The sequence below is a fragment of the Salmo trutta genome, chromosome 36 (assembly GCF_901001165.1).
Source record: "Salmo trutta chromosome 36, fSalTru1.1, whole genome shotgun sequence".
NCBI classification, from domain to species: domain Eukaryota; kingdom Metazoa; phylum Chordata; class Actinopteri; order Salmoniformes; family Salmonidae; genus Salmo; species Salmo trutta.
Window position 1 is genome coordinate 38,898,151 of NC_042992.1, and position 131,636 is coordinate 39,029,786.

The 131,636-nt window shown below is 42.1% G+C and overlaps 6 protein-coding genes across 14 annotated transcripts; 2 read left to right on the forward strand and 4 right to left on the reverse strand.

Moving 5' to 3' along the window:
• Positions 1–2,921: 2,921 nt before the first annotated feature.
• On the reverse strand, positions 2,922–31,420 carry celf3a (cugbp, Elav-like family member 3a). 6 transcript variants are annotated; one of them, XR_003872147.1, is made up of 15 exons: positions 31,332–31,420; positions 22,195–26,327; positions 21,393–21,664; positions 20,750–20,832; positions 9,245–9,293; positions 8,436–8,564; positions 7,967–8,046; positions 7,468–7,611; positions 7,128–7,263; positions 6,767–6,907; positions 6,280–6,555; positions 5,948–6,091; positions 5,594–5,742; positions 5,025–5,109; positions 2,922–3,753 (listed from the first exon to the last, which is right to left on the reverse strand). XR_003872147.1 is itself a non-coding variant. In XM_029735805.1 (15 exons), exons 3-14 carry the CDS (start codon positions 21,535–21,537, stop codon positions 5,615–5,617), a joined length of 1,341 nt encoding a protein of 446 aa, XP_029591665.1. In that variant the 5' UTR covers positions 21,538–21,664; positions 22,195–26,327; positions 31,332–31,420; the 3' UTR covers positions 2,922–3,753; positions 5,594–5,614. The 6 variants fall into 6 exon arrangements, 5 of the variants coding, with proteins under 5 accessions (XP_029591665.1, XP_029591664.1, XP_029591662.1 ...); XM_029735805.1 differs by lacking the exon at positions 5,025–5,109 and having other exon boundaries at positions 6,280–6,384; positions 6,496–6,555; positions 8,436–8,561; XM_029735804.1 differs by lacking the exon at positions 5,025–5,109 and having other exon boundaries at positions 6,280–6,384; positions 6,496–6,555.
• rprd2a (regulation of nuclear pre-mRNA domain containing 2a) lies at positions 31,396–63,127 on the reverse strand. Its single transcript, XM_029735800.1, has 10 exons — positions 62,894–63,127; positions 50,099–50,228; positions 46,395–46,543; positions 46,174–46,226; positions 45,803–45,929; positions 45,301–45,476; positions 43,228–43,579; positions 42,193–42,423; positions 36,886–37,062; positions 31,396–33,506 (listed from the first exon to the last, which is right to left on the reverse strand). The coding sequence occupies exons 1-10, from the start codon at positions 63,114–63,116 to the stop codon at positions 31,681–31,683; spliced, it is 3,444 nt and encodes a 1,147-aa protein (XP_029591660.1). The 5' UTR covers positions 63,117–63,127; the 3' UTR covers positions 31,396–31,680.
• Positions 63,128–71,390: 8,263 nt separating this feature from the next.
• Positions 71,391–76,215, reverse strand: ciarta (circadian associated repressor of transcription a). 2 transcript variants are annotated; one of them, XM_029735807.1, is made up of 5 exons: positions 76,155–76,215; positions 74,322–74,683; positions 74,051–74,205; positions 73,791–73,935; positions 71,391–73,672 (listed from the first exon to the last, which is right to left on the reverse strand). In XM_029735807.1, exons 1-5 carry the CDS (start codon positions 76,198–76,200, stop codon positions 73,256–73,258), a joined length of 1,125 nt encoding a protein of 374 aa, XP_029591667.1. In that variant the 5' UTR covers positions 76,201–76,215; the 3' UTR covers positions 71,391–73,255. The 2 variants fall into 2 exon arrangements, with proteins under 2 accessions (XP_029591667.1, XP_029591668.1); XM_029735808.1 differs by lacking the exon at positions 76,155–76,215 and adding an exon at positions 75,602–75,921.
• Positions 76,216–80,975: 4,760 nt separating this feature from the next.
• Positions 80,976–85,430, reverse strand: mrps21 (mitochondrial ribosomal protein S21). Its single transcript, XM_029735809.1, has 2 exons — positions 85,305–85,430; positions 80,976–81,645 (listed from the first exon to the last, which is right to left on the reverse strand). The coding sequence occupies exons 1-2, from the start codon at positions 85,385–85,387 to the stop codon at positions 81,465–81,467; spliced, it is 264 nt and encodes an 87-aa protein (XP_029591669.1). The 5' UTR covers positions 85,388–85,430; the 3' UTR covers positions 80,976–81,464.
• Positions 85,431–91,247: 5,817 nt separating this feature from the next.
• Positions 91,248–95,970, forward strand: crabp2b (cellular retinoic acid binding protein 2, b). Of its 2 annotated transcripts, XM_029735811.1 has the most exons (5): positions 91,248–91,952; positions 92,072–92,186; positions 93,459–93,637; positions 94,026–94,142; positions 94,283–95,970. In XM_029735811.1, the coding sequence occupies exons 2-5, from the start codon at positions 92,105–92,107 to the stop codon at positions 94,331–94,333; spliced, it is 429 nt and encodes a 142-aa protein (XP_029591671.1). In that variant the 5' UTR covers positions 91,248–91,952; positions 92,072–92,104; the 3' UTR covers positions 94,334–95,970. The 2 variants fall into 2 exon arrangements, with proteins under 2 accessions (XP_029591671.1, XP_029591670.1); XM_029735810.1 differs by having other exon boundaries at positions 91,248–92,186.
• A 27,025-nt stretch (positions 95,971–122,995) lies between these two features.
• scamp3 (secretory carrier membrane protein 3) lies at positions 122,996–129,701 on the forward strand. Of its 2 annotated transcripts, none has more exons than XM_029735814.1 (9): positions 122,996–123,719; positions 124,447–124,527; positions 124,785–124,910; positions 126,788–126,908; positions 127,079–127,207; positions 127,741–127,900; positions 128,016–128,117; positions 128,317–128,434; positions 129,459–129,701. In XM_029735814.1, the coding sequence occupies exons 1-9, from the start codon at positions 123,666–123,668 to the stop codon at positions 129,609–129,611; spliced, it is 1,044 nt and encodes a 347-aa protein (XP_029591674.1). In that variant the 5' UTR covers positions 122,996–123,665; the 3' UTR covers positions 129,612–129,701. The 2 variants fall into 2 exon arrangements, with proteins under 2 accessions (XP_029591674.1, XP_029591673.1); XM_029735813.1 differs by having other exon boundaries at positions 123,014–123,719; positions 126,785–126,908.
• The last annotated feature ends 1,935 nt before the right edge of the window (positions 129,702–131,636 follow it).

Here is a 131,636-nt window from a genome sequence, read left to right on the forward strand (position 1 = left end):
ACAGGATGCATGTTTTGGAATATTTTTATTCTGTACAGGCTTCCTTATTTTCACTCTGTCAATTAGGTTAGTATTGTGGAGTAACTACAATGTTGTTGATCCATCCTCAGTTTTCTCCTATTACAGCCATTCAACTCTGACTGTTTCAAAGTCACCATTGGCCTCATGGTGAAATTCCTGAGCGATTTCCTTCCTCTCCGGCAACGAAGTTAGGAAGGACGCCTGTATCTTTGTGGTGACTGGATGTGTTTATACACTATCCAAAGTGTAATTAATAACTTCACCATGCTCAAAGGGATATTCAATGTTTTTTTAACCATCTACCAATACAGTAGGTGCCGTTATTTGTGAGGCATTGGAAAATCTTCTTGGTTTTTGAGGTTGAATCTGTACTTGAAATTGACTGCTCGATGGAGGGCCCTTACAGATAATTGTATGTGTGGGATACAGAGACGAGGTAGTCATTAAAAAAATCATGTTAAACACTATTATTACACAAAGACTGAGTCCATGCAGCTTATTATGTGACTTGTTAAGCACATTTTTACTCCTGAACTTATTTAGGCTTGCCATAATAAAGGGCTTAAATACTTGACTCATAACATTTCAGCTTCATTATTAATTTGTAAAAATTTCAAAAAACATCATTCCACTTTGACATTATGGGGTATTATGTGTAGGCCAGTGAACAAAAAAAAATAATAATTTGCACTTTAATCATTTTTAAATTCAGGCTATAACAAAATGTGGAAAAGTAAAGAGGTGAATTTCTGAAGGCACTGTATATTAGCTCTTTCACGCTTCATGTTCAAAACATCCTAAAAGTATCTAGAGTGCCTTCGGAATGTATTCAGACCCCTTGACTTTTTTCCCCACATTTTGTTATAATACAGCCTTATTCTAAAATGTATTCCTTTTTTTATTTTTTAATCCTCAGCAATCTACACACAATACCCCATCATGACAAAGCAAAAAAAATAGAAAATGTTGCACATTTATAAATAAAAAAAAATACAGAAATACCTTATATTTACGTAAGTATTCAGACCCTTTGCTATGAGACTCGAAATTGAGCTCAGGTGCAACTTGTTTGCAATGATCATCCTTGAGATGTTTCTACAACTTGGAGTCCACCTGTGGTAAATTGTATTGATTGGAAAGGCACACACCCCTGTCTTTTGGTCCCACAGTTGACAGTGCATGTCAGAGCAAAAACCAAGCCATGGCGTTGAAGGAATTGTCTGTAGAGCACCGAGACAGGATTGTGTCGAGGCACAGATCTGGGGAAGGCTACCAAAACATTTCTGCAGCATTGAAGGTCCCCAAGAACAGTGGCCTCCATCATTCTTAAATCAAAGAAGTTGGTAACCACCAAGACTCTTCCTAGAGCTGGCCGTCCAGCCAAACTGAGCAATCGGGGGAGAAAGGCCTTGGTCAGGGAGGTGACCAAGAACCCGATGGTCACTCTGACAGAGCTCCAGAGTTCCTCTGTGGAAATGGGCGGACCTTCCAAAAAGACAACCATCTTTGTAACAGTCTACCAATCAGGCCTTTATGGTAGAGTGGCCAGACGGAAGCCACACCTCAGTAAAAGGCACATGACAGCCCGCTTGGAGTTTGCCAAAAGGCACCTAAAAAGACTCTCAGACCATGAGAAACAAGATTCTTTGGTTTGATGAAATCAAAATTTAACTCTTTGGCCTGAATGCCAAGAGTCACATATGGAAGAAACCTGACACTATCCCTACGGTAAAGCATGGTGGTAGCAGCTTCATGCTGTGGGAATGTTTTTCAGTGGTAGGGACTGGGAGACAAATCAGGATTGAGGGAAAGATGAACAGAGCAAAGTACAAAGAGAGATCCTTGATGAAAACCTGCTCCAGATCGTTCAGGACCTCAGACTGGGGCGAAGGTTCACTTTCCAACAGGACAACAACCCTACGCACACAGCCAAGAAAAGGAGTGGCTTTGGGAACATGTCTCAATGTCCTTGAGTGGCCCAGCCAGAGCCCGGACTTAAACCCAATTGAACATCTCTGGAGAGACCTGAAAATAGCTGTGCAGTGATGCTCCCCATCCAACCTGACAGAGCATGAGAGGATCTGCAGAGAAGAATGGGAGAAACTCCCCAGATACAGATGTGCCAAGCTTGTAGAAAACTTGATGCTGTAGTCGCTGCCAAAGGTGCTTCAACAAAGTACTGAGTAAAGGGTCCGAATACTTCTGTAAATGTAATGTCATATTTTCAAATTTTTATAAATTAGCACTATTTCTAAAAACCTATTTTTGCTTTGTCATTGTGATATCGTGTGTAGGTTGTTCCCCCCCAAATTCAATTTAATCCATTTTAGATTAAGGCTGTAACATAACAAAATGTGGAAAAAGTCAAGGTGTCTGAATACTTTCTGAAGGTACTGTAAAAATGGATTGTGATACTCAATGTTACTTATAGATGATTTGGATGTGAAATGCTAATATAGGTACCATTGACTAAAAAGTAAGCATCTGAAACCAAAGCATGGGTAGCTAGCTGTCTTACCTTGCTCATAAACTGTTTACAGGGTAAGTAAACCAGTGTCATTTCGTAATTTGAGTGAACTATCCCTATAACTTTGAGCTTTAAATAAATGACATTATAGCAGGAACAGCACTATCTAGTGGTAACATCAGGATGAAGGATGGGTCATAAACCTAACAACTTTAATGACTTTCTCTGAACAGGTTAAAAAAATATATAAAAAAACAAGAATACATGTGGGGTTGATTGGTTATGCTTTCATATGACAAGCAGGCTTCAAATATTTACTAACAGTGTAGTTTCCTACAGTAGAGTGAAAGCCAGAATTTTTTTTGGGGGGGGTATGTATTTAAAAACCCACTGCTCTCTGTTGCACATCAATGCATATCCACATACGCACACATCCTTTTCTAAATTTTACTTTATTTTTCTTAAAGACATGTTTTAAAACAGCAACTGTAGGGAATAAATAATTAAACAATGATTTTTTGATAATTACATTTATGTAATTAAACATTCTACAATAAGTGTATCCATAGTCTTGTAGACCACAGGATTCTTCTATGTTCGAAAATAAAATTTAAAAAAATCCCCATTAACAAATAAATTAAAAGTAAAAAATGTAGATACAAAAATTCCACCCAATTACCCTCCCTCCCACCATTATGCCAATACCAGTAGTAGTGGTTATAATAACACATTTTCATTATTTGACTCCATTTAAAACAAAGATATGTACAGTGAGAAGAAGTTGATTTTCTTCCTGTTTAATTACCCCTTCTTTCATTTACTTTTAAATAATAAACTAAATCTACATACCAATTCGACCAATGGAAATCATACAGAATATTCTTTTTTTCCCCCGATAAGGTTACCATCCCACTTCTTCAACCCCATACATTGCCCTTCCCCCTTACTTTATGGACCACAAACCACACTATACAGTAAAACCCTGTTCATTAGAATAAGTGATATGCTTTTTCATGTAGACCTTGTAGCTGACAATACAGTATGTACATAATATGACTGAATCCAGCTGTGGAATGGTATGTGTACTCAACCACCCACCACACGTTTGTTATTTTGTTGTTACAGATTTTGTGTTATTGTTGCAGATACATATATTTATCATGTTTTTTTGAGAAGTGTTGTTGCTCCTGTGCTATACGGTTGGCGAAACAACCAAAAGGCTGGAACGTCCCAAGCAGTTTCTTGATAGAACTCTTATATCTTCCCTGGGAAAGAGAGAGACAGAAAGAGAGGATGAATACAAAAGAATACAAATATTAAAATAGTTTAGGTGAGCACACATATGGAGTATGTTGACAGTCTTTGGAAGTATGGGGAAAAACATCTGCAAACACAGTTACAGATATCACATGGATGTCCTCATTTATAACTATACAAGCACGCCTAGTGTCCATGCAACTCATACAGTGACAACCATACTGCTGCTTTGGTGTGCATTTCATACTTCAATATTTTTTGTATTGTTTTGGCAGGCAAATAAATTTCAAACATGCACAATAGGAATTCTGGGCGATATTGTTTTTGTATATCTTCTTAATACTCTAGTCTAATGTTACATCGCATTGACCAAACAATTGAGTCAAAGGAGATTCAAAAATTCTTCTTAAATCATTTTCAGAGATAAGACAACGTTTTTTTGAAGCCGTTATATCGAAGGTTGCACATGAGACCGTGGCCTATGGCTTTAAGTTTGATTGGAAAATCAAAGTAACCCAGAATTCCTACAGAGGAATGCTGTTCCTCAGACAGCAGCACGTGTGACATGTCACAATGACAACCATATAGTTTTACCCAAAACCCTCACATGAACGGTATCTCACTTGGAACACACAAAACCACACACACTACTTGATTTATTAATACACACAAGTACTTCATGTGGATCCGCACACGTACACAGCATCATTATGTCACTAACTTGTACTGTAGGTAGGCAACACATACTTATTTTCACAATCAGTCATACCAAAAACAAACAAAGTTCAGGCACTAAGTCACTTGGATTCAATTACGACTGCACAAAAACCCTGCACTCACCAAAACTAAAACAACGACCAACTAAACATGGGGGATATGTAAGAATGATAATCATGACAAACAACAAAAAGGAAACCAATCAAAAATAAAATCCAAAGAAAATATTTAGATACATGTTTGATTTACGGTTAATGCTTAATATTGCTCTGTGCAATGAAATAGTTATATTACAAAAAAAATATAATAGCCTGTCATGATAATCAATTGCTTACAAAATCTGAGGTACAGTGACAGTAATTTATCAGTGTTTGCAAGGATTATAAACAGTAAAAAATAATAGAGGAAACTCACAACGCACCAAACACAATTCATGGTCGCCACAGCAACTCGCCATGCAGTTGAGCATGGTGAATAAAGGCAACGGCCAAAAATAAAATAGCTAATGGCAACCATCACAGGCAATATCGCCACAGCAACCAACACAGGCCAATTAACTTACAACGCTGTGAGAGGAAGGGGTTTTTAGCGGTTGCTAGGCAACCATAGCGACGTAGTCTCCACGATATATGTATGGACAGGACAGTCTTGAGTGTGGTATGATGTTTTTTTTTTCAGGAAAATGACATATGACACAGCACAAAAACAATAAATAAAAAGTACAAAATAAATTAATGACGTATAATAGTTATTGTCTTCAACCTAATCATACAACACTTGTTAATTGAAACATTTGTCTGGACTATATAAAATCTGGTTTTGAATAATGAAACATGTTGTCAATCCATTTGTCATGGCAGTGGTATGGCCGTATCTCAACAAACCAAGTAGTCCTATGATTTTGTCTAAATGTAATGTTTTAAACAATTACTGCTTTTACTAGACTGTCACCTTACTCATGTGTGGATCTGGTTCACTTATTTTATCCCAGTTGATAAGTCATTATTTTAATACTGAGCTTCCACAAAATGTTAACAAATCATCCCATAACCTACCTTTCACAGTTTTTCACTGCCTGTCAGTCCCCCTGACCCTCCATCTCAGCCCTCATTCTCATCCCCCCTTGCTCACCTTCTCATCTCCCTTGCTCATTTAGTAGGGTCGGTTGGCATCCTTGGGCCTCTTGAGCTGCACCTTGAGCCTCTTCATGCCAATCTGGAAACCATTCATGGCCTGAATTGCCGTCTGAGCACTGGACGGGTTGTCAAAACTCACAAAACCTGAAGAGAAGCAAAAAGAAGCAAAACCTTACGGCCAATTCTGTGAAAGTATTAAACTACGAGAAGGGAGTATAATCCTTCCCAGCACTCCCTCCTCCTCCTCATAATTTACTATGTTCTCAATGTGGCACACTATTCCCTATGGGCCCTGGTGCCTACGGTATGGGGTGCCATTTGGGACGCAACCGTTGTCATCATCACTCACCAAAGCACTTGCTCTGATTGGTGGCACGGTCAACAAAGACCTTTGCTGAGATGACGTTGCCGAAGGGGATGAACATTTGTAGCATCTCCGAGTCAGTGAACTCCTGAGGCAGGTGATAGATGAAGATGTTACAGCCCTCAGGCCCTGAGAAGAAGAAGAAGAAGAATACAGTGGAAGGTTAGACCATCAAGGCTCCCTGAGGGGTTCTAACGTGACTTGAGATGACCAGGATGAGGTAGTGATTGAGGCAGTCTAACCTCTGTGGGAAACCAACATTGAAGATAGTCAAGAGAGAGAATGCATAGAAGGGAGGACAAGTGGGTGGAAATCACCTTCTCGTTGCTGCAGTTGCTGAGGCTGCTGGTGTTGCTGTGCAACCATTGTGTGTTGGTGTGGGAATGGCTGCCCCACCATTCCATAGGCAGAAGGGTAGGTCGCTGTGGGTGTGTTTGCATAAGTAAACATTAAGGACTGTTGAGAGGGCATTTCAAACCTAAAATTCCCTCCAGGAAATTTTAAGGACTCAAATGGACTCACAACTGTCCCACCTGTGTAGTGTTGCATCCCTGCGTATGCTTGCTGAAGAGGATCCAAAACTGGAGTTTGAGCTGAGAGAGAGAAAATCAAAGAAAAATAGCCCGATTTATCAACTGCTATACAAGCATGCTTTTTGGTGGATGCTTACGTGCTCTAAATGGCATTTGGTGCCGTGCAACAGCTTACATTCTTAGTAAACAAACAACATGCTAGATAAGGTTAATTTGCTTACATTTTCATAATGATACTCTGATGGGAGCTAAGTCAGAGTAAGTGAGATACCTTGGTATGAATGAACTCCATTGGTGTACAGGGTTTCAGACGCTGACTGTCCATTGGGTGGAGCTGGGACTGGAGGGTAGCTGAGTGGTGGAGGCAGAGCAGGCACCGGTGTGGCTGCCATGGTGGGCGGAGTGCTGGTACCTGCACAGGACGACCATTCAGGGGACAGGCAGACATGGTTAAACAAAACACGGTAACAAATGCAATAAAATGGAATCAAAAGCAGACAAAAATGGGGCCAAGACTTTAGAAAAACGAAATATATATTTAAAGAGAAACTGAGCCGAGCAGAGAATCCTGTGGGAGGGGATGAGGTGGGAGGGGATGAGGTGGCAGAGGATGGCAGCTTGTTATTAAGTACCTGAGGAGGTAGTGAGTGATGCGATGGGCGTGGCAATGAGGCTGCTCGGGTTGAGGGCAGCCAACTGCTGCATGGTGATGGTGGACACAGGAGACAAGTACGCCGACTGCGCCACCAGAGCCTGCTGCTGCACCAGCTACAAAGAAGAAAAAGCGAGGGCGTCTCATTCACTGTCAGGAACACATCCCAAATGGCACCCTATTCCCTAGAGTAGTGCACTACTTATGACCCGTATAAGAAATAGGGTGCCATTTGGGGCGTAGCCATTCACTACCAGTGTGTTGGCTTGAGTATTACAATCTCTGCATAATGCTTGGGGTTCAGTACTACTAGTACTCACTGCCTGTGTGTAGGCATTGTAAGCCCCGAGGTGTAAGGTCATGGGACTGATGACCCCCAGCTGGGACGCCACCTGCTGCATGCGCCTTATCCCTCGCTCCTTCTCAGAGTCGGCGAACTTCACCACCAGGCTGGAAGAGGCACCCTGCAGGGAGAAAGGGGGATATTACACAATGAAAATTACACACGTCACTGTACCAAATGACCTACGTCACTGTAAGACAAGGACTGAGGAACATACATTTTCTCCACTCCTATAAACTACAGTAGGCTATGCCTGGATTGTCTGTAGTGAAAATGACCCACATCACTGTACCAAACTACCTATATCACTGTAAAGTGAGGACTGAGGAGGGCACTCCTATAAACTACAGTAGGCTGTTTGCATAGGAGGTCTGACAGAAGGAGCGTTTAACTGTTGATGAGTCTCTATGTCTAAATGACTGCTTTGGAGAGTGTTTGTGTGAGTGAGTGAGTGAGTGAGTGACTGACTGACTGACCGGTAGAGTGCGGCTCCCATGCAGAGTGCTGATGGCTGCCGCAGCCTCTGCATTGTTCTGGTACTTCACAAAGGCACAGCCTACAAAACACGACACATCGTCAAACCCTGGCCTCCCCTCGCGTGACACGACACATGGCAGGCTACGGCCTACAAAATGCATCTCACAAATCGGCACTTCATCAGTTATAGCCACGTCATTAACCGTGGTCCACAGAACATTCATTGCGTCAATCAATCATAACCCATAAACTGCGTTGCGCATCATTACCTATGATCTATAAAACATATTGTATCATCAGTCATGCCTCATACAACAAATACAGAAAATCAAGGATCTATGTAATGCCACGAGTTTAGATGTGACCGATTCCCGACCTTAAATGGTAATATCAGTGCTGTTGATGTGGTGGCGTCGACGTAAGGCTAAATGCTGTAGCGGTCAGTGTTGCAGTAATGGTGTTAGCTACCTTTGCTAGTGCCGTCAGGGCCGCGGAGCACAGTGCACTCTTCAATGTTCCCAAACGCCTCAAACATCTTCCTCACGTCCGCATCAGACTGCTGCTTCCCCAGCATGCCCACAAACAGCTTCCTGTCTTCTAAGGGGAAGATGAGGTGAGGGGCCAAGATAGGAACGCAGAGAAAGGAATTTGGACAGAGAGTGATTGGGGGGGGGGGGGGGGGGGGGGAGCAGAGAGAGTGGTTGGTTGAGGGCAAGAATAAGGCAGAGGCAAAGGGCATGGATTACAATTGAATGATTTCATTGTTTACATTGCTTTATAAACCCAATGTGCGTTAATCGATCATCTAAATTGTTCGGCGTTCACGTAGGATGTTACAACATACAGCATGTTGACGTCTGTGACTATTGTGCCATAACCCTGCTATATACAGAAAAGGCCACCAGAGTGCAGTATCAAGGAAACCTGCTGCACAAAGAGCATGATCTGGCTGTGACTGGAATGCTCCTTCGTCATCCACTGTTCTCTATGCTCGGTGACATAACGAAATACGCAGTTGGTTGAAATCCTCATCATAATGACTTACTGTAGTCAGGCACTTAAGAATGCTACTACTTTAATATTGTTAAGAAGCAGGAGTTGCTGAGAAGCAGTGACGAGTGGCTATTTTTGTTGAAGCTGGGCTGAAGCCGTTCCAGGGTTTTGTAGTTGGTTTGAGACAGAGTGTCGTTTCAAAAAAGGTAATATGTTAGACAGGTGTTTGAGGTGTTTGAGAGGTGTTGTTTGAACAGGTGCTGCTATGGACGGATGTCTCTTACCTCCCCTGCCCTCGCTGTCTGCTGGCTTCACTTGAATGGGCCGGTTCATCTGAAATAGAAAGCCCACATTACATGGTCAGTAAGTAAATTGCTCTTATCCCAAGGCACATCCATAATTAAGCAGATGCTTTTTTTAGTTGCATATGTACTGTACATACATGCATATGCATATGTAAGTAGAACACGAAAAGAGCTGGAATGTGAGCTGGCCACTCCCTGGGCTTCTGATGAAGTCCCGCCCAGCCTCGACCCAATCACCCTCCTGGTTTACTGCTCTCCTTTCCCTCTCCTCTCATTCCCTGTCAATTATATTCCCTCCCAGAGTCGGTCAGTGATACTGTTCAAGATCTCATTCACTTTTCTTGTCCCCCTCCCTCTCGCTCTCAAACGCCCTTATCTAATCCTGTCCTCTATCGGTTTCTTCTCTCCCTATCAGGCAAAAAAAAAAACAGGAAAAGCACACACCCACGCGGGATTGGGCAAGTGATAAAGATTAAGAATGCTCGCCGGCTAATCTGGATTACCAAAGCATGCTGGATTAGAATGGTGAAAGATTCTGAGCAGACAAAGGGGGAAGGAGCTGTAGAGGAATGGATAGAATCAGAATCAGACCAGAATGAGGAGAGCGCAACCAAAACAAAGTAAGAAACAGACAACCTTTCACACGTCATCAAAACCCAATCCACAAAAATGACTTCACAACAGTTACGGACCACTAACACAATCCTTATAATGATGTAGGCATAGCTAGGCACTTCAATGCTCTCTCTCTTGGAGAGCGGGTGGAGGGTGCAGAGAGGAAAGGGATTGGGAGCAGAAAGGAACGAGGCAGACTGACAGTGTGTTACCGCTGGCTTAATGAAGGTCTTAATTATGGAGCTGGTGACATTTGAGATAGTCACTGATCCCCGTCTCTGATTGATCAGCTGTGATCGGTCACTGGGAGACAGTATTGATCAGTGCTGGCCGGGCCCTTGCCACCTGCATGCACAAACACCATCACCAGCAGGCCTGGTGTTATCTAATGGAGAATGAGCCATTGATTACGACAATGAATTCGATGACCATGTGGATTGAGAAGTATCCGTTTACCGGGAAGGAATGAAAGCAGTAATTCAAACGCATGTGAACGTGGTGAATGTTTCCGGAAGTCAGTTAATAGAATGACATTTTTTCTCAGAGGTGATGTTTTTCTACACGCCTCAAATGTTCCACAAAGTCACCTTGGATAAAGTCACCTGCTAAATGAGTTAATTTAATTTGCATCGGGTCAAAGATTACTGTATTAAAACACACAAAACCAAAATATCACGTCTTAGCCAACACTTAGACTTTAATGACAACCTCATCATGACGCAACAATTGTTTGATACTGTTCGTATAAATCTGTCAAATCGAATTTCAGGATCTAAAATGCCCTGAATAAAACAGAGTACATTTCATATAAACGCTAGGTTAGTCAATGTATGACTTGAGTGCTTCCACGGTTACGATAAGGAGAGTAGAAGCAGAGCAGATGGCACAAGAGAATGGAATTAGAGTACACAAGAGCAGGGCTTGGAGAAGGGGAGGCCATCAAGGCAGTGGCACTCGACATCGGCACGGCAACCAGCCCTGCTCCTCTGACAAAGTCCCCACCTCCCATTGCGGTCACCATGACATCCTTGTGATGAGATCCACAGCAGGTAAACAAGGTTGCCCCGAACAACGTGCGTAGGAGAGGAAAAAAAGAGGGATGAAGGAGAGGAAAAAAAACGAATGAATAAAGGGTGGTACTGGGTTGAGAGACGGTGGGATTATTAGGATGTGTATGTCGTGATGGAGAAAGGATGCTTGGGGGAGAACTGGAATTTTAGGGACAAAGGGACATGGGATGGTGCCTGTTGCATTTAACTGCTGCCACAAGGGCAGAAACTGTGAGGTCCGAGAAAATGTCTCCACCTATTCCACTGTGCGAGCCGAGCCACTTAATATTTTTCTCTTCTATATTTCCTCTGCAAATCAACAGGCTCATTTTAAAAACGCAGCACAGATTAAATACAGCCAAAGGCCAAACCCGCCGTATCTGTGACCCATTTTCATCTCTCAATGGTCATGTTGCCGTTTTTTAAATCCAAAATCTACAGTGACATTATGATTATTTCTCAAACTCTACAAACACAGTGGCACAAACACAAAATGTCCACACAGGCCGTCTGTAGACACATGCACCGTCTGTTCATGGAAGCCTCATATGTATAAACACCCTTGCTCACATTGACGTGAGCACACACACACAGTTAATTTTTCCCCCCGTGATGCCAAAAGGGATTTCGCTAGGATTACAGTATGAGATATTAAATCCATAGATCATCCAACCAAATCACAGCAAGACCCCTCCCCCACACCTGACCACATCCCCTCAATGCACACACGTCACACTACAGACGCTTGTGCACACACACACAGACACACACACGCTCATATTTATAGAGGAGCGTGAATGTGGGATGGGAGATGATAGCAGAGACGGGGTATGTATATCCCTGTTAATCACATTCTTCATCACATTTCTCTCCTCTCTCGCCCTCTTCCAAACCAGAGGACAGCTCATAATCTCTGTCCCCTCCACTCACTCACTGTATCAATAAGCCCCCAAACAGGCTGCAGCAAAGAGGGTGACACATTTCTCTCTAATTCAAGTCCATTCTGCCCGTCTGCCAGAAAAGCAGTGACTGAAAGGTAAATATATCAGCGGAGACCATCTCTGTCTCTTTCAAGAGTGTTTACAGGGAGGGTGGGAGTGAGGGGAGGGGAGGGGGGGTACAAAGACAATTTTCCAGTTCGCCTCCCTCCGCTCCATCACACAGAGCTGGTCATTGCATCTCGCCGGTTACCTAGCAACCTGGCATCCCTCGTCCCCGCCGTCTCCTGGCAACGAGACCTGTGACTATAATCAACCTCCCCCCCCCATATCTTCCTCCACATCACACACATACACCAGAACACACATCTGAACATGTACAGAGATAATTACAGAGCACAGAAAACACACAGGTGGAGACATAGGCTAGATCTCTATTCGCAGATGCAAACAAAGAGAAAAAAATCAGACATAGAAAAACACTCAGGCGCACAAAGAGATAAACAAAGCAACAAAGGCAGGCACAGAAAAAGAGGTACAATCGCAAACACAGATGGGAAATCTCCCTACGCACGCCAGCGCGCGGTACACACACGCACACAATCCAACAATCTGTAATCAATGAGCAAGCCTGTCTTCAGTATGTCACTGCTAGTCATGCTCGGCCTGTTTACACATTCAACGCTCTCTAGGGCGGGGTCATACATTGAAATAGAAAAGCAGCGAGATTCTTCGTCCGAAGATGCAGAGTATATCTCTAAAAGTAGAGCTATACGGAAGTAGGTACAGTATAGTACAGTCAGAGGTGAGTTGATTCTGAATCGTTGACCATTTTCTCTGTGCAAATTGTTGGAAGTATATGTTAACCATATGTTATGTTTGTCCATATTGCACAGAGGTGAAAAACTAAAATTGTGGGAGCTGGACTTGTTTTCATAGAGCTGCGTCCTAGTTTTTTTTGTTTTAGGTTCAGTCAGTTTAATTCCACCTAAGTGCGATATATATAGAGATGCATGTCCATCAGATTAAACGCTGGCCCTGCTCTGTGCGCCTGAGTTCACAGTCTGATGAGTTTCATCATAAGAGCCCCTTTCCACTCCACATACACGCACACACACACTCGTACCCCCCCCCCCGACAAAACACCATCGTTCTCTGTAACAGATGTCTGTATTTAAGCTGATAAACGTACTGCCTCAATGCACCCTCGTCCCACAACCCCCACTGACCCCCCCCCCCCCCACCCGCTGCTCATGTCAAACTTTCATTAATTTCTTACCCCCTCCCCCACCCTCCTCCCCACCCCCCGCCATTCATCCAATTTCTCTTCAATTCACACCCATTTACCCTCCTCGTAAATTGAATCTATTCTACATTCATCCCTACAGTCTCCCCAAGTGACAGCTGTTGAGCCTTTCTACAGTGAGGTGAGTGTGCATGACATCTGTACTATCCCTTGGCTTGCACACATTGATATCAGCCCGTAATTATATGCATACATATGCAAATGTATACACACACACTTTAATAGATCAATCAGATACGTGTGCTCAGATTTGCACTCGTTATAATAATCATCCCTTGTCAGACTACTCACTGCTTTTAATGATTACACACAGCACATAGAACAAATAGGCTACCCCACAGGCATACTGTGTGTATACACACACACACACACACACAGTTGAAGTCGGAAGTTTACATACACTTAGGTTGGAGTAATTAAAACTCGTTTTTCAACCACTAAACAAATGTCTTGTAAACAAACTATAGTTTTGGCAAGTCAGTTAGGACATCTACTTTGTGCATGACAAGTAATTTTTATTTTGTTTACAGACAGATTATTTCACTTAATCACAATTCCAGTGGGTCAGAAGTTTATATACACTAAGTTGACTGTGCCTTTAAACAGCTTGGAAAATTCCAGAAAATAATGTCATGGCTTTAGAAGCTTCTGATAGGCTAATTTACATCATTTGAGTCAATTGGAGGTGTACCTGTGGATGTTTTTCAAGGCCTACCTTCAAACTCAGTGCCTCTTTGCTTGACATCATGGGAAAATCAAAAGAAATCAGCCAAGACCTCAGGAAAAAAAATTGTAGACCTCCACAAGTCTGGTTCATCCTTGGGAGCAATTTCCAAATGCCTGACGGTACCACGTTCATCTGTACAAACAATAGTATGCAAGTATAAACACCATGGGACCAGGCAGCCGTCATACCACTCAGGAAGGAGACGCGTTTTGTCTCCTAGAAATACGAAAGGTGCAAATCAATCCCAGAACAATAGCAAAGGACCTTGTGAAGATGCTGGAGGAAAAAAGGTACAAAAGTATCTATATCCACAGTAAAACAAGTCCTATATCGACATAACCTGAAAGGCCGTTCAGCAAGGAAGAAGCCCTTGCTCCAAAACCGCCATAAAAAAGCCAGACTATGGTTTGAAACTGCACATGGGGACAAAGATCGTACTTTTTGGAGAAATGTCCTCTGGTCTGATGAAACAAAAATAGAATTGTTTGGCCATAATGACCATTGTTATGTTTGGAGGAAAAAGGGGGAGGCTTGCAAGCCGAAGAACACCATCCCAACCGTGAAGCACAGGGGTGGCAGCATCATGTTGTGGGGGTGCTTTGCTGCAGGAGGGACTGGTGCACTTCACAAAATAGATGGCATCATGAGGGAGGAAAATTATGTGGATATATTGAAGCAACATCTCAAGACATCAGTCAGGAAGTTAAAGCTTGCTCGCAAATGAGTCTTCCAAATGGACAATGACCCCAAGCATACTTCCAAAGTTGTGGCAAAATGTGTGCAGAACTGAAAAAGCATGTCGAGCAGGAAGGCCTACAAACCTGACTCAGTTACACCAGCTCTGTCAGGAGGAATGGGCCAAAATTCACCCAATTTATTGTGGGAAGCTTGTGGAAGGCTACCCGAAACGTTTGAGCCAAGTTAAACAATTTAAAGGCAATGCTACCAAATACTAATTGAGTGTATGTAAACTGGGAATGTGAAGAAATAAATAAATGCTGAAATAAATTATTCTCTACTGTTATTCTGACATTTCACATTTTTTAAATAAAGTGTTGATCCTAACTGACCTAAGACAGGGATTTTTTACTAGGATTAAATGTCAGAAATTGTGAAAAACTGAGTTTAAATGTATTTGGCTAAGCTGTATGTAAACTTCCGACTTCAACTGTATGTATGTGTGTACATACATACACACATACACACATACGTACACACACACACACACACACACACACACACACACACACACACAGTGTGTATGCTCAATTGTTAGTCATAAATTCATTCATTTTCAGACTATTAACAAAATAATGTGTCTGACTCACGGCTGAGTAAATGTCAAGCTTAGTCAGATGTCAAAAAATATTTTTTTTTAGGGAGAGCGTCTATTCTTTATGAAGATCTTAAAAAAAAAAGCTCTGACGAAGCTAAATAAAGCTATTGATAGTGACAAGAGCAGTGTGTACGTTTTTATTTCCTTTATGAAGAAGTCAACATCTCCAACTCCAATCCACATCTCTGGATGTTTTCTTCCCTAGCATACACACTCCATCCCCCCTTCAGCAAACCATGTCAGTCTGAACACCTGCCCTCCCCCTCCCCCACAACACACACACAGTCTTATGTAGTCTCATTCCATCTCTGGAGACATGCCCCAGCAATCTGCACACAAAAAAAATGAAGTGTATGTATATTTCATTACTCAAAATTAGTCCTAAAATATTGGAATATCATTCACAGGCCGACTTCACTAAATCCATCGTCACCTGGTTATTTCTTGCTAATGATGGGCAATGTCCGGTTCTGATTTCAGTGAAACATGATCATAATACAGTACTGAAGCAAGCATTTGACCCTTACCAGTGGGGATGACCATTGCGAAAGCACATACAATCTAGATCCAAAACTTAGATAAAGGGGGATAGAGGAAATGGGATATATAGGTTGTATTCAATTTGTGAGTTGGTCCACGTCGTGTCTGTATAGTCACGTTTATCTGCCCAGAGTTTCTCCGTCTCCAGCAGCTGTAGTAGTGAAGTTGACCAGACACACTGGGATGGAAACAAAACAGAATTCAGACAGCAAGAGATAGCGGCGGGGAGACGGAGAAACAGAGGAGACCGGAGGATAGGAGTACAAGACGGGAGGAGAGAGAGAGAGACCAGCAGATTGTCCTTTTGACACTATCCTCTGCCTCCATGTCGATGAGACGGACTGTCTCTCACCTGAAATTAAACACAAGGCCAGGTGCCACTCAGATCAGACCATATGTTCATCCCGCCGTCCCTTCATTCCCCCCCCCTCTCCTTATTCCTTTTACATCTACTTTTCGGCCGTAGTTGTGTATTGTGAGGGCAATTATAAGCACTGACATTTTCCAGGCAGCGTATAGCTCACTACAGACAGAGATGTTAAATATAAAATGCACAAGGAGAGAGATAATGACATGCTTCAGCTTTCTGTATTCAGAAGCGCATTGGTGTAGTCGTGTCTTACAATCACTTTCATGTTTTTTCTTTATAGCGTCCCTGACAAGGGGATGGTGAAGTTAATTATTCTCTGGCAGTGCAGGTGCTATTAGATAACGATTACACCACAGCTGGTAGTGGGGGTGGGGATACTACTTGTCCGGGGGGGGAGTAGTCAGTGTCTAGCTAATAAGGTGGTTTTCATCATTGCGGGGGTTGGGATGGGGGACACGAGGGGGAGGTTGTTCTTGGACGGTTGTACAAGGCTTAGGTGAGGAGGTCTGGGAAGCAAGTCACTGGGGAGATGGACGGGGGAGACAGGGTTTAGCGACGGGGAACCTGCCTGCTGATCCCCTCTGAAAGGTCAGGAAGGCCAGACTACTGTCATGCTAATAATAGGATTTACAGTATATCGCTGCTAGTGCTAACTCTACCTCTCTGGCTCCCAAATGCCCCTCGCTGTCTCAGCTTGCGAGTAAGCATTTCATTGTACCAAGTACACTACGCTGTGTCCTGGGCGAATGACAAATACACTTTGATTTGGCCCACTACCATCTTAAAATGTGAATACTGGTAATAAAACCCAACAAAGAATACAACTCTGTAAACCTCAATAAAAAGAAGAGGGAGATATTGAGAGGAGGCAGAGTGAGGGAAGGCGGAAAGCAGGTTTGTCCAATAATTCCTAGCCGTGTTGCATATAGCCTATTTAGAGTCCCAAATGGTGGCCCCTATTCCCTGCATAGTGCACTACTTTTGACCAGAACCCTATGGGCCCTGGTCAAAAGTAGTGCAGTACCCTACAGAAAGTATTCATAACCCTTGACACATTTTGTTGTGTTACAGCCTGAATTCCAAATGGATTAAATAGATTCTCTACCATCTATGACAGAGAGAAAACATGTTTTTAGAAATGTTTGCTAATTTATTTAAAAATGAAATACAGAAATCTGTAATTTAATTAAGTATTCATACCCCTTTGCCATGACACTCCAAATTGAGCTTAGGTGCATACAATCTCCTTTGAACATCCTTGAGATGTCACTACAACTTGGAGCGCACCTGTGGCCAATTCAATTGTTTGGACATGATTTAGAAAGAAACATCTGTCTATATAAGGTTCCACAGTTGACAGTGCAGGTCAGAGTAGAAACTAAACCATATAGTCCAAGGAACTGTCCATAGAGCTCCGAGGTATATTGTGACAAGGCATATATCTGGGGAAGGGTATAAAACAATTTATACAGTGTTGAACGTTTAAGAGCACAGTGGTGTCAATCATTGGGAAATGAAAAAAATATGTAACTTTCCAGACTGCCTAGAGCTGGCCGTCCAACCAAACTGAGCAAACGAGCAAGAAGGACCTTGGTCTGGGAGGTGACCAAGAACCCAATAACCACTCTGACAGAACTACAGAGTTCATTGGTTGAGATGGGAGAACCTGCCAGAAGGACAGTCACTACAGCACTTTACCAACCTGGGCTTTATTAGTAGTAGATTGGCCAAATGTAGATTGGCCAAATGGATGCCACTCCTTAGAAAAATGCACATGACAGTACACCTGGAGTTTACCAAAAGGCACATAAAAGACATAAGGCAAATGATTGTGGTCTGATGAGACAAACATTTAACTCTCTGGTCTGAATGCAAAGCATTATGTCTGGTGAAAACCATGCAGAGCTCATCACCCATCTAACACCATCCCTACTGTAAAGTATGGTGGTGGCAGCATCATGCTATGGGGATGCTTTTCAGTGGCAGGGACTGGGAGACTAAGGATAGAAGGAACAATGAATGGAGCCAAATAAAGGCAAATCCTTGATAAGAACCTGTTTCAGAGAGCAAACGACCTTAGAACGTAAATCTTCCCCCTAGTCTAACAGAACAATGACCCCAAGCATACAGCCAAAGCAACACTGGAATGGCTTCAGAACAAGAATGTGAAAGTCCTTGAGTGGCCCAGACAATCGCATTGAAAATCTGTGGAAAGGCTTGAAGATTGCTTTTCACCGCCACTCCTCATCTAACTTAAAAGAGCTTGAGAAAATCTGCAAGAAAGAACGGGAGAAAAGTCCCCAAATCCAGATGTGCAAAGCTGATACAGACACACCCAGGACGACTCAAAGCTGTAATCGCCGCCAAAGGTGCTTCTACAAAGTATTGACTCAGGGGTGTGAATACTTACAGAACCAGTCAAAAGTTTGTACACACCTACTCATTCAAGGTTGTTTTTATTTTTTACATTGTAGAATAATAGTGAAGACAACAAAACTATTAAATAACACATATAGAATCATGTAGAAACCCCAAAAAGTGTTAACTATAACATATATTTTATATTTGAGATTCTTCAAAGTAGCCACACTTTGCCTTGATGACAGCTTTGCACACTCTTGGCATTCTCTCAACCAGCTTCAGGATGAATGCTTCTCCAACAGTCTTGATGGAGTTCCCATATATGCTGAGCATTTGTTGGCTGCTTCTCCTTCACTCTGCGGTCCGACTCATCCCAAACCATCTCAATTTGGTTCAGGTTGGGTGATTGTGGAGGCCAGGTCATCTGATGCAGCACCATCACTCTCCTTCTTGGTCAAATAGCCCTTACACAGCCTGAGGTGTGTTTTGGGTCATTATCCTGTTGAAAAACAAATTATAGTCCCACAAAACACAAACCATAAGGGATGGCGTATCGTTGCAGAGTGCTGTGGTAGCCATGCAGATTAAGTGTGCCTTGAATTCTAAATAAATAAGACAGTGTCACCAGCAAAGCACCCCCACACCCCCTTCTCCATGCTTCACAGTGGGAACTACACATGCGGAGATCATCCGTTCACCTACTCTGCGTCTCACAAAGACACAGCGGTTGGAACAAAAACATTTAAATCTGGACTCAGACCAAAGGACAGATTTCCACCGGTCTATTGCTCGTGTTTCTTGGCCCAAGCAAGTCTCTTCTTATTGGTGTCCTGCAGTAGTGGTTACTTTGCAGCAATTCGACCATGAAGGCCTGTAGTAATTTTATGTCAAAACACATATCAAATGAGATTTTGTTTTACTTCAACGTAAAAACAATTTAAACTAAGCCATGTTGGTTTAAAAAGCTGACTCTTCCAAATGAAAAATGTAAAAGTCTCTTCTGAACAGTTGATGTTGAGATGTGTCTGTTACTTGAACTCTGAAGTATTTATTTTCCAAATTGACTGACCTTCATGTCTTAAAGTGATGGACTGTTGTTTCTCCTTGTTTATTTGAGCTGTTCTTGCCATAATATTGACTTGGTCTTTTACCACCCCTACCTTGTCAAAACACAACTGATTGGCTCAAACGCATTAAGGAAAGAAATTCCAGAAATTAACGTTTAACAAGGCACACCTGTTAATTGAAATGCATTCCAGGTGACTACCTCATGAAGTTGGTTGTGAGAATGCCAAGAGTGTGCAAAGCTGTCATCAAGGCAAAGGGTGGCTACTTTAAAGAATCTCAAATATAAAATATATTTTGATTTGTTTAACACTTTTTTGGTTACTACATGTGTTATTTCATAGTTTTGATGTCTTCACTATTATTCTACAATGTAGAAAATAGTAAAAATAAAGAAAAACCCTTGAATGAGCAAGTGCGTCAACTTTTGACTGGTACTGTATATAAATGAGATCGATTTCATTTTCAATAAATGTGTAAAAAAAAATGTTAAACATGTTTTCACTATGTCATTATGGGATATTGTGTGTAGATGGGTAACAACAAAATGTGGAATATGTCAACGGGTATCAATACTTTCACATAAGCAATAGCATTCGGAATGCAATACTAGTCTGTTTCTATAGAGACTGCCGAGAGAGAACGCCTGTCATGTCACATTCTGCTCCATAAATGTCACTTGGCAGCACACCTGCTGCCTGGTTATGCTAAACAAGCTGCTCTAACTTTGATTCGAATGTGCGGGCCTTGAGAGAGGGCAAAGTAACTCCGGCATGCCCCTAAGCTGTCACTCCCAACCCACCAAGACGGAGGATGATGACTAAGACGCTGACTGGATGCGTCATGTATAGGGAAATATAGGAAAGCTGCCTCTGACCTTCCTCTTGGGCAAATCAACTCAACGGGAAGTGGAGCTCACATGTCAGAGTGAGTTATTTTTTCTGTGGCCCACTGTTGTGTCTGTGTAGTGCAGTGAGGTAGACTGCCACTTGTTCCGCCTTGTGCTCATGGGAGTGGCTTGCGTCCCAAATGGGACCCGATATTCCTACGTAGTACTAGTGCACTAATTTCGACCAGGGCCCATAAGGCTCGAGCCAATAGTGCACTACATAGGGAATAGGATGCCATTTGGGACTCAAGCCAGTGTGTGATGTTGAACGTCAGAGAGAGCACTCACCCCTGGTAGCGTCTTCTGCTCGTGCAGTGCATTCTGGGCCTTGAGGGCAGACTCTCGTTCGCAGTATGTCAAGAAGGCACAGCCTGGTGGGAGGATTGAGGGTTCATTATACCATTAAACAAAGATAGGTGCATAACACTAGGTCTATATGTGGAATGTATTAGTAGACCGTGATGCAACAATGGGCTGAGAGGAAATGCAGCAGGTTGCACTGTGACTTTTAATATTCTGTTGGAGAAAATAAATGTAAATAGGCTACTATGCCTATGGAGGGAAGATGACATTTTCTACAATGACACCCATTCCCTATATAGAGCACTACTTTAACCAGAGCCCTATGGGCCCTTGTCAAAAGTAGTGCACGACATGTAGAATAGGGTGCCATTTGAGATGCAATTGTTTCAGCTGGTACAACCACAAAGACAAGCTGGAAGGTGCACTGATGAAATAAATGTAATGCTGGCCAGAAAAGACTTAACTGCCAGTGGCCATGCACCTGTTACATAGGTCTTGTAGCCTAAATATGCTCAGTCATATAGCCTAAACAATGTCCAATGCCTGACAGCACGACTATGTATCGTAACTAAGTATTTCCGTGCGCTCTACAGCCTAGCCTATACAGTGTTGTCTCCTCTCCCCTTACCTTTGTGCATCCCCGTGTATTTGTCCTTTATCACTGTCAACTCATAGATTTTCCCGAACTGTTCGAAGATCGGTTTCAAGTCCTTCTCCTCAAGATTTCGGGGTATCTGCCCAATGAAGAGCTTGATTGCGTCGGCCTCCTTCATTGAGACGGTGTGGGAGCGGGGATGTGCGCACGGAGGATGGACACTGGAAATATGGTCAGAGGGAGCGGGGAGGACCTACAGATCTTCGGACGATGTGGAGATGACGGGCAAAGGATTCAACTCGGTCCTGGAGACGAGGAGAGCGAGGGAAGGCGTTTAGGACACAACGATAGAGGAACAGATGAGAAGAAGAGGTCTAGTCTAAATGATTTATTTATTCTTCAGTGTATAACTACTTTCCTTTTCTTTCAATGTTTTGAAATGCAGGAGCTATCACGGCCATCAGTTGGTACAGCCATGCAAAACATCTTGGAATGTTGCAATTATAATGAATTGCAATGGTTTTCCCTGTAATTGTTTGTAATCTGTCCCCTTACCAAAAAAAATTTAAAAAATCGGGAAATTGATGAGCTGATAACATATTAGGTTCTGACTAACATCGTTGTTTACATGGGTACATTCATGTAAATAAACAGACATCGAAGTACTCCTTTGTTCAACCCTCTATGGGTCAAAACTGCTTGTTTAAACCCATAGGCTATACTGTCACGTTGTGTCAACGTATAGCCTGTTCGGTCCCTTTGTCAAGATGGGGTGACGATAACAATGACTTGAACATAATTGTACATACGTTAAGAGAACAAAATCATCACCTACTATTCCTCTTTGATCCTCTCTCCTTCGTCTCACGGTTAGTTGAGAGCAGAATCACCCGTTCTCCTCTGTCCCTTGTCAAATAGTGTTTATTTTCGGTTTCTGTCTATTCTCCTGTTCAATTAATTTGGCTAAATGTAGGACCCTTCTGAATCCGTGCCTTGACAAGTTACCCCCAAAAGAGCGCACCTAACAAATCCAAGCGACGACGTCCTTTATCCATAAACATGTGATGCTTTATCTCGTAGTTTTGTTTGTGTTATTTGTGTACAACCCCGGTTTCCCACTCTAAATACATACACATTTGGATTTTCCCAAAAAAAAATGACAACCTCTTTGGGATTTTTCAAGCGGTTTGTGGTTATAAAAGGTTCCCTATGATCCAACACAGGAAATGGTAGACTATTGCTGCCGCTCGCTCCCGCGTTGGCTGGCTCTCCGTCTATGTACTCCGTTGCCTTTGACGTCGTAAACCGGTGTCTCCCTCCCTGTCGATCTATATGCTCCCTTAGGTTGTAACAAGCCGTGATGTCTGCCGTTAGGAAGCGTCTAAGAACTCTACCAAGACTGGTCTTAAGACGACATGTCCTCCATTATCATTTTTTTTTGACGGTGCAGAATAAGACAACATAATGATACGATATCGATTACTTAAATCATATAATACTTAACATTTATTGGACGTAAAATTATAGAATATAAAAGTATGAGAGGGATTTTTGGTTTTGATATGTTTTCGTCCTTCATTTTAGCCATGCACTTTTTGACGGTACCTGACATCAAGGGATGCAAATCTGTCTTTTGTTCTAGTAGTGAGAGCTGACCGCGGTGCTGAAATGGTTGTAGATGTGGTCGCTGACTGAAACTTCGATTGACAAAAAAAATGAAAACAAAATCTCTTTAAATTTGACATATTTCATAAGTCATTTGAATGGTTCTGCTGCACACACCCACTTTACCCTCAATGAGCAAACATGTAAACAATAGGCCCACATGAGCGCATTCACTTATGCATACATACCTAATCATGGCACTTCAAATAAACACGTACAGTACAAGATTTTCTCACAATGAAAAACAGATACTTGTATGAGCTCTTGCCGAAAACCACATTGCGTTTATCCCAGTTTTATATAACACCATTGGCTTTCATCTTTTTTTTCCTCAATATTGTACCCAACCCAAACCATTTCTTAAATGTGCCATCTATCATCCCTCCTTAAATCATATCCCCACTTCCATCCCAACGCACAAGCATGGACTAAGAACTTTAAACTAAACTTTTGAGTTTCTTACTCATTTTGATCATACAATGGTTGACATTTAGAAAATAGTTGAAATTGGCAGGTGATTATTTCAGATGGTGCATGTCAATTGACAAGAAGAAGAAAAAAAAAGTTAGGCTCAGTGCTTGACTTGAGCCGAGTACCTGCACCTCACAATTTCTACTGCTTGAGCTCCTGTTCCTCTTATAAAATATTAGCTCAAAAGTATTGTGGTGCTCCTACACCTACATATAAACAGTACCAGCATCCAAAATGAGTACCGGAACCTATTTCAGTCCAAGTCAAGCACTGGTTAGACTAGCTGACCAACGACATTTGGCAACCATTTCCAGAAAGCCACTACAATGGCATGTTATGTACATAATTATTATCTCTTCATCAATTGTACTATTTCACTGTTGATGAAAGAGAAACCTGAGAGCACTACGGATTGTAGTTTTTCATTATATTACAATCACATTAAAAAGGGATATTTTGCTCCGGGAAAACGTATTTTGCTAATTTGTCTGTTAATACATTCCAAACAATTGTGCATGTCAGCGGTAACATTTTCAAGACAGAACACTTTCTGTAAAATGTAAAAGTGTGATCTATCCAACGAATATGAATATGATGATCCTATCAACACAGTTGGGAGTACCTAGACTGTCACTCACTGTGCCTCATAATGCATCAACAATGGACATGTCAGTTTAAAGTTTATGCAAAAGATACAAGTAACTGAGCAATAAAAAGAGTTAGAATAATAACGATTTTATTGTGTAAAGAAGCATACATGATATTACTGATTTTATTTTAATCAAATCTGTTAAGTAAAATACATGATTTAAATGTACAGAATCTTCCAAAGTAGAATACTGTGTGTGTGTGTGTGTGTGTGTGTGTGTGTGTGTGTGTGAGAGAGAAACAGAGAGCTTAACCTGTCTGGCCTCGTGTTTGCGGCACCACGCTCACTCATTCTGGCTGTACTTACTGTCCCTGGCTAAGTGGCATGTCCTTTAGCCGTCTCTCAACCACACTGGTTCTCCTCCTCATGCTCACAGCCCTCACCCCTCTCCTCAAGAGACATTCAAAGAGACGGGACAAAGTTACACACAGCAAATCAGTCATAACAATACAGCCAGTTGGCCAGTTGAGCTTAGTAGGTATACATTAGGCTGTGTCCCCAATGGGACCCTATTCCATTTATAGTAACCTCATCCCAAGGCTATTGCGCACATCGCATATGAGCCTGGGATATCAACGATGCAAAGTGGGCCTAGTGTGAATGATCATGCATTTCTATGGGAGTGACTTATTGAGTAAAGTATTTGTCATGATTTAACTTTAGCGAATCACATGACCACGAGGCGTTGCTCCAAATGGAGGCATGACCCGGACAGGAACTTGTGTGCTAGCAAAAACACAACTTCCAGCTCGCTAATTAGCGAAGAACATAGCTAACTAGCTAGCTAGCTAGCCAGCCAGCCAATGGCTTCACAGAGAAGAAAGCCTACATCATTAAAATCTGGTCGATGTGTGTCGCGTGGTGGGGACTATCCCAATAAGAGTTAATCTCTTTATTGCCAAGACATCAGACCGTTACAACCAAAGATTGTCTATTATATTGACAAGATAGTAGATATACCACTCCAACAATGGAAATACATGGAAGGCAGGGGGGGAGGAAGCGAGATCAGGTGGGATCATTCTAGCCAATGAAAAAGGAGATAAGTGTGTGAACAGGCCATAGAGCTAGATAGAGGACTCATCTTTGTAGCTGTGCCATTATAGCGCCATTGAGGCAATCTTCTTTATTGGCTCAGAAGATGCCCCACCCATGGTGGAATTGTGGAAGCCTTCAATGGCAGTGCCATGTTAAAACGGTGAGGGCAGTGTCCATGTTGACTCCACTAGCTCTATGACAACAGGCACTATTCCGATAAAAAATGTTTTTACAAAGTTGCCGAAATGCCATTCGTAACAACCTAACCATTACTAGACTTATATTAGATCTAATAAGCCTCACGTAGCAAATTAGCAATAAAAAAAATGTTGTTGACCAAATTCGACACTCATTTACCTCCATACAAAAATTACTCAACTTCTGGGCTTATTTTTCATGGACAGATTTTGGGAGGATTAAAACCTTTCGCTTCGCCTCTTCCTCTCTGATACGACAGAGGTGCACAAGACACATGGGAGAAGCTGTAGTGGGAGATGATTGGTTGGTAGATTTAGCCAATGCCTATCACGCCGGGAGTTTCATGTCTTTCTTATTGGCTAACGAAGGCCTAGTTTGACGTATTGGTCCACTAGACCTTCCATGCATTTGGGCAGAAGTGTCTGGGAACGAGATTACCTATATAGTGCACTACTTTTGACCAGGGTGCCATTTGGGAAGCAGCCTTAGTCAATCATACCACCACCCTGACAATAACATTGTGGTTCTTCTCAAATAAGACACATTGCACCACTAGAGGGTACTTGAATAACAACGTACAGTATCTTGACTAAAATTGTTTCACAAACCTGTGGAAATGATCAATAAAATTACTTTCCTCAACTAAATTATGGCCAACACAAGGTCAGTCATACATGGGAGATGTCCCAGACACAGATTATGCCTAATCCTGGACTCACAAGCATTTTCAATAGAGATTCTCGCTTGAGCTAGAATTTTAGACCATGACTACGATTAATCTGTGTCAGAGAAACTTCCCCGTATTTAGTACTTCTTCGGCGGTGTTAAACGTTTTATTACCGTGGTTAGTGGACATTGAGGAGATAATATCAGTCCTTGTTGTCTTGTCATTCATGCCAGCTGTTTCCCACTCCTTACACAGGTCACCATATCAGTCATCCAGGTTACTGTTAACAGGAGAAAGGAAAGATAGACAGAAAAGAGGTATTAGAACAGAGTAAGGTGAGGGAAAATCAATAATGCACCTAAAATAGAACAATTCACTATAAATTATGCTAACCATTATCATAGTAAGGGCAAATGCTCAGATCAGAGCTGGACATCACTTTACAGTTGTTTTATGAAAACAAAATCCCACAAGGTTTACACCTTTTAACAATCTGTAGGGCTACCGACTCTATTGTTTCGTTTCGACCATGGTAGGTTAACGCTGCAAGTCATGTTTTTTTTTAAGTAATGTTGCTCTCATGGAATGCCCTTCCTTGAGCACTACACAGATAAAGGACTAAATGAAGGGCTATTTGAAGATGAAAATGTCAGAGGGATGTATTTAATTTAGTTAAATAAAAGGTTAAATAAAATATACAAAATGTTGGTTTTTTTTAAACATTTTTGTTCTTTGATGGTATGCACACTTAGTGTGGCTGTAACATTCAAATATACATTTCTTTACTCTATCGTTTTCCATTCAACATTAGTAACGTCACTATTTTGTTGGATATTATCCTGTACCTATATTTGTCCTATATCTTTCATCTTTGTGCGTCAATCCCTTTCCTGAATGTGCCAGCACCTGGGCCGCGTTCAGTTGCAAAACGTTCTTGAACGTTGCAGATAGAAATTCAATGAATATGGCCGACTTGATTCTTTAATCTACATGTCGGAGTGTTGCCATGTCTGTCCATCATAGCAAATTTCTATCTGAACGTTACAAAACGTTGCGTCCTGCTGAACACGCCCCTGACCTGCACAGTTTGAAAACGCGCACATGAAAAGCATGTTTTATGCAAGGTTCTGCGCACTTATTGTCAACAACTTAAAACATTCGCCAATACCTTAAAATTACAATGCGCTGCTCTAACGATGAGCGGGGAAACGTCCCATGCTCTCGTCAGATAAGGAGGCACTTATGAATAGGCAATAAACAGTAAGCTACACGTAAACCAAGACCGTGCGATGCAAAGTAACACACGCGGTGTGCATTTTATTTAACTTTACTTTTACATTTAAAACACTATGCTGCGTGTCTCAAATTGCTCAGATGTCATCCGACCGTTCTTCCGATTAGCATATGTTCTTACTGCGAGACAAATGCCTATGAGAACCTTTACTGACATCTAGCGCTCGAGTACTGAACATTGCCCACGTTTGTATGTATACAAAATACACATCTACAGTATGTCTAACATTACCCTACACTAAAGTTATAATTACCATTTCATATAGGCCTACGTGATCCCGATTATTGCTTATAGCAAAACGGAGAAAACCGTTTTCACATAGCGGTCACGGACGATACACTGGGATGCATTTTGCAATATGTAAAAGGTTCCGTTTTTTTTTCTTATGTGTAGCTCCCCTTACTGAAAAAATCCACAAAATTATACAATGATCTTGTCTATTTTCAATTAACTTAAAAAAAAAACTTCAATTACATTTCAATAAACAGTCTTCATTACATATTATTCAGTGGTGTAAAGTACTTTAGTATTTTGGGGTATCTGTACTTCACTACTTACATTTTTGACAACTTAAAATAATGTACTTTTTATTCCCTACATTTCCCTGACACCAGAAGTACTCATTACATTTTGAATGCTTAGCAGAACAGGAAAATTGTCAAATTCACGCATTTATCAAGAGAACATCCCTGGTCATCATCCCTACTGCCTCTGATCTGGCGGACTCACTAGACACACATGCTTCATTTGTAAATTGTTTGAGTGATTGAGTGTGGCCCTGGCTATTGGTAAATTTTAAAAAAGAATGGTGGTTTGCTTAATATAAAGACATTTGAAATTATTTATACTTTCACTTTTGATAAAATATATTTTAGCAATTAGCTACTTTTGACATAAGTATATTTAAAACCAAATACTTTGACTTTTACTCAAGTAAGAATTTTACTGGGTGGCTCACTTTACTTTGTCATTTTCTATACATTTTTTTATTTTTTTTTAAAGTCTTTACTTTTACTGAAGTATGACAATTGAGTACTTTTTACACCACAGCTTATTCCTGCATTATTTATTCAAAGCCTACTCAGACATATTAGCTCTGACACCATTTCAGTGTTTGGTTTATTTTGGTATTGTAAAGAATCATGTCATAGATAATGTATTCTATTGAAATCATGGACAAGGCCAGAATTTAAACCAGCACTGCAGAACTGGCTGCAAGTAATTTAAATTACAAAACTGATCAAAGCTCAGCTTTTTAGTAAAGCATAAGAGCACGCCAACATTACTGAGGATCTGCAACTCATAAAGCGTGTCAGAGTAGTGGTGCTAATCTAGGATCAGTTTCCCCAGGTCCATTCTTGTGATCGAAACTGATTTTAAGCACTCCTACATATGACCTATGACCCCAGGCCTATAAGTACCATTTTCAAGGAAGCATAGTGATGCAGGCCATGGGTGATGGCCATTCTCTAACAGTGAGCACAGGCAGCAAAAACTTAAACCGAAAGCAGGGCATTGTCTAGTCCTGTTTAGGTAACCTTAATTAAGGTCCTTCACTAACCATTCATTATTTAACATAAGTTACTGTTCACAAACATCTAGGAACAGCAGATCCAGCTGTTTTTGGATGTACTTTTAGTTTCTAAATTGATTGGACAGACCATTCAATTCTATCTGGGTCCATATGTATCAAGTGTCTCAGAGTAGGAGTACTGATCTGGGATCAGGTCAACTGTCCATAAAATCTTTCTTTATTGTGATCAAAAATGGCAAAACCTATCCTAAATCCACACTCCTACTCTGAGATGCTTTATGAATAAGGCCCCTGATCTAAAAGCCAATCAACAGGTCAATCTACCCAATCATGTATTAACATTCTGTATCACTTGTTTTACATTGCCCTCCGTAATCAGCATTTTTTCCTTCTTTCGGCTCTATACTCCAAAAGTTTGGATTGGAAATCAAACAATGACTGAGGTTAAAGTGCATACGGTCAGTTTAAGTTCCCTTTCGGGTGAACCGTTCAGAAATTACAGCACTTTTTGTACATAGTGCCCCCTCCATTTTAGGGGACCAAAAGTATTGACAAATTCACCTATGCGTATTAAAAGTAGTCAAAACTTCAGTATTTGGCCCCATATTCCTAGCAAACAATGATTACGCCAAACTGGACTCAAATTGTTGGATGATATTTGTGCATCTAACTATCCATAATCATGGTAGCATCCACAATGTAGAAGTGTTTAGAAACATATTCTATTGTTATTTACCATTCATTTCTATTAGGCAGAAAATAATCTGAAACAGCCATAACAATAATCTAACGCATCCAACAAGTTTGTAGGGTCACACGTTTGATGTAATCATTGTGTAATTGGAATATGAGACCAAATACTAAAATTGACTACTTTAACACACATGAATTTGTCCCAATACTTTTGGTCCCCTAAAATGGGAGGGGACTAGGTACAAAAAGTGCTGTAATTTCTAAATGGTTCATCTGATATGGATACAGGTAACGTCAAATTAAAGCTGACAGGCTACACTTTAACCTCAGTCGTTGTATACTTTCAAACACAAAAGTGCTGGAGAACAGAGCCAAAAGTAGAACAAATTATTCACTGTCCCAATAATTACAGAGGGCACTATATATACACACACATCTTTGTGACAGGTCAGTGAATGTTTGCACTGTGGTCACAGAATGAGTCTCCTGGTGTGTCTCAAGCATTTTGTATCAGGCACCAGTGGGCTAATCCTACATGGCCACGAGCTCAAATCTAATTTCTAAACCTCCCATTCTAAGTAAATTAATTACGCAGCACGTTGCATGGCAACAGATGTGAATCACTTAGGCTATTCGCGTCCTACAGTACACCAGATTACTGCGCACTTACATTTCTCTGTTAGATTTTCGTTCAGTGCATGGGCATCATGGTTGGGGTCAATTAGAATAGAAACAGGAAGTCAACAAACCCAGGAAATGATTTGAATTTAAAAATCCACATTTTTTCCCCTAACATATACCATCTCTTTCAATATAGAGAAGTAAGCTTCTCAATAATGCATTTTTTATTTAATTGGAACATCAGTTTACAACTTGAATTGACCACAACTCCGAGGGGCATCAACGTTATTGTGGAAGTGGTGATGGGAAGGAATCATGGTGGAAGAATTAAAGGCAAACATGACTCAGGCGAGAGGCATTTCCCAAGACTGAGAAAGAAAGTAACCTCCCACTGCGGTTTTCAAACTCAGGTTTTTATTAAAGCCAGTACAAGTAAAAGATAGTTGAAGACGGAAAGTGGAGTTTCTTGATCCAACTCCAAAATGAACTTTTCTTCTTTGTCGTTTTGGGGCAACAAAATATCTCCACTCCCCCCCCAAAGCCCTGTTTTATTCTATTACCCCTGTGTTGGTGTCATCCTTCTCTGAGAAATTAGAGTAGTGACGACACAGCCAGTAAAAGGGTTAAATCTTTCGCACTATGTACACTGAACAAAGTTTTGCTTAACAACTATAAATAATATTCAAAGTCATAACATTTATGGAATTTATCATTGTCCCCCAGTTACACAAACGGATATTGTAGAAGAACATAATATTACGTTTACATTCTTTGTGTCTACTTACATAAGATGTAGTGTAAACAAAAAGAGACAACGTAGGAGAAATTCTCGGCTGTTGGGATCTCGGTTAGGTCTTTGCAAAGGGAAAGTAGACCTCAACTTTTAATTGAAAAATGACAAGAGAAACATAGCAGTAACTACCTTTCTCTGACACTTAAGCCTACTTTGCAGAAGAATAATGTCTTAAAATGCAGTTTAAATAATGAACAGTAGTCTTAGATGTAACTCACACTAACGCATGCACACAAGCATATATGCAAGCTTAGAGCTAATTCAGATGGGGAAATTAACTAAAGTTTTTAATGCAATGTTTTATATTTGAACAAATGAGAACAATAATCAAACTGAATTATATATCCACCTCTTATCTTGTTTTATTGCGCTGCATCTCCGTTGTTCAGGCCGACCTCTCCGTTCCCTCTTTCTCCAGATCCATGCATCTATGTCTTCACTCATCCTCTCTTCAATTCCTTAAGATCCTCCCAATTTACTCCTCCACTTCTCCTTCAACTGTACTCATCTATTTCTGTTCCTCAGGCCTCTTCTCCGCTCCCCTTCTTGGTTTAAAAGTACACCTGAAGTCTTCAGCTTCTTTCCCAACTCATTTCTTATCCACCTCCTCTTCTACCCTCCATGTGTCACGTCGCCTGCCTCAATGACATTCCGGTAGACTAAGCACTAATTTGATGTGAACCAAGTCAGTTGACAAGTCAGAATCGCGGCGGTAGGTGTGGTCTTTTGGGGGGAAAGAACGGACCACCTGGTCCCCCTCTGGGGTGTCCACCGAAAGGAGGCCCAGGCCGCTTCCCCCTGAACATGGGGCTACGGAGAGGTGGGCGTGGGGGTCCCCGCGGGAGGCCTCTCAGGTGTGGATGGCGAGCTAGGTGGAGAGGATGGGGAGGCAGGGGCATGTGGTCAGGGTGGTGCAGGTTCATGTGAGGGGGAAGGGGGTGTCTGTGACCATATGGAGGGGAAGGGCTGCGTGGAGGGTAGTTATAGTAGTAAGGGTCTTCTGAGGGAGAGAGGGGGGGAGTGAGGCGCTCTCTGACTCTATAAGGATAATGAGGATCGTCTACAGGTAGATGGTGGAAATCATCTGGGTGATAATAGCGATCGTCTGGGTGACAGAGATCGTGAGGGTGCCGGCGGAGGTCGTCGGGATGGCGATGGAAGTCGTCAAGGTGATGCAGGTCGTCAGGCTGACTGAGTAGATCGGAGTGGCCGTGGAGGTCATCGGGGTGACGACGGAAATCGTCAGGGTGATATGGGTCATCTGCGTGGCGATGAAGGACATCTGGGTGACGGCGAAAGTCATCAGGGTGATAGGGTTCACTGATGATCACCGGACCGCCCAATGTACTGACGCCCGCCCTGCCATCCTCAATCTCAGGGTTTGGTAAAGTTCCCTCCACAGGCACCATCACAGACGCGGGCGGGCCCTGGTAGTCCTGCGGTGGGGCTGGTATCCCAGGGAAGGGCGGTGGGGGCAGCTGTGGAATGGGGGGCAGAGGGCTGTTGAGGAAGCTTGAGGGGTTGGCCCCCTGTTGGAAAGGCAGAGCATGAGGATCCCTTGTTTGGTAGGGCTGCGTCTGCCCCTCCCCCTGGTATGCATACAGTCCTGACATGGGGGTTTTGTCATCCCCTACCCCTGAGGCAGCCATGTTGTGGTTGCTGGGATGCAGGGCCTGTCCCTCTGGGTAGGGATTACCATACCATCCTCCTTCACTCACGTTGGTGTTCGGCCCTGCAGATGTGTTACTGAGTAAGCCCTCGCCGAGGGTTGGGGCTGACACCTGTGTCGTGATGGGCTGGTAATGGGCCAATCCAGACTCTCTGAGAGAAGGAGCTATACCATGCATATCTTCCTTCCCTTCATAAGGCAACTGGTGGTACCCTTGACCATTAGGCGCTACTGGATGTAGTCCTAAATGGCCATGAGTGTTGTTGGGATCCTGCCAGGCTTGGTTATGGCAGGCAGTTGGAGACAGAGACAGGCTGCCATCTTCTGGTTTAGGAACCCCAGAGACCTGACCTTGTTTGGCCAGGAAGGGTTCTGCTCCTCCCGGAGTGTCCATGATCTCATCCAGGGTGGGGGTGCCTCCTCCGGCCTCGTCCCGTACCGGAGTGCCCCCCTGGGTCTCTGTACCCGCTAAGGGGCTGAGGTTGCTGCCTCCCGCTTGGACGGCCACGCTAGCCAAGCCCAGGTTAAAGGCATTAAAGCCAGGATTACCCTGCAGGAAGCTGTGGATCTTGGACTCCAGGCTGGAAGCGGAAGGCTTTTCTTCCTTCTCCTGCTCCAGGACCAGCCCTCTATGAGGGCCGATGGCTAGAGGCAGTGTGGACTGGGGAAGGGACGATGCCTGAGGGACGGCGGTGGTGTTCCCCACTGCAGGGGCTGCTGGGGTTGGTTCGAGCGTAGAGGAGTTGAGAGGAAGGCCTCGAGAGGGTACTGTAGGGGTGGAGGGAGGGAGCTTGCCTGTACTGGGAGAGTTTGAGGAGAGGTTTCCCGCTGGACTGTTCAGACGAGTGGGAAGGCCTAAGAAGGAGACGCGTGTTAAAATGTGTGTTAAAATACATGACAACTATGAATAGCGAACTCCATTGTACGAATCTGAATGATTCTCGCCCAGTACAATAAAAATAAGTCATAACAGAATAAAGATTTCCACTCCCTGTCTGTCACCACCTTTGCTACTCAAATAGCAGTCAACAAGAACAACGATATCCAAAATGTGCGCAACACATTTCCAAATCATAAAACCTGTGCTAGTGTCAACGTTTATAATCACTATGTTTGATGTACAGTTCGTTACCAGACGATATGACGCCATACCCTGGGTCGTTCTGAGCAGAACGAGCCCATTGGTGAAGAAATTTGAAGCACACGCAACCAAATTCACTCATGACTCCTTTCTTTGCACACCAATTACAACCGGTTTCTCTGATTTGCCTTGTGAAAGCTTAACACTAAGACTACATTTTATCACTTCGCTAGCCATGTTGGCAATAGAACAAGTTTTCAAATGACCACCTGACCCAGATTGCGATTTATAATGGACCGTTTCTGGATTGCGTAAATAACTAATTGTGTGATGAGGTGATGCAGGGTTGTGTTCCAAACAAAACAACTAGAAGTGTGCTTGCTCTAGTTCCTCAACGGCACAGCTAGAAGAGCTACAAATATTTTTAAAATAACTACTTATAGCTGAAGACTGAGTCAATTGAAATTGCAAAGGAGCTCTGGCCAGTTAGTCCTCTCACTCAAATCCTTGTAACTTTGTTGCCTTATGTTGCACCAACCTAACATTTTGCAGGAATAGTTTTATGCTACTGAATGAATCCAGAGTTTTTTCAGATCTTGTTATCAACAAATGCAACAAAAAGTACAGCAAAATCAACAGTGTAATGTTTGGCTTCAGTCTTGTGTCAGGTGAACTGTTGTGTACTCACCTTTGGTCTAATAATTTTCCCATTGTCTCCAAACGGTTCTTTCAATTGCTACCATGGTTATGCATTTCATATTTCTTCAGGAAGAAACATTTTAATGTAGTCCTATCCATATAGGCCAATTCCCACAAGGGTTAAAGAGCATCTCAATACAACAGCCAACTTTTCTGGTTGAAAACAGCCTGTTTATTTTATTTAACTAGGCAAGTCAGTTAAGAACATATTCTTACTTCCAATGAGGGCTTACCCCGCCCAAATCCTAACGACACCGGGCCAATTGTGCGCCGTCCTATGGGACTCCCAATCACGGCCGGTTGTGATACAACCTGGAATCGAGCCAGGGTCTGTAGTGACGCCTCTGTAGTGACGCACTGAGATGCAGTGCCTTAGACCGCTGTGCCACTCGGGAGCCCTATGTGGCCTCAATATTAGTCAGAAACATTTATTCCAGTGCCAAAATTGACTGAAAAGTGTAAGAAGGATAAGTCAGTATATTCCAAAACTGAGTTGTGAGATTTGTGTAACTGAGTTAGTCACAAATTACATAGGGTTGTACTTGGGTTTTGATTACGATGCCCACTAACACGGGATTGTTACGGCTACGGAAAATTGTCATGCATGGACAAACAGTTTTGGTATTGTGCTGTATCCTCCCCATAAAAGACAGACAGACTTGCCAACATTACAGCGCCTCAGGCTAGTTTACATAAAACACATTGCCACTGTTACACCAAACAAAAATATAAAAACGCAACATGTAAAGTGTTTCATGAACTGAAAAGATCCCAGAAATGTTCCATATGCACAAAAAGCTTCTTTCTCTCAAATGGTGTGCACAAATTTCTTGATATCCCCGTTAGTGAGCATTTCTCCTTTGCCAAGATAATCCAGCCACCTGACAGGTGTGGCATTTGAATGTTAATTTCTCTAACATAAGACGCCTCCGACGTCATTTAAGAGAATTTGGCAGTATGTCCAACCGGCCTCACAAATGCAGACGTTTAACCACAGCAGCCCAGGACCTCCACCTCTGGCTTCTTCACCTGCGGAATCTTTTGAGACCAGCCGCGGATTTACAAAACCAAAGAATTTCTGCACAAATCGTCTCAGAGAAGCTTGTCTGCATGCTCGTCATCCTCACCAGGGTCTTGACCTGACTGCAGTTCGGCGTCCTAACCAAGTAGAGTGGGCAAATGTTCACCTTCGATGCTGGAGAAGTGTTCTTTTCACTGATTAAATCTCGGTTTCAACTGTAAAGGGCAGGTGGCAGACAGTGTGTATGGCATTGTGTGGGAGAGCGGTTTGATGATGTCAACGTTGTGAACAGAGTGCCCCATAGTGGGGTTATGGATGGGCAGGCATAATCTACGGACAACTGCATTTTATTGATGGTAATTTGAATGCACAAAGATACCATGACGAGATCCTCAGGCCCATTATCGTGCCATTCATCCGCCGCCATCACCAGCATGATAATGCACGGCCCCATGTTGTAAGGATCTGTACACAATTCATGGAAACTAAAAAAGTCCCAGTTCTTCCATGGCCTGCATACTCAGACATGTCACTATTGAGCATGTTTGGGATGCTCTGGATCGAAGGTGTTCAAAAGCGTGTTCTTGTTTCCGCCAATTTAAAAATATATATTTCTGACCAACATATGCATACCTGTATTCCAAGTCATGTGAAATCCATAGATTAGGACCCAATTTATTTATTTAAAATTGACATATTTCCTCATATGAACTAACTCAGTAAATTCTTTGAAATTGTTGCATGTTGCGTTTATATTTTTGTTCAGTGTATGTTTAAAGGACATTTGGCCCCTAAGCCATTTTTGGAGTGGCCACTTAGAGGTGCAGGAACTCAAGCAGTAGAAAATGTGGGGTGCTGGTACTTAGTTCTATGACCTGCCCAAGTCATGCACTGAGGAGTCTAACTGTTTTGGGCAGAATGAGAATTGAGACTATGCACACTTACTTGTATCCCAACTGCCACTTATAATTAAAAAAAAATTCTAAACCCATTCGCAAGCATCTTGTGTCCCGCCGTGCCCTGTTTTGTAATATGATTCGCTATGAAACAGCGCCAGATAGACACATACTCTGGTCATAGATGGTAGCAGTAGACTTGATAGTCTGAAGTGCACTCTACTAGTTTTCATGCACATTTTTCTACTTGAGAAATACCAAAACCCCAAACAACTTAGCTAGATGCAAAATTGTGCGACTGCAAAAAAAAGTCTAAATTAATAACATTTCTTTCTTCTGACTATTTGGAGGAAGTGGTAGGCCAATAGCCGTTGTTGCTACGATGTTTCAAGAGCGACAAACATCAAATAACTGACAGGGTACGATAACACACTCACATCGAACCACACCACCAGGACTGAAATCTAGTTTTTCTTAATGAGCTAAACGATTAACTCAGTCGCTCTTTAAAATTTGCTCTACCACACAGTTTCTCACCCTGTAGCCCGCTGGCCTGCCCCTGGGATTCGGACAGTGCACTGAAGAGCTCCTCAGGAGTCATGTCCATTTTGGACAGGATGCTGGCCAGAGGGCTGGCTACCTGGGGGGCTACTGGGGCAGGAGGGATGGTCTTGGCTGGAGAGGGGGAGACCAAAGAACCACCTGGACTCACTCCTAGGGGAAAGAGGAAAATAGATTTTAATTCATTAAAACCATGACTAGAGACTGTCAAAGAAAACAGTAAAAAACTGCTGGTTTTATGAGTGAGTTCATGTCTAAGTTTTACACCATTACAAAACATAAAACGTGCTTCTCTACTTCCACTTGCGCTGCAATAAATGAAAGGAGAAGCCAAGTGTCTCGAACACCCTGCGTTTATATTATTAGCAATATTTCACTTTCTCTGGTCATATGAACATGAATTTGTGCAGATGCTGTGAGACTTGAGTTTCGCCATCAGGTGGAAGACTGTCCCCTCAGAAGAAAAGAAGGAGAGAGCAGGGACCGTGAGAGGCGGACCCTCTCCTACCCTCTCCCTCGCTCTGCTGAGAATAATGCCGTGTTCAAAACTGGGAACTCCGAAATCACCGACTTTCGAGCTTTCAAGGCAACTGGGAACTCGGAAAAAACGAGATCCAACTGGGAAAAATCATTTTGAAGAGGCATCCAACCCGAAATTCCACGTCGGAAACTCGGGTACCTTTCTAGAGCTGCGACTTCCCGACATGAAGATCACTGACAACGTGATTTGACCTCGTTGTTTACCCCGAAATCAGTTGTCTTGAAAGCACCATGACCATCAGATACAGGTACCATCAGCCCAGTAAAATAAAAAAGCAAATACTTGAAAATGTCAATTTATGCTCAGATGTGCCTTGCAAGTGCTACACCAACTGATCTATTTTATTATCATAGCTCGAGTTCTGAAATAAAATATGGTCTGAAAAAGAACAATATTGGCAGGCCAGGCATATAGCCTACATTATCACAGTATTTTGGCTATTAGGCCTACTGCACAAACCTCATTCCTAGAGAACGGTTTTTATTTGGTTAATGTTACATTTTAAGTGTTTTTATTAGATCTCAGCATGCTTTTTGACTGCGAAAGTGATCGACTCAGAAAAGGTTGGTGACCACTGCTCTGAATAATGGCTTCTCATTTAAACAGACTTCACAAGGTGTGACAAATGTTATTTAACAATGTAATAGTAAATAGGTCTAACCCTCAAGTATCTGAAATTACATGATCAATTGATGTTTACGGGTTATGAAAAGCAGGCAGTTACTTGCTGTATAACTCTGATAGAGCTAAATGTGCGCAATTGTTTTGCGTGGAATAATCAGAAACGTAGAGTTCTGACTATGCCCTTCAAGAGGACGCATTTAACAATCACTTGAAAACAGCACGCAGTCGTCAATGGTTTTAGCAGAGCTGTGGGTCTCCTTGCCCCCAGCAGGCAAATTGAACGCTCTGCACCTTGTGGCTTTTTATTGATAATCTCTATGAGAATAACAGTGTTCATGATGTCAGTGGCTAATAGGGCTGGGAATTGCCAGGGACCTCACGATAGTATCACGATACTTAGGTGCCGATATATGAATTGCGATTCTCACAATTCTATATGTATTGCAAACTGTGACTATTGCGATTCTAACATTTTGCTCCACATACAAGGAGACTGACCAGGTGAAAGCCATGATGCCTTATTGATGTCAGTTGTTAAATCCACTTCAAATCAGTGTAGATTAAAAAGGCGAACACAGGTTAAAACCCCATGAGGTCAATATCCGCACCCCACTGATATTAGCATTAAAATAAACCCCCATAAAAAATTTAAAAACACAAGAAAAAAAGACAAATAAAATTTAAAAATATAAAAATAAAAAAAACGGGCAATTCATGCTAGAGATGTGTTTTTCGACATCGGAGCCGTCTCAATCCACCGCATCCGCTATGTCGCACTTCCGCTTCTGCAGTGAAACGGTGAAAGAGCTCGAGGGGTGTTTGTCAGACCATGAGACATCCTGAAAAGCAGTCTCCTCACAAAATCATCTGTAGCCCACAGACTAACTAATGGTTAGTGGATCAACTAATGGTGGTGGACCATCGAGTTTGGTTAAGGTTTCTCCTCAGTGTGAGAGTGGAGGGAGGCTCTTGGAATATTCACTAAAGCCAACTGCTTGCAGATACAAGGCGGTTAAGGCTACCTACATTAGGTGATTATATTTTTTGTAATGTTTACTTAGTCACAAGATGAGACTTCAAATAGGCATATGCATGTCAAGGACACTGTAGCTTACTGTTTAGAAGGGTTAAATGGAAACTGAAATATGTACATAAAAAAAACAGTAGGCTATTCAGGTAAGTGTAACTCCAAAGTCCTCTGATAATACTAGTCCCAGTCCCGTGCAAATCGGCATCCTTGTGTTTTGAGAAAAATATGCGTTTCACAGGTGTTGCTCACGATTGAAGCAAGAAAACAATAACTGATTCAATAAATTGAACTAAGTGCGGCGCATAGCCTATGTATGATGGGTCTACATGTATAATTTATTTATTATGTCACCTTTATTTAACCAGGTAGGCCAGTTCAGAACGAGTTCTCATTTACAACTATAAACTTTCACAGTGAATGCTTCCGTTTATACGCTTTGTGCTGAATGAATTGAAAGTCGCCAAGTGCATAAAAAAATATTACGCTGATTTAACGCAACCCTTGCCGTTAGATCTTAAAGCAGCATACAGAATTTGGACTTGGGAACAGGAGGGGAGAAATTTGATCTTGAGAGAAGGCAATGCTCAGTTAGATAAGATCTGTAGCGGTGCAGTCTTCATCATAAAAGCTGATAGTAATTTCAACCACAAAATACGCGTCGAAGCCGAACTGAAATCTTATCGGAAACAAGTTGGGCCGTTTTTACAGCTTTCTTTTTCCTTACAACCGGTCAAACTGATATCATTTGGACATTTTGCACAGAATAACTAATCCATGTTTTTTCTTTATTGTATTCATTCTATCCATCTATTACATTCTGTTGAGCAATGGTTCATTTAGTATTCTAAGGCAACATATGATAAAAGAGAAGCTACATGTATCTAATTAGATAACAAATAGCCTTCCAAAATGTCAGAACTTATAAGCAGAAACATAACATATCAGGCCAAACTAAATCCTGCACCCTGTCCCAAAAATTGTTCTGAAGTCTGTCTTCTATATTTTGCGTATTAGGGTTGGGTGCTGGCCTCAGATTTTCATGTATAGTCGTGGTCAAAAGTTTGAGAATGACAAATATTAATTTTCACAAAGCTGGTTGCTTCAGTGTCTTTAGATATTTTTGTCAAGATGTTACTATGGAATACTGAAGTATAATTACAAGCATTTCATAAGTGTCAAAGGCTTTTATTGACAATTACATGAAGTTGATGCAAAGAGTCAATATTTGCAGTGTTGACCCTTCTTTTTCAAGACCTCTGCAATCCGTCCTGGCATGCTGTCAATTAACTTCTGGGCCACATCCTGACTGATGGCAGCCCATTCTTGCAGAATCAATGCTTGGAGTTTGTCAGAATTTGTGGGTTTTTGTTTGTCCACCCGCCTCTTGAGAACTTGACCACAAGTTCTCAATGGGATTAAGGTCTGGGGAGTTTCCTGGCCATGGACCCAAAATATCGATGTTTTGTTCCCCGAGCCACTTAGTTATCAGTTTTGCCTTACGGCAAGGTGCTCCATCATGCTGGAAAAGGCATTGTTCGTCACCAAACTGTTCCTGGATGGTTGGAAGAAGTTTCTCTCGGAGGATGTGTTGGTACCATTCTTTAGTCATGGCTGTGCTCTTAGGCAAAATTGTGAGTGAGCCTACTCCCTTGGCTGAGAAGCAACACCACACATGAATGGTCTCAGGATGCTTTACTGTTAGCATGACACAGGACTGATGGTAGCGCTCACCTTGTCTTCTCCGGACAAGCTTTTTTCCGGATGCCCCAAACAATCGGAAAGGGGATTCATCAGAGAAAATGACTTTACCCCAGTCCTCAGCAGTCCACTCCCTGTACCTTTTGCAGAATATCAATCTGTCCCTGATGTTTTTCCTGGAGAGAAGTGGCTTCTTGCTGCTCTTGACACCAGGCCATCCTTCAAAAGTCTTCGCATCACTGCGCATGTGTAACAGTGTAGGTTCCGTCCCTCTCTTCGCCCCAACCCGGGCTCGAACCAGGGACCCTTGCACACATCAACAACTGACACCCCACGAAGCATCGTTACCCATCGCGCCACAAAAGCCGCTGCCCTTGCAACGCAAGGGGAAACTCTACTTCAAGTCTCAGAGCGAGTGATGTCACTGATTGAAATGCTATTAGCATTTGTGCAAAGCAATGACGGCAAGTGTTTCCTTGCAGGTAACCATGGTTGACAGAGGAAGAACAATGATTCTAAGCACCACCCTCCTTTTGAAGCTTCCAGTCTGTTATTCGAACTCAATCAGCATGACAGAGTGATCTCTAGCCTTGTCCTCATCAACACTCACACCTGTGTTAATGAGAGAATCACTGACATGTCAGCTTGTCCTTTTGTGGCAGGGCTGAAATGCAGTGGAAATGTTTTTTGGGGGATTTCAGTTCATTTGCATGGCAAAGAGGGCCTTTGTAATTAATTGCAATTCATCTGATCATTCTTCATAACATTCTGGAGTATATGCAAATTGCCATCATACAAACTGAGGAAGCAGAATTTGTGAAAATTAATATTTGTGTAATTCTCAATTTTTGGCCACGACTGTAGTCGGCCTGTTGCGGATGGGTTATAAGCAATCGCGGGAAGGTACGGGTCAATAAACAGCTGAACCACGCACCACTACTGTAGATATAACAAATAGGCCTCATTGGAATGGCTTCTGTTATGAGGTGGAACACACCTCAATTCAAACTGTTAGAAAATACAATTTGAAATTGACAAATTAAAACAGCCTATAGATAATTAGCAGGCAGTGTGTGTTAAGTGTCCTTTTGAGTAACAATCACATATTGGAACAGCTGGTGCATTCTGACATCACATGCATAAAACAACTCACGCTTGGGCGTGAAGACACCAGTGGGGTGTCTTATTCATATTGGACATTTAAATCAAGGGTTGCATTGAATTGACCCCAACTCCGGAATGCTTCCTTTATGATGCAACATCAGAATAACAGTGCTGATGATGTAATGGTGCCTTTATGATGGGCCATCAGAATAACAGTGTTGATGATGCACAAGTGACTGCCTGCATGTAGTGCCTTTATGATGTTACAATAGCTGAAGTTTCTCACCTGGTTTCTTCATGACAGATGTGATGCTGCTGAGAATAGAGCTAATTTTACCCAGGTCCACATTGGCGAGGTTGCCTGATATGTTGGTTGTATGGGTCAAAGGGGTCGCGAGAGCTGGGGAGGGTGTGGCCAGTGGAACAGACTTTGCCTCTGTGGCCAGTGGCGGCTGTGTGACAACAGGCACAGGAATGGGGACTGGAGATGGGATGGGACTTTCAACTCGCTCCTCAACTGAAAACAGAGGAAATGTTCAATCGAAACAGCTAAGTTGCAATACAATAGAGCCTTACAGGTGTAAATGAGGCACATAAAAGTACTATACTGAACAAAAACCCAACAAATGTTGGTTTAATGAGCTGAAAAGATCCCAGAAATGTTACATAGGCACAAAAAGCTAATTTCTCTCAAACGTTGTGCACAAATGTGTTTACGTCCCTGTTAGTGAGCATTTCTCCTTTTCCAAGATAATCCATCCACCTGACAGGTGTGGCATATCAACAAGCTAATTAAACACCATGATGATTACACAGGTGCACCTTATGCTGGGGACAATATAAGGCCACTCTAAAATGTGCAGTTTTGTCACAGATGTCTCTAGTTTCAGGGGAGCATGCAATTGGCATGCTGACTGCAGGAATGTCCATCAGAGCTGTTGCCAGAGAATTTAATGTTAATTTCTCTACCATACGCCGCCCCAAACATCATTTTAGAGAATTTGGCAGTATGTCAAACCGGCATCAGAACTGCAGAGTATTTCAGTCAGTAATAAATGTATTCTGATTGGCTGGGCCTGGCTCCCCAGTGGGTGGGACTATGCCCTCCCAGGCCTATCCATGGCTGCATCCCTGCCCAGTCATTTGGAATCCATAGATGAGGGCCTAAAGTATTTATTTAAATTGACTGATTTTACTGAGTTACAGTTCATAGAAGGAAATCTTTCAAATTGTTGCATGATGCGTTTACATTTTTGTTCAGTATAGATCCTGTCCCTTAACCACCTGCACCCCATCTATGCTCTGCATCGCATGTCATTACCCTCAACTATGATACTGACGTTCTCTGCCTCCTCATCCGAGAGCTCCATGTCTTCCACGTCACGGTTGTCTGACTCCCCTACGGTGAAGCCCTGCTTGGGGGAGCCACCAGGGGAGGAGAGGGGGCTTGGTGCTTCCCCTAAAGTGATGTCCGCCTCATCATCCATGGCCAGGCCATCCAGGTCGGAGTCTGGGTCGGCCAGGTCATGGAACGGGGACTCTGAGCCATTGGGAGAGGGGGCGTCCATCGAGGGCGAGGGGATGGGTGACTCGTCCAGGTCTGGTAAGGTGGCCTTGAGGCTGTCCAGCTTACGCTTGAGGTTGGACACCCGGTTAGCAAACGTCTTGTAGGCCTTAAGGAGAAGTAAAAAAAAGAAAAAGAAACTAACACAAAAAATCTATGCAACTCAAGTCTTACTACCAAAGTCCTCCACTAAAATCAAAGAAATTCTCTTTCAACCTTTCACAACAACAGATACAAAGGCATTAAGGACACCATCTAGTACACTTCAATGAAACATGGTGAAGCCCCAAAATTGCCTACCTGGAAGCCTGTGTTTAAGACATACGGAAGTGGATGGCGGAAAATGTTTTACTTTAAACTCAGACAAGCGAGAAATGATAGTTCTAGGTCCCAAGAAACAAAGAGATGTGCTATTTGATCTGACAATAAATCTTAAGTACAGTCATCTCAAATAAAACAGTGAAGGACCTTGGTGTTACTCTGGACCCTGATCTCTCTTGACGAACATATCAAGGGCAGCTTTTTTCCCCCATCATTGTAACACTGCAAAAATCAGAAACTTTGTCAAAAAAGTATGCAGAAAAGCTCATCCATGCTTTTGTCACTTCAATATTAGATTACTGAAATGCTCTACTTTCCAGCTACCCAGATAAAGCACTAAATACACTTCAGTTAGTGCTAAATACGGCTGCTAGATTCTTGACTTGTTCCTACCCATCTCTCTGATTTGGTCTTGCCGTAAATACCTACACGTATGCTACGGTCACAAGACGCAGGCCCTAGAATTTCTAAGCAAACAGCTGGAGGCAGTGCTTTCGCCTACAGAGCAACATTTTTATGGAACGGTCTGCCTGTCCATGTGAGAGACGCAGAGTCGGTCTCGACCTTTAAGTCTTTATTTAAGACTCATCTCTTCAGTAGGTCCTATGATTGAGTGTAGTCTGGCCCAGGGGTACGAAGGTGAAGGACAAGGCACTGGAGTGACGAACCGCCCTTGCTGTCTCTGCCTGGCCAGCTCCCCTCTTCACTGGGATTCTCTGCCTCTGACCCTATTATGGGGGCTGAGTCACTGGCTTACTAGTGCTCTTCCATGCCATCCCAGGCTTTTTTGCTATAATCTACTTGAGTGGGTTGAGTCACTGATGTGAACTTCCTGTCCGGTTTTGCGCTCCCTTGGGCTAGTGCGGTGGAGGAGATCTTCGTGGGCTATACTCAGCCTTGGCTCAGGGTAGTAAGTTGGTGGTCTGTTGATATCCCTCTAGTGGTGTGGGGGCTGTGCTTTGGAAAAGTGGGTGGGGTTATATCCTGCCTAGTTGGCCCTGTCCGGGGGTATAGTCAGACAGGGCCACAGTGCTCATCTGGTGTCCTGTGTGAGCTTAAGCTCTCGCCTGCTCTCTCAACGTCCCTTTATCTCCCGACCTCGCTCCACCGCACCTGCTGTCTCTAATTCTGAATGCTCGGTCATGAAAAGCCAACTGAAATTCACTCTGGAGGTGCTGAACTGTTCCCACTCTACAACCACTGATTATTATTTGACCCTGCTAGTCATCTATGAACATGGGTAAGAACTATCTGGCCTTAATGGCCATGTACTCTTAGAATATCTCCACCTGGCACAGCCAGAAGAGGACTGGCCACCGGTCAGAGCCTTGTTCCTTTCTTTTACTAGGTTCCTGCCTTTCTAGGGAGTTGTTCCTAGCCACCGTGCTTCTACATCTGCATTGTTGCCGTTTGGAGTTTTAGGATGGGTTTCTATAAGCACTTTGTGACTTCTAATGATGTAAAAAGGGATTTATAAATACTTTTGATTGATTTGATTCAACTACTCACATTGGCAACTATCTTGACCTCCTTATACTGCATCTCGTAGAAAATATCTGCGTTGCCAAGAGCATCCAACAGAGGGGGCCCTCCTTTGATCTGCCGGTCAAGGAAGGCAACAAACTCCTTTAACTTCGCACTGCCATCCTCAAAGTCCTTCGAGTGCCTCTTTCCTCCTGCCTTATCTGAATGGGTGGTTGATTTAGAGAGAGAAACGAAAGAAAAAACAAACAACCTTGGTCAGTCTAAAAACTACTGTTATCTCCTCCTAGACTAGAGTGGCCAGACAGGGGTCAAGGTTTTTTTCTTTCAGATCCGTAAGAGACGCCTCATGCCTTTTCCAGTTACTGGGCCAATGCTCATTGACAACATTTCAGGAGGATGTGGGTCCTGGTCAAAAATTGTGCATGAAATAGGGATTAGGGTGCAATTTGGGACAAACAGCATCAATGCTCATGGATAACTTTGCAGCAGGTTGTGTGTTAATCTTAAAACCTTTGGCTATTGTTACCTTTCAGTCTCTTGAGGGCCTCGGTGCTGCAGACGTCCACCCTCATAGCTGCTAGCTGTTTCTCCTTCAGTGCCACCTCCTCCACAGAGCTGTGGTACTTAGAGAGGTGATCGATGAAAGCCTGGGGCTACATGACAGGACAGTCAGTCAAACCACAATACATGGCAATAGTCAGGGACAATTTCAACTCAACATATTAGCTTTGGAGTACAAGAATTTATTTGAAGTATTTACAGTTCTCATAGTACAGTAGTTAATTTGGTATGTTTTGGTATAAAGAGGATATGCAGTTAATTTTCCGAATACATAATTGAGATGGATAAATAAAAGAAAATAGAATCTATCCTGAACAGTGGGTGGTGGACACTTACGACAAACTCGGCAACAATCTTAGATTGAAGAGCAGCCTTAGGGTTGACTGGATCTGAAATGACATAACTTAGTAATTTCTCAACACAACACACAAGCATTGAACTGCACAACAATAAACATGATGCCTAATTCAATTTGACATTTGTGCAATTTCGAAAGACACTGCTTCTTTTGAATATCATGAAATACGGTGGTACATGTTTGGCACAGATTTACTCACCTTTAGGCGTCTCAACAGCAGCAGGTGACTCTTCTTTGACAAGACTGGCCCTCAGCTCAGCTATGAGCTGCTCTGTGTACACACTCCTCTCCTCCCAGATGGTTAATATCCTGTCCACTGACTTCATCACCTTAGAGTCTCCGACATTACTGCAGGACAGGAGGAGACAGAAAAGGTCATCACTGACATTGCACTGATGAGTAAAGTGACAGAGTTGCCCTGACCAGCAGTTCAAACCCGTTTTCCTATTCACTCAGTGTTCAGTTTATTAGGTAGTAGGTACACCCATCTAGTACCGTGTCAGAACCACCTTTGCCTCCAGAACAGCCCGAATTATTTGGGGTATTAACTCTACAAGGTGTAGGGAGGAATAGCATTATGCAGTTGTGGCAGATTTGACGGTGGTACATCCATGCTGCAAACAGCCAGTTCAATTCTCATACCAAAGATGCTCTATTGGGATTGGTCAGCAACAATGTTGAGATACGCTGCGATTTGTTATTCAAATTAAAAGTCCAATGAATACTCGCCTTTGTGTAATGATTTAATTCCCGCTTGTGAGACTTTTCTTTTAAAAAGGCACGTATAAATAACAACTGCACGAGGACAGACAGTGACGACAGGCTGATACATATGTAACAGTTACAAATAGTAGCTAGCTAGAAATTGCGCAAAAATGACTTTCAAAGAAAAGGAAAGTAGACAATGAATGTAGGGTGTTCCAGCAAGAGTGGACATCGAAATACTTATTTGATGTATCAGGGAAAGCTGTGTGCTTAGTGTATGAAGAGAGCGTCGCTGTCTTGAAAGACTACAACTTGTCCCGACACTTCCAGACGAAGCATGCAAAGAAATATAGGAAAATGTTTTCTGAGCTGAGGGCAAGTGCATAGAAAGAGTTGCTTTCTCAGTTGCAAAAGCAGCAAGGACTTCTCACAAAATTGCATTCAGCAAACGACGGAATTGCGAGTGCTAGCTTTGTACTGCCCCACAAAATTGCTAAACATAGCAAGCCAGTCGTGAAGACGAATTCATTAAATAATGTTTAATTGACTCTGCAGCAATACTTTGCCCCGACAAGAAAGAGCTGTTAGAAAATGTTTCCCTGTCAAGACAAACAGTGACAGAGTGTTGAGGACATAGCAGAGAATATGGAACAACAGTTGAAAGATTTAACCTATTTCTCCTTGGCCCTGGATGAGAACAGTGACGCATGTGACACAGTGCAGTTGTTGATATTCTTACGAGGCATAACCCCAGAACCCCAGACTTTGAAATTACGGAGGAGCTCGCTTTAGTGCAGTCAATGAAGAGCATAACCACAGGGAAAGATTTATTGGAGGATAATAAGTATGGTGCAAAGCTGGGGCTGACTTTTGAAAAGTTATCCTGTGTGACCACTGACGGGTGCCCAAACTTGACAGGAAAAAAACATTGGCCTTCTGAAAAGGATACAAGATCAAGTAGCTGAGCAGAAAATGATTTTCCTGCATTGCATTATTCATCAGGAGGTGCTCTGTAAAAGTGTTCTGAAAATGAGCCATGTTGTGGATAGTCACTAAAGTGGTAAACTTCATAAGAGCAAAATCTTTAAACCACAGGCAGTTTGACTCACAGTTGGAAGAGACATAGATCTACGGAGTCACGTAGATCTCCCCTACCGCACAAATTTGAGATGGCCGAGTTTGGGGAAGGTGCTTAAAAGGGTGTGGGACCTGAAGTCGGAGATTGCTGAGTTTCTGCAAATGAAAGGAAAATATGTGGATTTCCCTCAACTGCAACATAAAACATGGTTGGCTGATTTTGCTTTCACCGTGGACATCATGGCCCTCATGAATGAACTGAATTACAATCTACAAGGGAAGGGCCTTTTTGCACATCAGATGTACAGCCTTGTCAAAGCCTTCAAGGGAAAATTACTCCTCCTGACCCACCAAATAGAAGCCAACAATCTCACTCACCTCCCGACACTACTAGTCTGTTCCATATCAGATGACCAGCGGGAGAAGTATACATCGCTGCTGCATGCTTTGAACGGTGAGTTCTCTCGTTATTTTGAGGATTTCAAAGTGCTGGAAAGTGACATGCTGTTTGTTTCCTCTCCTTTCACCATCAATGTGGGTAACGCTCACACTGACCTGCAACTTGAGCTTATCAATCTTCAGTCTGATGCAGTGACTGAAGAACTATTCAAAACAATGTTGCTGACGAGGTTCTATGCATCTCTCGATGAACAAAACTTCCAAAGATTAGAAGTCATGCTCAAAAGATGTTTGTACTGTTTGGGTCGACGTTTCTATGTGAACAGACATTTTCAGTGATGAAATATAACAAGTCGCAGATCATCTCTTACTGACTCTCACCTCTCAGCAATCCTGTGCATAGCGACGTCAGAAACTATACCGGACGTCACTGCTCTAGTCAATGCCCATCAGAGACTTCACTCCTCACACTGATTGAGTAGTTTAAATGGAATGTTGAGCGCTCTTTGTTTTTGTGCATACCCATTAACAAGAGTTCTGTCCGTGGTGCTGAATGCAGTGTACTTTCCCTCCGTGTAGTTCATCGCATGTATAATAATGAAAATACCTACCAAAAAGGAGAACACGGATGTGGTTTATTTCTGTGTATGTTAAAAAAGTCAAATAAGTAGCATATCTGGATGTGATTTACAGTAGATATATCTGTCAACACAGTTATACACATGATGTATAATCCTGTAATATGATTCCGGCCCACGATGGCAAAAATATATTCTAATGTGGTCCTCCATGGAAAATACTTGCCCAGGCCTGCCCTAGACAGTGTCAATGCTCGTCTGCCTGCTTTATATAGCAAGCCACGTGACTCACGGTCTGGAGGAGCGATTCATTGTTCGTGAACGGGGTGGTGTACCTAATAAACCGTGTGTATAGTGCACTACTTTTGATCAGAACTCAACGGACCCAGTCATTGACTTGTATGGTGGATAAACAAAAACATTGTAGACGTAGCTCAGGATCAGTGTTTTTATTGCAGTCATTTAAATTATTTGAGGCGCATTCAAGTTACGACTGCCATAGAGAGGGAAACAGGCATTCTGACAAGCAGCCAATGCACAACAATTCTTGCTGCCGCAGGGAAAACAGCTTTTCAATCCTACTTTATTTCTCAACTCCTAAATATCCTCGAACTGCACTATTTTAAACCTGGAGTATAGAGCAAAAGCATGGTTAAGCACATTACCGCTCTGCAATTCACTTCGAGTGCATAGGGGAGAGGGGAGCTAAACGTAACACGTCTGTTGTAGAGTAACTTGGGGTAAACCACCACTCTACTCCTAAATCATTTTTGGGGGAGCGACTTCAATTTTGATGAGACAGATTTCATTTTTAGTTGCGCAAGTAGTGGCAAAGAGGGAAAGTTTTCGGGGAATTTTTTGGGATATGAAGTGCTTTCTGTGAGAAGTACGAGCAGGGGGCGTGTTACCCAGGGTGGCGGTATAACCCAAGTTACCCTTACAGGTAGGCCTATATTATATTCAGTGTTTATGCAAGTTTTCTGGAAACAGGACTCCCAAGAGATTTTTTCCCCCTAGAAGAAACACTGGTACAGATCTATGATCGGCTCCCTCTCCCTCAATACTAACCTTAACCATTAGTGCATAACCGACCCATGACCAGCATCTAGGGGCCACTTCAACTAACAGTGTGTGGTTTACTCACTTGACCAGCTGGAAGGCCTCAGGGAGCACGTCGGCGAAGGCAGTACGGTAGACGATGGCATTTCTCCTCTTACAGTTCTGAATGACATCGTTGGCAAGGTAGAACAAATTGAGCCGATGCGAAGCCTCAGCTGCCAGGAGAAAATAGCAGGAAAAAGGGGGAGGGAGAGAGAAATAGTTCAATTGTAAACCACAGTGGTGGGACTGTAAAAATTGTGAGTATGACAAGTGTTACAAACAAAATACCATACAACTTCATATTGTCTAGCCTTTCAGTACCTGACACTGCCACAGCATTAGGCTTATACAGGTAACTGCCAAAATAAAAGGCAAAACCAACAACGTCTCTTAATAGGGAAGTGGGCCACCACGAGCCGCCAGAACAGCTTCAATGAGCCTCGTCATAATTTCTACAAGTGTCTGGAACTCAAGCAGTGCGGCTTGGCAGGGTTGTGTTTCAGAGGACGCATGGCTCTGGATCGTTGCCTCTCCCAAGTCCGTAGGGGAGTTGCAGCGATGGGACAAGACTAACTGCCAATTGAATATTACGAAATTGGGAAGAAAGGGGTAAAAGCACAACAAAAAAATAACAATTACATTTTTTTTTTTTTTTTTAAATGGTCTGGATCTCTATTGGATAAATGCGACACCATTCTTCCATAAGAAATTCCACAATAGGAGTTTCATTGATGGTGGTGGAAAACACTGTCTCAGGCACCACTCCTCAATCTCCCATAAGTGTTCAATTGGGTTGAGATCTGCTGACAGACGTCCATGGCATATGGTTTACATCGTTTTCATGCTTATCAAACCATTCAGTTGTATATAACACCAGGACAAAGCATTGCAAATGCAGGACAAATCCAAACGGTCTATGGCGCCAATGCCCCAAAAAGATTTACACAAGAACCAAGATTACATTTATTCAAGGGTCTCATTAGCTTTCCAAGATACTTTTTCCTAAATATATTTAATTTTCAGGATGGAAAAATACTTTCCGTTAAACTTATGACTGAAACCAAATCTAAATGTATGTAGAAAAAGATAAATGGACCTATATATGTTTTAATAACATAATCAAAGAATGAACAACCTAAATAAAAGCTACAGTGCCTTCTGAAAGTATTTATGCCCCTTGACTTATTTCACATTGTGGTTACAGCCAGAATTAAAAATTGGCCTCATGGGGAAATCCAGAGATCGGTTTCCTTCCTCTCTGGCAACTGAGTGAGGAAGGTTGCCTGTATCTTTGTAATGACTGGGTGTATTGATACACCATCCAAAAAGTGTAAGTAATAACTTCAACATGCTCAAAAGGATATGCAGTGTCTACTTTTTTATTTTGACCCCTCTACCAATAGGTGCACTTCTATGTAAGGCATTAGAAAACCTCGCTTGTCTTTGTGGTTGAATCTGTTTCAAATTCACTGCTCAACTGAGGGACCTTGTGTGGGGTACAAAGATGAGGTAGTAGTTCAAAAATCATGTTAAAGTGGAACCGACAGCATTTTATCAACATGAAATCTTAAAATCAGTTCATGTAAACCCACAGAAAGAATAACACCATTTTTACATTTTCTGACTAGCACGCACTTAGACATGGTCATTTTCACCTTTTCATTAATTCATAGAACGTTTGGGAATTACGTATAGTCAGGCATTTGTGAAAATTCTATAGCAATATAGTGGGAAAGCAGTCATGCGTTTTAACAATTAATACACACAGCAGTAAATAAAACATCTGTCCTGTCCAGGACTGCATTCTACCCAGACCGGTGCGCCAATCAGAGCAACAGTAGGCCTATGCTAAAAAGCCATTTGCCACACGGGGGTGCCATCATTCACTTTGAACTGGGCTGTATGTTTACAGGCAGTAGCAACAGCTCGACTTTGTCATGAGAACGCATTCTCCCTCGCCCTCCATTTGTCAAATTTCACCATAATTCTAGCCCGAGTCCTGCTTATAAGCAAAAACTAAAGCCGGAAGAATCAATAAAAAAGTAGTCAGATTAAGCAGATGCTAAGTTACACGACTATTTTGCTAGCACAGACAGGAATATGTTTCGGAATTCTCCGACGGCATTGAGGAGTACACCACATCAGTCACTAGCTTTATCAATAAGTGCATCAAATGACATCATCCCCACAGTGACAGTACATACACTACCGTTCAAAAGTTTGGGGTCACTTTTAAAAATGTCCCTTGTTTTTGAATGAAAAGCACATTTTTTTGTCCAATAAAATATCAAATTGATCAGAAATACAGTGTAGACATGTTAATGTTGTAAATGACTATTATAGCTGGAAACGGCAGGTTTTTAATGGAATATCTACATTGGTGTACAGAGGCCCATTATCAGCAACCGTCACTCCTGTGTTCCGATGCCACGTTGTGTTAGCTAATCCAAGTTTATCATTTTAAAAAGGCTAATTGATCATTAGAAAACCCCTTTTGAATTATTAGCACAGCTGAAAACTGTTGTTCTGATTAAAGAAGCAATAAAACTGGCCTTCGTCAGACTAGTTGAGTATCTGGAGCATCAGCATTTGTGGGTTCGATTACAGGCTCAAAATGGCCATTAACAAAGCACTTTCTTCTGAAACTTGTCAGTCTATTCTTGTTCTGAGAAATTAAGGCTATTCCATGCAAGAAATTGGCAAGAAACTGAAGATCTCATACAACGCTGTGTACTACTCCCTTCACAGAACAGCGCAAACCGGGATGCTAGACAGAGCTGCAAAGAAAAAGCCATCTCCCAGACTGGCCAATAAAAGATTAAGCTGGGCAAAAGAACAGACACTGGACCTCCGCCTAGAAGGCCAGCATCCCAGAGTCACCTCTTCACTGTTGAAGTTGACTGGTGTTTTGCAGGTACTATTTAATGAAGCTGCTTTAATGAAGCTATTACTATTTAATGAAGCTAGTTTCTCAAACTAGACACTAATGTACTTGTCCTCTTGCTCAGTTGTGCACCGGGGCCTCCCACTCTTTCTATTCTGGTTAGAGCCAGTTTGCGCTGTTCTGTGAAGGGAGTAGATGTGAGTAAGACCTTTAAAAAAGGTCAATATTCACAAGGCCACAGGGCCAGACGGATTACCAGGACGTGTACTCCGAGCATGTGCTGACCAACTGGAAAGTGTCTTCACTGACATTTTCAACCTGACCGAGTCTGTAATACCAACATGTTTCAAGCAGACCACCATAGTCCCTGTGCCCAAGAAAGCGAAGGTAACCTGCCTAAATGACTACTGGCAGCGATTAAGTGTTTTAAAGGCTGGTCATGGCTTACATCAACAGCCTCATCCTGGAAACCCTAGACCCACTCCAATTTGCATACCGCCCCAACAGATCCACAGATGATGCAGTCTCTTTTGCATTCCACACTGCCCTTTCCAACCTGGACAAAAGGAATACCTATGTGAGAATGCTATTCATTGACTACAGCTCAGCATTCAACACCATAGTACCCCCAAAGCTCATCACTAAGCTAAGGACCCTGGGACTAAACACCTCCCTCTGCAACTGGATCCTGGACTTCCTATACGGGCCGCCCCCAGGTGGTAAGGTTAGGTAACAACACATCCGCCATGCTGATCCTCAACACGGGGGCCCTCAGGGGTGCGTGCTCAGTCCCCTCCTGTACTCCGTTCACTCATGACTGCATGACCAGGCACGACTACAACACCATCATTAAGTTTGCCGAAGCCTACAGTGGTAGGCCTGATCACCGACAACAATAAGACAGTCTATAGGGAGGTCAGAGACCTGGCAGTGTAGTGCCAGGATAACAACCTCTCCCTCAATTTGATCAAGAATAATGGAGATGGTTGTGGACAATAGGTAAAAGGAAGACACAGCATGCCCCCATTCTCATCAACGGGGTTGTAGTTGAGCAGGTTGAGAGCTTCAAGTTCCTTGGCGTCCACATCCCCAAACTAACATGGTCCAAGCACACCATAACAGTCGTGAAGAGGGCACAACAATGCCTATTCCCCCTCAGGAGACTGAAAAGATTTGGCATGGGTCCTCTGATCCTCAAAAGGTTCTACAGCTGCACCATCGAGAGCATCCTGACTGGTTGCATCACGGCATGGCAACTGCTTGGCCTCCGACCGCAAGGCACTACAGAGGGTAGTGCGTATGGCCCACTACATCACTGGGGCCAAGCTTTCTGCAATCCAGGACCTCTATACTAGACGGTGTCAGAGGAAGGCCATAAAAATTGTCAAAGACTCCAGCCACGCTAGTCATAGACTTCTTTGCTACTGCATTGGCAAGCAATACCGGAGCACTAAGTCCAAGAGGTTTCTAAACAGCATCGACCCACAAGCCATAAGACTCCTGAACAGCTAATCAAATGGATACCCAGACTATTTCCATTGCCCCCCCCCTTACACTGCTGCTACTCTGTTTATTAATCTATGCATAGTCACTTGACCTCTACCTACATGCACATATTACCTCATTTAACCGGTACCCCCTGTATATAGCCTCGCTATTGTCATTTTACTGCTGCTCTTTAAATATGTTACTTTTATTTTTTACTTAATTATTTTTCTTAAAACTGCATTGTTGGTTAAGGGCTTATAAGTAAGCATTTCACTATAAGGCACGTGACAAATAAAATTTGATATGCCAAAAACTGCAAAACACAGCTGAATGGATTTACGCAAATATGTAAACACCACGGGAGCCTTACACTTGAGAAAGTCACAATCCTATTGATAAAAAAAAAAAATTAAAAAAAGAGAAAAAAAGACAAAAAAGATAGAAAAATAAGAAAAAAATAGACAAAGAATAAATAAGAAATAAAATATAAAATAGAAATATAAAAAAACAAAGATAAAAATTAAAAAAATAGATAAGAAAAAAAAGATAGGCTTTCTCCATCAGCTGCCAATGCACATTAATAAGATCAACTAATGCTAGCCAGAGTGAGATGAGCTAAAATCTAAACGAGGGAACATTAGCTACACCCTCTCAAACTTTTTCAACTAGTTGACTGTCAAAATTGGTAAAGAAAATGGGGAATAGTATCCTGCTAGTCCTTCTGCAGCCTGCTCGCCAATGCATGCTTGTCCCAACCAAAGTTGACAATGGGAACTTGCCTGCCCACCCATTTGATCGATGCCAAATACATTTGATTGACAACTAAGATATGCTAACTGTGGATAACAGCTGTTCAAGTTCAGCATAGCTCGCTAGCAAAACGATTTACATTTCTTGCTACCTAACCAAACAACACCTGCAGCATCTTGCTGTAGCCAACAAAAATGTATATGAGGGGGAAAAGTTGGACACTCAGCCACTCCTCCAATGAAATAGCATTCTCCCAGCAGCTAGCATTAGGCTCAGTGTTCTTAGCTTGCTAAATAAATAGCTACATGAATAGATACGCTAGCCCAGGGGTGTCAAATTCAATCTGCGCAAGAACAATATATATTTTTTAACTATAACTTTCAGGCCAGCCATAGCCTATTTGTTTTCACAAAAACACATGCAACTATGACCCAAACTGAACATTTTATTAGAAAAATATGGCACTTTATAATGTCCACTTATGTACATATGATGCTGTTTATAGCATATTAAAACAAAAGGTAAATAATATGCCCAGCCTTTGCTGCTATGCTTGCAGATGTGCATTACATGCTGTGGACCCTGATCAAAAAGTATTTAATAACTCCAAATAAAAACATAGCTATGTTGTAACATCTTATCTGAAAACATGATTAAAAATGTTTTGCCAACCATTCCCAGCCCGCTTTTGTTCAAAATATTAAATAATTGGAACTGAAACAGTGCATCTCGAATGAGTTGTGGCAGCAAACAATGTACCAGGCCAGCTGTGATTTACAACCTGATATACATTTCTTGGCAGTACAAAAAATATTGCTGAGTGAATTATATTAATCATGCATTGAACTGCATCCATCTATTCTGCCAACAATGCCTGACAGTACGTCATGGAATTGAGTAAAATAGAACCCATTTTAAATACATCTTACAATGTTGGTTTTGAAGCATAAACTGGTAATTTCTTTTGACTGATATCATTGTCTGTTTCATACCTGCAAAGTAGTTAAAACTGTCAGTTCCACTTTTTAAAACACCATTGCACAGAGTCCATGCAACTTGGTAAGACAATTTTTACTCCTGAACTTACATTATTTAGGCTTGCCATAACAAAGGGGTTGAATACTTATTGACTCAAGACATTACAACTTTTAATTTGTAAAAACATTACACTGACATTATGGGGTAATGTGTGTAGGCTAGTGACAAAAAAAATTCTCAATTTAAAATTCAGGCTGTAACAAAGTTTGATAAATGTTAAGGGTATGAATACTTTCTGAAGGCACCATAAACAGTCAAGGGAATTGACAGTTCCTCAAGTATTCCGATCACAATTTTTTGGCTAAATCAATACTTCCCTGCATATTATGTGAGTGCCTGCACATTTGACCAGTCACTGCATTATTTCCATATAAAAACAGTCAAAAATAGCAATATTATAGCATAAACAAATTCTAAAGAGGCCTCGGAATTTTAACCAATCACTGCACAATATGGTTCAATCAAGCCACACATCAACAAACTTATTCCCTCAGCACGTGACAAAATCATGGTATATTGCCATGCAAATGATCAGAATTGACTCTGCCATACCAAGCATTTTTGCCTGAACATATCACAAAAATATCTCACCGAAATCCTGGAGGGACTGTTTAGAATTGTGGAAGTTGGTTCCTGTTTCAGTCATGTCTTTGGCCACGTTCACATTGGCCAAACACAAACACACAAATCATTGGGAGGCACTATTTGTCAACCACAATGCAGGTCATGGCTGCATAGTGCAATTGGCGAGAAGCAACTGAAGCGACTTGAAGGTGACTTCATCAAAAACGGTATGACAAACCACATGGTTTCTGTAAAGCTCCTGCAGTCAACATGTCGCAAGTCGGACCATTTTTATACCCATAATGCAACACTTTGAAAGCTGGTGATCAACGATGGTCTGCTTGCTAACTTCTATTGTGACATTATAAAGGCAGGTAGCCACTAGTGATGGGGGTCTCTCTGCTCTCTCTCGTCCCTCTGCAGCAGACATGCACTGAGTGTACAAAACACGAATATTGAGTTGCACCTAAGTATCATGATATCGTGTCGCGAGGTCCCTGGCAATTACCAGCCCTATTAGCAACTATGACATCAACCCTGTGATTCAGACGTCACATACAGCCAGGCAAGGCACTTAGCCACGATAAGATCATCAACAGAGGTGTTCTGAAGTCATATAGGCTAAAGAGGGAGGCAGTTAGCCACTATTAGCCCACGTCAACACATTTATTCTGTCACACCATAAAAAGGCAGACACTATATCAAATTAATGTATGTTTTTTGGCGATATTCCAAATACTTGTATCTGCATTTATTTGTTATTAGGAGTGTTTATGTCCGCTTGCTCGACTGTTGTATTTTTGGTCTCTTCTCCTTCGCGCACCATCCCATTTACGCCAGAGATCTGTATATAATGACGAGATGCAGGTCTCTGCCCTAACAATGGGAGACAGTTGTTGTCCCAAAGTCGGGAAGCCAGGCGACAAGCTTAGGTCCAAAATAAGCCGATAAGTAACGCGTTTCTATTTTGGACCGTTTTTAGCAAGAGTGAAACCTCTCGCTTCGCCTGTTCCTCTATGGTTTAAACACACACAAAGTATTTTAGCCAAATACTTATACTAGCCCTCTAGTCTTTCATTAAATGTGCAATGACCATAAAACAGAATTATAAAGAATTGGCAACTCATTTTCATTCTGAAAAATAAAGGTAGGCCACTTGAATTCAACAACTGAACAAAGTAGACAGGCTAACATGCTTTGCAAACAGACAGAAGGGTGTGTTCATAACAATTCAACTGTTCAACCTTGTTAGTTAGCAAATAGATCCAAATTGGCTGAACTTGAAATAAAGATTAGCTGGCTTATCACTAGCACGTGGGCTTGAGATTTTTATTTAATTAGGCAAGTCAGTTAAGAACAAATTCTTATTTACAATGACGGCCAAACCCGGACGACGCTGGGTCAATTGTGCGCCGCCCTATGGGACTCCCAACCACGACCGGGTTGTGAGACAGCCTGGAATCGAACCAGGGTCTGTAGTGACACCTCTAGCACTGATATGCAATGCCTTAGACCGCTGCGCCACTCGGGAGATTGTTGATGAGACCCGTGTTCATTTTCTATAGCCTTATGCCTGGTACAAGAAGTGAATCATTAGTGAATGTGCATTATAACTGAGTTTATATAGTGCGAAACATTTTTATAGCTTATTCGCAGTTAGTCAGCAACTCTACATAAAATAATTCTCTCTGGGTGAGTGCCAGCTCATGTTTTTTTATTCGTCTAGTTAAATTTGGAACAAAAAAGGGCATTTTAATACACTTGAAAGCCAGATTAGTGATTATCCCCAAAAAAAGCAGGTTAAACTATTTTGATAAAATAATGTAATTATTAGTGGGTCTTATGGTTGTGGAAGGCTTATATTTATCCAGGGTATAACTTCACAAGCTGTGAATTCAGACTATTTCTGACTGTTTGAAATGCAGTGACCATTAGTTGTACAACACTGATTTAGAGAAAACATTTTTTTTTTAATGTTTTAGATATGGTCGAGTCACATATGTTTGAAAAAATATTATTTTTAGGCCTAGTCACCCAGCCCTAGCAGACACTAAAGCACTTAAAATTTGAGCTAGGTCGAGGGAAACCAACTGGTGCCAGCTCGACTAAAAGTCGGGCTGGTGATGCCGTTCCTATGCAACCACCAAGCTGATCACTGCTGGATGCTGACAACGTTTAGCTAGCTTGTCTGGACTTGTTTCTGTTAGCTAGCACATTGACAAGCAAATATTGCCGTAGTCAGAAATGACACGAATTACCACCATAGCTGGATCCTTCATTAAATTTTTGCACTACACAATCTTTTATGAGAAGTCTGCCCTCAAATGCTAGTGACCTAACATTAGCTAGCAAATCAGAGTTAAAACAAGCTAGCTAGCAGGAATTGTAGCTTGCCAGGTCGTATTGAAAGCTAGCTAGCTACATCATATCAAACCTGTCTAGTTTGCTTGGTTAGCTAGCTAATAGCCAATGTCATGGCAAGCAAGGTAGGAATTAAGTTAGCTAGCATGTAATGCTAGCGACGACGCTAATCGTTTAGCTAGCTAGCTAACTTCAACAAGCTAAATACATGACTGAGTCTGGCTTGTACTGGCAGGAGTATGAGGTAATGTTAGTTACATTATGGTGAGGGTGAATTAAATTCAACATCTTGCTAGCTAGCAACATTAGTGAAGCCAGCTGCAGTCACATATTGGCTACCTAGCAACATGACATTTCTAATTATCTGCGAGCAGTAGAAACGCAACTTGAGCTAGGCCACCAAGTCCAGCCCAACCTGGGTTGATTTCAAAGTGCCATTGGAAGAACCTCTAAGGTTTCAGGCCTACATTGGTTCTTAAGTGAAATCCCCACAACCCGGGGCCCCGGGCCATGCAAAACAAACTCGCCCTTTTAGCCTACATCATACAATTTTTAAGCATTGCCAACATCAGCTTCTGGTGCTGAAAGGCCAGAGCACCAGCAAACAGTAATGGTTACTGAAAAACTCAGAGCTCCCCCTCCAAGGCAATCACAACAACATCCTGATACTTATCTAAGCCTGGGTGAAAATACATAATTCCCTGCTGAAGTAATAAGACCAGGCATACCATCCTAACACTGTACTCTTCCTCAGCCAATAGGTATAAACTAACACGAGTAATCAGCAGGCTATGCATTTTGGAGTGAGTGAACAATCACTTGTTCCTAAACTAGGTCCATGAAGGAATCATATAAAGACCCCTTCACCAAGTTGCACGGCAATACACCTTTAGCACATATCGGCTGTGGCTTGGCCCTTCAGTGTAGCCTATGAATGATCGCTCAGCGTAATAAAAGCCCATCACTGTTGATTCAGGTTCTATCAGCATTTGTCTTAGAACAATGCACAGAATAAGCCTAGCCTAATTAAGCTTTAACACCGCAATGAACGTCAGGGAGGGACTGCTGTTCACACCTGGCATTGCAAACACAGGGCCTGCCGCCTGACTGAATATTCAATCGTTGAATTTCAGTGATGCTTGAATCTAGTACATGTGTAGTGCTGTGAATTCATAAAAAGCATAACAGCATTGGCCAAGGTACAGTAATGTGGACGAATATAACGCACAATGAACCAATCCATCCATTGGAGCCTTCACAACCACCAACATATTTAAATATTATGAGGTGTGTAATAGCCTGGGGGGGAAAGCTTTCACAAGCAGTACCTTCTTCACTCTCACAATCACATTTTTAACTCAAAGAAAATTACCTTTAAAAAAAAAAGTGCAACCTACAGTTGCTACATCCATTTGGGGACTTATAAATCTATGGTATGTTGACCTACCCATTGATTCTTGAATACCTATAAAAATGCCCCAATGGGCATAGTTCAACTGTCATACCCCCATTAGTACCCAAAATATAAGCTCCCATGTTTGTAAATGTAAACAAACTATACCTCTTCAAAACTAATGTTGATGATGGATGGTCAGTACTTTCATCCATCGCTTTGTCTATGAATTTGAGTGGTTACACTTACCATATTATTACCGAAACATTGGCCGGGACAATTCTTCGTTATTGTGTCAACTGCTTATTGCTGCTTTAAAAACTACATATGAACGGCATCAAACAGTCATTTAGAGTTACATGCTGACCAGACCAGTCAAGCACGCATGTTGATTTTGTCCATCCACACCAGACACGATCAGGACACTCAGGTTGAAAAGTCTAAACAAAATCTGAACCAATTGTATTAATTTGGGGACAGGTCGAAAAGCATTAAACATTTATGGCAATTTAACTAGCAAGCTTGCTGTTGCTAACTAATTTGTCATGGGATAAATACATTGGGTTGTTATTTTACCTGAAGGTCCTCTACTCCGACAATTAATCCACAGATAAAAGGGTGAACTGAGTTTTTTTCCTAGTAATTGCTCCTCCTTCGGGCTTCTTCTGACTTTATATGGCCATTGGCAACCAACTTTAAGGTGCATTACCACTTCCAACTGGACAGGAGTGTGGACCTCAGTTCATCTTTCAATCACCCACATGGGTATACGATCCTAAAAACCAATGAGGAGACGGGAGAGACGGGACTTGCATCGCAAATAAAAGTTATATTTTACATGCGTGAGCAGTGTGGGTGCAATGATTGAATAACATGCATGTGTAAATTTATTTTGCAACGCGAGCGGTGAGGTCAGTTACGTTATTAAGTCACACCTCTCCCATCTCCTCCTTGGTTTTTAGGCACATATACCCACGTGGGTGATTGTAAAATTAACTGAGGTCCTCACGCCAGTCAGTGATGGTAATGCACCTTAAAGTTGGTTGCCAACCACCATATAAAGTCCAAAGAAGAAGCCTGAAGGAGGAGCGATTACTAGAAACTAAAATCGGTTTACCCTTTTATCTGTGTATTAATTGTCAGAGTAGAGGTCCTTGTGCATTTCAGGTAAAATAACAACTCAATGTTTATATCCTATGACAAATGATCTAGCAACAGCAAGCTAGCTATTACCATAAATGTTTGCTTATCAACCTGTCCCCAAATTAATAGTTGGCTCAGACTTTGTTTTGATATTTCAACCTGCTAGTCCTGATTGGAGTTGGAGGACAAAATCGAAATACCTGCGAGCTGTCTGGTCTGCATGTTAGGCATACTTTACTAGTAACTACAATCTTAAAAAATAAATAACATACAGTTTCTAAAACAACACACAGCACATAATGACAAATATGGACTACCAAAGCTTAATTGTCACTAACAAAAAAGCAGAGGAAAGCATACAGCAAAAGCAGCACAGCATGTTCCGGTCTCCGGGACACCTGAACAACAGTACATTCAGGCATCTTCAATTATCGTACACAAGCATTATGCACTCCCTATAGGCCTACTACAACTGAAGCTCCCAAAATGGTTGGTAATTTCCCGAGGTAGGCTAGTCTACTCCTCAAAACGTACCTATTTTTATTGTGCAATAACTACTATGTAGTTAACAGGAAGTTACAGTAAACTCAATAACATAGTAACTTTTATAAACGTGTAGGCTAATTATTGACCTATTTATCTAGCTAGTTAACATGTATTTTGATTGTTACTGTTTGACACATCTAAGTCCAACTGATTTAGGGTGTTAAACCAAGGATGGCAAAGGCTTCAAGAAATGTGACAGTCTTAACAGGAGAATAGCTAACAACTTTACACTAACGTTAATTCTATGCGTAGAATACTTGCTCACTACAGCCATTGTTTGTCAACAACTGACCAGACACGTTATAACAAACATTTGCTAGACAACACAACTAGTAACGTTGGTAGTGATAGCATGATCTGGCTGACACTGCAAGTCAACATTAGCTAACTTGTTAACTAACTAGCTCCACATATGCGCACTCCCGCGTTACTTAACGTTACATAAGAACTATAAGATACATTACCTGATTTAATTTCACATGACATCCCTGTGTTGTGCACCAATGTCACTAACTAGATACTGTTAACATTCGCTAACCATAGCTACATACGTTAACGTAAGTAGCTAGCTAACAGTTACCTAGCTAAAGTTAGCTAACCTAGCAATATAACGAGCGATAAGCTAGCCAGACAAACCAGATATCGTTAGCTAGCTAACATTAGCAACTCACATTTCCTCAACCATTTAATCCAGTAACGAACGATAAGGCTGTGGTATTTCTTGTTCTCAATGCACCAATTTGATAGTCCTTGAATTGATTCCATTGTGTTCGACACTCCTTGAAACCGCCGGTCCAAAGTTGACTCCAGAGCCACAGGCAAACCACGACTTTGGCCGCTTGACGCACCTGATCCTGCAGCCATCTTCGGGCCTTGCACTGCCAAGCCACACATAAAACAATGAGCCAGATATTTCAGCGGATGTATAAGTGTGAAGCATCCGGTTGGCGTCGATTCCACTCGCTACCAAATATGGTGATGGGAGAAAGCCCAATGGTCGGCAGTAGAAGATGGCGCGAAATTCAGCTAATTTTCCCTTCGATTAAACATTTCATCTCCATACAGTTTTCTATTTCAAAAACTATAATCTGTAACAAACAGATTGGACTGCGTTTTGTAGACTTTACCCTTTGCCAAAGTTTTTTTTGTTAAGTGCAAGGGGAATTTAGTTATTGCACACGCGCACTTCATAAAGTAGGCGTTCCCTAACGGAAATATACAAATAAATTCCAGTACGCGCCAATAGGATCTCACTAGCTCGTGCTTGGCTCTGCCCACCTCCTTGCTTGCACTATGATTAATTTGCTCCCGTTGGAAACAGGGTCTTCTTCGATGAGGTCCAATAAATGTTGCATTACGCCACCTACTCGACTGGAGAATAACTCCCTTATGCTTTGCTTAAAATAAATAAAGAAATACCTTAAACTACACTCACAAAAAAATAACAAAATATACCATACTCCACTACTTAAATAAATGTGGTCCTACTTCAGGCTAACAGCCTGAAAGGAAGGGACACAACCACTTAACACACCCTGTAACTCTTATGATGTCAAGTCTTGCACACTCAAATACCTCTTTGCAGCTCCCACCACAACCACTATGTTCTGTGACTTACGTTCCCTGCAGTACAGTTGATAACCATTGCTATAAATGCCAAAAATCCAATCTTACTGAAACATATATCACTTGTTGGTTTTATCCCTCTGTACTGGTACAGATCTACGACTCACACCACTCCTCTCAGGATCCCTCCCACTTGAACCATATTCCTATACTTTCTTCCCTGGCTCAGCATGAAAACTTCTGCACTAGTCTAACCCCGAAAACATCAACCTGCCTCTCTTGCACGGAACATTTCTGATCCCCAGCCCCATGGGCACCCCGCCCGTGGGGCGGCACGTAGCCTAGTGGTTAAAGTGTTGGGCCAGTAACTGGAAGGTTGCGGGATTGAATCCCGAGCTGACAAGGTAAAAATCTGTCGTTCTGCCTCTGAGCAAGGCAGTTAACGCACTGTTCCCCGGGCACCGAAGACGTGGATGTCGATTAAGGCAGCCCCCCGCACCTCTCTTATTCAGAGGGGTTGGGTGAGGGAACAAGCTCCCTCACGACGCCAGGACAGCGGAGTCAATCACCACCTTCCGGAGACACCTGAAACCCCACCTCTTTAAGGAATACCTGGGATAGGATAAAGTAATCCTTCTAACCCCCCCCCCCTAAAAGATTTGGATGCACTATTGTAAAGTGGTTGTTCCACTGGATATCATAAGGTGAATGCACCAATTTGTAAGTCGCTCTGGATAAGAGCGTCTGCTAAATGACTTAAATGTAAAAATGTAAATGTAAATGCGGAAGACACGTTTCAGTTGAATACATTCAGTTGGACAACTGCCTAGGTATCCCAATTAACACGTACCACTACTTTCCCCAACACTACACATTCCTTTGTCTCATGCCCTTCTGAACACTTCCCACACACTACTGCCACATGCCCTTAAGCTTGACACCTGTAACATTGGAATTTGGGGCGCCATTTTGGAAATTGGCTGCCGCCCTCCGGCGCCCCTGATCGGCTACTAGACCGCTGGGGGTGAGTGGAAATCATTTTAGCTAAAAGCAAGCTATAGAGATTTGCAACCAAATTTGCTACCACGTCAAAGAGACAAAAACTATCAGGAAGCGAATATATATATTCTTTTAACTAATGAGAAAAGAGGCACAATCTCTAAGCCAAAGAGATTCGCTGCTGAAATCTATCAGCCTGCAGCAATGTCCATCAGCCGGTGTGGAGAACAACAAGCCTCCAAGGACGTTCATTCACAGATGGACGAGCCCCCGTTCGCTGGTTCTAGCAGCGAAGAGGGCGAACAGGAGCAGTCCGAGCCATCCACTTCCACCAATGATGGCAGCTCTCTGGGTGGACAAGAACAGGTGGTCACACCAGGCCTAACCACACCTCCAAACAATGCCGGCGGAGACCCTACACATCCCCGATGACATAAAAAAACAAAAGATCCCGGTGAGTGGCCAAAAGATATGAATGGATCTTTACGGTATATTTTAGTGCAGGCTGGGCCATATCAGGATAAGGAGGGGAATTTCCCAAGAGATGAAGGGTAACAAATATTTTCGGTGGCCCACTACAATAGGAGGAGAGAGTGGAGAGACCTTGGATCGTTTATTCCAAGCAAAACGATTCAACCTTCTGTTTTTGCTGCAAACGTTTTTTCACATAAGGGCAAATCTGCGCTGGTCAGGGATGGAACCAGGAACTGGAAGAATCTGTGCCACCTCCTCAGCTCTCATGAGAAGTCGCATGATCGCCTAGAACGTTTCCAGAGGTGGAAGGAGCTGGAGATCAGGCTGGTGTCCAAGCAAACTATCGATGCCCAAGCCCAACGGGCTATTAACGGAGAGACTCTCCATTGGCAGCAGGTGCTGCAGAGGCTCATAGCCCTGATATGCTTAATGGCCACCCAGAACACTGCACTACGTGGGACCACTGACAGGCTGAACGAGCCAAATAATGGGAACTTTCTGAAGTTTGTGGAAATGCTGGGTAGCTTTGATTTGATTTCAGGACCATGGACAGCTACCGAGAGAAAACATTGATGACTGTAATGCAGCACAACAGCAGAGGAAAGAAGTCACTCTTGGCGGGCCACAAAATGAAGAAATGCTGAAATGTATATTGGACAATAAAATAAACAAAATTCATTAAGGCTGGGTCATTGACAGAAAGCATATTTTACACAGCTCCATCGAAACGAGGCCCGCCATGCATTTATGAGAGATTTTTGTCTCTCGCCTAGGGTGGCGGAACGTCAAGGGCCCTGATAACTTACAGTTGAAGTCGGAGTCATTAAAACTCGTTTTTCAACCACTCCACACATTTCTTGTTAACAAACTATAGTTTTGGCAAGTCGGTTAGGACATCTACTTTGTGCGTGACAAGTAATTTTTCCAACAAAGATTATTTCACTTATAATTCAGTGTATCACAATTCCAGTGGGTCAAAAGTTTACATACACTAAGTTGACTGTGCCTTTAAACAGAAAATTATGTCATGGCTTTAGAAGCTTCTGATAGGCTAATTGACATAATTTGGTCAATAGGAGGTTGTACCTGTGGATGTATTTCAAGGCCTACCTTCAAACACAGTGCCTCTTTGCTTGACATGATGAGAAAATCAGAAGAAATCAGCCAAGACCTCAGAAAAAAAATTGTGGACCTCCACAAGTCTGGTTCATCCTTGGGAGCAATTTCCAAATGCCTGAACTTACCATGTTCATCTGTACAAACAATAGTACGCAAGTATAAACACCATGGGACCACACAGCCGTCATACCGCTCAGGAAGGAGACGCGTTCTGTCTCCTAGAAATGAACGTACTTTGGTGTGAAAGGTGCAAATCAATCCCAGAACAACAGCAAAGGACCTTGTGAAGATGCTGGAGGAAACCGGTACAAAAGTATCTATATCCACAGTAAAACGAGTCCTTTATGGACATAACCTGAAAGGCCGCTCAGCAAGGAAGAAGCCACTGCTCCAAAACCGCCATAAAAAAGCCACACTATGGTTTGCAACTGCACATGGGGACAAAGATAGTACTTTTTGGAGAAATGTCCTCTGGTCTGATGAAACAAAAATATAACTGTTTGGCCATAATGAACATCGTTATGTTTGGAGGAAAAAGGGGGAGGCTTGCAAGCCGGAGAACACCATCCCAACCGTGAAGCACGGGGGTGGCAGCATCATGTTGTGGGGGTGCTTTGCGTCAGGAGGGACTGGTGCACTTCACAAAATAGATGGCATCATGAGGAACAAAAATGATTTGGATATATTGAAGCAATATCTCAAGACATCAGTCAGGAAGTTAAAGCTTGGTCGCAAATGGGTCTTCCAAATGGACAATGACCCCAAGCATACTTCCAAAGTTAAGGCAAAATGGCTTAAGGACAACAAAGTCGAGGTATTGGAGTGGCCATCACAAAGCCCTGACCTCAATCCTATAGACAATTTGTGGGCAGAACTGAAAAAGCGTGTGCGAGCAAGGAGGCCTACAAACCTCACTCAGTTACACCAGCTCCGTCAGGAGGAATGGGACAACATTCACCCAACTTATTGTGGGAAGCTTGTGGAAGGCTACCCGAAACGTTTGACCCAAGTTAAACAATTTCAAAGGCAATGCTACCAAATACTTAATTGAGCGTATGTAAACTTCTGACCCACTGGGAATGTGATGAAAGAAATAAAAGCTTAAATAAATCATTCTCTCTACCATCATTCTGACATTCCACATTCTTAAAATAAAGTGGTGATCCTAACTGACCTAAGACAGGGCATTTTTACGAGGATTAAATGTCAGGAATTGTGAAAAACTGAGTTTAAATGTATTTGGCTAAGGTGTATGTAAACTTCTGACTTCAACTGTATATATCCTAACATCACTTTTTGGGCAATGACTCAACATCAAAAGTGAAAAGAACAGACAGTGACTCTTATGTTTCTCCACTAACGCCACCCTGTCTGAGTCGCACCAAACAACTAGCATAACAAACACCGGGAATCTTAACCTTCAGCTGGTCAGCATTCACATTTACCGTTACCCTAGTAATCACTCCTTTCAGTGGCACCCATTTCTTGAGAGCAAATCAATTCACAACTCTTGTCCCCATTCGTTTAACACGGAGGGCCTGCTCCCTCTGACCAGCAGAAACACAAACAGTTATCACAAGACCACTTCTGGTAACCCTCACCGATTCCACAGCATCCAACTCTGTTTTCACCCACCCTGAAACCACAAAAGGATCAGCCAAAAGGCAAGGGTCCACTTTATCCAAAAACATCACTCCTTCTGTCACAGAATCATCTATATCATGACCCTCGGTGCAAGCCTCGGGCTCCAAGAACTTCACCACACCTACCACCTCCGATACTTCGCCCTCATTCACTTCCATTTCTCCTCCTGTCTTCAGCTCACTCTGCTTACAATTTCTACCATTCTTCTTTAATAAACCATCTCCCTTTTTCATTGACTCAAGCTCACCCTCTTCCTCCCTGTCTCTCTTAGACCTCCTCTGCCTCTCATTTTCCCTTAATTCCATTTCCGTATTCCAAGTATAAGTCTCCTTATGGTAATACGGCACTTCTCCTGACATACACTACCAGTCAAAAGTTTTACAACACCTACTCATTCAAGAGTTTTTCTTCATTTTTTACTATTTTCTACATTGTAGAATAATAGTGAAGACATCAAAACTATGAAATAACACATATGGACTCATGTAGAAACCAAAAAAGTGTTAAAATATGTTTTATATTTCAGATTCTTCAAATAGCCACCCTTTGCCTTGATGACAGCTTTGCACACTCTTGGCATTCTCTCAACCAGCTTCACCTGGAATGCTTTTTCCAAAAGTCTTGATGAAGTTCCCACATACGCTGAGCACTTGTTGGCTGCTTCTCCTTCACTCTGCGGGCCGACTCATCCCAAACCATCTTAATTTGGTTGAGGCCGGGGGATTGTGGAGGCCAGGTCATTTGATGCAGCAATCCATCACTCTCCTTCTTGGTAAAATAGCCCTTACAGAGCCTGGAGATGTGTTGGGTCATTGTCCTGTTGAAAAACAAATAATAGTCCCCCTAAGCCCAAACCAGGCGGGATACATTGTCACCAGCAAAGCACCCCCACACCATAACACCTCCTCCTTCATGCTTTGCGTTGGGAATACACGTGCGGAGATCATCCATTCACCCACACTGTGTCTGACAAAGACACGGCGGTTGGAACCAAAAATCTCCAATTTGGACTCCAGACCAAAGGACAAATTTCCACCGGTCTAATGTCCATTGCTCAATGTAGAAAATTGTCAAAATAAATTAAAACCCTTGAATTAGTAGGTGTAGTAAAAAATTGAAACGGTAGTGTACATGTTCTTGCCTTGTCAAGGGACGCCATTTAACCGGCTGTCACAATCTCCGTACAATCAGCACGAACCCCTCGGAAGCAGCTGCTTCGTTTTGACGTTCTTCTCTATCAATTGCTACCGCAACGTTTTTCCATTTCAAACAAGCGCGCTCTCTTTCTCCCGGATTCCTCGATTCGCTTCCTGAGACCCTGTGCCCCTCCAACGACAGGGTCTGGTCTAGCTTATAAAAAGTATGGTGCCGCGCCAGCTGTATGCATAAATCAGTTGCTATTGTTTTAACAGTACATTAAGTTATTTCTGTATTTGCTAACGATAGTATTTATTCCGTCCTTGCTTTTATTTCTACAATTTGAGCAACAAAGGAATTTATCGAGTTTCTGTCTTGTTATAGAGTTGGTTGGTCGTTACAAGAAACCTAAAAACTGACTAATGTGAATGTAGCGCCACGCTGTGGCTAAATAGCTGCAGTCTTCCAGCTCATCATTGCACGTCACTAAAATCGCACACAGGGCGCAGGGAATCTACCTTCAGGAGGGCCCCACCACCCGGAAAACAGCTAACTTCCTGCAATTCTACACATTTGCCATGGACAGACAGAAAGATGTACAGTTTTGTAGCTAATCTCATGATATTATACAGATTTTGCCATATGCAATCTGGAGGGGCCCCCAACCGACATGTTCATATTCTATCAGGGGTAGGTCTGACCTCCAGGAGGCCCACAGAGGAGAGAGAGTGGAGGACGGACTGTTGCGCAAATGAGAAAAGGCTATAATCTTTGCTAAAACTCCCTTTCCTTTCCTCCTTTTCTAGCTTCCTTTAATTTCCTCCTTTCCTAGCTCCCTTTCCTTATTTTCCTCCCCTCATTTGCTTTCCTCCCATCCTTTCCTAGCTCCCTTTCCAATCTTCCTTTCCTTCCTTCCTAGCTTCATTTCCTCCCCTTCTTGGCATTCCTAGCTCCCTTTTCTCCTTTCCTTACTCCCTTTCCTTTCTGCCTATCCTAGCTTAATTTCCTCCTTTCCTATCTTCCTTTCCTTAATGTCTTTTCCTTCTTTCCACAATGGATAATAATCGTTTTTGTGTCATCGTCAATGATTTTAATGGCATTGTAATGTATCCACATGTGTGGTTGTATTGTGTTTAAAATCAAATCAAAAAGCTAGGAAAGGAGTTAGGAAAGGAGGAAAGGAAGCTAGGAAAAGAGTTAAGGTAAGGGAGCTAGAAAACAAGGAAAGGAAAGTGAGCTAGGAAAGGAATGAGGAAACGGAGCTAGGAAAGGAGACTAGGAAATGAAAGTAGGAAAGAGAACTATGAAAGAAAAGATGAAAGGGGGCTAGGAGAAGAGGAAAGGAAGCTAGGAAAGGGAGCTATGAAAGGAAAGAAGAAAAAGGGACCTAGGAAAGTAAGCTATGAAAGGAGGAAGGAAATATAGCTAGGAGAGGACAAAAAGGGAGTGAGGAAAGGAGGAATGGAAGGTCAGAAAGGATAGGAGGAAAGGAGCTAGGAAGGGAAAGGAAGAAAGAGAACTAGGAAAGGAGGAAAGGAAAAGTAGCTAGTTAATAGTGAAAGGACACTTTCAGTGACAGGCCATGCTGCAGGACTGCAGCTGGATACTGTAGATTTGCTCAGGCTTTAAATGGCCTATCCACAGTTGAAACAATATACTGGAGTAATATACTGGAGTACAAACATTGGAGTAAACAGTAGAATAAACATTGGATTAAAACAAGCTTATATTTTAGGTTCTGATGGGGTGTGAAGCCCATGAGGCATTTAAAAGTTACATTCTTCAAGAATCAACGGGTATATATCATTAATTTACAAATTCCCAAATATAGCGTCTGCAGATTGCCCCTTTAATCCATCGTTGAGATGAGTGCAGGTGACTGACGTTTCGACGCCAAACTTCCTCTGAAAGAAGTAGGACGAGTACAGGTGACTGACAGCTTGACATCTTTCACCTGTACTCATCCTAACAATGGAATAAAGCTTCAGCAAATAAGAAATGTATCTCTGCATTTTTTGTTGAGTACTCCAACTCCTTCCTGCCTCAAATTACCGGTAGTCCTTTTGGAAGTTTTTCTTGGTAGGCTATTTTGTTGGATTTTGTCATTGTTGTCGAGCACCCCTTCTACTTTCTTGCTCTAGCGCGGAGGCCTACCTGAACTTTCATTTAGCAGGGCCACAGTCAATTCTATATCAGCTCAGATGTTCAGGGAAATAATTTGAATGTATGTGTCAGACGTCAAGTTCTGATGAACCGACACGTTACTTTATTTTAGCAAAAAGGGTACAATTTATCAAAAACAATGTAGGTCTCAAACAATTATATATAAAATATTATGCACAAGTACATTGTGTGTAACCAAAAAACAATTATATTATGTCCAACCCAAAAATGTGATGGAGGGTGTTGGGTAAAAGGTAGGAAGAAAGTAGGCAAAGGAAATGGCTTGAATAAAGGAAGATAAAACAGCGAAGTATCCTTCTCAGCCTAACCATTTGTTCTCTTTTGATAAACAGAGAAAATGTCCAAAACATAGGCCCTATTTATTTGGAAATGTACATTTTATTTAGATGTTTTTAATGTTACACTTTAGTCATTTAACAGACACGCTTCTCCAGGCGTTGCAAGTGCCATGCTCTACCAACTGAGCCACACGGGACACTATTAATTAAACAGGAGTATTAGGTTACATACACCAAAAACATCACATGAAATTGCAATATTTTCTCAAGGGAAATATCTTTAAAAAAAACAACTCCACAATTGGCTGATGTATTACCAGCTTTTAGGAAGGGTTGTGCATTGCCTCAACACAATTACCTGTATTTACAACTGCAGTGATCTCTCTCCTATGCTGTTCACGACCTGGGCCTTCCCTGGCATGGTTAGGAACAATAACACATACTGCCAGTTTCAGTTTCAGTTGTCTGTATTCGTTTTTATCCAGAAATCTTCTTTAAGTTGGTAGATCAAGTCAGTACCCAGTTATTCTTGGTTTCCTGCCTACTCCCATCGAGGTAGTTACAACTCAAGAGAGACTCTCTGAGAGTGACCAGGGATAAAGTGGCCTTCAACATGAATGATATTTGCTAAGCAAAAACATTATGGTTCAAATACCCAATGGTCTAATGATAGATTTTTTAAATGGATTTTCTCCCAATCCAATAGAAACCTTCCTAGAAGATTAAAAATTAGGTGTTTTGCATCATCACAATAGTAACATTTATCAATAAGGTGGAATGTCCTTTGTTATCGAAAGTCAAATACTCACGAGCAAATCATTTTTGGGCAGTGACGTATTCCTCAAAATATTTTTCTTTTCACACCATAGAAGAATAAACCTGACATCAAATGTATCAAAAAGTAAAGGATGATAAATGTATACTATCAAATAAATAAAGTTCTAAAGCCAATTAGAATGTAATAGGGAATCCCTGGTTCAAGCCGGCATCCAGGTTTTTCAAGAACAGACCCATTCAAACAGACTTTTTTTATGAGAAATACAATAAATCTAACATAGTTGTTATTTCTCCTCTTTTGTAGTTCTTAATGGTTGCTTTCATTCCAGTTGTATGCTACTGGGGTAGTTAGTATTCAAACTGAGGTGGATTTAGTCAATAGTTACATTAAACTGTGTAATAAATGGTTTTGTTGCCACTGGTTGGCAGTGGTTTAGTGCCAGTTGTATGCTATGGTTTACAATCAAGGAGGCGGTATAGCAAGCCTTATACATTTAGCTGCTGTATTGTTTTTCATTGTATTGTCCATGTTTTAAGATTTACTACTATTGATAACTATGAGTTGATGTTAGGTTAGAGGTATTCCATCAGAGGTATTCCATCAATCTTTTATTTTTATATTTCTGCATAGTGTATTTCATGTGAATGTCTATTTTTGTTGACAAGTCGAAAATAAAATAAAAATGTATCAGTATATGTATTTTATTTTTTATTACTAAACACTGCTTTATCACATCAACCATAAAAAATATTCCCTGGTAAATTTCAGTAAAAAAAAAAAGAAGTCTCCAACACAGACAAAAGTGGATTAAAAGGTGCAATGAGTTCAGAGTTCAGTTTTATGTGTCTGTGCTTCTACTCCGGCTCTTGTTTCATAGACCTTAGTAATGTGGGAATAGATTGACTCCTCCTTTGGATTCCCACTGACGTAATATTGGTCTGTGTCTTCACTGTGCCAGGCCCGCTGTGGCATCTCCGTGGCTGATGTCCATGGAGGGAGAACTGATGTGAGTGAAAGACCAGATGGGTTGAGGAGACACGGCTGTCTTGTGTGGCTGGGCTACCGCATGCAGAGCAAGGTGACATTTCAAGCCTCTTATTTCCCTTTCTTCTCCTGCTGACAGTCAGACATGACGGGCTATAAGTGTCTGTGCTCAAAAGGCTAAAGTCTTGTGAGGTCACTTCCTGGTAGTTGTCCTCACGCTGCAGGCGCTTGCAGCTGGGTGGGGCGGCACTGGGGAAATCAGAGTCCAACCAGCTAAGCTTGCGCTTCTGATGGGGCAAGAGTGAAGAAAAATTAGATACAAGTCTTACATATTATAGATTGCTGTGGGAATCATTATGACAATTACATATTAAACAGTGATAGCTAGAGCAGTAAGAGACCCACTTTGACTGGCATACACAGCTGATTTTGGTGCCATCGTGGCGGAAGACTGGGTGTGGGGTTCTGGGTGGCAGCGACAGGGGTCACATGGGGGAACCACATCTTCAGCATCATCTCTACCTGCAGGAGGGTGCGGAGGAATTTTTCTCTGTGGAAAAAGAGGAGTACTGTCATTAATAGCATGTTACGACATGAAACACTTAAAGTAAATGTGTGACTACACCATAAGTTACTGCTAGCTATACACAAGATGGTTTGCTTACCCCATGTCAGGTTTCTGAAGAATACCCAGGATCCTCTGTAGTCTGTCAATGGCAACGCTCGACTGGAAACTGCTAAGACCTCTCTCAAATCTCCCCGTCTTGAGTCCATTCAGAAGCTCCAACAGGGGTCTGATAAACCTTTGTAGCTCTGAACACTAGGAGAGAGAAGGGAAACAGAAAACATCAATATCTACTGTCTGATAATGTCCCTGGGTGAGAAAATCAGTAACAAAGTATGTTTAAATCAGGCTTTAAAAAAAACAAAACTCACTTTCTGAGCGAAGGCCAGGTCTCCTTGCGTGGTCTCCTCTGTGCTTTCCTTTGTGCAGAATGCGGCACTGCAAGAGGAAGCCACCATGGATGGGTAGATGGTGGTGTGGGGAAAGCATCCCGCTTGTCCACTCCCAGCCATGGACCAGTGTAACCTAGAGGCTGCCTCGCCACCCCCGGCCAGGGAGAAGGGTACTGAGCAGGTCTTGCCACCCCCTGAGCTATCTCCCTCGCTTTCAGAGGTGAAGACATCAATGTCTGCCTCGTCCTCCGTCACATCGCTCTCGCTGAGGAGGAAGTTGGGGGTGGAGGAGCGGGAGTCGTAGGACGGCCATTTGGTGGACATGCTCAACAAATGCATCCCTAGAGAGAGAGAGAGAGAGAGAGAGAACAGACCAGGTCAGTCCCAAGGGATATTACAATTAGACATACCTCTGAGTAACTGATGTAGAGTTAATGGTGACCTAGGCATTACAACAAGTCTGGCATGTAGTAAAACCCTCCTTTAACAAAATGAGTCATAGGCATACCTATATCACAATTTAAATGAAAAAAACGATAAAAAAAAACGATAACAAATAAAAAACAATAACAACGCAAATTCCTGGGTTTCACGTCACGTTCCAGAATACTAGTAGGTGTGTCCCCTAATAAATATTCAAGAAGGAATGCTGTTAGTCACTGATATTGGTTCAAACTCCCCGAGCTGTTGCGTTGCCATCTATACATGTGATCGTGTGCTGTGTGGGGGGTGTGACGCACCCTGTCCAGTGGGATTTGGCTGTATCGCTGTAGGATTTTATGTCAGCTATTAGTTACATTTCAAACATCTGCCCATTTTAACGTCAAACTAATAGACTATCCTGAAACAAAAGGCCAGAGGCTGCATTACACTACATTGTTTCACGCATTATAAAGTTGTCAATGTTCATTGAACGTTTCTCATAAATCCCCTATGCTTCTTCTTTAAATTAGTCTATACTGTATTAAGGTCTTAAATAATATATAGATGACATACATAGAGATAACTAAAGCCATGAACTGATTCCAGGTTGGTTTGAGGCGTTAACCAAAAGGAAGGTTCGGGGTAGAGCTGGGAAAGCTGATCCTGAACCAGAGCATACTTCAGGCACAACCAATAATTATTTTACTATTTGCTTAATTATTGTAACCAACAGTGCACATTTGACAGTTCAAATCGGGTTAAAATAGGACTAGGGGAAAAAAATCTCTAAAGAAAAACAAAAAGGCACAGCAGGCTATAGCCGATATATCTCTTACCTTTTAGGATGAAGCCGATATCAAGACAATCAAATAAAACAGTAAAATGGATAACTAGTTGAATATCTGCTATTTCCTTCTCCTATTGCAATTCTGATAAGATCCTATTTTTAAAAATATATATATGACAAACACTGATGTTGATTGCGCGCTATAGTTGTAAGAGTCCTCTATTCTCAACGTCTCAGTACTGTTTCCTCCTTTCAAATTCCGTTTACCTTTCAGTCCTCAGTACAGCGAGGGGCGACATGTGAATTGCTACCATGCGCTACACGTGCTGAACTGTGTGCGCGGCCACGATTGGTTAGCACTTGGTACAAAACGCTCTCATTGGTTGAGAATATAACCACTCAGTGACTACATAAATACTGATTGGCCAGTAACTTACTTGTCACGCTTTTCTCTCACTACACGTGTCAGACGTGTGGAAGGCTGTGGCTGTATAGTCAGCAAGGAAAAACACGAGGCAGTAACCACAGGGTTTATATAGTGTGGCTGAGGTGTCCTGTCCTGCATTATCATAATGTAAGGCTAGTGATTAGATGGTACTTACGGTTTCGGGCTCCACGTGTAGAACATGGGACAACAACTGATGTCATCAGCTATGGATCAGCCTGATGATGACGCACCAGAGCTGGGGCAATTAATAATTGGATAATGGTCGAGTTAGGGTGGCTACCAACTAAACTCAGCAAAAAAAGAAATGTTCTCTCACTGTCAAGTGCATTTATTTTCAGCAAACTTAACATGTGTAAATATTTGTATGAACATAACAAGATTCGACAACTGAGGCGTAAACTTAACAAGTTCCACAGACATGTGACTAACAGAAATGGAATAATGTGTCCTTGAACAAAGAGGGGGTCAAAATCAAAAGTAACAGTCAGTATCTGGTGTGGCCACCAGCTGCATTAACCTGTTTAGGATAGGGGGCAGTATTTTCACGGCCGGATAAAAAACATACCCGATTTAATCTGGTTATTACTCCTGCCCAGAAACTAGAATATGCATATAATTAGTAGATGTGGATAGAAAACACCCTAAAGTTTCTAAAACTGTTTGAATGGTGTCTGTGAGTATAACAGAACTCATATGGCAGGCCAAAACCTGAGAAGATTCCATACAGGAAGTGCCATTTCTTGTCCTTCTATAGCCTCTTTATGGAAAATAGAGGATCTCTGCTGTAATTTGACACTTTCTAAGGCTCCCATAGGCTCTCAGAAGGCGCCAGAACGGGTAATGATGACTCTGCAGTCCCTGGGCGAAAAACAGTAGGGGTTTTGGAAAGTGGTCGCTCTGAGAACAATGACACGGGCGCTCGCATGCGAAGACACCATTTTCTATTTTCAGTGTTTGAACGAAAACAAGGTCTCCCGGTCGGAATATTATCGCTATTTTACGAGAAAAATCGCATAAAAATTGATTTTAAACAGCGTTTGACATGCTTCGAAGTACGGTAATGGAATATTTTGAATTTTTTTGTCACGATACGCGCCGGCGCGTTACCCTTCGGATAGTGTCTTGAACGCAAGAACAAACGCAGCTATTTGGATATAACTATGGATTATTTGGAACCAAAACAACATTGGGTGTTGAAGTAGAAGTCCTGGGAGTGCATTCTGACGAAGAACAGCAAAGGTAATCCAATTTTTCTTATAGTAAATCTGAGTTTGGTGAGTGCCAAACTTGGTGGGTGTCAAAATAGCTAGCCATGATGGCCGGGCTATCTACTCAGAATATTGCAAAATGTGCTTTCACCGAAAAGCTATTTTAAAATCGGACACCGCGATTGCATAAAGGAGTTCTGTATCTATAATTCTTAAAATAATTGTTATGTTTTTTGTGAACGTTTATCGTGAGTAATTTAGTAAATTCACCGGAAGTTTTCGGTGGGTATGCTAGTTCTGAACGTCACATGCTAGATCATCAAAGGGTAGTGCTGCATTTAGCTGTGGTTTTGGTTTTTGTGACATATATGCTTGCTTTGAAAATGGGTGTGTGATTATTTTTGGCAGGGTACTCTCCTGACATAATCTAATGTTTTGCTTTCGCTGTAAAGCCTTTTTGAAATCGGACAATGTGGTTAGATTAACGAGAGTCTTGTCTTTAAAATGGTGTAAAATAGTCATATGTTTGAGAAATTGAAGTTATAGCATTTTTGAGGTATTTGTATTTCGCGCCACGCTCTACCATTGGATATTGGTGAGGCGTTCCGCTAGCGGAACGTCTGTCCCTAAAAGTTAAGACACCGATGCCCTTTCCAACCTCGTACCTATGTGAGAGTGGATTCTCGGCCCTCGCTAGCATGAAAACTAAATTATGAATTATTATATTATTATTATTATTTGTACCCTGGTCCTGTAAGAGCTCTTTGTCACTTCCCATGAGCCGGGTTGTGACAAAAACACTCATTCTTATGTTTAACAAATGTATCTTATAGTGTGTGTGTGGCAGGCTTACAATGATGGCAAAACAACAACATTTGAGAGTGCGCTGTCCCTGATGCTAGAGGGGGTACGCAGCTGGAGGTTGAATGTTTGAAGGGGTAGGGACTATAGAATGTTTGGGTACCACTGGTGTAGATAAATTATACCCTATAATAGCCATTTAAATTTTTTGGATGACCCAACCATTCCTAAAACATATAGTCTGATCCAGAAATGAACAGGCCTAATTAATCAAGCAATTATATTTGGCAGTCCTTCCACAATGTTGTTATGGAGTGTTTACAGACATATTCAATTTCGCTCTATCCCAGTCTGTTGTCCCCACTTGCTTCAAGATGTACACCATTGTCCCTGTACCCAAGAAAGTGAAGGTAACTGAACTAAATGACTATCGTCTCGCCCTGTAACACTCACTTCTGTCATCATGGAGTACTTTGAGAGGCTAGTTAAGGATCATATCACATCCACCTTACACAACACCCTAGACCAGGGGTGTCAAACTCATTCCATGGAGGGCCTAGTGTCTGCAGGTTTTAGTTTTTTTCCTTTCAATTAAGACCTAGACAACCAGTTGTGGAGTTCCTTACTAATTATCAAACTTAATTCATCAATCAAGTACAAGGGCGTAGCGAAAAACCGCAGACACTTTGCCCTCCATGGAATGAGTTTGACACCTGTGCCCTAAACCCCCTACAATTTGCATAATGCACCAACAGATCCATGGATGAAACCATCGCACTGCCCTATCCCGTCTGGACAAGAGGAATACCTATGTAAGAATGCTGTTCATCAACTACAGCTCAGCCTTCAACACCATAATGCCCTCCAAGCTCATCACTAAGCTCGTGGCACAGGGTTTGAACCCTGCCCTGTGCAACTCGGTTATGGACTTCCTGACGGTGAGACCCCAGGTGGTGAAGATAGGCAACACCTCCGCTACGCTGATCCTCAACACGGGGTCCCCACAAGGGTGTGTGTGTGCCTAGCCCCCTCCTGTACTCTCTGTTCACCTATGACAGCATGGCTACGCATGTCTCCTAATCAATCATTTCGTTCTTAGACGATACAATAGTGGTAGGCCTGATTACCAACGACGACAAGACAGCCTAGAGGGAGGACAACCTCTCCCTCAACGTCAGCAAAACAAAGGAGTTGATCATGGACTTTAGGAACCAGCAGAGGGAGCACGCCCCCGAAACACATCGACTGGGCCGGAGTGGAGAGGTTGAAAAGCTTCAAGTTCCTCGGCGTCCACATCACTGACAACCTGAAATGGTCCATCCACAGACAGCGTGGTGAAGGCGGCCTGACAGCACCTCTTCAACCTCAGGAGGCTGAAGAAATTTGGCTTGGACCACTGAGCCAAGGCCTGTTGACCCCGCTATCTAGAAGGCAGAGACAGTACAGGTGCATCAAAGCTGGGACAGAGAGACTGAAAAACAGCTTCTATCTCCAGGCCACCAGACTGTTAAATAGTCACCACTAGCTGGCCTCCGCCCAGTACCCTTCCTTGAATTTAGTCCCCGTTACTAGCTGGCTACCACCCGATACTCAACCCTGCACCTTCGAGACTGCTGCCGTATGTACAAAGTTATTGACCACTGGTTACTACAATATAATTTTACATACTGTTTTACCCACTTCATATGCATATACTGTTTTCTAGTTAAGGCTCATCCTATATAGTTACTGCTGTACACACCTTTTCTACTCAAATACTGTCCATAATGTCTATACACATATACAGTACCTTCGGAAAGTATTCAGACCCCTTGACTTTTTCCACATTCTGCTACGTTACAGCCTTATTCTAAAATGGATTAAATTGTTTTTTTCCCCCCTCAAGGCACTAGTTATATACTGGACTCTGAGATTGCTCATTCTAATATTTGTTAATTATTTTCTTTAAATGTTTTTGATTTGCGAACATAAGCATTTCGCTACACCTGTGTTAACATAAGCAAAAAATATTTGTATTTATTTAACCTTTTATTTAACTAGGCAAGTCAGTTATGAACAAATTCTTATTTACAATGACGGCCTACCCCAGCCAAACCCGGATGACTTTGGGCCAATTGTGCGCCGCCCTATGGGATTCCCAATCACGGCCGGATGTGATTCAGCCTGGATTCGAACCAGGGACTGTAGTAACGCCTCTTGCACTGAGATTAAGTGCCCGAGTGGCGCTGCGTATGTAACCAATAATAGTGTATCATGAGACATTGCTTGAAATGAGTGGCCAACATGTTGTAGATTTACCTTTTAAACAGTCTCCACAATTTATATTATAGTCTATTGCCCACTTTCCAAAATCATTGATTCTGACTTCCACCACTTCTCTATTGGAGGTAGGTCAGCCGCCATCCGAAAAACTTGCAAATCCATCATAGATCATGTATTGCCCTACTCCACAATGCCAAGGTGATTTGCTCTGGCCAGCAACGTCTGCATGGCAGCAAGTGCTTAGGCTTTTATTTTTCGCAAGAGCACGAGCTTACATTGGGGGCCCCAATTTAGAGTAACCAGTGGATGTGACAACCCGTCCGTAGTTTATGCATCTCTGGCAAGGAATGAACTTAAATGGACTGTAAAGGGGTGCACGATATAGGAAATAGGGTACAATTTGGGATGAAGCCAATGTCTTAGGAGACATATCCTGCTGTCATGCATAATTACACTGCTGTTCAAATTCTCCTTTTAAAATGTTACTACATGATAAAATGAATATATTGTTATCAATTTGCAACCTAATCTATAAATGAAATTGTTATCGATAAATTGTTTGTTCATTGCACAACAAATGCCATTCTTTTTTACAATACTCTAACAAAGTTTTGTATGAAGGACGTTTTCATTTATATAACATGGCTTACCTTAAAATAGTGCAATATGGCACAAAACTAATGAAAATAAGTGGTGGGCGCAAGCAAAATTTGTTAATTTAATCTCAGAAACAAAACGTACTAGAAAAAAACTTACACAATGAGACAATTTATTTAACTTCAGTATTACCACAACTTTTGAACCAGGTGCGAAACATCAATTTGGCTTTGTGTTTAAAACGATAACAATAGTTTGATGTAAATAGTTACTGTCATGTTTCAAACAAGAATGAAGGTTTCATTTCTCAAACAAGACATAGACATGCTCGCCTCTGGCATACCGTGCTATAATGAACAGGGAAAATGACCATTCAAAACAGAAGATATCATTTTGATGATAAACCATTTTTCAAAGTGTCAGCCACTAACCCTAACCCTTTGGATTGTGGAATACAAATCTTGTTTGATCCGGTTTATTGAAGTTCCCTTCAGAGGACTTTTCTTTCCCCTTCCATCTTCCAGCTGGGTAGTGCTAACTCAGTGAGCTTTTACTCCTAACTTTCCTCGTCGCACAGACGGAACATAGCCCTCCGTCTAGGAGCCGACCCAGGGGTCTTGTCTTTGCGTCCGGGAGATGAAGGAGATCTTCCTGGCCATTTCAGAATGATAGATCCTCTTGCAGTTCTCATAGTTCTCTCGCTGCCTGCGCCGACAGGGCTTCTCATAGTAGCGCTTTCGTTTCACCGTTTCGATAATTCCATCCACAGACAGCACTCTTAAAGGGTGTAACATGAGAGAGCAGAGAGAAATGGGTTAGAAGTAGGCCTATACCTGTATACCTTCCATGTAAAATGTTTTATTTTTTGATATGAGGATGTGTTCGCCATTATACGTCTTATTAAAAGGCTTATAATATAATGTCTCTGAGTAGTAGGAAGTATTAATCCATCTCAAACGGCTGTTTTTTAGTCAGCATCATGCACGGATAACAAGACATAAGGGGGTTATCATAGGACTTAACTAGTCTTAAAATGCAATGTATCAGAACATTAAAGCCACAGGCTTTAGGTAAAATCGGAATTTCTAATATGCAAGAGGGAACAGAGAGGCTTAGGGAAAGGTAGGCAACCAAGCAGGAAGGGAGGGAAAGCAGTAGAAAATAGCCCCTCCCCGATGGTAGCAATTTTGGGAGATACTGATTTGGTGATCGTGAACACGGTAGCAAGCTAAATCTTCAGAACAGGATCTGGCATCGCTCAGTTTTGGACTGTTTCGTTCCAGAACCCATTTGCCATAATCCGGTACCTCGTGGCGTGACAAATTATTGGGACTGTTTGCAATGTAACATTTAATAAAAGCAATCAGAGTTAATTCAAGTTGCCTCCTCTAATTACCATGCCCGCCAAAAAAAAACGGAATGTGAAAACGTGCCTGTTATTCAACATTTTTCATTTGTGTTGGGCCGGCACGGGTTTATGTTTGCACAACATTTCTGCCTACAGACCAATGCGTGGCCATGTCGCTCACAGAACTAGATTCACATTATATGACATTGCTCCCTCTCTCTGCTCTGATGGACATGAGCCTGCAACTCTTCTCTCTCCAGCTATGCACTTCATTTACTTCCTTATAGAAGCATAGCGTCGGGAAAGGTGCTGGAGGTGCTGATGACTTGAAATACATTTAACAAAGTCATAGAACTACTGCTGTCTGTTCAGAAACAAATTCAACAGTTCAGAATACTACAGCAGGAGTAGGCCTATCATTTAGCCACAGAATCAATAGCTTATTTTTTTACAAATTAATTGCCTAGCTGTGGATTGTGTGTAGCCCAATCACAAAGCATGCCTACAGTCGGGCAAATCTGTGAACGGCATCAAATCAAATGTTATTTGTAACATGCGGAGAATACAACAGATGTAGACCTTACAGTGAAATGCTTACTTATAAGCCCTTAACCAACAATGCTTGGCCCCGGTGATGTACTGGGCCGTACGCACTACCCTCTGTAGTGCCTTGCGGTCGGATGCCGAGCAGTTTCCGTACCAGGCAGTGATGCAACCAGTCAGGATGCTCCTGATGGTGCAGCTCTAGAACTTTTGAGGATCAGAGGACCCATGCCAAATCTTTTCAGTCTCCTGAGGGGGAATAGGCGTTGTCGTGCCCTCTTCACGACTGTCTTGGTGTGCTTGGACCATGTTAGTTTGTTGGTGATGTGGACACCAAGGAACTTGAAGCACTCAACCTGCTCCACTACAGCCCCATCAATGAGAATGGGGTGTGCTTGGTACTCCTTTTCCTGTAGTCCACAATCATCTCCTTTGTCTTGATCCTGTTGAGGGAGAGGTTGTTGTCCTGGCACCACCCGGCCAGGTCTCTGACCTCCTCCCTATAGGCTGTCTCATCGTTTTCGGTGATCAGGCCTACCACTGTTGTGTCATGGGCAAACTTGATGATGGTGTTGGAGTCATGCCTGGACATGCAGTCATGAGTGAACAGGGAGTACAGGAGGGGACTGAGCCGCACCCCTGAGCGGCCCCCGTGTTGAGGATCAGCGTGGCGGATGTGTTACCACCTACCTTTACCACCAGTTGCAGAAGGAGGTGTTTAGTCCCAGGGTCCTTAGCTTAGTGATGAGCATTGAGGGCACTATGATGTTGAACGCTGAGCTTTAGTCAATGAATAGCATTCTCACACAGGTGTTCCTCCACTCTTCTGGGAAGACTTTCCACTAGATGTTAGCACATTGGAAGCAAGTCCCTGCAGCATTCAGCCACAAGCATTAGTGAGGTCAGGCACTGATGTTGGCGGATTAGGCCTGGCTCTCAGTCAGCGTTCCAATTCATTCCAAAGGTGTTCGATGGGGTTGAGGTCAGGGCTCTGAAAGGTCAGTCAAGTTCTTCCACACCGATCTCAACAAACCATTTCTGTATGGACCTTGCTCTGTCATGCTGAAACAGGAAGGGCCTTCCCCAAACTGTTGCCACAAAGTTGGAAGCACAGAATTGTCTAGAATGTCATTGTATGCTGCAGCGTTAAGATTTCCCTTCACTGGAACTAAGGGGCCTAGCCCGAACCATGAAAAACATCCCCAGATCATTATTCCTTCTCCACCAAACTTTACAGTTGGCACTTTGTATTCGCGCAGGTAGCGGTCACCTGGCATCTGCCAAACCCAGAATCAGCTGTCGGACTGCCAGATGGTGAAGCGTGATTCAGAGAACAGGTTTCCGCTGCTCCAGAGTCCAATGGCGGCGAGCTTTAAACCTCTCTAGCCGATGCTTGGCATTTCGCATGGTGATCTTAGGCTTCTGTGCAGCTGCTTGGCCATGGAAACCCATTTCATGATGCTCCCGGCAAGCAGTTCTTGTGCTAACGTTGCTTCCAGGGGCCATTTGGGACTCCATAGTGAGTGTTGAAACCGAGGACGGATGATTTTTACGAGCTACAAACTACCGCAAGCGGTGGTCCCTTTCTGTGAGCTTATGTGGCCTACCACTTCGCGGCTGAGCCATTGTTGCTCCTAGACGTTTCTGACGAACTGACTTGTTGGAAAGGTGTCACCCTATGATGGTGCCACTTTTAAAGTGACTGAGCACTTCAGTACGGGCCATTCTAATGAGTTGCGCATCATTGGGCGAGTCAGTGAAACTGGAAAAAAAAATGTAGGACTATAATTTCATCCTCATATTGTACAATGTGTCTCCACATACCTAAATCCAATTGTATTGGTCACGTACACATATTTAGCGGATGTTATTGCGCTTGTAGCGAAATGCTTGTGGTCCTAACTCCAACAGTGCAGTAATATCTAACAATTCACAACAATACACATAAATCTAAAAGTAAAATGATATTAAGAAATATATAAATATCACTGTAAAGACGTAGCCTATTGTCCACCTAATTTACTTACATGAAATATTATTGCATTCCGTTGAGCGCGGGTGAAAACCAATTTATATTACGTTTATACACTGTTCTAGGCGATACAATCAATTACATATCCTGCTGTTGGATCCGCTGACCTGTGCGTGGCAGTAATTAGTGAATTTACTGGAGGTGCAGAAGGGGATTTTCACTTGGTCAAAAACAATACTTAGATTTTTGGGAAGTAACGTTACATACCGGCCGTAATCATAGAGTTTCGCTGAGCAACTATCGTCCTTTGGTAAGTAGCCTACCAAATTGATTTTGACATTTAAGCTTGAAAAACTGGTGAACGACAAGTTGAGCGTCTGCTTCCTGGGTTTAAAGGACAATCGCCAAATTCAACGTTTACCCGTATGGATTCTGTCTACACCGGAAGTCATGTCGGAATGACATTGATCAAGTTAGCTACGTTTGAACGACGATGTTCAAATAATACGCTGACTTACAATAGGTAACGTTAGCTATCTCAGTAACTTAAAAATACATGTGGAAATACGATACCTATTTAGAGCCTTGTAAGCCGCATCGATATTGCCCTCTTGGACCATCACCGTCCGAGCAACAAAACGAAGGTGGTTCGCCATGTTGTGACTGATGCAGTCGTCCGGGTGGAAGCAAACGACTATAAAATCTTATGTTCCGCACTAATAGGAAATTGGAATCAGAAAATCGCATTCAACACTAGATGGCGCTACATCGACATCCTATCCTGTGCTTAAGCTTTACTTTTGTCATGCACTCAATATAACTATATTTGATTAGATTCGACAAAATAAGATTTATGTTTCATAATCATGTCAATAAATATTGAATTACTACTAACCAGGTAGCTCTGTTTTATAAAATCTATATCAATATGTTGGTACTAGTCTTGTTGTTTTTATTACATTACATTTCTTCAATGTTTCCACCAGTTACTAACATTTCTCAACACAAAATGGCCATATGGAGTGCATAATTAATGTAGCAATATTCATTACACTCAGCTCCGTTTTAAATCCATCAGTTCAGGTCATCCATGAATTAAAATTAAAATCAGGAATTCATGAAGATAATATTTGTTTAGGCTTTTTTTTCAATTCTTGAATTGAATGTCAATCATCACATCAATTGAAGTGGAATTTGCCCTATGAAGACACAAAGACACATTCATACATTGGGAATGACTGTTACCCTCAATTGCTCCTCTGTGATTATGTCCTGTAAAATGAGAATGCATTCAGGGGAAACATGAACAATCAAGAGATTTGAAAGGATACCGGTCGTCATAACAACAGGGACTAGATGTCCTCACATTTTTTCAGAGGACCTTCTCCTCTCCTTTATCTAACTCAGTCCTCAGCTGGGCCTCTTAGCCTCATAGGCTATGTCCAAGTGGCACCCTATTATCTATATTGTGAACTCCTTTTGAAAGGTCTTTGGTCAAAAGTAGTGCACTATGGAGGGTATAGGGTTCAATTTCGGAATTACCCATATTCTTCAGGGAGAGATGAAAGGGGGTGAGGTCAGCCAACAGTGAGTGCGGGACTGTACATCTCATTCAAATGATGAAGTATGTTATTGAGCTGGGGGGGGGGGCTAGAAACGTTTACCACTGGAATATTTTGCAAACAACATAGATAAATGTTTTGGGTTTCATTTTTGTAGGTTGGTAGAATATACAGTATTCGGTTTCCAGGGGTATTAGTTCTGATCCAGACTTGTTGAAATGTCCTTGGCAGGAGAAAGAGGAGAGGGAGGGGGGTTGTAAGAGGCTGTGGAGGAGACGGAACCAGCGGGACAGAATTGGTTGGTAATTACCTCTTGACATTTGGAGAGAGAGAGGTGTACAAATACTTTAACTATTTGCACATCATTACAACACTATATAAAGACATAATATGACATTTGAAATGTCTTTATTCTTTTGGAACTTTGGTGAGTGTAATGTTTTCTGTACATTTTTTATAGTTTCTCACTTGTGTTTATTATCTACAGTGAGGGGAAAAAAGTATTTGATCCCCTGCTGATTTTGTATGTTTGCCCACTGACAAAGAAATGATCAGTCTATAATTTTATGGTAGGTTTATTTGAACAGTGAGAGACAGAATAACAACAAAAAAATCCAGAAAAACGCATGTCAAAAATGTTTTTTAATGAGGGAAATAAGTATTTGACCCCCTCTCAATCAGAAAGATTTCTGGCTCCCTGTGTCACGTCCTGGCCAGTATAAGGGTTAATTGGTGTTGGAGTTTGGTCAGGACGTGGCAGAGGGTATTTGTTTTATGTGGTTAGGGGTGGTGTGTTTGTTGTAGGGCATTTGATTTAAGTATTCCGGGGTTTTTGGGCACTGTTCCTTGTTTACGTATTTCTATGTTGATCTAGTTAGTTGTATGTCTATGTTTGGTTAATTGGGGTGGACTTCCAATTGAAGGCAGCTGTGTGGTGTTGCCTTTAATTGGAAGTCCAATATTAGTTGGGTGTGTTTGTCTGTGTATTGTGGGAGATTGTTTCTTGTTTTGCTGAGGGAGCCTTTCAAGACTGTTTCGTTGTTCGTAAGTTCGTTTCGTTCATTCTGAGTTAATAAATGTCAAGATGAGCGTACACATACCTGCTGCGTTTTGGTCCTCCATTTCCAACGACAACCGTGACACCCTGGTGTCTTTTATACAGGTAACGAGCTGAGATAAGGAGCACACTCTTAAAGGGAGTGCTCCTAATCTCAGCTTGTTACCTGTATAAAAGACAACTGTCCACAGAAGTAAATCAATCAGATTCCAAACTCTCCACCATGGCCAAGACCAAAGAGCTCTCCAAGGATGTCAGGGACAAGATTGTAGACCTACACAAGGCTGGAATGGGCTACAAGACCATCGCCAAGCAGCTTGGTGAGAAGGTGACAACAGTTGGTGCGATTATTCGCAAATGGAAGAAACACAAAAGAACTGTCAATCTCCCTCGGCCCGGGGCTCCATGTAAGATCTCACCTCGTGGAGTTGCAATGATCATGAGAACGGTGAGGAATCAGCCCAGAACTACATGGGAGGATCTTGTCAATGATCTCAAGGCAGCTGGGACCATAGTCACCAAGAAAACAATTGGTAACACACTACGCCGTGAAGGACTGAAATCCTGCAGCGCCCGCAAGGTCCCCCTGCTCAAGAAAGCACATATACATGCCCGCCTGAAGTTTGCCAATGAACATCTGAATGATTCAGAGGACAACTGGGTGAAAGTGTTGTGGTCAGATGAGACCAAAATGAAGCTCTATGGCATCAACTCAACTCGCCGTGTTTGGAGGAGGAGGAATGCTGCCTATGACCCCAAGACACCATCCCCACCGTCAAACATGGAGGTGGAAACATTATGCTTTGGGGGTGTTTTTCTGCTAAGGGGACAGGACAACTTCACCGCATCAAAGGGACAATGAACGGGGCCATGTACCGTCAAATCTTGGGTGAGAACCTCCTTTCCTCAGCCAGGGCATTGAAAAGGGGTCGTGGATGGGTATTCCAGCATGACAATGACCCAAAACACACGGCCAAGGCAACAAAGGAGTGGCTCAAGAAGAAGCACATTAAGGTCCTGGAGTGACCTAGCCAGTCTCCAGACCTTAATCCCATAGAAAATCTGTGGGGGGGGCTGAAGGTATGAGTTGCCAAACGTCAGCCTCAAAACCTTAATGACTTGGAAAAGATCTGCAAAGAGGAGTGGGACAAAATCCCTCCTGAGATGTGTGCAAACCTGGTGGCCAACTACAAGAAACGTCTGACCTCTGTGATTGCCAACAAGGGTTTTGCCACCAAGTACGAAGTCATGTCTTGCAGAGGGGTCAAATACTTATTTCCCTCATTAAAATACAAATCAATTTATTACATTTTTGACATGCGTTTTTCTGGATTTTTTTATTGTTATTCTGTCTCTCACTGTATCTCACCTACCATTAAAATTATAGACTGATCATTTCTTTGTAAGTGGGCAAACGTACAAATTCAGCAGGGGATCAAATACTTTTTTCCCTCACTGTATTTCACTTGCTTTGGCAATGTAAACATATGTTACCCATCCAATAAAGCCCTTTGAAATTGAATTGAGAGGGTTGTTTAATTTTACACCCTCACCCTGTCTCCTCTCTGTTGTTGGGGTCCATTTGACTTTGATCTCTCTCTCTGTTAAATATTCAACACTTTTAAAGGCTGACAAATTGTATGGTTGCAAACTCATTTGCTGACTTTCACCCCTAGATTTTCAAATTGCATGTCATGATTTTGGAAGAGAGGATTTTCACTAGAGTGCAGCCAAAGTGATGGAGAGAGGTACAGTTGAAGTCGGAAGTTTACATACACTTAGGTTGGAGTCATTAAAACTCGTTTTTCAACCACTCCACACATTTTTTGTTAACAAACTATAGTTTTGGCAAGTTGGTTAGGACATTTACTTTGTGCATGACTCAAGTAATTTTTCCAACAATTGTTACAGACAGATTATTTCACTTATAATTCAATGTATCACAATTCCAGTGGGTCAGAAGTTTACATACACTAACTTGACTGTGCCTTTAAACAGCTTGGAAAATTCCAGAAAATGATGTCATGGCTTTAGAAGCTTCTGATAGGCTAATTGACAACATTGGAGGTGCACCTGCGGATGTATTTCAAGGCCTACCTTCAAACTCAGTGCCTCTTTGCTTGACATCATGGGAAAATCAAAAGAAATCGGCCAAGACCTCAGAAAAAAAAATTGTAGACCTCCACAAGTCTGGTTCATCCTTGGGAGCAATTTCCAAACGCCTGAAGGTACCATGTTCATCTGTACAAACAATAGTGCGCAAGTATAAACACCATGGGACCACGCAGCCGTCATCCCGCTCAGGAGGGCGACACCTTCTGTCTCCTAGAGATGAACGTACTTTGGTGCGAAAAGTGCAAGTCAATCGCAGAACAACAGCAAAGGACCTTGTGAAGATGCTGGAGGAAACAGGTATAAAAGTATCTATATCCACAGTAAAACGAGTCCTATATCAACATAACCTGAAAGGCCGCTCAGCAAGGAAGAAGCCACTGCTCCAAAACCGCCATAAAAAGAGCCAGACTACGGTTTGCAACTGCACATGGGGACAAACATCGTACTTTTTGGAGAAATGTTCTCTGGTCAGATGAAAGAAAAATAGAACTGTTTGGCCATAATGACCATCGTTATGTTTGGAGGAAAAAGGGGGAGGCTTGCAAGCCGGAGAACACCATCCCAACCGTGAAGCACAGGGGTGGCAGCATCATGTTTTGGGGCTGCTTTGCGTCAGGAGGGACTGGTGCGCTTCACAAAATAGATGGCATCATGAGGAACAAAAATTATGTGGATATATTGAAGCAACATCTCAAGACATCAGTCAGGAAGTTAAAGCTTGGTCGCAAATGGGTCTTCCAAATGGACAATGACCCCAAGCATACTTCCAAAGTTGTGGCAAAACGGCTTAAGGACAACAAAGTCAAGATAAGCCCTGACCTCAATCCCATAGAACATTTGTGGGCAGAACTGAAAAAGCGTGTGTGAGCAAGGAGGCCTACAAATCTGACTCAGTTACACCAGCTCCGTCAGGAGGAATGGGCCAAAATTCACCCAACTTATTGTGGGAAGCATGTGGAAGACTACCTGAAACGTTTGACCAAAGTTCAACAATTGAAAGGTAATGCTACCAAATAGTTATTGAGTGTATGTAAACTTCTGACCCACTGGGAATGTGATGAAAGAAATAAAAGCTGAAAGAAATAATTCTCTCTACTATTATTCTGACATTTCACATTCTAAAATAAAGTGGTGATCCTAACTGACCTAAAACAGGGAATTTTTACTAGGATTAAATGTCAGGAATTGTGAAAAACTGAGTTTAAATGTACTTGGCTAATGTGTATGTAAACTTCCGACTTCAACTGTATAAGGAGGAGATAGGGGTCTTTGTTCAGTTACTTATAATAGAGGTCTGTTTTGTAAACACATAAACATGTAAAGACATGAAACTGTGTTTTGTTCCAGAGAGGTCTAGAACGTATCATCTCATTGGGAAGCATTTCAAGATTTCTGAGGCCTATGTGTCAAACAAGAACAATTTATGTGCTTTAAGGTAGCCCATTCTTGAATCAATTGATGAACATAATTTGGCATGATTACAAATATATATTAATATTTATTTAATTGTATTTATATTTAAATAGGTAAAAGGGAGTGAAGGACTTGTACCTCATATTATGTATTGATTGATTTATTGATATATTGTCAATATGGAATATGCAATTTTCTAATGTGCTCATTGATAAGAGCCAGCCCATGATAGGAAATATCCTCATATAGATGATTGCCATGGGTCATTGATTGAGGGAGGGAGTTTTTCCTAGCCACCGTGCTTCTTTCACATGCATTGCTTGCTGTTTGGGGTTTTAGGCTGGGTTTCTGTACAGCACTTTGAGATTTCAGCTGATATACGAAGGGCTATATAAATAAATTTGATTTGATTTGATTTGACATCACCTCACTGCACTCTGCATTTTCGTCTGTCCTCTTTCTACAGGAGCTAACCCAACCTATCTGATTTCACATCCCAAAATCTTAATCTTCTTTAGGATGGGATCCTCTTTAACAAACTTGAAGTTTTCAATAGGACCGACGATACCCCTTTCTTATCCTATCACTCGCCCAAATTCTTGTTTTGAGTTCCACAACCTGATTTACCGCACTGGCGCCATTCAACTTCAAAGCGCAAGCATACTTTCTTAATTAGGGGTTATGTTCTTGCAGTTTGTTTGGCAATATAATCCCACTCGATAGAACTGGTACTATATAAAGGTTTACATTGTAACTTAATTAAAATGTTTCTAGTTTAGCTTACAAAACGCAATATTATATACTGTAATAGTAATAGATATATCTATGGTCTAGATATCTCAGTCAGCTATTTTACGTGAATATACAGCCACAATTCTTGATTCCTCCACCAATGCTCGAGAAGAGGAACAGGCACCTGGGTGCGCTTTGGTTCCATGATGGATTATTGCTATTCATTACCACCCAGGGCGCGCTCGGCACGCTTCGACCAAGCAAGACATAAGACAAAGAGTTCGCCGACTAGATTGAATCAACCTCTGAAGGAGGGGGGATAGAGTAAACAGAGAGGACCAGGTAACAGTACCCAACCTGAGAGACGAAATGCAAAGGAAAATCAGAGTAGCTGCAAACAGTTTATTTTCACAGGGTCAGCAGAGAACTGAATAGTAACGGTATCTATTTTTTTCTGTAAGTATCGACTACTATAGCAAACAATTACATCTGAAATGGACCGTAAAATTGCAGACTTCTCTGGGATGTGGAAAATGAAGACTTCTGAAAACTTTGAAGAACTCCTGAAAGCATTGGGTGAGTATTTTCATACTGATATGAGCATGGACGTAGCTTTTGGTTATTATAACTAACATTCGAATGTCTTAATGCACTCTCTATATAAATATGTTTGTAGTAGACATGTCTGTAAATGTATCGACTCTTTGATATAGTCTCAGATTATCATAAATTCTACAAATCACTGTTGCACTTATTTATGCAACTGCAATTATTTTTTATTTTTTTCAATCTATGGAGCCCTAGCCTTTGTCAGGGATATGTCAAGCATCCCACTCTGGGCTATGGGTGAAATGTTAAAAAAAGCTTGGTCTGTGGCCGCACACACCACTCAAGTGTTCCTTCTCCTAAGGGCATGTGTTTGGTTTTATGGGTAATTATGAGCTAGCCATATTATTTTTAATAATTATCTTGCTTGATTTATTGTTTTAAAAGTCCTTGGTTATCCTCCACCGTACACACACACACGCACACACGCGCACGCGCACGCACACACACACACACACACACACACACACACACACACACACACACACACACACACACACAGAAAGGTCAAAAGGAGGGCCAGTCAGCAGCATTCATTACAATGTAAAGACAAATAACCCGTGGAGGAATGTTATATTTTACCTAGTTATAAACCAAGTCCTCATGAGATTGTAATTAAAGCCAGTGTAAACGGGACTAAGCCCTGAAATGGGCCCCCTGAAGTGGGCCCCCTCAGTCAGCCGGTACTGAGACTGACATTCCCCCAGTACCCTGGGAATCCTCAACTCGCTCTAGGGGTTTCTCTGTGGGCAACAGCAGTATATCTCCCCCCGAAGAGCAATTTCGCTCCAGACAGAAATATACTTTCCAATGAAGGTTTATCAGATTTTTATTTAGGGATAAGAATGTTAATTTGAATAGGCGAGAGGAATGAAGTTCAATCGGATATTTCATTCATTTAGTTGACTAGCATCCTGTTAATTGTATGAAAGTCTATGCTAATCATCCCTTAAAGTTGAATGAATGAGAGCTCTGTCTGAGATCAAACCCTCCCCTCTGATGTCTTTCCCACTACCCATAAAATAATGGTTATGAACGATGCCTGTGAAATGGCTTTTCATCACAATAGACGCATCCCAAATAGCACTGTATTCCCTATATAATGTACTACTTTTCAAAAGCCCCATAGGGCCCTGTTCAAAAGTAGTGCACTATGTAATGAATAGGGTGCCATTTAGGACGCATACAATGTCTCCATTCTCCATCTACTCCTGTGATACCTTATTGGTCCCCTATGACCAGGTGTGAACGTGTTCGTCAGGAAGATAGCCGTGGCCGCAGCCTCCAGGCCTGCAGTAGAGATCACCCAGCAGGGAGAGAGCCTCTCCATCCAGACCTCCACCAGCGTACGCACCACCCATGTCTCCTTCACCGTGGGACAGTCCTTCAATGAGACCACAGTGGACGGACGCCTCTGCACGGTAATATTCCATTTCCACACTCTTCATCATCGTCATCTCTACATATGTTGCATGAAATATTTGTGTTACTATATGTGCATATTTTGCCAGGACTCAGTGTACGAAGTCAGGGGTCTGTATAAGCATGTGGAAATAATCAGTGTGTAACTTGATAGTTGTTCTTGGGGATGGTTTACTATTCTTACTTTTGATATGGTTTGTAGAGGGCAGTAAGCATAACGTCTAACAGACTTGAGGAAGCAGTAACATGCTGCAACAGTACTGAGTACCAAATGAGAAGCCTCAGGGTCACACACAGACCTACTGTGTCTTTCTATCAAACCGCTTCACTACAACATGCAGTGTCATTTATTAAATCCTTGCTTGGCCTTCCTCCTATGATCTCCAGAGTACCCCTCGCTGGGAGACAGATAGCAAGATCAGCTGTGAGCAGATTTTGCAGAAAGGGGAGGGCCCTAAGACTGCCTGGACCCGTGAAGTGACCAATGATGGTGAACTGATTTTGGTAAAGAGTCCATTTTTATTGACTACAAACAGTAATCCTATTCCTGTATTTACATGTTAGGCTTTAACTGTATTTGGGGGCAAATATATGTGTTTGATTTATCAGAGTTTTGTATTAATTTAGTTGTCATTTTCTTTCAGATAATGAGCGCTGGGGATGTCGTGTGCACCAGAGTGTATCAACGAGAATGAAAACTTTCAAGACTTTCAAACTTTTCACTTTGTGCCTCTTTTTTCACATTTCTTAATTTCTACCTTTTCCGTTTGCTTATTTAATCTTCCAGTCATTCAGATTATGGTTAACAAGACGTCAGTGGTGTGCTTTTTGTCAGACAGAGTTTGACTCTTGTGAAAGCCTTGTGTCCGTTTATTTTGATGTTGTGTCAGTTTTATGTTCTCGTATTAGCTTGTAATGGTATCATTCTTCCTACACAACCAAAGCTGTATTTATTCTCAGTATAACGCATGAAAACCCATCCATATTTTTGTTCAAATTCCTTTACCAAAACAACTGTAAACCATCCTCAAAATGTTGTTAAAACAATTACAAATTGATAACGTATTTCCAAAACCTGATTTTATTAGCTTTCTGAAACAAACTGATTCAAACCAAGACCTTGTCCATCACCACTGTTCTGACTTTCTCTCTCCCTACCACCTCCTTTCAACTTCTAGTATCCCCTGCCTAAGATCTTTGTATGCATCCCTCATTTTTTTTCCATCCCTCCCTGCCACTTCCATGCCACTTGGCCTCTTTGGCAAGTAGCCTAGCGGTAAATTGCGTTGGGCTAGTAACCAAAAGGTTGCTGGTTTGAATCCCTGAGCCAGCAATGTGGAAAAATCAGCCATTCTGCCCTTGAGCAAGACAGTTAACCCCCAATGACAGTTAACCCCCAACCCCCAATGCTGCCCTTCTCTCCTACACACCCTTTTCTCTATGTGCTCTCATCCCTCACCATTTTGTTCATTTAGAGTTTTTAAACTCCGAGAGAATCCATATTTTATGAACAACACTGTGTCTGAGAGACATTTGGCAAGAACAAGGGGAAAAACCAGGAGTGGTAGGGAAAGAATGAGAGAGTGAGGGACCATAACAAAATAATTTCATATTGAGAACGGTGCTATTTCCTCCGCTCTCCTTCCCAGCTGTACCTACTTACAGTATGAGCTCAAAAGGTTCCCCACCCCCTCTTCCCTGGACTCGGCCCGCACCCAGTTACAAAGGGTTAAATGACTGCCTCTGATTTGTGTGAAGACGCTTGTAGCTGCTCTCCGACTCTCCCACACACCTCTGAACTGGACAGCCGAAACAAAATGCGGTCACACTTACATTAACACATACTTGGGAGGACTGATCAGTTCTTAGAAAATAATGGATTGAAGAATGGATTGAACAGTGCAGGATCTCTCATGCACTTCCTGAGGAGAGAGAATGCTTACTCTGTCCATAGGCAGTGATGGTTTTTCCAGATTTGCGGACGGTGTGCCAAGGGTCCCAAATGGCATCCTATTGCCTATATAGGGCTCTGGTCATAAGTAGTGCACTATGTAGGGAATAGAGTCCCATTTTGAATGCAGCCAAGCCCTCTTGAGGTCCTCCTCAGATTTACTCACTGTGCTGAGCCAGCATCAGGCTTCCTGGGCTTCATTTCTCCAAACTGTGTGTTCTCTCAATAAACTCACTGGGTAAGTGAGTGAGTGAGTGAGTGAGTGAATGAATGAAGTGAGAGTGGGTTATGTAACCTGAGGTGCATAGCTCCTGTTTCAAGCAGACAGTTCAGCCAAAAGTGTTGATGCATTCATCCAAACTAAATTCATCCATACTGTAACTGATATGCGTATATGTATTTTTTTTAAATGGTCCTTCCGCTCTGAAAATTAGTTTGGCCGGGTGGCCAACTCTAGGAAGAGTCTTGGTGAGCCAAACTTGTACCATTTAGGAATGATAGAGGACATTGTGTTGTTGGGGACATTCAATGCTGCCAACATTTTTTTAAACCCTTCCCCAGATCTGTGTTGAGACAATCTTGTCTCGGAGCTCTACAGATAATTCCTTCAACCTCATGGCTTGGTTTTTGCTCTGGCAACTGTGGTACCTTATTTACATTTTAGTCATTTAGCAGATGTTCTTATCCAGAGCAACTTACAGTAGTGAATGCATACATTTCATACATTTTTTTCTCCGTACTGGTCCCCCGTGGGAATCAAACCCACAACCCTGGCATTGCAAACACCATGCTCTACCAACTGAGCCACACGGGACCATGTGGCTCAGGTGTGTGCCATGGCACAGGTGTGTGCCATTCCAAATCATGTCCAATCAATTGAATTTACCACAGGTGGACTCCAATCAAGTTGTAGAAACATCTCAATGATGATCAATGAAAACAGGATGCAACTGAGCTCAATTTCGAGTCTCATAGCAATGAATACTTATGTTAATTGAATACTTATGTTAATAAGGTATTTCTGTTTTTATTTTTAATGCATGTGCAAACATTTCTAAAAACCTGTTTTTGCTTTGTCATTATGGGGTATTGTGTGTAGAAAAATGGGGAACTATTTTTACTCAATCAATTTTAGAATAAGGCTGTAACATAGCAAAATGTGAAAAAAGTCAAGGTGTCTGAATACTTTCCGAATGCACTGTATATGTGATCAGAGGCGTCTTGCCTATAGGGGGCACAGGGGCACGTGCCCCGCCAGATTTGTCCTGTTATTGTTTCTCTGTAATACTACTAGCCACCTTGTCAGGGCTTTCAGACGGATCGGACCAATACGCAGCGAGATCGTAGTTCCACATCTTTTATTCAATCGTGAAACTCATGCAATAAACAATAAACTTGAAATACAAAAAACAAGAAAGCCGTGACGCAGAGCAGGCATACACTACTCACAAAATGAATCACCCACAAAACACCAGTGGGACAAACATCAACTTAAATATGGCCTCCAATTAGAGACAACTACAACCGGCTGCCTCTAATTGGAGGTCATGCCAAACAAAAACTAACCTAGAAATACAAAACAAGAAACTAAACATAGAAATACAAAAACGGACAAACACCCCTGTCACGCCCTGACCTACTCTACCATAGAAAATAACAACTTACTATGGTCAGGACGTGACACACCTAGCAATTTTATGAAGTTGGCTTTAGCTAGTCCAGATAGGTTCCCAATCTCCCAACCTCATAACTACACCGAACAAAAATATACATGCAACAATTTCAAAGATTTTACTGAGTTAAAGTTTATTTAAGTAAATCAGTCAATTGAAATAAATTCATTAGGCCCTAGTCTATAGATTTCACACGACTGGGAATACAGATATCCATCTGTTGGTCGTGGATACCTTAAAAAAAAGGTAGGGGTGTAACCGATGTGAAATGGCTAGTTAGTTAGCCGTGGTGCGCGCTAATAGCGTTTCAATCAGTGACGTCACTCGCTCTGAGACTTGAAGTAGGGTTTCCCCTTGCGTTGCAAGGGCCGCGGCTTTTGTGGCGCGATGGGTAACGATGCTTCGTGGGGTGTCAGTTGTTGATGTGTGCAAGGGTCCCGGGTTGGGGCGAAGAGAGGGACGGAACCTACACTGTTACAGGGGCATGGATCAGAAAACCAGTCAGTAGCTGGTGTGACCACCATTTGCCTCATTCAGCGCGACACATCTCCTTCGCATAGAGTTGATCAGGCTGTTGATTGTGGCCTGTCGAATATTGTCCCACTCCTCTTCAATGGCTGTGCAAAGTTGCTGGATATTTTTATTTATTTATTTTATTTGTATTTATCCTTTGTTTAACTAGGCAAGTCAGTTAAGAACAAATTCTTATTTACAATGATGGCCTACCAAAAGGCAAAAGACCTCCTGCGGGGACGGGGCTGGGATTAAAAAATTAAATATAGGACAAAACACACATCACGACAAGACAGACCACACAACACTACATAAAGAGAGACCTAAGACAACAACATAGCAAGGCAGCAACACATGACAACGCAGCATGGTAGCAACACAACATGACAACAACATGGTAGCAGCACAAAACATGGTACAAACATCATTGGGCACAGACAACAGCACAAAGGTGGGAACTACAACACGCTGTCGTACAGGTCGATCCAGAGCATCCCAAACATTCTCAATGGGTGACATGTCTGGTGAGTATGCAGGGCATGGAAGAACTGTGACATTTTCAGCTTCCAGAAATTGTGTACAGATCCTTGCAATGTGAGGCTGTGCATTATTTACATTATACATTTTAGTCATTTAGCAGACGCTCTTATCCAGAGCGTCTGCTAAATGCATACATTTCATTTCATGCATTTAAAAAAAATAATAATTGTACTGGCCCCCCGTGGGAATCAAACTCAGAACCCTGGAGTTGCACACACCATGCTGGCGTTGCAAACACCATGCTCTACCAACTGAGCCACAGGGAAGACCATTATCATGCTGAAACATGAGGTGATGGCGGCAGATGAATGTCAAGACAATGGGCCTCAGGATCTCGTCACTGTATCTCTGTGCATTAAAATTGCCATCAATAAAATGCCATTGTGTTCATTGTCTGTGGTTTACGCCTGCTCATACCATAACCCCTCCGCCACCATGGAGCACTCTGTTCACAACGTTGAAATCAGCAAACCGCTCGCCCAAAGAATGGCATTGATGCTGTCTGCCATCTGCCCAGTAAAGTTGAAACCAGGATTCATCTGTGAAGTGCACACTTCTCCAGCGTGCCAGTGGCCATCGAAGGTGAGCATTTGCCAACTGAAGTCGGTTACGACGCCGAACTGCAGTCAGGTCAAGACTCTGGTGAGGACGACGAGCAAGCAGATGAGCTTCCCTGAGACGGTTTCTGACAGTTTGTGCAGAAATTCTTTGGTTGTCCGGGTGGCTGGTTTCAGATGATCCCACAGATGAAAAAGTCGGATGTGGAGGTCCTGGGCTGGCGTGGTTACACATGGTCTGCGGTTGTGAGGCCGGTTGGACGTACTACCAAATTCTCTAAAATGACATTGGAGCCGGCTTATGCTACAGAAATGAACACTTAATTCTCTGGCAATAGTGGACATTCCCGCAGCGAGCCAAATACAGCTCAAGAGGTATGCTTAGATGTGTAGATTTTTACTAGAATTAGACATAATTATGGCTGTAAATTGCAGGGAAAAGCTGTTTCAGGTGATTGAAAAATTCTAAATTCTCCAACTTCAATGGACATGGGGTGCATGTGCCTGAAGAAAAATAAAATCATGCCCAACGGGCCAATGGATGCCAAACCCGCCCTCGGAAGCCCCGCCTTCCTCGCTATAATACCGGGGCTCGCATTCATTTCCTAAATTCTTCGCTATTCAGCTCGTCTGAAGGAAGAACATGTCACGCAATTTACAAACTTTTCAAGCAAACAAAGACTACAAGATTCAGCTCCTACTAAGGTGTCTGTTAGTGGGGAGCGAGTACTCCTCCCCCTAGATGTTGTGAGTTTTGTGTCTTGGTATCAATTTTTATACTCAGAAAAAAAAATGTCCTCTCACTGTCAACTGCGTTTATTTTCAGCAAACTTAACATGTGTAAATATTTGTATGAACATAACAAGATTCAACAACTGAGACATAAACTGAACAAGTTCCACAGACATGTGACTAACAGAAATGGAATAATGTGTCCCTGAACAAAGGGGGGGTCAAAATCAAAGGTAACAGTCAGTGTGGCCACCAGCTGCATTAAGTACTGCAGTGCATCTCCTCCTCATGGACTGCACCAGATTTGCCAGTTCTTGCTGTGAGATGTTGTCCCACTCTTCCACCAAGGCACCTGCAAGTTCCCGGACATTTCTGGGGGGGAATGGCCCTAGCCCTCACCCTCCGATCCAACAGGTCCCAGATGTGCTCAATGGGATTGAGATCCGGGCTCTTCGCTGGCCATGGCAGAACACTGACATTCCTGTCTTGCAGGAAATCACGCACAGAACGAGCAGTATAGTAACGTTATACACTACATGACCAAAAGTAAGTGGACACCTGCTCGTCGAACATCTCATTACAAAAACAATGGGCATTAATATGGAGTTAGTCTCCCCTTTGCTGCTATAACAGCCTCCACTCTTCTGGGAAGGCATTCCACTAGATGTTGGAACATTGCTGCTGGGGCTTGCTTCCATTCAGCCACGAGCATTAGTGAGGTTGGGCACTGATGTTGGGCGATTAGGCCTGGCTCTCAGTCAGCATTCCAATTCATCCCATAGTTGTTCGATGGGGTTGAGGTCAAGGTTCTGTGCAGGCCAGTCAAGTTCTTCCACACCGATCTCAACAAACCATATCTGTATTGACCTCGCTTTGTGCACGGGAGCATTGTCATTCTGAAACAGGAAAGAGCCTTCCCCAAACTGTTGCCACAAAGTTGGAAGCACAGAATCGTCTAGAATGTCATTGTATGCTGTAGTGTTAAGGTTTCTCTTCACTGGAACTAAGGGGCCTTTCCCGATTCATGAAAAACAGCCCCAGACCATTATTCCTCCTCCACAAAACTTTACACTTGGCACTATGCATTAGGGCAGGTAGCGTTCTTCTGGCATCCACCAAACCCAGATTCGTCCGTCAGACTGCCAGATGGTGATGCTTGATTCATTACTCCAGGGAATGCGTTTCCACTGCTCCAAAGTCCAATAGGAACGAGCTTTACACCACTCCAGCCAACACTTGGCATTGCGCATGGTGATCTTAGGCTTGTCTGCGGCTGCTTGGCCATGGAAACCCATTTCATGAAGCTCATAATGAACAGTTATTGCGCTAACGTGGCTTTCAGCGGCCGTTTGGAACTTGGTAGTAAGTGTTGCAAACGAGGACAGATGATTTTACATGCTACGTGCTTCAGCACTCGGCGGTCCCATTCTGTGAGCTTGTGTGGCCTTAAACGTAAGAAAGTGTGAAAAAAGTCAAGGGGTCTGAATACTTTTCGAATGCACTGTATATTTGAGAATTGTATCTATGACCAAATAAGTAAGATATCTTTGAGTAGCAGCCAGGGAAACAAGGAATCCCAGTTATCAATAGAACATTTTCTACCTGGAGGGGGGTGTTGTTTACCTGGTTTCTTTTGATTATCCAGTGACAAGTGCTTGAAATAAATAGTGCTAGCTGACGAGACAGACCTGGTAGACGTTCACATTATTGTCATTGACTATTATCCTGTGTCTGTACATTGTGTACAGAGGCACACGTTGAGAAACACTTTGTACTATTCAAAGGAACCACCGGTGCCAGTTGGAAATTGTGGTATCCCCTAGGCTTGGTCCACTAACACTTGATTTATAACTGAATGGGAAACTAATAGTTACCATTTTGTTATAGAAATGCAAATTACAATCAAGGCAGCCATTGTGAATTCATTGTATGTTTTGTACATTCTGATTTGGCCATTGTACAGTATCTCTGTTGTAGAGCAAGTTAAATAGATAAGATAAGATATTTATTTGTCTTATTTTCACAGATATCTTCTTTATGTACAAGAAAATGCACTGCGATAAAGTCAGAGACATGGCATAGGCCAGACATAACAGCAAATACACAAATTCATGAAAAACAAAACAAGAATGACAGCTTTAGACTCTTACCTCTCCCTTCCACATTACACAGCTGTGCCCCCCCCCAGCCTCCCTTATATACTCTATATTACACGTACCCTGAGCATTGCACATAATGATATTGCACAGCCCTATAATGTCAATGTCCATGATTCCATGAGTGAGATACAGTGGGGAGAACAAGTATTTGATACACTGCCGATTTTGCAGGTTTTCCTACTTACAAAGCATGTAGAGGTCTGTCATTTTTATCATAGGTACACTTCAACTGTGAGAGATGGAATCTAAAACAAAAATCCAGAAAATCACATTGTATGATTTTTAAGTAATTAATTAGCATTTTATTGCATGACATAAGTATTTGATCACCTACCAACCAGTAAGAATTCCGGCTCTCACAGACCTGTTAGTTTTTCTTTAAGAAGCCCTCCTGTTCTCTACTCATTACCTGTATTAACTGCACCTGTTTGAACTCGTTACCTGTATAAAAGACACCTGTCCACACACTCAATCAAACAGACTCCAACCTCTCCACAATGGCCAAGACCAGAGAGCTGTGCAAGGACTTCAGGGATACAATTGTAGACCTGCACAAGGCTGGGATGGGCTACAGGACAACAGGCAAGCAGCTTGGTGAGAAGGCAACAACTGTTGGAGCAATTATTAGAAAATGGAAGAAGTTCAAGATGACGGTCAATCACCCTCGGTCTGGGGCTCCATGCAAGATCAGCCCAGAACTACATGGCAGGACCTGGCCAATGACCTGAAGAGAGCTGGGACCACAGTCTCAAAGAAAACCATTAGTAACACACTACGCCGTCATGGATTAAAATCCTGCAGCGCACGCAAGGTCCCCCTGCTCAAACCAGCGCATGTCCAGGCCCGTCTGAAGTTTGCCAATGACCATCTGGATGATCCAGAGGAGGAATGGGAGAAGGTCATGTGGTCTGATGAGACAAAAATAGGGCTTTTTGGTCTAAACTCCACTCGCCGTGTTTGGAGGAAGAAGAAGGATGAGTACAACCCCAAGAACACCATCCCAACCGTGAAGCATGGAGGTAGAAACATCATTCTTTGGGGATGCTTTTCTGCAAAGGGGACAGGACGACTGCACCATATTGAGGGGAGGATGGATGGGGCCATGTATCGCGAGATCTTGGCCAACAACCTCCTTCCCTCAGTAAGAGCATTGAAGATGGGTCGTGGCTGGGTCTTCCAGCATGACAACGACCCTAAACACACAGCCAGGGCAACTAAGGAGTGGCTCCGTAAGAAGCATCTCAAGGTCCTGGAGTGGCCTAGCCAGTCTCCAGACCTGAACCCAATACCAAATCTTTGGAGGGAGCTGGAAGTCCGTATTGCCCAGCGACAGCCCCGAAACCTGAAGGATCTGGAGAAGGTCTGTATGGAGGAGTGGGCCAAAATCCCTGCTGCAGTGTGTGCAAACCTGGTCAAGAACTACAGGAAACGTATGATCTCTGTAATTGCAAACAAAGGTTTCTGTACCAAATATTAAGTTCTGCTTTTCTGATGTATCAAATACTTATGTCATGTAATAAAATGCAAATTAATTACTTAAAAATCATACAATGTGACTTTCTGGATTTTTGTTTTAGATTCCGTCTCTCACAGTTGAAGTGTACCTATGATAAAAATTACAGACCTCTACATGCTTTGTAAGTAGGAAACACTGCCGATTTTGCAGGTTATCAAATACTTGTTCTCCCCACTGTATATTGATATCAGAGATAGGACTATGCCCTACTCAGTCTGTTGGGGAGAGCTTAGGGGACTGTAACACCTTAGGTGGTGGTTCGCTCTCTGGTGCTGGTTAGGGCACAGATGATAGACAGTGGTTGACTTGTATTACTTTAACGGTGATGAATTTCAGCACAGTACAGAGCACAGCTTAGATGTAGCATGGGTTGGACCGTGGATAGGTATTTATTTTCTTAACAGGTTGAATTTAACTGAGTTGTGTTGACCCAGGGTGTACGTGTGTGTGTGTCCACTCTACAGGGTATTCTCACTTTCTGCCTCATCGTCACCTGGGAGATAACACATCTTTAGTAACCAGCACCTAAGGAATTACAGACCCCTTTGCTGACCCCAACCAAGGCTTAATACTAGACCTACATGACAACAAAACCACATGCAACTGCAAAGCAACTAATTCTTCCAATTCTTACATGACTGTTCAGAATCTGCAGAATATAACGATCCACTAGGCTGAATTAAGAAAGGTGTCATGTTATTTGCAATACCTCAAGATTGCTTCCTCTGTCACACAAGCACACAAAGGTACACATACCAACAGAATAAAGGGAGTGTATTCAGAGTCATTGATAGAACAAGGGCAATTCCACGTTAACGGAATTGCGCTGAGACTCAGGTTTTAAAATGTGAGCCAAACAAAAAACATTGATTTCAAAGTTTAACCAACTATACAACTATGCACAAGGGCTACTTTTATCAACGTGCACTGAACATTTTGCCAAAACACATTCACTGGAAGAATGGGGAGATGCAAAGTTTGGTAATAGATGCAAAATGTCTGCAGAAAAAATGGGGTGTCAGCTATGACATGACCGATTGACTTTGAAAAAAATATATTTTTCTTAGTGAACTACAGTAAATTGTTCAATAATGGAATTGTGCTAACGGAATTTCATCATGGGTCCCTGATCTGTACTACACAGAAATGCATAATTATGGATATGAATGTCATTCTTTTCATGGGGATGTATCCTAAATAGGTACACAAAGTATTATTCTACACGCTGACCATTATTTTAATGAGCTCTGCCCCCAAACAAGACAAAATTTGGTTGGTCTGGATCAGACCAAATCTGAACCAATCATAGATGTCTACATTTCACAAGATTGGACATCAAAGTACAGCACAGTAGAGATCAGTAGAGTACAGTACAATACATTATAGTGTACTCAACTCTAGTGTGCTCTACTGTGTACTTTACTGAACTTTAATGTACAGTACTGTACTGTACTATACTCTACTTTTCTTTACTGTACTCTACTGTGCTGCACTGTACCGTGTTGTCCAAATTTGTGAACCCAACTTTAGTTTGTGAACCCAACTTTAGTTTGTGAGTGACTAATATGATTTCCCAATGTAGCAAATTTGTAACGAGTGCGCTAATAATCGGGAAGCAAGTACAGTGAGTGAATTTAATAAATAAACAAACCTAGAAAAAAACAAGAAACACAAGTGGTGTACAGACATGAAACATATAAACAGGAATAATAACGCCTGGGGAAGGAACCAAAGGGAGTGACAGGTATAGGGGAGGTCATCAGGAAGGTGATGGAGTCCAGGTGAGTCTCATGGGGCACAGGACCCTCTTCTGCATGTATTTTCCTTATAAACAATAGCTTGACTTACTTTTGATACTACCCTAATAAAGTTTAGAAACGTTTGTGAAGGTTTGGTATGGTGTGACTATTATTAAGCTTTAGCTACTGCAGGCCTATGATATGAAGGCAGTGTGCCCTGGTGCTCCAACTGACTCCGACAGTTGAACTTTAGGTGAGAAAGTCTGTTTCAGGCCTACCAGAGTTACTCCTATAATCTAACAATATAACGCTCATCTTTATACAAAATATTCTGATAGAAAATGTACTAATTAGCCTCCTTCTGTACATCTATATCTGTATAGCAGATGCAGTAGCCATCTGACATAAAGAAATGCATGTCGGTGTTGTAGCATGCCACCGGCATATCTCTATCTCTCTCTATCTTTCTGGAGTTAGGCCTAAGCTTCTCTTCCTTTATATACTGTAGGCTGTCTATACAGTATATAGTTTTAGGGTGTCTATAGCTAGGTTTCCATCCACTTGGCGACCATATGCCATTTCAGACTTTCCTTTAAGAAAATATGGCGCCGGACATCATGACAGGGAAGATTAAAATTGACGTGTCCTTAAAACAGCTGTAACAAATTATAAAAACACTTTCGATGTGTAGCATATGCAAAACTTTATAGTCGATTTTTTTTTTTTTTTTTTTCCTAAAATAATAATTATCCACCACACGGTTCAGCTTTCAGAGATTTGAGCACTAAATGTATCAGGGCATTGCATGCATAAGCCTATAGGCGTAGGTGTCCACTGTATGATATTAATATTTGAATAGACTCTGGCGAGTGTGCTAGTCCAGTGCAGTGGTGATTTTAGCATGTAAATCTTGGTGGGGTGAGGCACATGGTGTCACGCCCTGACCTTAGAGAGCCTTTTTATTTCTCTATTTGGTTAGGTCAGGGTGTGATTTGGGTGGGGATTCTAGTTTTTCTATTTCTTTGTTTGCTAGGCATGGTTCCCAATCAGAGGCAGCTGTCTATCGTTGTCTCTGATTGGGGATCATACTTAGGCAGCCTTTTTTCCCACCTTAGTTTGTGGGATCTTGTTTTTGGTACTGTGCTGTGTAGCCCTACTGAATGTTACGTTTCGTTTGTATTTGTTTTGTTTACGGCGTTCATCTAATAAAGTATGATGTACGCCTACCACGCTGCACCTTGGTCCGATCCTTCCATTGACGAACGTAAAACATGGGCTACTAACAGCTTACACAACATACTGTACACTTAGTATTACTTTCTTAGCTACAGTATACATACCTCCCTGGCATATTACAGAATTTATGCAGCAGCATACAATACATTTTTGTACACACGTCGTTGTGTTGTAATCACTTGAACAGGAAGGTGGTGCGGCAGTCTTTATTGTGGGCAGATTTTGTCATTAAAGTCTTGCATTCTCTGGATTTATGGTGCTTTCAAGACAACTGGGAACTCAGAAAAAACAAAGTTGAATCATGACGTCAGGTCGGAGCTCTAGAAAGAGGCCTGAGTTCCCGACTTGGAATTCCGAGTTGGATGACCGTTTAAAACTTATCTTCCCAGTCAGAGCAAAATGTTTTCCTAGTTCCAAGTTGTCTTGAACTGACTGAAGTCTGACTTGTTGTGTAATGTTTATATCCAATGATCAATGAGCACTGATATGTTTTATATATAATTTATCTTCATATGACAAGGATTGAAAAGGATTTGCTAGTAGATTGTTGACAGTAGATTGTCTAGCTTGATAGCTAAGATTTTGAAAGTATAATGTTGACATTATCTGTCCAATCAAAGCTATGGTAGATATAACGTGATTTGACAATTTTATCAGTGGCCAATGACCTCGAGCCTTCTTGAATGGGAACTTCTAATGTAAATCTATGGCAGTACCCAAGGGGCTTGAATTTTTTTCTCTCCCTGTAGATTATGCAGTGACGTAGTGTCCCCATGAGTGACAGAAGACAGAGCCAATCATGGCGCAACATTACCAACCTCTACGCTCCATATTTTCCGCTGGCTGCCCCACCACCACAGAAAGGACTGAGCTAGGCTGAAACACCTGCATTTTGGAGCTGCCTTACTCAAGAAAGCAAAAAAGAGACCATATTTGTATGCGGCTTTATTAACTCAGTTATTTATTTACTTTTTTACATTGTTTGCAAACTGATATGTGACACATATTAATGCCAAAGAAACATGCAAATGACAGGTCGCCACTGGTCCAGTGTCACTTTGGTTATGCCGGCACATCATGGCTCACCAGCAGCCCCAAACATCTAAAGAATAAGCTACCAGCCAAACAAGCTTGAATTTAAACTCCCCCCTCATACTCATCTTGAGGTTGAGCATTGTTTTGTCTCTATCTATGTAATTGTAAATGTATTTATGTAAAAAATAGGGACCAGAATGAAAATAAGTCCCCGACGTTATTGTGCAATACCGGTCACTTTTAAAATTCTTTGCGTGTTCATGTACTTTTTTAACTGACAAATAAAACCAATCAATCAATACAAACTGTGCAGGGGCAAATTACTGAAAGGAAAGAGATATCTGTTACAAAACACCAAAAGGTTTAATGACTTTTGGAGATTGTCAAGCCAAGCCTTCAATACTGGGTAAGTCTACAAGGTAGGGAGGGATGTATTTTTGTCACACCCTGATCTGTTTCACCTGTCTTTGTACTTGTTTCGACCTACCTCCAGGTGTTTTTTTTTTGCATCCTGTAGTACAAACTCAAAAAATTTCTGGGACAGTGTAAAGTCCATGGTGAATAAGAGCACCTCCTCCCAGCTGCCCACTGCACTGAGGCTAGGAAACACTGTGACTATCGACAAATCCACAATAATTGAGAATTTCAATAAGCATTTTTTTACGGCTGGCCATGCTATCCACCTGGCTACCCCTAACCTGGTCAACAGCCCTGCGCTCCCCACAGCAACTCGCCCAAACCTCCCCCACTTCTCCTAACACCCAAAACCAGATAGCTGATGTTCTGAAAGAGCGGCAAAATCTGTAACCCTACAAATCCCCTCTCTTTCTAAAATGATCTGCCGAAATTGTTGCAACCCCTACTATAACACCATTCTGTATACCTCTGGCCCTTCTTTGGACACTGTGTTAACTAATCTCCAGACGAGCTTCAATGCCATACAACTCTCCTTCCATGGCCTCCAACTGCTCTTAAATGCAAGTAAAACTAAATGCATGCTCTTCAACCGTTCGCTGCCCGCACCTTGCCCGCCTGTCCAGTATCATTACTCTGGACGGTTGTGACTTAGAATATGTGGACAACTACAAATACCTAGGTGTCTGGTTGGGGGGGGGGGCAGCAACAAGCAGGTTGGGGGGTCAGGTTGGGTCGGGCCAAGTACATCAAGGTGTCAGGCCAGGGTGTCCTCAGCCACTGTCCTAAAGCCTCAGGCAGGGGAGACACATAAAGAGAAAAAAAGGGGGATTAGTGAGTGCATTCCTAAAACCACAGTACGCATAGTTGCTGTGGACACTAGATAATCTGGCTATCCAATGGCACAGGCTCCCACACACACAAGCACAAGCACACATACACACACCTGGGTGTTTGATCTGGCTGTGATGCTGTATTTATGTAACTTTTCTGAATCATTCAGGTCGCATTCAATGGCCTGTGTTTGTGTTAACCATGGCAGCCAGCAATACAAATAAAGATATTTGGCAAAAGATAATCAGCCAGTGTCTGTAGATCCATGTAATTTCCATGTCTGTCGGGCCAATGTTTTCGATGAAACACAACGTATTTCAAGCACTAGTCAAGTAAAATCCATAATGTTGTTCTGGTCTCAAGAAAATACAAAGAATTCAGTGATTGTGACGTCATGCTGTCAAATTTCTCACAGCGTGAAAATGTCCCTAGTTCAATAATTGCACTCGCAGGTCTTTATGTGGATGGCTGAGCTCATGCGGATTAAGAAAATGCCTCCGTGATTTCCCGGGCGTTCTTTGCAATCTGCGTTTGTAGCGGCTTGTTCTAGGGTTTTAAGCAATATCACCACACCGGCACCCAATATGAGTACCGGTGTTTGTGCCGAAAATCTCCCCCCTGCCAGAATTCTCCCCCCTTCGCGTTCTCCATTGCTGCGACTTGCTTGCTAGTTGAGATTTCTGCTTTTCACTCCGTTGTCAGTTGAGCCTACATTTCACTGATCTTACTAGCAGAAAGCATTTTTGTCTGCAGTTTTCGGTTTGGCTATTTGTTTCATGTGTATGTGGCAGATCTAGCTTGTATAGCGCCTGCACCCAGGGGAGCTCGGTGTCGCCCCCGACAAGATACAGCCCTGGGCGGCTGCCCGTGTCGCCCGTATTTAAATCCGCAACTGATTTTGTATTAGTCTATAAATAAATCTCTTTGCCAAAATTCGTCATCTCTCCCATGTCTTGTTCGACTACTATTTTTGAAAGTGTAAGGATAATAATTCAGCCAAAGTCGTTCTGTAGTTGTTCAGGCGGCAGGTAGCCTAGTGGTTAGATTATTGTAACCGAAAGGCTGATTGATCGAAATCCCGAGCTGACGAGGTAAAAATCTGTCGTTCTGCCCCTGTACAAGGCAGTTAACCCACTGTTCCTAGGCTGTCATTGTAAATAAGAATTTGTTCTTAACTGACTTGCCTGGTTAAATAAAGGAAACAAATATGTATTGCTTGCCAACATTTTACTCTCTCCGCTATGTTTAATATAACACACATACATTTATCATTCATTTTGGTTGCCTATCCTGACGTGAAGTTTGTTCTATAGAAAGTATTTGACTCTGATGTGTGCTACAGAAAGTATTTGATTTGAGCCACAAAATTAACAAATTAGAAGGGGGGATTCTGGCAGAGGGGAGATGTTCGTCACAACACCGGCACCTATTTCAGTCCAAGTCAAGTACATTTCTAGGATTAGGGTTAGTACTTTTATCCTACTTTCTTTCCTATTCCACTTTGACCCAAGGTGCAGGAGCCCAGCTCCACCAGCTCAATTTAACCACCGAATCTGTGTGAATCCACAGTGGTTTCCTTTTGTCCCAGGGCCAAGGCAAGAACTGGCCTAATAATTTAAGGAGCGACAGTGACACCCTGTGGTGGTCAGCCTTTTTCTTAATTTGTCCTGAATGGAATTGCCACATTGGGCATAATTAAAAGCAGGGGAAACAAAATGTTCGTGATGAAGTGGCATGGATACCATAAAATGTATTGCAGAATCTAAAAATATAGATGTGACCTGCAGCAGTCAAGAGGGGTTTTGGACAATAATTTATATATACACTAGATGACTGATAGGAGACGCTGTGTTGAAACCACGGTGCCTCTGCCTTGGCACTCCCCCACCGTTGTAAAACATATTTTGGAAGCTAGAGAAATGCATTTATTAATGTCTACATTCGCTTTTGCCACATTTATTATATTTACAGACACCTTAATTAATGCAGAATTATACGATGTGAGCAAAACATAAAACACATATATAAAAACATTTAGCTTAAAGTTTCATTCTTAGAGGTTACTAATGTTACTGTTCTACAACAACAAAAATACTTAAATACATGTAATTTTGTCCTACAAACGTTTAATTGAAATACAGTAGAATTCCATTAATTCCTATGGAGGACTGCTGCTACTGGGGAGTGCCAATAGATTTGTGTGTATTAGGTAGTTGTTGTGGAATTGTTCGATTACTTGTTAGATATTATTGCACTGTCGGAACTAGAAGCACAAGCATTTCGTTACACTCGCATTAACATACATGAAGGGACATCACGTGCGCCATCCGTATGGTTAGTGAGAAAGTCCATATTGCAAATGTACGCTCCCTTACTAGACGTCCGACCACGTCCGATAAATCCGCGGACGGCGTCGGGCCGCTCACAGGGGCCGGATCTTCCAGGAAGTCATCGAACGGAGTCTCTCGGACCTTCCGTTTCCGTTTAATTAAATTTTATAATTTTGGTAATTTCCTTGCAGTCCCGGATTATTCCACGAGAGGGCGTATGGAATCATATTGCAAATGTAACATATATCACCAATTGCGACACGGCTTTTTCTCCTAAACGGAAGATAATTCGAAGACGAAACTCGGTCTGCGTGGGTTTGGCATAATGGGCAGTTGGCCCCAAACAGGATGGAGTCGAGGCCTCGACGCTTTTCGAGTTAAGGCTATTTTTCTGGGATTGAAAGTCAAACAGGAAAATAGAGTGCTGATTTGACCGCTTCACATCAAACTACATGAGCCTACGGTGTCAGGAGAAAAGGAACCATGCATTTACCAATGTTCATTTCAGAGAAATTGTACAATGACACATTGGTGATATTCAACAACAAGAGGTTTTTTTTCTCAAAAAAGTTACATATCCAGTTGCAGCGTGTTCAGATGAGTCCGTTAAGGCAGGTTTCGGAGCTCTGCGAGATTTCGGTGATTTTCTGTGATTTTCTGAAACAACACACACTTGTTCAACCCTCTGTAAATAAGTCAGTTCTTAACAGAAACACTTAAAACTCAATATTCTATAAGATCCTAACGTTCAGATTCCTGTGTCAACCAGAAATGCCTTATAATGGTGTCATAGGGGCTGTTTTGAAGGGTTAAAAAGGTCAGATCTTTCCACAACTTCATATGTGTGACTAGGCAACCCTCATGAACTGTAAATCAGTCATTTATCCCATCAGATGTCAAAGAAAAGCTCTCTCAAACACACACACAGCAAGGACGGAGTGACACAGTGCGGTGCTTAAAGACACAAAGAGCCTGCAATGGCATTACCATTATCTCTAGGCTGAGACGAGTTCAATGAGATGCCCCACTTGACCGTAGCTTGCTCGGTATGAGCGCAGCGACCGTGAGAAAACTAGGCCCAAAATGAGGCCTGCACCAATATGTCAAGTGCTTATGGGTGACAGTGAGAGAACCATTAGGGTTAGAAGCACAATTCAACCTCAGGAGCGTTCCTGAGGTCCTCCCGATCTGTGCAAGCCTAACCTTGACTCTGTGGCATTAACCCTTCACAGTGAAAAGAAGGTGTTTAGATCAAACTGTGTGCAATGACTTCTCTCCCCATAGGAATACATTGACAATTCTCCTAAATTCAACCTGAAGTCTATGTGGGTTATGAATGCCTTATGAACCTGTCTTCTATAACAATCAATCAGGCTACTGTGAGGTCTACCTGTGTCGATTCTAAGGTTCCTGGAGCAACCGGAAAATGTTAAAATCACCCTAGAGCTATTGTCATATAAGCAACCTGCAGATAGTGAAAATCACGCAACTCAACCATCTGTCATTCAGTCAATTCTTAAGGTAGAGACTTCATATTCAGGATTCTGTTTATGTCTACCCCAAAGACAACGTGTGTGAAGCAAGAGCTTCCTGTGACAACCGGAAGTTGTTAAAAACAGCCTAGAGCTATTGTCATATTACGTGCGCATAGTGAAAATCACGCAACTCAACCATCTGTTACTCAGTCAATTCTTAAGGTAGAGACTTCTTATTCAGGATTCTGTTTATGTCTACCCCAAAGACAACGTGTGTGAAGCAAGAGCTTCCTGTGACAACCGGAAGTGGTTAAAATCACCCAAGAGCTATTGTCATATTACGTGCGCATAGTGAAAATCACGCAACTCAACCATCTGTTACTCAGTCAATTCTTAAGGTAGAGACTTCTTATTCAGGATTCTGTTTATGTCTACCCCAAAGACAACGTGTGTTGAGTAAGAACTTCCTGTGACAACGGGAAGTGGTTAAAACAGCCTAAAGCTATTGTCACATGGTCAACCTGCATATAGTGAAAATCACGCAACTCAACCATCTGTTATTCAGTCAATTCTTAAGGTAGAGACTTCTTATTCAGGATTCTGTTTATGTCTACCCCAAAGACAACGTGTGTGAAGCAAGAGCTTCCTGTGACAACCGGAAGTTGTTAAAAACAGCCTAGAGCTATTGTCATATTACGTGCACATAGTGAAAATCACGCAACTCAACCATCTGTCATTCAGTCAATTCTTAAGGTAGAGACTCCATATTCAGGATTCTGTTTATGTCTACCCCAAAGACAACGTGTGTGAAGCAAGAGCTTCCTGTGACAACCGGAAGTGGTTAAAAATAGCCTAGAGCTATTGTCATATTGCCACCTGCAGATAGTGAAAATCACGCAACTCAACCATCTGTTATTCAGTCAATTCTTAAGGTAGAGACTTCTTATTCAGGATTCTGTTTATGTCTACCCCAAAGACAACGTGTGTGAAGCAAGAGCTTCCTGTGACAACCGGAAGTTGTTAAAAATAGCCTAGAGCTATTGTCATATTGCCACCTGCAGATAGTGAAAATCACGCAACTCAACCATCTGTTATTCAGTCAATTCTTAAGGTAGAGACTTCTTATTCAGGATTCTGTTTATGTCTACCCCAAAGACAACGTGTGTGAAGCAAGAGCTTCCTGTGACAACCGGAAGTTGTTAAAAACAGCCTAGAGCTATTGTCATATTACGTGCGCATAGTGAAAATCACGCAACTCAACCATCTGTCATTCAGTCAATTCTTAAGGTAGAGACTCCATATTCAGGATTCTGTTTATGTCTACCCCAAAGACAACGTGTGTGAAGCAAGAGCTTCCTGTGACAACCGGAAGTTGTTAAAAACAGCCTAGAGCTATTGTCATATTACGTGCGCATAGTGAAAATCACGCAACTCAACCATCTGTTACTCAGTCAATTCTTAAGGTAGAGACTTCTTATTCAGGATTCTGTTTATGTCTACCCCAAAGACAACGTGTGTGAAGCAAGAGCTTCCTGTGACAACCGGAAGTGGTTAAAAATAGCCTAGAGCTATTGTCATATTGCCACCTGCAGATAGTGAAAATCACGCAACTCAACCATCTGTTATTCAGTCAATTCTTAAGGTAGAGACTTCTTATTCAGGATTCTGTTTATGTCTACCCCAAAGACAACGTGTGTGAAGCAAGAGCTTCCTGTGACAACCGGAAGTTGTTAAAAATAGCCTAGAGCTATTGTCATATTGCCACCTGCAGATAGTGAAAATCACGCAACTCAACCATCTGTTACTCAGTCAATTCTTAAGGTAGAGACTTCTTATTCAGGATTCTGTTTATGTCTACCCCAAAGACAACGTGTGTGAAGCAAGAGCTTCCTGTGACAACCGGAAGTTGTTAAAAACAGCCTAGAGCTATTGTCATATTACGTGCGCATAGTGAAAATCACGCAACTCAACCATCTGTCATTCAGTCAATTCTTAAGGTAGAGACTCCATATTCAGGATTCTGTTTATGTCTACCCCAAAGACAACGTGTGTGAAGCAAGAGCTTCCTGTGACAACCGGAAGTGGTTAAAAACACCCAAGAGCTATTGTCATATTGCCACCTGCAGATAGTGAAAATCACACAACTCAACCATGTGTCATTCAGTCAATTCTTAAGGTAGAGACTTCATATTCAGGATTCTGTATATGCCTACCCCAAAGACAACGTGTGTCTATTGTTTTTGCAAAAAAAACTAAAACACACACACAATTTGGCCATAGGTACATAGTGTGGGGCTTAGAGGCTTATACCGCCTTCAATAGTTACTTTCGTTCAAACGATTCAAGAACCGTCAGACCTAGAGCTCCGAAATTTTAGAAACCTGTTCTAGAGCTCAAGTCGATAGTGCACGGTGATTTATGGGGCTCTGGAAGGTTCTCTGACCGAGAAACCGCCTCGTACATTTGCAATATTTTCAATTCATTTTGAATATCACGGACATGGCGACATGTAGAAATGTCCCAGAGTCGCAAGACTAGGTGCATTGAAACCGCCTCGGCCCATAGAGACGGACCCCAATGTCTCTGTCCGATAGCTCATTCAGGGACCCCGTAGTAACGCCCTGAAAAAGTGGATTTTCAGCACCAATTAAGGCCATTGCTCGGGCACTGAATGACCTATCGAGCCGAAACTTGGGATTCGGGGTCGCCTCACATAGGCCTACACATAATGTCAGAGCTGGACCCGCAGCTATAACGTAACTATGTGTTTTATGTTTTTTTATGGTTAAAATTGAAAGCACTGTGAATTATGGGCCTTCTCTGACATATGTGATAGTTGGCTTCTATACGAGTTGGAAAAAGTGGATTTGGTGTCAGATGCTATCAGTTTGGTGTCAAAATGACATCTAATTGACTGATGGACGCTGACTGCTGGGTGACAAGCAATGGAGAGGAACCACAGTCACTGCCCGGCCTTCCCGAGTTCATCGAGCCAGTCAATAATGCATTTCTGCAGTATTTTTGAGCATGCCTAAATTCGTGATGCTAAATGCCCATTGAATCATATTGCAAACGTAACGCGCAATATTGCAAATGTAACGCGCATTTGCAATATGATTCAACAGCAAAAAATATCACCAAAGTTGACATGATGAAATCAACACAACGAGCGATGGAGAGGAACCACAGTCACTGCACGGCCATCTCGAGATCATCGGGCCAGTCAATTATGCATTCTGAGCATGTCAAATTCGTTAAAAATGTTAAAAGCAACAGAGTCCCACTTCTCCCTCATCATACATGACAAGTAGACCATCTGCGTTGATTCATGGCTTAACATAGGGATATATATCATTTGGGCAGTATAAATGCCATTTGGACCATGGTTCACTGACTTTTGGGTTTGGAAACCGACTTCCTATGATCGTACATGGCAAACGGACAAACATACTGATTTGGCACATTCAATACTTTCATACATGTATTATTGACAAAAAAAGAATTGGACATTTCATTTGCACATTTCTAATGGCATTTGGCAAAAAATATAAATATGTCACTTTTGACTTCCTATGAAATCATATTCCAAATGCACAAATCATATGCCTTATGCACAAGCAAAAACAACCCAAAAAATTATGTCAATAAAATATGTCAAAAGTATGTCCATACAGCTCTTATACATGTGTAATTGACATAAAAATCAAAACATTTTCGAAAAAACGGTCCAGAAACCACTTTTTGAGGGTTGAAAAGTTTTCAAAAAATATGTCATTTTTTTAAAATTTGACTCTTGGGACTTGAATTGTGTTACATTTGCAATATGAAAATTCACTGCGGAGAGCTCTAGCTATCTATTGGATATTTCCTGTGATTTGGCACATGCAATACTTTCACAATTGACAAAAAAAAGCATTGGATATGTCATTTTGCAAAAAAATGAAGAAAAAAAATGTCACTTTTTTCCTATGAAATCATATTCAAAATGCACAAAACATATGCCTTGTGCACAAGCAAAAGCAACCCAAAAAACGACGTCAATAAAAAACGTCAGAAGCATGTTCATACAGCTCTTATACATGTGTAATTGACATAACAATCGAAAAAAAATCGAAAAACGGTCCAGAAACCACTTTTTTACAAGGTGCTAAGTTTAAAAAAAAAAAATCATTTTATCAAAATCTGAGACTTGGGTAAGAATTGGGTATCATTTGCTGTATGAAAATCCAAGGTGGAGCATGCTCGCCATCTAAAGGAAATTTGGGGTGTTACAATTGGCAATTGCCATCGGAAAATTGCCATATGATTGGCCCGGAGATGGGCCGCTTTGGGTGGCTTTTGCAATCGTGTGTATGATTCGTGCTATGCCAATATGTTGCCATGTTATTTTGTCCAAATCAGGGGGGTATTCCCTTACATCTGCTAACCATGTGTATGTGACCAATAAAATTGTATTTGATTGTATGGCCGACCGATGGCTTCAAAGCCTCTCAACCGCCAATAGTTAGCGTCACAATCGAATGTTTATCGCCACCTCATTTTCAAACGTTGCTATGGGCATAGCCAAACAAAGGAAGTGATGGATTCGACTTCCGCTTTACTTCCCGACTGCAGCGAGCTGGTGGCAAACTTGCCAGAATAAATTATTCGAAATAGTACATTTATAGAGTATACAAGTTAAGTAATGTAGTTTTATATTGATGTAATTCAAGTTCGCTAACGCTAGCTAGACTTACTAGAACGCTAGTTCTGTTGCGATAACGTTAACGTTAGTTGTGTTGTGTCAGAGTTGAGGTCTGGGCCATCCACCAAGCCAATAACGATAATGATAAACTATAGGCTACATAACTATGACACGTTGGTGAGCATCCACACTATAGTTTATCGTGTATCGTTCTACATTCCTATACCTATCAATCAACTGATTAATGCATCTTATTGCATGCTGCCTATTATAATAAGGTGGTACACGCACGACCATTCATGAGGTCTCCAGCGCACAGATAGATACTGGTTCAGACCATTCAGGATGTGTTCATTGTCATAGTGACAAATGCAGGTAATACTGTACTTCAATGTACATTGAAACTTTACCGACATGCATTTTCTATGCTGTAGGCCTGTTTTAAATTCAGCAATTAGCAAGAGCAAGACTGCTTCTTTCCTCGAATAGGCTATTCGGCATTGTATAAACAATTATCTAAATGTCCTATTGCTTTTGTAGTCTATAGATTTTCCTGGGATTCTATGAGAAGAGGAATGGCCTATTGTGGAGAGGCGTGCATAGCCTGTTGTGCACTGGAACAGCTGGAAGAGAGAGGCTAGTGATTTGTAGCCGAAGTAAAAATCGAAATATTAGTTAGATATTAGGCCATTCATTAGCTGGATATAAGGACTATAGGCAAAATATGTACCTGTCAAAGTGCAAGAAATGTTCATTAAGAGATTATGAAATGGCAGTTCTGTAGTGCATTCATCAAGGCTGCCCTCTGTGGTCCCTGGACATGCAAAGCTCCACTATTGACTGGGCATAAACCTACGTTTTTAGATAATACATTTGTTATATCTGGGCTACAAGAACAAAGTGCAATGACAAATGTATTATTGTTATCAAGTAAATACACAACTATTGTCCATAGGCTGTAAACTGCATTGATGTAGGCAGTGGCGATTTGAGCATGTAAATATTGGTGGGGCAAAAAAAAGAGAAGAGGTGGGATGCATGCCAGCAAAGCTACTACACAACACTAAACAATACATTAATTGCACAATAACGGTGACAAACGGTGGCCATAAACTGTTAACGCCTACATAAAGCTGTCCCAACATCTTACTGCTACACCTGGCTAACAGTTCATTCAGCCTCATTTACTGCCTTTAAAAAAAAACAGCTGATATGGCTGACTTGCTTAAAATAATGTGCTTTCTAATGACAATTGAGATGTACAAACTATGCATAAGGCAAGGGGGGGCAAAGTACGACCCGCCGGGCACTTCAATCCGGCCCGCAATACATAATGTTTATTTTTTTTAACCCTTTTTTCTCCCCAATTTCGGGGTATCCAATTGGTAGTTACAGTCTTGTCACATCGCTGCAACTCCCGCACGGACTCAGGAGAGGCGAAGGCTTCCTCCGAAACACGACCCAGCCAAGCCGCGCTGCTTCTTGACACAACGTCCACTTAACCCGGAAGCCAGCCGCACCAATGTGTCGGAGGAAACACCGTACACCTGGCGACCGTATCAGCGCGCATGCGCCCGGCCTGCCACAGGAGTCGCTAGAGCGAGATGGGAGAAGGACATTTTGGCCTGCCAAACCCTCTCATAACCCTGACGACGCTGGGCCAATTGTGCGCCGCATCGTGGGTCTACTAGTCACGACCAGCTGTGACACAGCCTGGGATCAAACCTGGGTCTGTAGTGACGCCTCAAGCACTGCGATGCAGTGCCTTAGACCACTTCACCACCCGGGAGGCCCCTGCAAATTGATTTTAACAAACATTTGGGCCCCAAAAAAATGCGGCCCTGCTTTGAATTTCCAAATCCCAATGTGGTCCTCGAGCCAAAACGTTTGCCCACCCCTGACATAAGGGTACAACGAACGGATAAGAGGCAATCCGTAATTTCGATTAAGACACTAATGAGCGAGCTAGGACGGACGTAGTCAATATAACTATTTGTTTAGCACTTTTGAAATGTACTGCGACAGAATTGAGAACATGGACCATTCTTACAGTGTTCTCCCTGTACACCAAGTCAGAACCATAGGATAAATAAAGGGGGTATATAAGCAGACAATGTAAGCTCTTACAATATTTGATGATGACATTTCTCTAAAACAGGTTATAGGCTAAATGTGCACCACCAAGTCAGAACAGTAATTAAGAGGGGTAAATAGACCAAACTATTAGGGTGAGGCACATGGGCTACTAACATCTTACTACACAACATACACTTAGTATTACTTTCTTAGCTACAGTATACATATCTCCCTGGCATATTACATCATTTATGCAGCACCATACAATACATTTTTGGACTCACCTTGTTGTGCTGTGCTCACTTGGACAGGAAGGTGGCGTGGCAGTCCTTTGTGGACAAATGTTGTTATCAAAGTCTGGCATTCTCTGGATTTATGGTGCTTTCAAAACAACTGGGAACTCGGAAAAAACAAGTTTGAATCATGATCACGTCATTGATCTTCAGGTCGTAGCTCTAGAAAGAGGCCAGATTTACAATTCCGAGTTGGATGACTGTTCAAAGCGTATTTTCCCAGTCGGAGCTCGTTTATTCCCGACTTCCCTGTTGTCTTGAACTCAATGAAGTCAAGTTTTCGCAGTTCTGAGTTAACATTCAACTTTGGCCATCGACAGCATGGCCAAAGTTGAATGTTTATCATTTGGGACCACACAGCCACTCCACTGAATAGCAGGCTAGTGATTGCTTTGCAATGCTTGCAGTTAGCCACTGTCACTGATTGTTGAATTTGCAATTTCCATCTTGTGTGTAATGTTTATGTCCAATGGCCGATGACCACAGATACGTTTTATCTATAGTTTCTCTTCAAGGATTAAAAAGGATTTGCCAGTAGATTGTTGACTTGATTCATGATGATGACTGCTAGCTAAGATTTTGAAAGTATGATATTGACATGATCAGTCCAATCAAAGCTACTGTACATGTAACGATTTGACGACATTTGATCTGTGGCCAATGACCTTGAGCGTTCTTGGATGGGCACTTCTAATGTAACTCTATGGCAGCACCCAAGGGAATAGAATTTTCAAGCTCTACCCTTGGACTTGGTGGTGACTAGTATCCCATGAGTGACAAAACACTGAGCCAATCACGGCACAACGGCATTTTCTGCTGGCTTTCCCCACCACCACAGAAAGCACTGAGCTAGGCTGGAACACCTGCATTTTGGAGCTGCCTTATTGAAGAAAACAAAAAAAGACCATGTTTGTATGGCTTTATTAACTCAATGATATATTTTTTGTTACATTGTTTGCAAACTGATATGTGACACATATTAATGCCAAAATAACATGCAAAACAGGCAAACCCAACATTTTTTGGGCTAGCCTTGAATGATGGGTCGCCACTAGAAGTAGGCTCATTTGAATAACCGTTCACAGGCCCTTTGTTATTTCATGACGAAATAACTGCTTAGGCCTACAGCCTAGGCCTGATTATGTAACCTTTTGGATCAGTTTGGATCTATTCATGACAGTTTAGAAGGTCCAGAAAGGTACGTTAGCAGGCTTCTCATATGGTGTAGGCCTATTTTGTCAGGATGTATCCCGGTGTTAAGATAGGCGTACTATAAGACAATATGGGCTTCTCCTTTCCACCTCCCCGCCCGTTAATGGTGTAGCCAATTTTACGTTCAGCCATCAAGAGCAAAAGTGCTTCTCTCCTGCAATAGGCTATTAGTAGGCTAAAGTAAAATAAGTGCTCTCCCGAGGCTGCGCTGAGTGCGCACCCTCCCAATCCCTGGGTACACAGCTCTAAAAGCTACCATATTGTTTCAGTTTTTTGGGGACAAGACAATTATCCTACCTAGGCTACAACAACACAACATGAAGAAGAATGTTATTGTTTTCAAGTGAGTACAAATGTCTAGGCTGTAAACTGCAGTGAAAAGCCTACGTTGTTTGAATAACCAGTCAAAAGCCTGGAGTTTTGAATGCATGTTCATTTCTAAATAACTGCATCTAGTCTGCCTGATTGGGCAACCATTTGGATCAATTGTGTTTTTTCTCTCGTTAGTTTAGCATACAAGGACCAGGCACGTTAGCAAGACAGTAATATTACAGATAGAACAATCTTTGGGGATATGGTGTATTTTGTCATGATACATTTAGACCCCTTGACTTTTTCCACATTTTGTTACGTTACAGCCTTATTCTAAAGTCGATTATTGTTTCCCTCATCAATCTACACACTATACCCAATAATGACAAAACAAAAACAGGTTTAGAAATGTTTGCAAATGTATAATTTTTTTTTTTTAAAACAGTTACATAAATATTCAGACGCTTTACTCAGTAAAGGTGCTTTGTTGAAGCACCTTTGGCAGCAATTACAGCCTTGAGTCTTCTTGGGTATGACACTACAAGCTTGGCACACCTGTATTTAGCTCCCATTCTTCTCTGCAGATCCTCTCAAGCTCTATCAGGTTGGATGGGGAGAGTCGCTGCACAGCTATTTTCAGGCCACATTTTGACATTTACATTTTAGTCATTTAGCAGACGCTCATATCCACAGCGACTTACAGTAGTGAATGCATACATTTCATACATTTCCCCCCCCGTACTGGTCCCCTGTGGGAATTGAACCCACAACCCTGGCATTGCAAACACCATGCTCTACCAACTGAGCCACACGGGACCGTCACAAAGCCACTCCTGCATTGTCTTGGCTGTGTGCTTAGGGTCGTTGTCCTGTTGGAAGATGAACTTTCGCTCCAGTCTGAGGTCCTGAGTGCTCTGGAGCAGGTTTTCATGAAGGATCTCTCTGTGCTTTGCCCCGTTCATCTTTCCCTCGATCCTGACTAGTCTCCCAGTCCCTGCCCCTGAAAACCATCCCCACAGCATGATGCTGCCACCACCGTGCTTCACCGTAGGGATGGTGCCCGGTTTCCTCCAGATGTGACGCTTGGCATTCAGGCCAAAGAGTTAAATCTTGGTTTCAACAGAGCAGAGAATCTTGGCAAAATCCAAGTGGGCTGTCATGTGCCATTTACTGACGAGCGGCTTCCGTCTGGTCACTCTACAATAAAGGCCTTACTGGTGGAGTGCTGCAGAGATGGTTGTCTTTCTGGAAGGTTCACCCATCTCCATAGAGGAACTCCAGGCGGCCAGCTTTAAGAAGAGTCTTGGTGGTTCTTAACTTCTTCGATTTAAGAATGATGGAGGACACTGTCTTCTTGGGGACCTTCAATGCTGCAGAAATGTTTTGGTACCCTTCCCCAGATCTGTGCCTCGATACAATCCTGTCTCTGAGCTCTACAGACAATTCCTTCGGCCTTATGGCTAAGTTTTTTCTCTGACATCCACAGGTTTTGTGCCCTTCCAAATTGTGTCCAATATATTGAATTTAGTACAGGTGGACTCCAATCAAGTTGTAGAAACATCTCAAGGATGATCGATGGAAACAGGATGCACCTGAGCTCATTTTCGAGTTTCATAGCAAAGGGTCTGAATACTTATGTAAATAAGGTATTTCTGTTTTGTATTTTATATAAATTTGCCAAAATAACATAAAAACAGTTTTTGCTTTGTCATTATGGGGTATTGTGTGTAGATGGATTTGTTTTATTTAATACATTTTAGAATAAGTCTGTAACTTAACAAAATGTGGGAAAAGTTAAGGGATCACTTACAAAAAAAGATTGCAGTCAGAGTGAAGTATATAGCTGCAGTATGTTGCAAATACTACGTGTAAAATAACACAGTTTTTTTACTGCTGTAATTTTGCAGTGTATCTGCAGTTACTGCGTCCAAAGTCCCACAGTTGACTGCAGGTACTGCACTTCTACTGCAGTTACAAAACGGCAATCTTTTTTGTAAGGGATCTGAATACTTTCCGAATGCACTGTATATCAGCTAACATAAACATGTGAATGTAGGGACTTCTAGTGGAGCGCATATGAATTTATGATAATTATGGAAGTTGTTTCCCGTGTTTGGCTACGGTGTTTTAAAAGCGTTCGAAAATGCGGTGACTATCATTTTGACCCCCTCACTTCGCACGTGCTTCTTCTGTCGCCGCAGTCACATGATTTTACTTCCTGGTTCACGTTTGCTTGTACAGCGGCCAATTTTTGCAGGCAATAACAAAGTGAATCCGCCAAAAGAAATACGACTGAAGGAGAAACGGGTTTAACTAATAAACAAGGATATAGCTAGCCAAGTCAATTAAATCAATAGATACACATTTTCGGCAATAGCTTGACAGATTGCGGCAACGTTTTCGGTTGATAACAGATAACGTTATGTAGCCAGGACAGCGAGCTTGCTATGTTGTAAGCTTTCTAGCGAGGTTACAGTTGTGTTATATTTGGCAATACATCTTAAACTGAAATCTATTAATAACCGGTTAGTTAGACGATGACAATCCTGATACAGCCATAACATCTGAACAGTTTTTTTGTTTTAAGCTAGGGAGGGGCTGTGGCTTGCTACTACTAGCTAGCTAGCTAGCTAGCTAACCAAGTCAGCAGAAAATAACTAGCTAGATAGCCAACAACCTGTTTTCAGTTATTTCAGAGTCTAACTGTTAGCCTAGTGTCAGTAGGCATACACAATTTCTGTAAAAAATGTCAAAATACACAAGTTTTTCGGAACCAGGCGACGCCCACAACCCATTCCAGGTGATATTGTTTATCCCATGTGTAACTGTTGTTTTTGTCGCACTGCTTTGCTCTATCTTGGCCAGGTCGCAGTTGTAAATGAGAACTTGTTATTTTTTTTAAATGTATTTTTATTTTACATTTATTTAACTAGGTAATTCAGTTAAGAACAAATTCTTATTTTCAATGATGGCCTAGGAACAGTGGGTTAACTGCCTTGTTCAGGGGAAGAACTGGCCTACCTGGTTAAATAAAGATGAAATATATATATATATATATATATATATATATATATAATATATGAAATGCAAACGGCAAATATTTAGCTACAATGTTGATGGAAAAGGTGTTTGATGTTTCGCCTGTTGCACTAACGTAATAGCAGACGTGCTGTTACTTATGACATGTGATGCTGCTTTCTCCTTGCTCTAACCCAGGCTATTCTAAGAATCTATCTGGTAGCAGTCAGTACATTAAAACATGTTCCAAAGGGCTCATTGAATGAAAGCTGCCCTATTGATACTTATGTGATCAAGGCTACTTCCCAAATGTGACCCTATTCCCCAAATAGTGTACTATTTTTGAAAGTACTGAACCATATAGGGTGCCATTCAGGATGTAACCCATAGAATTAGCAATTTGAATAAGATTATATATTAATAGGAATTGAAGAGGATCTCTATGACGTAGCCAGAGAGTGATTGCTTTTATGATGTTCAGTTGGTGATGTTTATCTTGTCTATGTCAGGACCCTGCAGTGACTCAACACAGCAGCAACACTGAGTATGCCACACTGGATCTTTACAACCCATTTGACAATAAAAATGGGGTAAGAGATGTGTAGTTACGTGTTTTTCAGAATACGAATGCTTTGGAGATTAAGTATATGCAGTAATAGTAATGCAGTATGGTATGTGCTTCAGCAGAGTAGCAGGAATGCCACTACATTCCAAGCAATTGGACATGGTAACATGCCAGGATGCACCATTCCTTTCAGATTTTCTCTAAGCCACTCTTTGTTTGTGATCATTATAATTGTTATTGGTAATGATATAGGTCGAGTTCTTATTGTCATGCACTCTCTAGCCCCCACCACCAGCCTATGCAGCCACCTCCCCATCCGCCCCCCAACCTGTTGTTCCTGCAACAACCCCACCCAGCAGGACTACGCCTACAGAGCCCCGCAACTATGGCACCTCCTTCACCCCCCAGGTACTTGTTCCATATGTATGACACAATTCTCACGAGTCACCTGTACAGGTTATAGAACAAACCCTATACAGCTATAAATAATACTCATAGACAAGCAACTCATATCTCTGTGTGATAATTCAATTTCCCCATGTTTATTTACTAGCTTGACATGGAGCACCTGAACTTATCGGACTAATTTCTACTAAATCAAGTTAATCTACTGTATCTACTAAGGTACAGTGGGGGGAAAAAGTATTTGATCCCCTGCTCATTTTGTACGTTTGCCCACTGACAAAGAAAGGATCAGTCTATAATTTTAATGGTAGGTTTATTTGAACAGTGAGAGACAGAATAACAACAAAAATATCCAGAAAAACGCATGTCGGAAATGTTATAAATTGATTTGCATTTTAATGAGGGAAATAAGTATTTGACCCCCTCTCAATCAGAAAGATTTCTGGCTCCCAGGTGTCTTTTATACAGGTAACGAGCAGAGATTAGGAGCACACTCTTAAAGGGAGTGCTCCTAACCGCAGCTTGTTACCTGTAAAAAAAAAAAAAAAGACACCTGTCCACAGAAGCAATCAATCAGATTCCAAACTCTCCACCATGGACAAGACCAAAGAGCTCTCCAAGGATGTCAGGGACATGATTGTAGACCTACACAAGGCTGGAATGGGCTACAAGACCATTGCCAAGCAGCTTGGTGAGAAGGTGACAACATTTGGTGCGATTATTCGCAAATGGAAGAAACACAAAAGAACTGTCAATATCCCTCGGCCTGGGGCTCCATGCAAGATCTCACCTCGTGGAGTTGCAATAATCATGAGAACGGTGAGGAATCAGCCCAGAACTACACGGGAGGATCTTGTCAATGATCTCAAGGCGGCTGGGACCATAGTCACCAAGAAAACAATTGGTAACACACTACGCCGTGAAGGACTGAAATTCTGCAGCGCCCGCAAGGTCCCCCTGCTCAAGAATACATACACATAACCGTCTGAAGTTTGCCAATGAACATCTGAATGACTCAGAGGACAACTGGTGAAAGTGTTGTGGTCAGATGAGACCAAAATGGAGCTCTTTGACATCAACTCAACTCGCCGTGTTTGGAGGAGGAGGACTGCTGCCTATGACCCCAAGAACACCATCTCCACCGTCAAACATGGAGGTGGAAACATTATGCTTTGGGGGTGTTTTTCTGCTAAGGGGACATGACAACTTCACCGCATCAAAGGGACGATAGACAGGGCCATGTATCTTCAAATCTTGGGTGAGAACCTCCTTCCCTCAGCCAGGGCATTGAAAATGGGTCGTGGATGGGTATTCCAGCATGACAATGAACCAAAACACACAGCCAAGGCAACAAAGGAGTGGCTCAAGAAGAAGCACATTAAGGTCCTGGAGTGGCCTAGCCAGTTTCCAGACCTTAATCCCATAGAAAATCTGTGGAGGGAGCTGAAAGTTCGAGTTGCCAAACGTCAGCCTCGAAACCTTAATGACTTGGAGAAGATCTGCAAAGAGGAGTGGGACAAAATCCCTCCTGAGATGTGCGCAAACCTGGTGGCTAACTACAAGAAACGTCTGACCTCTGTGATTGCCACCAAGTACTAAGTCATGTTTTGCAGAGGGGTCAAATACTTATTTCCCTCATTAAAATGCAAATCATTTTATAACTTTTTTGACATGCGTTTTTCTGGATTTTTGTTGTTGTTATTCTGTCTCTCACCGTTCAAATAAACCTACTATTAAAATTATCGACTGATCATTTCTTTGTAAGAGGGCAAACATACAAAATCAGCAGGGGATCAAATACTTTTTTCCCCCACTGTATATGGAGCTATATTCAGCTCTGCATTAAAGCCTGACGTTGTCCTTTTCTCTCTCTTTAGCAGACAGCGGTCAACGCCACCACAGCAGAACTCCTGAAGAAGCAGGAAGAGCTGGAGAAGAAAGCCCGTGAGCTGGAGAGGAGGGAGAGGGAGCTGAACTCATACGCCCTTGGCCCTGGAGCCAGTAAGAGAGTGAGGTGGTGATGATGATAGAGATTGGTTTGAGAGGAAAAAGTGAATCCAGAAGTCTGATATGAAATGATGGATGGGGGTGCTGGTTGTGTTAATGAAGGGAAGATCGGAGTTGGGAGGATTACCTTACGCTGGTTCCTAACTGCCTCATCTCTCTGTCAGCTCGTCAGAATAACTGGCCTCCCCTGCCCACTTTCTGCCCTGTGGGACCCTGCTTCTACCAAGACATCAACATGGAGATCAGCCAGAGCTTCCAACGCACTGTCTCTATCATGTATTACTACTGGATGTGTGAGTTTCCCCGTCTGTGCCTGGCTGGCTGTCTTCGGCCTGTCTGGTGAAGTCATCTGTAACAAGTAACACTTTCATGAAAGAATGATGATAGATTAACGAAAATGTTTAGCAGTTAAGAATGCTACCTAATAGTCAATGACACTGTTAAAACCTAGAGATTTCTCAAATTAATTTACACCAATGTAAAAGTGATACATTCTAATCAAAAAGTGGACCTGTGTGCAGTCAGTGTACCTTTATCTATTTATCATTTTCCCTTCCAATGCAACTTGAAAGTGCTCTAGTATCCAAACTGTAGTTCTGACCTCCTTACCTTTCTCTTCTTATTTTGCCTACATACCTATTCATCTCTGGTCTGCATCTCTATAACCTCCATTATCTCCTTTCCCCCTTTTCCTACTCTTCACTCAATTTCTCCCCCTCACTTTTCATGCTCTCATTCACTCCCCTCGCTCACTCCCTTGCTCTCCCTCCTCACTTCACCCATCCTACGTTCTTACTTTTGTCTACATTCTCTCCCCCTCTCCCAGTCACTGCCTGCACACTGGCATTTAACTTAATTTCCTGCCTGAGTCTGTTCTGTGTGGACACTTCTGGTGGTGTTGGGCTGGGCCTCGCCATCCTCTGGGTCCTCCTCTTCACCCCCTGCTCCTTCGTCTGTTGGTACAGGCCTGTGTACAAAGCCTTCAGGTGCGTACTATTGGACAATTTGAATTTAGGGGCTTATCATTACAAAACAGATCTATTTAGATTCCTTTTGTTTATATCAGGTTAAGTGAACCTATAAATGCATTTTTCCTTTCAGGAGTGACAGCTCCTTCAACTTCTTCACCTTCTTCTTCATTTTTTTCATCCAAGTGATTGTGTATGTCATCATGACCATTGGCATTCCTGGATGGGGTTTCAGGTACGTGCCACAAACAAGCCAACCATTGTCTAGGACTATCTTACGACTGTTACAATTACTATCGTAGTTTTACTTGACCTTTTTATAATGTTAAATCTCCTATACAGTACATTCCTCACACACCTGTCCTTCTTCACACTCTCACTATGTCTCTTTTTGTGACTGTCCCTCTCTCTCCTTCCCTCCCGGTTCTGCTCAGCGGCTGGATTGTGAGTCTGGCTGCTCTGAAGACTAGCGTGCCTGTTGGTGTGATCATGATGCTCAATGCCATCCTATTCACTGCCCAGGCTGCCATCGGGGTTGTCATGCTCAAGAGGGTAAACCTGAAATGAAGTCATAGTAGGGAGGGGAACTTAACCTGGTTTAACCAGGCTAAAGTGTATTGTATGCTAGGGCAAATCAGGACAGTGTGGAGTAATTACAGTAGGTAGACAATGGCTTGTTATGAAGTATAACATGGGGGAGGAAGGAATAGGATGAGGGTAAAAAGACTACAACATAGACACTCAGCTTCTCAAATCTTTTTCATCTTGACCCAGTATGTCAATTAACATATTTAGAATCGTCCACAGGAATGAGAGTCATTGTTTTGAGTTTTCAGAGTATTATTTACAGTATTGCTTTCAGATTGGTAGTGAGTATGGTGTTGAGATATGAGCAATTCCATGGTTAGAGAGATACTGAGACTCAGTTTCTTCACTTTAATTGTCAAACAAAAACCATGATTGCAAAGTTAAAGAAATCATACAACTCTATGCACTAGGACTACTTTTTAACAATTTCCACTTAATAAAAAACAGTGAGGATGCTACATTTGATAACAGAATGATGGTTTGTGCTATCATTTTGTTACCAAACTTAGAATCTGCACTGTTTTTTATTCAGTGGAAATTGTTAAAAAGTAGTCCTAGTGCATAGAGTTGTATGGTTTGTTTAACTTTGCAGTCATTGTTTTTGGTTTGACATGCAGTTGAAGTTGGAAGTTTACATACACTTAGGTTGGAGTTATTAAAACTTGTTTTTCAACAACTCCACAAATTTCTTGTTGACAATCTATAGTTTTGGCAAGTCGGTTATCACATCTACTTTGTCACTTTGACATTTTCACATTCTTTAAATGAAGTGGTGATCCTAACTGACCTAAGACAGGGAATTTTTACTAGGATTAAATGTCAGGAATTGTGAAAAACCGAGTTTAAATGTAGTTGGCTAATGTGTATATAAACTTCTGACTTCAACTGTACATTTTAAAGTGAAAAACTTGATTCTCAGCATCACTCTGTTACCGTGGAATTGCCCTTATGTATCATGTATCAAAGCCTGTCTTCCTCTCCCCTCCAGGTCCACTCTCTGTACAGGCAGACCGGTGCCAGCTTCGTGAAGGCTCAGGCTGAGTTTGCCACTGGAGTGATGTCCAATCAGGCTGTACGCCAGGCAGCTGCCAACGCCACTGCTTCTGCTGCCCAGGGGGCTTTTACTGGGGTGGCTCGATAGAGGGAAGGCAGGCAAGTAGGGCAAGGGAGCTGGTAGGGAGAGAGGGGTAGGTACAGTTGAAGTCGGAAGTTTACATACACCTTAGCCAAATACATTTAAACTCAGTTTCACAATTCCTGACATTTAATCCTAGTAAAAATTCCCTGTCTTAGGTCATTTAGGATAACCACTTTATTTTAAGAATGTGAAATGTCAGAATTATAGTAGAGGGAATGATTTATTTCAGATTTTATTTCTTTACTCATATTCCAAGTGGGTCAGAAGTTTACTTACACTCAATTAGTATTTGGTAGCATTGCCTTTAAATTGTTTAACTTGGGTCAAACGTTCCGGGTAGCCTTCCACAAGCTTCCCATAGGAAGTTGGGTGAATTTTGGCCCATTCCTCCTGACAGAGCTGGTGTAACTGAGTCAGGTTTGTAGGCCTCCTTGCTCACACATGCTTTTTCAGTTCTGCCCACTAATGTTCTATAGGATTGAGGTCAGAGCTTTGTTATGGCCACTCCAATACCTTGACTTTGTTGTCCTTAAGCCATTTTGGAAGTATGCTTGGGGTCATTGTCCATTTGGAAGACCCATTTGCGACCAAGCTTTAACTTCCTGACTGATGTCTTGAGATGTTGCTTCAATATATCCACATCATTTTCCTCCCTCATGATCCAATCTATTTTGTGAAGTGCACCAGTCCCTCCTGCAGCAAAGCACCCCCACAACATGATGCTGCCACCCCCGTGCTTCACGATTGGGATGGTGTTCTTCGGCTTGCAAGCATCCCCCTTTTTCCCCCAAACAAAACGATGGTCATTATGGTCAAACAGTTCTATTTTTGTTTCATCAGACCAGAGGACATTTCTCCATAAAGTATGATCTTTGTCCACATGTGCAGTTGAAAACTGTAGTCTGGCTCTTTTTTATGGCGGTTTTGGAGCAGTGGCTTCATCCTTGCGGAGCGCCTTTCAGGTTATGTCGATATAGGACTCGTTTTACTGTGGATATAGATACTTTTGTACCTGTTTCCTCCAGCATCTTCACAAGGTCCTTTGCTGTTCTTCTGGGATTGATTTGCACTTTTCGCACACCAAAGTACGTTCATCTCTAGGGTATGTAAACTTCTGACCCACTGGAATTGTAATACAGTGAAATAATCTGTCTGTAACAATTGCTGGGAAAATAACTTTTGTCATGCACAAAGTAGATGTCCTAACCCACTTGCCAAAACTAGTTTGTTGACAAGAAATTTGTGGAGTGGTTGAAAAACGAGTTTTAATGACTCCAACCTAAGTGTATGTAAACTTCCGACTTCAACTCTATGTATGAGAGTGTACAGTACAAAATAAGTACGCCAGATTTGGGTGTTTTGTTGAATCGTTACATTAAAAGTAAATGAACGTTCAGGAAAGGGGTGGAACTTGAGTTTGTGATGGATGCACTGAAGTGATGCTGCATATTTAACACTAAGTTAACAGCCGAACAGTTCAGTTATCTGTTGCCAATGCTATCATGTTTGCTATAGTGAGCTCTAATAAGTCAATTGTTTTTGATATCCCGAATGAGAATGCCTACCTATTTACACAAACTCTTTGCCAAAATTATAACTTTAAATGAGAAACACTTTGTTTTGGGTTGTAATATTATTGCTATTATTGTTATGTTGATGCTATATGTGGTTGTCATGATCGTCATTGTTGTTCTTTGTTGGTTTTAATAAAATCTATTGATATGCTCCGTATTTTCAACATCCCTTTGGTCACCTCACCAATAGAGTATCATTAGTCATCATGTCAGTAGCCTAACCTAAAATATTGTAGGCCTATTACTTCTAAAACGAATATAGATAGAGCATGTTATTCAGCTTTGTACACAATGTACAGTTTCTGACAATGACCTCTTCACTGGACTGATTAAGATGTACTGTCGTCTTTCCTATAGACTCCTGGGGAACAACATCCATGATGCATTTCTTGCTATCCTTTAAGTCATCACTTTTGCATAATCTGTTATTACTGTTACTTATGTGTTTAATACT

Coding starts and splice junctions, on each gene's coding strand:
- celf3a (XM_029735801.1), bottom strand. CDS start 21,537: ATGAAGGAGGCCGACGCAATCAAGCTCTTCATTGGGCAGATACCCCGA. Junction 9,294..20,749: donor AGCAGAAGACGCTACCAGGG/GTGAGTGCTCTC, acceptor TTTCTATTTCAG/ATGAACCGGCCCATTCAAGT. Junction 6,092..6,279: donor GCAACTGCAGCAACGAGAAG/GTGATTTCCACC, acceptor TCTTCTTCTCAG/GGCCTGAGGGCTGTAACATC.
- rprd2a (XM_029735800.1), bottom strand. CDS start 63,116: ATGTGTGGCTTGGCAGTGCAAGGCCCGAAGATGGCTGCAGGATCAGGT. Junction 46,227..46,394: donor TGCTGTTGAGACGCCTAAAG/GTGAGTAAATCT, acceptor ATGTCATTTCAG/ATCCAGTCAACCCTAAGGCT. Junction 43,580..45,300: donor AGGTCAAGATAGTTGCCAAT/GTGAGTAGTTGA, acceptor CTTCTCCTTAAG/GCCTACAAGACGTTTGCTAA.
- ciarta (XM_029735807.1), bottom strand. CDS start 76,200: ATGACATCAGTTGTTGTCCCATGTTCTACACGTGGAGCCCGAAACC. Junction 74,206..74,321: donor ACCTGGCCTTCGCTCAGAAA/GTGAGTTTTGTT, acceptor TCTCTCTCCTAG/TGTTCAGAGCTACAAAGGTT. Junction 73,936..74,050: donor CTTCAGAAACCTGACATGGG/GTAAGCAAACCA, acceptor CTTTTTCCACAG/AGAAAAATTCCTCCGCACCC.
- mrps21 (XM_029735809.1), bottom strand. CDS start 85,387: ATGGCGAACCACCTTCGTTTTGTTGCTCGGACGGTGATGGTCCAAGAG. Junction 81,646..85,304: donor GCTTACAAGGCTCTAAATAG/GTATCGTATTTC, acceptor ACACCCTTTAAG/AGTGCTGTCTGTGGATGGAA.
- crabp2b (XM_029735810.1), top strand. CDS start 92,105: ATGGACCGTAAAATTGCAGACTTCTCTGGGATGTGGAAAATGAAGACT. Junction 92,187..93,458: donor AGAACTCCTGAAAGCATTGG/GTGAGTATTTTC, acceptor CCCTATGACCAG/GTGTGAACGTGTTCGTCAGG. Junction 93,638..94,025: donor TGGACGGACGCCTCTGCACG/GTAATATTCCAT, acceptor TATGATCTCCAG/AGTACCCCTCGCTGGGAGAC.
- scamp3 (XM_029735813.1), top strand. CDS start 123,666: ATGTCAAAATACACAAGTTTTTCGGAACCAGGCGACGCCCACAACCCA. Junction 127,208..127,740: donor CATGTATTACTACTGGATGT/GTGAGTTTCCCC, acceptor CCCCTCTCCCAG/TCACTGCCTGCACACTGGCA. Junction 128,435..129,458: donor GGGTTGTCATGCTCAAGAGG/GTAAACCTGAAA, acceptor TCTCCCCTCCAG/GTCCACTCTCTGTACAGGCA.